General features: G+C 34.3%; 2 protein-coding genes and 1 non-coding gene across 4 annotated transcripts; 2 read left to right on the top strand and 1 right to left on the bottom strand.

Annotated features, from left to right (window-relative positions):
- Positions 1-25,955: 25,955 nt before the first annotated feature.
- CCNH (cyclin H) lies at positions 25,956-45,290 on the top strand. The gene is made up of 9 exons (XM_045566233.1): positions 25,956-26,270; positions 27,585-27,707; positions 29,531-29,604; positions 30,749-30,959; positions 34,845-35,008; positions 38,321-38,391; positions 41,090-41,201; positions 44,430-44,490; positions 45,068-45,290. The coding sequence occupies exons 1-9, from the start codon at positions 26,154-26,156 to the stop codon at positions 45,104-45,106; spliced, it is 972 nt and encodes a 323-aa protein (XP_045422189.1). The 5' UTR covers positions 25,956-26,153; the 3' UTR covers positions 45,107-45,290.
- Positions 45,291-47,645: 2,355 nt separating this feature from the next.
- RASA1 (RAS p21 protein activator 1) lies at positions 47,646-137,619 on the bottom strand. Of its 2 annotated transcripts, XM_045566231.1 has the most exons (25): positions 136,455-137,619; positions 102,853-103,005; positions 101,696-101,831; positions 101,014-101,084; positions 95,980-96,097; positions 92,929-92,960; positions 90,426-90,478; positions 87,905-88,055; positions 83,976-84,054; positions 75,682-75,802; positions 74,831-74,987; positions 67,999-68,086; positions 65,893-65,970; positions 63,718-63,875; positions 63,149-63,225; positions 61,810-61,982; positions 61,320-61,479; positions 60,299-60,441; positions 58,960-59,075; positions 58,117-58,203; positions 55,586-55,653; positions 53,945-54,033; positions 52,549-52,626; positions 50,040-50,174; positions 47,646-48,790 (listed from the first exon to the last, which is right to left on the bottom strand). In XM_045566231.1, exons 1-25 carry the CDS (start codon positions 136,970-136,972, stop codon positions 48,707-48,709), a joined length of 3,123 nt encoding a protein of 1,040 aa, XP_045422187.1. In that variant the 5' UTR covers positions 136,973-137,619; the 3' UTR covers positions 47,646-48,706. The 2 variants fall into 2 exon arrangements, with proteins under 2 accessions (XP_045422187.1, XP_045422188.1); XM_045566232.1 differs by lacking the exons at positions 47,646-48,790; positions 50,040-50,174; positions 55,586-55,653.
- LOC123648691 lies at positions 116,220-116,327 on the top strand. The gene has a single exon (XR_006738717.1). It is a non-coding gene; the product is annotated as a U6 spliceosomal RNA (small nuclear RNA).
- Positions 137,620-144,179: the final 6,560 nt, after the last annotated feature.

Below are 144,179 nucleotides of genomic sequence, written 5' to 3'. Positions count from 1 at the left end.
GCACATCTAACCTAAGGTATTCCTAAATTTAACCTCATAAAATCTTTACAGAAAATCTTTTACCTTTAAGATTTTCTCTTGATTAAATTTCTTCTTGTTTGGTGGTTTTAAAATACGCCAACAAAGTTTTTGATTCTCCATTTAAGAGGTGGCCTCTTTTTCCTGTCCTGGATTTAGTGCCTCTCTTCTAATGAACAGAATAAAGCCTCAGTGATAGTATGTTTTAGCAAATATTCTTAAATATATTTAGTAAATATGAATGTATTCTTCTTAAATTTTATCTGTTTATCTAATGGATATATCCTTCTCAGTATTTTAATAAATATTCAAACTTTTAAAAGCTGAATTATAACATGGTAACTCCTTATTTTTTTGATATATTGATTATATTCTGAGATATATTAGTTAATAGAATTTCTATGAATGTCATTTTATGAAGCAATATGATATAGTGGGCCAAACTCTACAGCTTATTGGCTATGTAAACTTGGACATGATACTCAACATTACCATGCCTCAGTTTCCTTCCCTATAAATGGGAATGATAATGCTAATAATAGCATATACCTCACAGGATTTTTGTGAAGAGTAAATAACTTATGTAAAGCACATAAAATAGTGCCTGACATATTTTAAACTGGAAAGATTCACTTTTATTAAATGTATTCTAAATTTAAATATGTATTTCTTTAATATATTTAAAACATTAAATATACTTCATTGTTTCTTAAAACATTCCTTTAGAATATATTTTTTGGTAAATTTGATCAATTTTGCCATTCAGGAATTGGTTATTAAGTTAATGGATTTTAGTAGATTGATTTTCTGTGAATTTCTATGCTTTTGGTTGATGATTATTTGTGTATTTATCATTCATAATTGTGCTTTAAAATTTTATTTCTCCAAAAATTGTGCCCAAGATGCCATACATGATTAAGTATGCAATTACTATTTTGAAAGGCAGTAATTAGTATAAAAAGTTCTTGAAAATTAAGAAAAATGGTATTTAGCACACACGATTAGAAATCTGATTTATCCACCAACCAGAAAAAAATTCTGTGGTTTTTTACACCTCTAACTGAAAAATTAAACATTAAGACCATTTTGTTATAATATTTTCAAACTTGCTTATAAATTTCAGAAATAGATGTGGAAGATAGTTGTAAAAAGTGCAGGAGTTTATTAAAGGAAAAATACAAAATCTGAGTGTGTTAAGTGACAATCTATAGTCACACACAAAACAAATCTTTGACTTTGCAATACTGTGCAATGTTTTCTAATTGCACTTAATGAAAAACTTTTGTCAAATCATTCTTTATGCTGGGGAAATGGAAATAAAAATTTCTTCCTTGTTTGGTTTTGTTGCTAGCCAAGTGAAGACTGGGCATCAATTAGTAGTTAGTAGCTGAACAATTTAAACAGACTGTTTTGGATCCAAAATCATTCTTAAAGATGGGACAGCCATATTAACGACATTAAGCTGTAATATCCAGCTGGTTCTGCTGATCCGGAATCATCGGATTTTTGCCTTGCAACGGGCTCTGCAAATCATCTAGCCCAAACCTTCAACTGAAGCTATTTAAGGGAAGTTTTTAGAGACTTCAAAGGCTTCATAAAACCATATATATGCTAGGACTACTTATTAGAGCTAAATCCTCCAAGGCTTTTGAATGTACCCATGTACTGAAGAAATTATTCAGCTTGTTCAAGGTCACTTTTTAAGATGTGTCTTTGGGCTACTTGGAGAGAAAGAAAAGGGTAAAGGAAAGGGAAGGCTGGAGGAAGCACTCGTGTTAGTTAACCCTGGCTGTTGCCCAAGCTGTGGTTTGCGTGTGCAAGGCAATCTTATACACACCGAACAGATGCCAGCCTACCGGGACATACGCACACTTGATCGTGGCCTATGGACACGATGATACTGCGGATTCTTCCAACTTCCGGAATTGTTTGGTGATTTTCTTTAACGTGTTTCTTTTTAGATGAAAAATTGGGTTTGAAAAATTTTATTTAAAGAAATTCATGGTCTATCATACACTAATATTTACTATTTACCTAATATTTACTATTATGTGTGATGCTTATAAAGCAGAGACCCAAAGGGTCTAGCTTTGCATTAGTGTAGCATTTCAAGAACACCCCAAATGGGGATTCCAGTCTTTTCTTACATATCCTTCCTCTTCTCTAGCCCCTTATTCTCCCTGAATCCACTCTCTACCATGCTGTACTTTCCTGCATGGAGCTTGGCACACATCTTATCACCTCCCCACCACACTCAGCCTCCTTAGAGTGGGTGTTCATCTTTAGTTTTACTGTTTCCCCTCCAGACTTGCCTGAGTGGGTTTAAACCACCTCTCTCTTTATCTCTCTCTGTCTCTCTCTCTCCAGAGAGCAGGGAGCAGAAGATGCTAAACAGGACATTTCCAAATGCATTTTCATTGGGGGATGGGGATGGGGCAAGAAGAGGGTGAAGGAAAAGATACAAATTCCACACACAAATTTTTGTCCTGTTGGATACATAACATATCAAGCGTTACTGCAGTATATATGTACTCTCCTCCAATAGTACTGTTGCCTGTGCATCAGTGACTGACATTTGAACCCATTACAAATTGGAAGTTTATTCAACCATTTGTAACTCATAAATGCCCTGGTTGGTCGAACACAGTGTTGATACCAATTAGAACTAAGTTGTGGCAATCAGAACTAAGTTACTAAATTATATCTTAGTAAATTATGTCTCTAGTTCAAGTCTAATAATAAAATGTAATGGTCATACTCATATTAGAAATATTATGGGTATAAAGGAGACAATACCACAAAGGCCTGTATCCTTGCATTAGATTATAGAGCAAAATAAAAGCAGTTAACTTTGGGAGAATGCAACTTGCTTGTGGACCCTGTCTTTGGTGCTGAAGTGCTAAAGCTGCATTTTGGAGAGCAGCCATGGGTCACAATTAGACAGACGGTTTTGAATATTACTTGCCTCTTATTCTTTCTCTCTATGGCATGAATAACTAAGTAGCTCCTGCAATGTATGGGGATAATATATTCATTATATTTGTAACTAACTTCTGAAATTTTCTGGAAGGAAATTCTTTAGTTTTGGATCACTGGGAAGATAGTGCCTATCTAGATAGTGTCAAGGAATAAAGGGAATTAAAACTAGTATGATCAGTAGCAATTTACCTTTTTTCCTCCATAATTCTTTGAAAATGAATTTAAATTTCTCTCTCAGTTATCTTAGATATATCTAAGAGTCTCAAAACTGATGATGTAAACATGTGAAAAGTGGGTTTCAGAAGACAATTTGAATATGTTTGCAGGAGGAGAATTTGTAAGCATATTCCTATTTTGTGACACTGCCTAAAAGCAGTCAAGAAACTAGTGGATGAATTTTGGTTCTCAATGATATAGACCTTGAGAAAACTTACTTCTGTTTTCATGTATTCTATAGATAAATTGCTGTTAAATTTTTGGATGGCATTCTGGTGATTGTATTGTGAGATTGCACAGAATGACGCTCTTGAGAGTCTAAGGCAAACCACTTTTAAAATTAGTATGGTTAGAGATGCTGAGCATTTTTTCATATGTTTTTTGGCCATTCTTCTATCTTCTTTTGAAAAATTTCTATTCATAACCTTTGCCCACTTTTTGATAGGGTTGTTTGATTTTTTTCTTGCTGATTTTCCTGAGTTCTAAATAGATTCTAGTTATCAGTCCCTTATTGGATGTGTAGCATGTGAAAATTTTTTCCCATTCTGTAGGTTGTCTGTTTGCTCTCGTGACTGTTTCTTTGCCTGTGCAGAAGCCTTTTAATTTAATCAGGTCCCATTTATTTATTTTTGTTGTTGCTGTGATTGCCTTAGGGGTCTTCTTCATAAATTCTTTGCCTAGGCCAATGTCTATAACAGTCTTTCCCACATTTTCTTCTAGCATTCTAATAGTTTCACACCTAAGGTGCAAATCAAAACCGCAATGAGGTACCACTTAACTCCAGTGAGAATGGCCTTTATCAAAAAGTCCCGTAACAATAAATGTTGGCGTGGATGAGGAGAGACAGGAACACTCATACACTGCTGGTAGAACTGAAAACTAGTGCAACCTCTGTGGAAAGCAATATGGAGATACCTTAATCAGATTCAAGTAGACCTACCATTTGATCCAGCAATCCCATTATTGGGCATCTACCCAAAAGAACAAAAGTCATTCTATAAAAAAGACGTCTGTACCCAAATGTTTATAGCAGCACAATTCACAATTGCAAAGATGTGGAAACAACCCAAGTGCCCATCAATAGATGAGTAGATTAATAAAATGTGGTATATGTATACCATGGAGTATTACTCAGCTATAAGAAATAATGGTGATATAGAATCTCTTATGTTCTCCTGGATAGAGTTGGAACCCATTCTACTAAGTGAAGTATCCCAAGAATGGAAAAATAAGCACCATATGTACTCACCATCAAATTGGTTTCACTGATCATCACCTAAGAGCACATTTGGGAATAACACTAATCAGGTGTCGGGCAGATGTAGGGGTGGAGAGGGGATGGGTGTATACCTACATAATGAGTGCAATGCACACTGTCTGGGGAATGGACACACTTGAAGCTCTGACTTGGGGGGAGGGGGGAAGGGCAATATATGTAACCTAAACTTTTGTACCCCCATAATATGCTGAAATAAAATATATATATATATATATATATATACACACACACACACATACTACAAAGCTATTGTAATCAAAAGAGCATGAAACTGGCATTAAAAACAGACACATAGACCAATGGAACAGAACAGAACTCAGAAATAAATCCATACATTCACGATCAATTGATTTTCAAAAAAGGTGCCAAAAACACATAATATGGAAAGAACAGACTCTTCTATAAATCGTGGTGGGAAAACAGGATATCCACATGGACAAAATGAAATTGAGAGCCCTACTTAACATCATATACAAAAATTATCTCAGTGTGGATTACAGACTTAAACATAAGCCTGAAACTATAAAACTACTAGAAGGAAACACAGGGAAAAAGCTCCCTGACATTATTCTGGGTGATGATTTTTTTGGACATAGCCCCAAAAGCAGAAACAACAAAAGCAAAAAAATACAAATGGCATTACATCAAACTAAAAACCTTCTGCATAGCAAAGGAAACAATTAACAGAGTGAAGAGACAACTTATGGATTTGGAGAAAATACTTGCAAATCATACATCTAATAAGGGGTAAATATCCAAAGTATATGAGAAACTACTACAACTCAATAGCAAAATAAATAACCCAATTAGAAAATGGGCAAAGGACCTGGAATTTCTCAAAAGAAGACACATAAATGACCAACAGGTATATGAAAAATGCTCAACATCACTAATCATCAGAGAAATGAAAATTAAAATCACAGAGCGGTATCACCTCACACTTGTTAGAGTGGCTATTAGCAAAAAGATGAAAGATAACAAGTGTGGTAAAGATGGAGAGAAGAGAAAACTTTTGCACAATGTTCTTGGGAATGTAAATTAGTAAAGCCATTATTTAAAGTAGTATGGAGGCTCCTTCAAAAATTAAAAATAGAACAACCTTATGATCCAGCAATCCTACTACTGGATATATATCCAAATGATATGAAATCAGTATGTTGAAGACATATCTTCACTCCCATGTTTATTGCAGCACTATTCACAATAGCCAAGATATGGAAGCAAACTAAATTCTCATTGACAGATGAAGGGATAAAGAAAATGTGGTGTATTCACATAATGGAATACAGTTTAGCATTAGGAAAGAAGGCTATCTTGTCATTTGGGACAACAGGGAGAACCTGGAGGACATTATGTTAAGTGAAATAAGCTAAGCACAGAAGGACAAATACCACATGATCCCACTTACATGTAGAATCTCAAGCAAGTTGAATACGTAAAAGTAAAGAGTAGAATGGTGTTTACCAGGAGCAGGGGGAAGGGAGTAGTGTTGGGTAAATGTTGGTCAAAGGATACAAAATTTCAATTAGGTAGGAGGTATAAGTTAACAGACCTATTGTAAAACACAGTGGCTATTGTTAACAACAATGTATTATATTCTTGAAAATTGCCAAGAGAATAGCTTTTAAGTATTTCACCACAAAAAAAAAGATAAGATGTGAGATAATGCATATATTAATATGTTCTATAGGACCATTCCACAATGTATACATATTTCATATATCATGTTGTACATGATAAATATACAATTTTTTCCAATTAAAAATTAATAATTAAGTAAAAAATATATATAAAAGTATTATACATAATTTGTATTACCAATTATGAGTATATTTGTATCACATGATAGTAATCAGTAATACATTTAAATTGAGTAAAAGTGATAAATTTTTATTGCAAAAGAATAGAAAAAAGAGACAAGGCAAATAAATATAATGTGAGATCGTTGACTGGATCTTGATTTAAAAAAACAAAACTATGAAGGATATAATAGGGATAAGTGGAGAATTTTGAATGCTGACTGCATATTAGAAAATAGTGACATTATCATTTTTAAATTTTCTGAGTGTGGTATGTTATATTCATACCGTAGAACACCTTTGTTGTTAGCGGTTACATGCAGAAATACTTAGGGATAAGATTTCACAAGTTGAAAGTAAATTTTTCTCAAATGTTTCCCAAAAAAACACACTAATACTTAAATAAACAGCTTAAGCAAAATGTTGCAAGGGATGTGGGTGTTGATTTACTATTCTTATGGATATTCTATAGGCTTGATATGTTTTCAAAATAAAGTGCTGGAAAAAAATTGATGTCTGAGTCCCACCCATAAAATTTTAGATTTAATTGGTTAGAGGTATAGCCTAAACATAGGGATTTTTTTTTGAGGCTCCCTAGATAATGCCTAGGTTGAAAAACCACTGCAATATTTCAAAATTATTATTTTACAATTATTGGGGTGAGGGGAGTTACAACTCCTTGAGCATAGTAGTTCTTGAGCTCTGACTATATGCCAACATCTTTATAGGTGCTTAATATGTATAAATTGGCTACATCAATGAATAGCATAGGGTACAGGCTTGAGCAGATATTTGATTTTAGTCTTTTATTCATTTTCGCAAGATGTATCTGTGAGTGATTTACTTTGTACCAGAAACCCAAACCATTCCAACCCATAAATAAGCCCAGACCATTTAAAATAGCATCTGCCTGAAATATGTAAACTACTAGACCGGAGAGTTAAAATTTGAGAACCTTATGTGAAAAACACTCAAAATTATATGCAGTTATGATATATATCACTGAAAGGGCAAGAGTTTTTCACACAAAAAATATATTAATCCTAGAAAAGAGATGATAAAATATGTACACAGTTATCCCAAACACTGAGAGAGTGACAGAAATATAAATTTCTAAAATAAATAGCTTAGTGGAAAAAAAAACTTCATATCTGACCTTCATCCAGTATAAAAGGATAAAGGTGAAAATCTCATATTTAGTTATATTTCATGTTACATTTTTAAAAAGGTTTAATGGATGATATAATATCAAGGGAACTTTATATCTCTCTGGCCAAGTATAAAATTTAGATTTCATTTGGCCCTGATTTCAGGGATTTGTGTTACTTGTTATGGGAAAATTAGACAACATCTGAAGCTATAATTACATCTTATTTTTGCCCTGACATTTGTCAGATAGTCAATGTCCTTGCTCTTTCCATGCTTTTGCATGTCAAAACTTAAATAAATTAAGCAGTAATATTTCTATAAAAGGAATGGTTACAAGAAGAATGGAAAATAAATACTCTTCAATATAGCCGATTTACAGAGAATCTCTAGGATTTGTAGTCTCAAACAACATATTATTTATTATTATTTCAATAATTAAATTTATCATTAAACAGAAGTTTATCCCTTAATAAAGTACATATAATTGGTCTACTTCTGTGCTACATTTGGGTTAAGATAATTTTAGTTGCATAGCTAAAACTCAGTATCAAGTTAGCCCTTACCTTACACTGTTAAGCACACAAGTCTTTATCTTCTAATATTCCTAAAAAAACAAATTTTATTTGGCCATTACTTCAAACATTATCCCCATATGTACATTAGCCAAAGAAATTCAGTTCTATGATGAAACTTCTTCCCACCCCTTGCCTCTTCACTATCATCTGACCCCCAAGACAAGAAAGGAGAATGGTGCATTAAGAGCAATAAGGTACACACTTTGATTTGGTCATATACAGTTCAAATAGCAGCCACAAAGAAACATCTGAATTAGTTATTTACTTATACCCAGTAGCCTTAGGAGATGCAATTTGAAAATGGGGGAGCAAATGAAAAGTGCTAATATCACTAGGCCAAATTCTGGATAACAATGGCCTTAAAAATTACAGACAAAAAAATTATTTCTCTTCTTTCTTATGGATTTAGTCTTTCCTGTCCTGAACATTAAATTTTTGCCCAGATGAGAAGTGTGTGTGTGTGTGTGTGTGTGTGTGTGTGTGTGTGTGTGTGTGTGTGTGTGAGAGAGAGAGAGAGAGAGAGAGAGAGAGTTAGATTCAATAGCCATTCACTGAACACTAAGATTAAAGATGCCCATCTGCAACTCACCCCATTGCGGAGACTTCTAGAGATGAGGCTTATCAAGGCCACACCCATTCTAGACCTTTTTATGAAACTTGGGGTGTGAATGCCAAATCTGACTTCTTGTGCCCCCATGGGGTTCTTATAACTCACACTTGGGAAGATATAACTCTGAGAGAGAGAGAAATAGATTCTAGAGTAAGACTAAACCTGTGGACAAGGAATAGAGTTTCTAACAGTAGATGAAGAAATTGACAAGGAGAAACTTACGAATCTGTGGAAAAAATGAGGCTGGGAATTGGGACACCTTCCCAAGAAACCCTGCAGAAAAGGTAGAAATTCTTGGGTGCTTTTCCTTTGGACTATGGGAAAGCCATAACTAACATGCTCATTTACAATTCTTTTTCCCTTGCTTTCAGTTTTCTTCAATCCTCTAATAAATTCAGATGTAACTTAATAATTGTGATCATAGTGATATAGAAGTAAGGAAGAAACAGGGCCATTAAGACAGATTGGACTTGCAGTACTCTTATTATATACATCTTCAGCAGAGGACCTGCGCAAGTGGCACCATTTCCCTGAGGGGCCCTAAAGACCATGACCATGATTAAAAAAACAAAAAAGTAAAAGTAGGGTTTGCATCTATTTTTTTCTAATGTATGCCATTGCCTGCCACATCTCTTCTTCCTATGTATTACATTAGATATTGTAAAAAGACTTTTTTATTGAACTTTTATTATTAAAAAGGAATGGGAAAAAAATAGAAGGAATAGTGTAGAATGTTGAATTTCTATTCTCAGGAATCATTGACCTCGCTTCTCCCCTAACCTTCTATAGATGAACATGGGCTAGCATAAAATTATTGTTAGAAGCTTGAGATTTTTATAATATAATGTCAGAGAAACCAAGGTTTCAAGTCATTCCAAAAAGAATGTGAAATGATTTTCATTAGGGAAATTTTGGTTTTTTTTTTTTAAAAGAAAACATTGAAGTAGTTACAAATGGACCTTAAACAAGTGACTTGACCATATCATACAATTAGTAAATAGCAAAGTAAGAGTCTGCTCAATTTTATCTAACTCCAGAACTCTTGCTGTTCCCTGCTGTGCTGTACCACCCACTAACTATATAATGTCTGCCTGCACACCTAAGCGATTGTAATGAACCTATCAGTTCCCTGGGATCTTGTAGAGTGACAGGAAGCCCTGCTGGAACCCTGGGGGCAGGTTGTGACAGCATCTCTTCTTTTGAAAATGCAGAGCAGACTTCTGCTTATCAGTTACCAACCATATAAGGATACTAATCCTTTTTGTTCTTTATTCAGAATTAAGAAAGGGACATAGGGGCATCAAATCTGACATGCAGCAAGATTCTCCTGCCTGCAGCCCTGAGAAGCTGTGAAATATAGGTAGTTAAAAGGTGACTGGCAGGAGGATCCATCCATTGTGTTCTCTGCATTGACACATACATCAGAATGTTGGGTAACAGTACAACTCTGAACGCAGGATATAGATTTCTTGTCATATATCATGTTTAATAGATGTATTTAATATTCACTATTGAATATTAAAACTATATTCCCTTGAAGCAATAGAGGCATCAAGAAAGAAAGAAAAATGACATGTTATCTTCTTTGACATGGTGAACATTGAAAAAGATTCAGAATAAATACTATCTAAATCATGATAGGTATGCCTGGGGAAAGCACGTGGCAGTTGCCAAAAGCTCAAGAGCATCAGATGAGTTCAGCAAGCCCAGTTCCATTTGTAGCTGTGACACCAAATATGTAACCTTGGACAACCTTAAGGCCCTCATCTTAGTTTCCTCATCTGTCAAAAAGAGCTATTTATATGGCCTATACTTACCTTTTAGATAATTGTGAGGAGGAAATAAAATAATGGGAAGATCACAACAAACTATTACAAAAATACAAGTTGGTGTAATAGTTTAACGGAATAATACATCTATTATTATGTAAGGAAAGTTCACTTACTAACCACAGAATTACTTCAATTAGCAACTACAGATTGCCTAAGTCATTCATGCAAAATTAGAAGTATTAAGTACACATATTGAAACAGGAGTGAGAGAAACATTGAAACACTATTTATGAACTGTAGCTTCAGATGCTGATTCAATTCTCATTCCAATGACGTGGAATATCTTTTGTTTTTATCAATAAAATATAATATGTTACAGAATTATTGATACTTTTTAAAAACATTTTCAATTAACATATTCTGAGTGGTGCAATGTTTTGAAAGAAGAAATAGGGCAAAGAACAAATTAAATTGATTTTCAAGTCTAAAGGCTTAAAAATGTAAAAAGTTGGAATTGAAATATTAAAATGATGCCTGTAGGATGTGCATAGTATCTTAGTCTGTTTGGACTGCATATCAAAATACCATAATCTGGGTAGTTTATAAACAACAGAAATGTATTTCTCACAGTTCTGGAGTCTGAGAAGTCCAAGATGAAGGTACCAACAGATTCAGTGTCTGGTGAGGGCCAGTCTGTCATAGGTAGCACCTTCTAGCTGTGTCCCCACATGGTGAAAGAGAGAACCAATTCCCTAGGGTCTCTTTTATAAGCGTAATAATCCCTTATGTGGATTATGAGGAGTCCTCATGACCTAATCACCCCCAAAAGTCCTCACCTCTAATATCCTCACATTGGAGATTAGACCTCAACGTATGAATTTTGAGGGGATGAAAACATTCACACAATAGCATATAGGTTTGCATCCAGTAGAACAGTCTCACACTTTGGACTGTCTTTCTCTACATTTTCTAAGGCCTGCAGTGATGTCTAGTTGTGGCCAGACCATCAGAGCCATCCAAGCAGAGTTTTCCAAGATCAGATCATGAAAAACAAAGCCTTCGTTCCACATTTCTCCACTTAATGAAGTCTCCAACTCTCTTCCCAGGGTGTGGGTTGAGGCCTATGAAGCCCTGGGACTCACACTGATGGGGTTATCCAGTCATCCCCCTGGCTGGCCTCTGATCCAGGAAACTGAAGAGTAGATAATTCCTGATGGTAAGCACAGCATTTATTTTTGCAGTATCACAAAAGATTGAGTTGCCAGATGGCACCAAAAGCAGCAGATGTTTGTTGACTCTATCATCAATATAAAACAAGTTCAGGATTCTGGGGTACAAAGAATCCACCATTTGGGCTTGATCTGTGCATGGGCTAGTGCATGGGCTCTCATTCATCTCTGTTCTGATGATAGACCACCTTTGATCTAGCACTGAAGGGCATGGTTCACCCTATCTACCCTTGCGTAATGACCCCTAAGGTAGTCACCTACCCCTTCTGCAGGCTCCATGTGATGTATCCAGGAGCCCTCTGGGTTTTGGTCATACTTATCTATTCTAAGGGCTTTGGATTTTTTAATATATCCATACTTGCCATTGATCACTGTGGTAATGCCATGCTTTTGTGAAATGGATTTCTTCACACAAATTGGACAATACTTTTGTTCTTCTATCCCACCTACCCCACAAATCCTTCACCTAATCCCTCTGCAGGTAGTAGTATATAGAAGAAAAAGAGGCACTCAACATTTAAAGAGATCCCATTTTAGGAATGCAGTGATTATAGTCTAAAGAGTTCAAGCAAAAACATGGTTGGAAGGCATGTTGTTCTATGTTTACACTATAAAATTACAAATGGTAAATTTAACATGAGTGAAAAATAAATTGCTCACATTTTTTTGCAGAGTCTGGATAAAGGTTACATTTCTGTTCATTATCAAGGCAGCATAGTAGCAACATTTAAGAGAGTCTTTTGGAGCCAGTAATCATGGGAGGCAATATGGATGATGCAAAGTCATGAGCAATCTTGTAACCAGAATTAAATAAATGGTATCAGGGAACTGCAGAGGCAAGATCTATATTTTTCAACATAAGCAGGTTCCAAAGAATCATGACCTTGTGTATAATTAACAACATTAATGCCTTTTTCTCTCTGTGGAAGATAGGAAATTAGCCAGGAATGGTGCATTTGACGAGGAAGAACATAAAGATATGGTTCCTGAGCCTGAACAGGAAGAGATAATACCTGGACACTATTGGGATAGGTCACCTGCCACAGACGATTAGTCCTGAATGTCCTTACTCTGTGCGTCAGGTAACAAGGCTTAGCCATCCTCTCATACTCATTAGTTCTGTAAACTAGTCATATAGGCACTAAGTAGATCCAGGTGACCAGAGTAAGACTACAAGTTTTCAAAGGGATGGAGGGGACTGGATGGTTTGCTGCCTGGTACAACATTTTATAGCTTGCTCAAAAAGTGCTGTACCCTTGGCCCTTAGGTATTCTCCTTTAGTGCAACCCTTTGCATGTGCAGGTGTCATCTTGGCACATTTCATTAAGCCATGAGGCTTGGCAAGGAGAACCAATGCAAATATGCTGATGCTCATGCTGTTTGCTGTGCTGTGAGCAATTAAGTCTTTTGTCTCTGACCCAGGAGTCTCCTGTTTCCTGCCAGCATCCCTGAAATACTCACAAACTTGTTAGATTGCAAGTAGGGTAAATTTTCAGAACATTCACAGTTCTTAGAAGATCCTACAAAGAATTTTCAGGTGCATTGATTGGACAATAAACAAATAAATGAAAATCTCTTGTCATCTAATTATACTAAATATATATATGATATGTATGTATCACTATAGCTCACATGGGCCTGCGAATTTCATAACATATTTTAAAATTGAATTAACCATGTAGGCAGGGGTCTGACAAAAAATATTTGCTCTTGACTCTGCATACCCTAGGGATGGCCCTGGATAGGTTCCCATTATCTGAATGGCTACTTAGGCTGTTAAGTAGAAAATGTATCCAAGTTAGCCTTTTGTATTGTGAAACTGAGTCCAAAAATAATCTAATAATATGCATTCACTATTATAGTTTTCAAAGCATGTATTACATAAGTAATTAAGAAAGAGAAAAATTAAAAATAACTTTTATTGAATTAATATATCCCAGACACTGATCAAATGTTTAAAGAGGGTCCCAACTGCAAGACCCCATTGCAGTGGTCTCTATAACCATCATTGTGACCCCCTTGAATAAAGTCTGTTTTTCCATCTTTAAAAAAACCAAAAAGCCAGGCTCAATGACACACACCTGTAGTCCCAGCTACTTGGGGAGGATCACTTAAGCTCAGGAGTTTGAGTCTAGCCTGGGCAATATAGGAAAACACTACTTCTTAAAAATAAAAATAGCTTCTTGGCCCTTTGGCTAAGATCAAGCACAAATATTTGAGATACATATATTATCTCATTTAATCCTAGGATCCTATTAGCCCCATAACAACATGGCTGAAATTTCATCCTTAGTTAATATTTTAAAAGATTCTATTTAAAAGTATGGATAGATTTAAGCTTAGGGTGAGGAGGGTGTCAAGAAAGAAGGTGGGTGTATTTGTAGATATATTCAAAGGGCACTGCGTCAATTCATAGATTGGACAAGAATGACCATGACCAGGAATGGCAAAAACTACAGTTTTCAAGGACCTCAATAACTGGAACTAGACATGTGAATGACCTCCTCAGGACTCAGTTTCTTGTTTTCTTTTCTTTGGTTCCCTTTTGTCTTTTATTCCTCAAACTGCATAGATATCTCAGTTTAAGGCTAAATTACTGCCACTGAAAAATCCTGGATTAATATCCTCACATCTTCACCACCTGATATAAAAGGGCTCATTCCTTTAACTTGTTTAAATTCTTAGGAAGAAGTCTGATTGGAACAACAAATGTCAGGTGCCCACTCCGTGGGCTAATCACTGTGGGCACAATGTACTATGATTAGACATCTTTACTAAATGAAGGGTGTTAATCCAGGAAGGGAAAGAAGCTGGGCAAACCAAGCAAAGAAATATCCATAACAATAGATTAAACAATTATGAATTCATCTTTACTTTAAAATTATGAACTAACCATATCAATATCATTAATTTATTTTTTACTAAGAAGGAAGATGAACTGCTATTCAAGTATGCAATTTGAATGCCATTTAGGGAGCCAGAACCCACACAGCTGAGAACCTCTTACTATTTATAATGAGCATGACACTGGAATTTAAAAATCTATATTCTATATAGCCAATAAATATATTCTAAACATATTGTGGTTATTAAGGATCATCAACCCTAAAATATTCCTACTGCCAGAAAGGGATTCCCTGATAATGGCCAATAAAGGCAGCAGAGTTTATTATTTATCTTTAATAAAGAATTATATTAAGTCTATTCAATGTCACAGAAATACTAGTTAATTGATTCAGCAGCATGTCTGAATTTACATTAGAAAAGCAAAATCACTTGTTTAATACTGCACATAAATATCATCCATATTCTAATCATGGATTTAACGTTGAAAGTGCTCAGCTAAATGTGAGCTCTTTGCAATGATTAACATGTTCAAAAACATTTATTTTCATAAATTTGAAAACTTTGTCAACCTTTTTCGCTAGAGGGCATTTTATACGACTGATTCTGAAGACAGTATAAATGACAGGACAGTATAATTTTTATGACTGTACCCATTTTTAGTATTGACACATTTTCATTAGAGTAACATCAAGATGTGTCTGTTCAAAAATAGTGGTTTTTACATGCCCAATGACTCATTTGGCTATAAGAAAGGTACATGCCATAGTGAAAAATCAGATTGAGGGTATGATTAGAAGAACCCTTTACAGTTGTTTAACATAAAAGTAACAGCAACTAGGCCGGGCGCGGTGGCTCACACCTGTAATCCTAGCACTCCGGGAGGCAGAGGCAGGTGGATTGCTCGAGGTCAGGAGTTCGAGACCAGCCTCAGCAAGAGCGAGACTCCATCTCTACTAAAAATAGAAAGAAATTATCTGGCCAACTAAAGTATATATATAGAAAAAATTAGCCGGGCGTGGTGGCACATGCCTGTAGTCCCAGCTACTGGGGAGGCTGAGGCAGTAGGATCACTTAAGCCCAGGAGTTTGAGGTTGCTGTGAGCTAGGCTGACACCACGGCACTCACTCTAGCCTGGGCAACACAGCGAGACTCTGTCTCAAAAAAAAAAAAAGTAACAGCAACTAATTCTATTTCTCCTGAGGGATGGGAGGGAACTGTATGGGGATAGATATTGATGGTCTCAAAATGAAGACCAAGGTAGTGTACTAGGTGTTATCAGCATTATGTCATCTGGCAGGCACATCTGAGGAGATACTGGAGGACCGGAGGGCTCCTCCCTGAAATCAGGGCCACATGACTTTCCTGGGCCCTAGTCATTTTTGCCTTCATGGGGCCCTTACTTCACAAAAATACCTTCAAATTGTATGTTATCTGTGTTGGCATAAAGATGAATATATTAATATTGTATATTAAAACATTTTCTTTGACCTAAAAGTGTATTTTTTTCGTCTGATTTAAAGGACCTTAAAACATGTTCATAGACCCCTAAAAGCATTGTGGTCCCTAGACACTGTGCCTACTGTGCCTAATGGAGGAGGTGGCCCTGACTAAAATCACTTACGCTTTAAAAATATCCAGCCATGAGAATCTAGTTCAGTTAGGTTCATAGCATTTCTAGCATGAGTACTATTAAAATCCTAACTATTCTAAATGACCATCCAATAAATATGAGGATCCACTAACTTAAAAAGCATATCTGCACCTCACCTACATGCAAGCAGTCCATTTTCTATTGACTTAAACACAAATGTTAGAGTTGAGAAACTTACCCTGAAAAGAAGTACAATGTAGAAGCAGCTGTTTCTACGGAAGCTTCAAATGTTACCTTTGAATTGAATAAGTTTGCAGAACATAGTGTCTTCTTTAGAATATATTTAACATTTGTGATTGCCACATTCTATACCCAAGCCACCAAAAGGTAAGCAAACACAAGAGCTGTTTGACAGAAATAAAACAGCCCTGTCCTAAGTAAGATGAAGCCATTTTACATTATTCATTTGGTCATTCAATAAATATTGATTAGTGATTACTGTATTAGTTGCTAGGAATATGAGGTAATTCTGGAAGTATGAAAAAGCCTGGTGAGTTTGGAAGCCTGCAAGCAATTCCGTAGGCTGGGACTCTGTGTGGTTGGGGAGTGGGAGATAGTGGTGGCAATGCTAGAAAGGCAATGCTGAGATGTTGAAGAGGATTGTTTGCTTTGTTAAAGATGTTGATTTTATCCTGAAGTTGATGAGCCAATGGATGATTTTAACTGGAGGAGTGGTGTAATTATGTTTATAATTGAAAAAGATATCTACAGTGGTAGTATGGAGCACTGGTTTGCAACCTTACTTTCAGGATAGAATCACCCTTGGAGTGTTTAAACATGCCAATGCCAAGACTCCACACTGCAAAGGTTGCTGCTCAATTACCCTGAGGTAAGGCCCTCAGCAGAAGGGTTTTTAAAAACTGCCCAGGTGATAACAATGTACAGCCAAGGTTAAAGAACCACAGCTAGAAAAGACAGACTGGAATGGAACAAGACTGCATTATGCTAAAGTGAGAGATAACCAGGGACTAAACTAAGAGTACCAGAAAAAAACTGCCTGCAGGAAGAAGAAATTTGGTTGGTTGGATTTACCATGAGTTATTTCACTGAGTATAATAAAATTGGTGTCTCCAGCACCTAGCCACATGGCTCCACCATGTGGATAAACTGGGATGTACCAAGTTGGCTGGTCGCTTTTTTCTTCTGCTCCTGGTTGCTACTAACATGAGGTGATTATTAGAAATAAATTTTAAAAAGCCAAAAATAATGTGGTGATTCAAAGAAAAATATGTATTGACACATGAAAATACTTTCTTCAAACCTGATATAATGCTTTATATATGCAATTTCTTTATAGTTTTTCCTTGGGCTCAACATTTATGAAAAACATTTATTTGCATCCATTAAATCCAAATGTATTAAATATTTTAATATTTAAATAATAAATAATATTTAAATATGTAAATGATTTAATATTTAAATCGTGTGATTTAATATTAATAAAATAATTTAACATTTAAATTAAATATATGTGATGGTTTAAATAATTTAAACTTAAATAATTAAATTATCACATATATTTTTGGGTAAAGGATATAAATATTGTTGCTTCAAGGACTCAAAAGTTCAAAAAATGCCAAATATTTATAACTGCTTTCTATGTCTACCTATAGGATTCCTTGAAAGTAGCTTCATAATCAGACCACACTCATTCTTAAAATACACTGAAATAGTTCGGTAGAAATTTTAAATTGATTAGAAGAAGAGCAAAATAAATTGACTAATTTTTATGACTGCAGAAGTTTCTCATCTTATTTAACTACTCACATAATTCTCTTCAAAAGCTGGAATGTGTGATTCTTAATGGCAAAATAAAACATTTTCATAGTCTGTAAACTTTCATACATGATTGACTATTGCAATTTATCAATATCTCTTCAAGCAAATTCTGAAAATGAGATTATTAAACTAGTGAAATTAACATAGCATTTCTAATTCTCCAGCCTCCAGACAATTTGCACAATAAGCAGTTTTTCAGTTCATAATTAAGGTGTACCTTTTATCTCAAGGCTTGAATCAAGTTTAAATTTCAGTTCTATAGTACGATTTAATATATTAATCCAAAGACTTGCATTTTACTTCAATTAACTGTTTTTTGTTCTGGAAGAAATGAAATGTATCAAAATTATTAAAAAGAAAAAATGAATTAGTTCTAAAAATGTGTCAACGGCTAAGAATATCACCTCACTTACTGTGATGATGTCCTATTGATTAAAAATGTCTTTTCTAAGTGTTGAGCAGTAATTCATTTAATAAATATTCTGAGAATACCTTCCATATATAAGGTACTATGTGAGCATAATAGGTGACAGATGTCTAAAAACAGTATCGCTACGTTAGACTTTAAATCTTTGGGAGGAGTTAAGATAGCCATACATTAAAAAGTCAACAAGGCAACACAGAAGGCCAAAAGGGTGAAACAATGTAACTGCACTGAGGAACAAGAGTTCACAGTAAGCTGAAACAGTTTGGACAGTGAATAGAAGTAACAGGATTTAAGTTTGATGGACCTTAAGAAACCTCGAATAAACAGGATTTCAAGGCATTGTAGTTAGGAGCTGCAGCAGAAGCAAATCTGAGAAATAGAATGCTATTTTCAGTCTAGTAGCATTGGCCTCACCCAGGAACATAATAGAAATAGAGAATCTTGGCCATGACCCACTAAATCTGAATAAACATTTTAATAAGATCCCCAGCTGATTTGTATGTATATTAAAATTTTAAAAGCACTCTATTAGAACATCAGTGAACAAAGGTTTTCCTGTAAAGAGTCAGACAGTATATACCTCAAGCTTTGCAGGCCACACGGTCTCTGTTTTTAACTACTCCACTCTACGGCTATAGCATGAAAACAGCCACAGTTGACAGCATGTAAATGAATGAGTGTGGCTGTGTTCCAATGAAACCTTACTGTTGTGATGGCTAATTTTAAGTGTGAACTTTACTGGAACACGGTGGGTACCCAGATATTTGGTTGAACATTGCTCTGGGTGTGTCAGTAGGAGCAATTATAGATAAGATTAATATTTGAATCTGTAGGCTGACTGAAGCAGGCTGTCCTCCCTACTGTAGGTGGGCTTCATCCAATCTGTTGGAGATCTAAACGGAACAAAGACAGTGTAATGGAGAATTTGTCCTCAGTGTCTAATTGTTTTCTTGAGATGGAGCATTGATCTTCTCCTGCCCTTGACTGAAATTTATACCACCCACACTCCTGGGTCTCCAGCTTACACAGAGTAAATCATGGGACTTCTCAGCCTCCATAATTGTGTGAACCAACTCCAACATATATCATTATATGTTGCATATATATCTTATTGGTTCTATTTCTCTGGAGAACCCTAATATACTTACAGATACCGAAATCTGAATTTTGTATAATTTTCATGTGTCATGAAATATTACTCTACATTTGATGTTTTTCAACCATTTAAAATGTAAAAACTATTCTTAGCTTGGGATTACAAAACTTCCATACCAAAAAAAAAAAAAAGGCATTGGCTGGATTTGGTCTGGGAGCCACAGATTGCTGACCCCTGTCTTAGAATGTGAGCAGTCAACAGAAAAATGGAAAACAAATTAGCTCTTAAATTATTTTTATCACCTAAATTCTAGATTCTAAAACAACAGAAGAATAACTAAGGAGTTTGATAATTTTTATTACTCTATAACTAAAGGATAGTTTAATCCAATGGTGGGAAAATGACTTTTTTTGTTCACCTTTATTTTTAGCCACTGAGAATGTGGTTATTAATCACTTTTTTTTCAGATGGATATTAAATTTCACCATGGTCACGTTGTGTGTGTAAGGCCAACAAATTATTAAGCATCTTCCATTTTCTTTCTTATAAAGGTAATAAGAAATAAAAGGGTGATTTCCTTCAATGAACCTAAAAGAAAAAGTGGAGACTCTCAATGATAAGAGCACCATCATCCTTCCCATCACCCAAGCTATCAAAATCAACTGGAGTAGTATTTCTCAAAGTATAGTGGTCCAGCATTACCTAGAAAACAGAAGTGCAAATGCTTGGGCCTGCCAAGACTGCCTGAAAGAGAAATTCAGCCATCTGTGGGTTTTTGTTTCTTTGTTTTTATTTCAGAATATTATGGGGATACAAACGTTTTGGTTACATGCATTGCTTTTGCACAGCTTGAATCAAAGTTTTAAGTGTGTCCATCAACCAGATAGTGTGCATTGTACCCGTTACAGGTAAACTTACCCATCCCCTTCTCCACTATCCCACCTGCTTCATTTCTGTTGAGTTTTACTAACATATGTGCACATGAGTATTGATCAATTAGTTCCAATTTAATAGTGAGTACATGTGGTGTTGTTTTCCCATTATTGCAATACTTCATTTAGAAGGATGGTCTCCAGTTCCATCCAGGTTGTTACAAAAGGTATTAATTATTTTATGGCTCAGTAGTACTCCATGGTATACCATGATATATACTCCATGGTGTACATATGCCACATTTCATTAATCCACTCATGTACTGATGGGCACCTGGGTTGTTTCCACATCTTTGTAGTTGTGAATTGTGCTGCAATAAACATGTAAGTGCAAGTGTCTTTTTGATAAAATGACTTTTTTTCCTGTGAGTAAATACCTGATAATGGGATTCCTGGATCAAATGGTAGGTCTCCTTTCAGTTTTTGAGGTTTCTCCATACTGCTTTCCATAGAGATTGTACTAGTTTGGAGTCCCACCAACAGTGTATGTGTTCCTTTCTCTCTGCATCCATTCCAGCATCTGTTGTTTTGGGACTTTTTGATAAAAGCCATTCTCACTGGAGTTAGGTGATATCTCATTGTGGTTTTGATTTGCATTTCCCTGATGATTAGAGATGCTGAGCATTTCTTCATATGTTTGTTGGCCAGTAGTCTATCTTCTTTTGAAAAGCTTTCATTCTTGACCTTTGCCCACTTGTTAATGAGGTTGTTTGATTTTTTCCTATTGATTTGCTTGAGTCCTTTGTAGATTCTGGTTATTAGCCCTTTATTGGATGTACAGCATGCAAATATTTTCTTCCATTCTGTAGGTTGTCTAGTTGCACTATTGATTATTTCTTTGGCTGTACAGAAGATTTTTAATTTAATCAGGTCCCATTTATTTATTTTTGTTGTTGCTGTGATTGCTTTTGGGGTCTTCTTCATAAATTCTTTGACTAGGTTGATATCTAAAAGATTTCCAACATTTTCTTCTAGAATTTTTATAGTTTCATGCCTTAGATTAAAGTCTGTTATCCACCATGAGTTGATTTTTGTGAGAGGTGAGAGGTGCGGAACCTGTTTCAGTCTTCTACATGTGGCCATCCAATTTTCCCAGAACCATTTCTTGAACAGGGATTCTTTCCCCCATGTATGTTTTTGTCTGCTTTGTCAAAGATCAGATGGCAATATGAGGATGATTTTATATCTGGGTTCTCTGTTCTAATTTGTTGATTTTGTATCTGTGTTCTTCTGCTAGTACCATGCTGTTTTGGTTACCATAACCTTGTAGTATAGCTTGAAGTCTGGTAAAGTGATGCCTCCCAATTTGTTCTTATTGTTTAAGGTTTCTTTGGATATTTGGGGTCTTTTCTCCTCTCAATAGACACAGAAAAAGCACTTGAGAAATTCAGCACCATTTATGATAAGAACTGTTAACAAAATAGGCATAGATGGAACATAACTCAAAGTTATAAAAGCCATATATGACAAACCCACAACCAGCATCATACTGAACGGGGAAAAATTGAAAGCATTCCCACTTAGAACTGGAACCAGAAAAGGTTGCCCTCTATCACCACATCTATTCAACATAGTGCTAGAAGTCCTGGCCAGAGCATTTGGGCAAGAGAACGAAATTAAGGGTATCCAAATCGGGAAAACAGGGGCCAAACTATTGCTCTTTGCTGATGATATGATCTTATATCTAGAAAACTGCAAAGATTCTGCCAAGAGACTCCTGGAATTGATAAATAAATTCAGCAAGGTCTCAGGTTACAAAATCAATGTACACAAATCAGTAGCATTCCTATACACCAACAACAGACACGCTGAGAATAAAATCAAAGACTTAATACCTTTCAAAATAGTAAGAAAATAAAATACCTAGAAATATATATAACCAAGGAGACGAAAGACCTCTACAGGCAGAACTGTGAAACACTGAGGAAGGAAATCACAGAGGATATAAACAAATGGAAAAATATATCATGCTATAGATTGACAGAATCAACATTTTTAAAATGTCTGTACCACCCAAAATGATTTACAGATTCAATGAAATCCCCATTAAAATATCAACATCATTTTTTACAGATCTAGAAAAAATAATTCTATGCTTTCTTTGGAACCAGTATCTGTGTTTTAACAAGCTCTCCGAATGGGTATGATGAACACAAAAGTCTGAAAACCACAAAACTCAAGAGAACACTTATGAATCCAGATTTTTGGGGCTCCATTCCAGACCTACTGAATTGGAATCTCTGGCTTGTGTTTTAACATGCTTCCAGATGATTGTTATGTTTATTTGTATTTGAAAGTCTCTGCCTGAGAGTTTCTGCTCCTCTTCCATCCCACCACCCCATCTAACCTGTGGACCTTTGCCATGTCCTGTAAATTTTACCTTTGTAAAAACTTTCAAACCCATAATTTTTATAAACAAAGATTCCCAGGCCCTGCTTCAGAATTTCACTCAATAATATATTATATACAGATGTATTATATCTTATACAGCTTATCTTATATGATACACATGATATGCTATCTCTCTCTCTTTGTGTCTGGGGTCATGGTGAGGGATTCACCCATGTGATATAATCCTGAATCTCATGTCCAAGAGCAGATATTTGGGTATCACTTTAGAATTGATCCCCTTGTTCTATTTTAATTTATTTTAATGATAAAGTCCTCAATATCAAAACAGTCACAAATAATTTCCAGATTAAAGTAATGAAACTCTGATCATTTTACTCTCCCACTCAAAAATTTTTGCTCATTACATACACATTACTCAGCTTGACATTCAAAGCCCTCTGCTAACCTGCCTACTAATTTGTATCTCAGATAACTCACCTTATTCTCCAACCAGTCAAGCTACGTTACTTCCTGGTCTTTAGACACACCTTGCATTTTTTGCCTCTTTGTCTTTTCTCAAGTAGATCCTATCCACCTACAATGCCCTCTCCCTCAATATCAATTCAAATTCACATAAATGTTATATCCTCCAATTAGCCTATCCCATGTGTCAGTTAAGTAATAACTAACATTTAAAAAATATGTTGTAGAATCCAGCCACTCTACTATAGCTTCACATGTATTAACTAATTTAATCCTCACAGCCACCTTTATGAGATAGCTACAACTATTCTCTTCACTGTACAAAAGATGAAACTTAGGGTAAAATAGGTTGAAGTGACTTTCTCAATTATGCTCAGTAGTAAGTGCTGAAGCTGGAATTCTGACTCCAGATCCTGAGTTCTGAAACCCTAGATCTGTGTCATAAATTGGATATTTTTATCCTATAATTGCTATAAAATTGTGTTGGAAAAGATCATGTGGTATTTTATATCATAAATGCATTCACTCTTGATTTATTGATATAAAAAAGAAAGTGGTAACAAATCATTCCAAATCATGGTAGTAACAGAGCTAAAGGTCAACTCTGTCTTTTGGATTAACAGTGATTAAAAAAAATTCAAACTCATGGGAATTAGCTTTGTGTGAACATATACCCCTAGCTAACAGAAGAGACACTAACCTTTCAGGCAGAGCCATGGCTAGAGGAGTTGAACTAACTAATCTCTGGGTATTCCACTGGATTCAAACCACATAAAGGTCTTGTTTACATTTGCACCCAGCATCAACAATCAAACATCAGAAATTTTATTACTCAGGTCCCTCTTAGGCCCTGTTAAAGAAAAAAATTGTTCACGATACTTGTTAAAAAGGGTAAGACAGACTTTATTCAAAGAGGACCATGGAGATAGGTATAGGGACCACAGCAATGGGGTTCTACAGTGGGGAGAAAGATTGGACTCAACTTTGACTCCAAGAAGGACAAGGAGGGAATTATAACCAAGGAGCAGCCTGGGGGTGGGGGGGACTGCAGATGGAAAATTACAGGAAACCTCAAGGATAAGTGATTTCTGGCTAAGCTGATTTGATAGGATTATTGCAGAAGGCAGGCCAGGGTGCTAATATATTGAGGGTGGTCAGATACCAAGGGAGGGGCGGATTTCCATTAAATTGACTTGGCAGGATTTTTGCTCAAACTGGATTCTACAGATGGTCCCCAACTTATGATGGTTTAACTTTATGATGGAGCAAAGGGAATACACATTCAGTAGAAACTGTTCTTTGAATTTTGATCTTTTGATATTCTCTCCTGATGCTAGGCAGTGGGAGTGAGCTAACTATATATTGCCTGACTGTAGGTTAAGGTTAGTGTTCTTAGCACATTGAAGGTAGGGTAGGACAAGCTGGGATATTTGGCAGGTTAAATGTATTAAATGTATTTTCAACTTAATGATATTTTCAACTTACAACAGGCTGTAACTCCATCATAAACTGATGAGCATCTGTACAAGAACAGAGAGGAAAGCCCAAGTTTGGGCCTAGTCAAGCAGAGAACTTCAGGGAGCTTGACTAAAGTTTTGGTCAGCCCGATCCAAGATTACTGTCATTGAGAGGAGATTGTTTATGTATATATTATAACCATTTCACTGTACTCTAAGGACCCTGGGACAGGGACTATGAGATAGTCATTTTTGTGTCCCCATCACCATAGCCACTACCACCTAACTATTAATAGCAGGCCTTGTGGCAAACTCTACCCTCAACTGCACTCAACAAAATGAAACAAAAAGAAATAAATCTCCCTTTCTTAAGCCTCCAAAAACATTTTCATAGAAAGGACAATTAAAACTATCCTGCCACTTCTCTTTATCTCTGTGGGCTTTTCAAGACCTAAACTCTCTGGGTCTCATCATCTTTATCTGATGTTTATTTTTTCATTTTTAGAAAAACTATTTGCTATACGTAAATCTATCTTTCTGACTGGATGTGTGATACACAGGAAAATGTTATGCCTAAGTGGGACAAACTAGTAAAGGCTTTCAGAATCAATGTAAGTTGTGTACCTCAAATGAAATTTTAGAAGTCCTAATAATTAAAAAATTGTAAATTTTGTGTTAATGATAGCTTATTGTCAGGCTCCCTATAGCCATTAATGAAGACGGGAATCTCAAGAAAACCCTAAAACTACAATATATTTGGTTTCAGAGATGGAAACAGAGGAAGAGGTCTGACTAATTGTCATTTGAGGGGTAAGTAAAATAACACAGGGAAAGAACGGACAAGGTCACAAGGGACAGAACAGCAAGGGCCAACACATGTTCACTGCTTCTAGTTTTCCAACCGCGTGCCAATCTCCGTGATTTTTGGCGGTGTTCCAACAACACTCCCTTCTTAAAGGAGCCACGAATACTTCTGCTTTAAGACTTAACGCCTCTCTGATCTGCCTCCAGATGACTGACGGGCCTACTACCCCCTCAAACTCTTTCAAGCCTTTGCACAAATGTCAACTTCTCAGTGAGGCCCTTATTTAAAAACTGACACCTTCCCAAGCGCCTTTCCCACTTCTGATAACCCCATGTAAATTTAGGTCAGCCACCTCCATACTCTGAATTCACGCCTCATTTGGACACCCTTGCCTAACTCTTCCCCTTTAAGATATTGCCTGGGAAAGACGGAGCTTTAGGCCGGGCCCACAGAAAGGAAAGAGCACTCCGCTGGCTCCGCCCACTTGCGTGGCCCGAGCCCGGCCTGGGAACGCCAGAGACGGTCTCCTGCCAGTGCGCGCCGGAAATGCGCCTGCGGACGGGCGCCCCACGTGATCGTGACGTCAGCGCGCCCGCGCCCGCTGGATGCTCTAGGCTTCCGCGGGATGTTGGTCCCGGGCATAGCTGCTTCGTGCTACGGTGTTGTTGCTTTTGGGGTCTTTTTCTGTAGGCTCTCGGGGCCTGGTCTCTGACTCCACGATGTACCACAACAGTAGCCAGAAGCGGCACTGGACTTTCTCTAGTGAGGAGCAGCTGGCACGACTGCGGGCCGACGCCAACCGCAAATTCAAATGCAAAGCGGTGGCAAACGGGAAGGTGAGGTAACTGGCGGCTGCACACTTGCCGCCGTCTCTAAATTCTGAGCAGCTGCGGGAGCTCCTCTGGCTTCCAGCACAGTTTCATTCCCTGCCGCCTCTGCTTCCGCGGCGCAGAGTGCGTTCATCTTTTGAAATAGGGGATCACTTTGCCGGGTTCTGTGGGTACAGAGACAAGCTGCGCCATCCCCGTGGTTGAATGGGAGACAGCTGTAACCGGTCTTCAAGGCGAAGAGGAGATTTTGTAGGATGCCAAGGTAGTTCCGGGCAAGAGCCATTCACTTTTCAAGCGTTGATGTCGGGGAAGCCTTTTCCCAGTAGCTCATGCTGAGAAGACGAGAAAAGAGCGTTCCAGGCAGACAGAGCCACAGGTGCAAAGTGGGAGGTTACAAGGCGGGCACGTGGAATGCTCGTGGTCGTGTGTGGCCGGAGTGCCTGTGCAGGAATGGCTTGAGGGGATAGAAAGGGAACTTGTAAGCAGAAGGAAGGAGGTAGAGATTTATACAGAAAGGATAGGGAACCTTCGGAAGATTTAGAATGGTAAATTAGCAGATTTCCGACCTAGAAAGAGCCCTTTGGCAACGTGTTGGTGAATGGGTTGGGTGTGGGAGGTAGACAAGAGGTTGTTGGCACAAACCAATTGACTGATGATGGTTTGTACTGTGGCCCTCTAGCCAAGCCCTTTTTGTTAGAGTTCCCGTCCTAGTTCAAACTTCCTTACAAGGTCCACCACCCGTTCTCCCACTGGTGTCACTTCAGCAGGTGTTCCATGTCTTCAAATTGTTGCTACTGAGCTACTTTACTTTTAATTCACATGTATTTCATATCACAGATTTTAGCACCTGTATTAGTCTCCTAGGGCTGCATTAAAACAAAATCACAAGCTGTATACCTTAAAATAGCAGAAATTTATTGAGACATTTGCTGTTTTTTACGTCAACTTTTGTGACATAATGATTGACCCAGAAAGGGGTGTTGGAAGCTTTCCAACCATCAGAAATGTCTGTCTCTTTTAAATTTGTCAATAATGACGTCAAACTTCTGAGCAGGTGCATTCACTCTGTCATGATTGTTTATACCTTAATTAGGCAAATGTCCAGCTGACCTGCTGAGAAGTTGTGAAATGAGGATATGGTTTTCATTTGTTAAATATTTTCCTAAAGCTGTTTGTTATAATGATTAGCAAATCTCTAAAGAGAAAACGAGGCATAGTATACTTCCCTTTGGAAACTATAAGCTAAATTTAATCTGGACAGAGAAAAATGTATTATGATTGTTTAATTCACTGAACTTGTGTTGTAATTTTGATTTAAAGGTTCTTCCAAATGATCCAGTCTTCCTTGAGCCTCATGAAGAAATGACCCTCTGCAAATACTATGAGAAAAGATTATTGGAATTCTGTTCTGTGTTTAAACCAGCAATGCCAAGGTCTGTCGTGGTAAGTTATGATAGTGCTGAACTATAATGTCCTGTAGCTGGCTTATGAAATCTGTCCTCTTATAAATTTGTAACTTAATTCACTATCCATTCTACTCTCAAAAATTCACCTTAGTTATATTTGTTCAATTTTTGTCACATTATGTATTTTTCAATAAAGGCCTTAAATAACAAGTTATTATATCATGTCTTAAAAATTATTTCAAGTCTCATTTCGCAGTCAAAAGAATTGAGGTCTGCTGGACATGTTGTAACACCCTCCTTTAATAGAGAAAGAAAAAATTAAATTACTTTTCCCTCCAAGTTCTCAACTACTGAGCAGTAGAACTGGGACTAGAATATAGATGAGTGCTTTTTCAACTCTATGACACACATGTTTGAAATAATAATTCCACAGTTGTAATCATATGCCCCAGCTGAAGTTGATTCCACAAGATTTTTTTAAACTTTGATTAGTAGAAGATGGAGATTGTGTTACAGCTTTTTTAGATGTTTGGCTCTGAGAACCTGTTTGTTTTTTGCTGGGATGGGCAATGGTGAGGAGAAACAAGTAGCTGAGATTAAAAAATTGAAAGATAAAGAAAAAAGCTAGGGTGAGAGGGTGTGTAAAATATTTTTACCTTATTATCTCACAGGTTTATTGTGAAGATCAAGTAAAAGTCTATCTTAAGTGAAAGTCTATGTTGTTTTAAAGTTATACGGAGTGACTACCTTATGACCCAATAGAGAATAACCCTGTAGGATTGTTATCTCCATTTTTATAGTTGAAAAAATTGAAATATATTGAAAATATTGTCTATAATATGTTTTCTTTTTCTTAGTTTACTAGACCTCTATCTGAAAGATAAAAGATTCATAAAGAATTTTAGATATACTGGATATTAGTTAACTGTAAAAGGAGGCAGTAGATTTAAGGAGTCTTATCAGATGAAGAAACTGACCCTTGAATGAATTTATGTATGGAATGTAACTTTATAAAACATGTTTATGATCGGTGGAGAATTTTGATTTTGTTGCCCATAAAGTGTTACAAAACTAAACTTATAAAATATTTAAAAGTAAATACGCTTTTTTCCATCTTGAAAATAGATAAGTGGTTATTTTATTGGTTCTAGCCAAATGATGTATGGTTGAAAGTACAGGTAGGTCTCAGTTGAATTCAGTCCTGTTCCTTATTAAATGTTTCCTCAAATAAGTCAGTTAACCTCATTGATGCTCATTTTCCTTCTCTGTAAAGTAGAGATAGTGATACTTCACCAAGCTGTTGTAAGGATTAAAATAAGAACAATAGTTTTGTGCTTGGCACAGTCTGGCACATGGGATGCATTCAGTAAATGGTATATGCTGCTTCTACAGTTCAGTTTGACAACAATGATCATGGTTATATCACAAATCTGGAGTGGATTTAGAGAGAAGGCTTATTGCCCAACCATGTTATTCTATCAATATTTTTACAAGACTGATTTGTTAATCTGTGAATGTTTGTATTTTTCTCCTTGAATTTTTCTAATTCAAGACATTTTTGATGATCTGAATTCTAAAATACACACACACACACACACACACGTATTGTTTTAAATCTAGTGACCATAGGAAGGATTACCCAGGGTGGCCTGGGGATGAACAACTAAAGGGTGGGAAAGGGGCTTTTGGCTATGACATTTCTATAGTAATTCATTATTTTGATTAAAGAATTAACAAGTGTTAGTATGTTTATGGAGAACATTTTCAAAGAAACTTTTGCATAAATAAGTTCTTTTTCACAAAATTTAACATGGTACATATGTGCAAATAGATCCTGATAACGTATTTTTTAAATCTTAGGGTACAGCTTGTATGTATTTCAAGCGTTTTTATCTTAATAACTCAGTAATGGAATATCACCCCCGGATAATAATGTAAGTATAATAAGTCTACCTAATGTATTGTTTTCATTTAAGAAGACTTTTATACTCTTTGAGCATTTTGGGTTTGAGGGATAAACGAGAGAACTGACTTCCTAATAAAGGGTAACTTAGATTTGCATTCTTTTTTGCCATTCAGAACTTAAGACCTCTATTTACCTATACCTCCTGTAATATTGATGGCATCTGAACTTCACCTTGTCCAAATTGAAATTCTGTTTTTCTCAAACCAGCTTCTTCTCTAATATTTCTTTCTGTTAATAACACCTTTGTTCTTCCCAGTTATTTAGACTGAGAATCATTTGTGGTGACTCTTCTCCCTCCATACCCAGTTAGTTTACAGATCCTATAACTTCATATTCATTTCAGTTGAACAAAGGTCTATTTTGTTTCTGCTATCTGGTAAGCACTCTGCTTATCATTAAAGATAAAGATGAAATTAGTGTGAGACTTATCAAAGAGCTACCTGTAAATCATACTGTCCCTGTTCATTTTCTCTTTTCTTCCAATCCCATTTCTACCAGTCAAGGTTAGGCCCTTGGTTTTAGTTCCAATCTTGATTTTTTTAGTAGCTTTTTTACTCTTACAGCTTCTCACTCTGAAGTTCACAAAATAGCCAGGTGAATTTCATAGATTTGTCCCTGAGGTAATAATCCCCTAATCACATGCCCTAAGAGATGTTCACTGGTGACTTTCCACAATGTTCCTTTAACCTACTTTTGTTCCCACACTCATATGGTACGTCTGTGTGTACTGTTTTATTGTTCACTCTTCCATCTACATCTCACAGTACTGTGTACTCTTCCTCCTCAGTTAATTTGCTTTTCCTTATTTAGGTTGAACTATGTGAAACTGCCATTGAGTCAATGATGGTTGAACGTTGTGGTAATATTAGATGATTCAACCTAATTTTATAGTTTATCTGATATCTCCTAATGGATAAAAGTTTGAACAGGAGCTGTCTTTTTTTAATTTCCTGCAATATCTAGCATAGTCACTTGTGACAATTAGGCAATTTTAGAATATACTCACAGAAAATATTTAGGTATGTCTCAAAGTATTAAATATTAATATTACATTATTAAATATTAATATATGCATGTGCCTCCATCTCCTCCCCCCTATTTTTTCCCTCTAGGCTCACTTGTGTGTTTTTGGCCTGCAAAGTGGATGAATTCAATGTATCCAGTCCTCAATTTGTTGGAAACCTTCGGGAGAGTCCTCTTGGACAGGAGAAGGCACTTGAACAGATTTTGGAATATGAACTACTACTTATACAGCAACTTAATTTCCACCTTATTGTCCATAATCCTTACAGACCATTTGAGGGCTTCCTCATTGATTTAAAGGTAACTTTGTTGGTAGAAAGTTAACTAATAGTATGTTTTCCTTTGCCATTGTTCTTTAACCAAAAGAATCCCAAGTTTTATAACTTGTAATCATCCTAATTGTTACAGCCTGGATGCAACCCTTGAGTCTGGCCTGCATCTGTAGGGCAGTAGTTTCCCACCTTCACTATTGGGTGCCTAAGAGTCACCTGGAGAAACTGTTAACAGAGATTGGATGGGACTTCCAGAGTTTCTGGTTAAGTGATCTGCAAATTCTGGTCCCGGGATCATAATGAACACCATTGAGTGTTTAGAATAACGCTTTTAAAGATTTAAGATAACTCTTAAAACTTTGAGGAATATTATCATGGATCTGGGCCTGATACTTTAAAGAGCCATTAAAAAAGTCTTAATTTTAAATTAGAAGTTTGCTAAGTGACTTCTATTTTTAATGCTTAGTGAACTTGTGTCACTGTGGAGGCATCAAAAATATAAGTAAACATTGACAAAAGTATCTTAATTTGTTTTGGCCCTAAAAGAGAAGTTGGATAGTCTGAGTGTACTGGCAGCTCAATTTGGGTACCTTCTGTGTTCCAAACATTGTGCTTGAGGATGTAACCAGAAATAAGAGTAATCTCAACTTTCATGGACCTTACAATCTATTGGTTTTAGACAAATGTTATATGCCCAGTGTGCTAAATGTTACAGAGGGAGAAATACAAGATTACTTTAGAGGAGATAACAGATTAAGGAGTAAGGAAAACATTTCTGAGACAGTGTCATTAAAAGTGAAATTAGGAGCAAGACCTACCTGGTCAGAGGCTCAGATTTAAGAAATCATGGTGTGCTAAAGAACCTAAACAGAGCCCGGAGAGCAGGGAAAGAGTGCAACAGAGTGCTGCTGCCTGAGTGGAAGGCAGAGTATAGACTCTGGAGACAATGCTAAAGATGTTGAATAAAGCAAAGGGAAGCCAGTGAAAGTTTTAAGTTTACATAGTGGTATGATAAGGTTTTCAGCTTTAAAAACTCCTACTGGCAACCTCATACATCAATCTGCGTTGGATATTTATTGCACATCTGTATGTATCAGGCATAAGGTAGAGAATGGATTAAGGAGTAACAGGGTGCTGTTAGAGAAGTCTAGGCAAAAGATGGTTGTTGGCTTGATTTATATAATGGCAGTACATATAGTGAGAGCTCCTGGGCTTCAGAGGTATAGGTTGAGAATATGCCTTATCCAAAAAGCTTGGGATCAGAAGTGTTTCAGATTTCAGATGGTTTTTTTTTTTATATATTTGTGTTTTTTTAATTTATTTTTAATTATGGGTACATAATCGTGGTATGTATTTATAAGGTTTATGTGATGCTTTGATACAGGCATACAGTGTGAATTAGGGTAATTTGGGTATCCAAATTTATCATTTCTTTGTGTTAGAAACATTCCAATTCCATTCTTTGAGTTATTTTAAAGTATACCCTAACATTGTTGATTGTAGTCACTTTGTTGTGCTATCAAATATTGTTCATTCTATGTAATTATCTTACTATATTTTTGTACCCATTAACTGTCCCCACTTTATTCCCTCCACTACTCTTCCCAGCCTCTTGTAACCATCATTCTGTTCTCTGTCTCCATGAGATCAATTGTTTTTAATATTTAGCTCCCACACATGAATAAAAATATAAGAGATTTGTCTTTCTGCGCTTGGCTTGTTTCACTTAACATAATGTTCTCTAGTTCCATCCAGGTTGTTGTAAATGGCAGGATTTCATTCTTTTTGTGGTTACATAATATTCCATTGTGTATATGTTCTGCATTTTCTTTTTCTATTCATCTGCTGATGGACACTTACGTTGATTCCAAATCTTGCCTATTGTGAATAGTGTAGCAATAAAAATGGGAGTGTAGATCTTTTCTGTATACTGAATTCCCCTCCTTTGGGTATATACTCAGCAGTGGTATTGCTGGATCATATGATAGTTCTATTTTTGGTTTTTTGAGGAACCTCCATACTGTTCTCCATGGTGGTTGTGCTAATTTACATTCCTACCAACAGTGTACAAGGATTCCCCTTTCTCCGTATCCTTGCCAGCATTTGTTATTGCCTGTCTCTTTGATAAAAGCCATTTTAACTGGAGTTAAATGAGATTAGATGGTATCTCATTGTAGTTTTGATTTGCATTTCTCTGATGACTAATGATGGATTTTTAAATGTTTGCATTGTACTTAGTGGTTGAATATCTCAGCAAAATCCAATATGCACCGATGAGAATGTCCTTTAAGTGTCATGTTGGTGCTCAGAAAATTTTGGATTTTGGAGCATTTTGGAGTTTTGCATTCGGGATGCTTAACCTGTAGTAGGTAGATTCAATAGAACCAGGGGTTTTCAATGCATATAGAGAGTGAGGACAGAGGAAGAACCCCCAGGTTACTGGCAGAGGGAGAGTTTTTTTGTTGTTGTGCTTTGTTTTATGAAAGACACTGATATATATTTAAATGCTGATACAGGAAGCTCATAGTAGAGAAAGATTAAAGAGAAAAGTGGAAAATATTCTCTTTGGAGTAAGGTAGAAGGGGTTGGCATGGGATTCGAAGCAAAGTAAGAGAACTGGCCTTACAGGGAATAATAGCTTTTTCTTTTAACAGAGGGACATTGAAATAGGTATAAAATGTTTATAAACAGGTATAAAATGTTTAGTCATTAAAAAATGGGAGAATAAATTTTCTGTGGAAACATTATCATTGCTAGACAGTGTTTAAGAGGCTTGCTGAGGTCAGTGAACGTGAATTTTTAGTAACATTGTAGTAACTCTTGGTTGTATGGTTTTCTCTAGCAATACCCAGATATAGTTGAAACCAAAAGGTTGGTTGGATTTAACTGATATTGGAGTTTTGCCAGAAATGTGTTGGAAGCATATTGGGGCAGGGAAATGAAGACCAGAGGACACTGGCGAGTGGGAGCAAGTATAGGAATAAATGACCAAAGGTTCTGAGGAGGGAGAACGGCTGTGAATTAATTGAGCAACTGTGCTGGGAAAAGGGGTATTTGTGGTTAGAGTGGAGTGTCTGAATGTGTCATATCAGGGGTCAGTCATTTTAGAATGATGACAAGGCCTAGGTGTGACTGCACATTTGATTCAAGATATTTTGTTTCAGAGTGTAGAAAAAGATTTCTTCTTCAGATGTTGAATGTGGATATCTGAAATCAATCTGAGTGTTTAGGATTTAGGGTTCATCTTAAAGCATGGGTACCCATCCTTTTTGGCACCAGGGACTGTTTCATGGAAGACAATTTTCCACAGGGGGTTTGGCGGGGGGAGCTCTGCAGCCCAGTCCCTAACAGGCTACGGACTGGTACTGGTCTGTGGCCCCGAGGATTGAGGACCGCAATCTTAAAGGATATGGAGAATTGTCAGGAAGTATGACGTTTTCCGTATTTCTTGGGAATATTCTAAAAATAATTCTGTAGATATATGGGGAAATCTAGTAGGTTCTAACCAAATGAAGATGCATTTTCATTTACTTCTTCCCAAAAGTAAACTTGTAAGTAGAAAGAATTTCATATAAAAATGAAGTGTGTTCCTAAATGTGGCCTTACATTTGAATCACTTGGATTGCCTCAGAAGCATTTACCTGGGGTTATGTAATTCTTGGGTCTACATTAGATCCAGTGGAATCTCTAAAAGCCTCGCCTCCCTTACTTAACTTCCTCTTGTTGGTCCTCACGTGGGAAAGGACCCAGAGCAAGGATTAACATAAATTGAGAAGGGTGTTAAGTACTGTGCTGGGAACTTGAGATACGTTATCTTAAAGCATATATTTTTTTAGTATGGGTTGTGTATTTTTGAACTGTTGTTACTCCATTAAACCCTTAGAAATGGTAACATTTGAAACTTTCTTTTCAGACTCGCTATCGCATGTTGGAGAATCCAGAGGTTTTGAGGAAAACAGCTGATGATTTTCTTAATAGAATTGCCTTGACGGATGCTTACCTTTTATACACACCTTCCCAAATTGCCCTGACTGCCATTTTATCTAGCGCCTCCAGGGCTGGAATTACTATGGAAAGGTATTAATTAGTGTTTTAACTTAGGCCAGATTCAGTCACTCGGTTTATTTATTTGTAGAGTCTGAGTTTTTGAGTAAGGTTTATTTGTGACTATAGTCCTTAAAATCCCTTGTGGCTGGGAGGGTTGGTGAAAGAAGAAATGAAATCACCTTTTAAGGAAATCTTTAAAAATTAAGTAAAATATTTTTGAGCTAAGAGGATACATTTATTATTATAGTAGAAGTAAAACAGGTGATACTTGAGAGACTGGTACAGCTATCAGTATATGGCAAATTTAGAAGTTTTATGAATGGGTAAGCAACTTTCGTGCGGCCAATATATCTGTTTTATCATTTTTCTCCTGCTATAGGGCATGTGTGACACATGGAATTGAGTAAAGATTTATTGAACAAATAATGTTTTAGAGCAGCAGTCCCCAACCTTTTTGCACCAGGGACCAAGTTTCATGGAAGACAATTAATTTTTCCATGGACTGGTGCTGGGGGTGGGAGGAATGACGAACAATGGAGAGCAGCTGTAAATACAGATGATGCTTCACTGGCTCACCAGCTGCTCACCTCTTGCTGTGCCGACTGATTTCCTAGCAGGCCACAGGCCAGGGACTGGTGCTGGTCCGGGCGCAGGGGCTGGGGACCACACCTTCAGGGGATGTTCAAGTGAATTGTAATTGAACTGTAAATACTAATAACTAATATATAAATGCACACTGAGAACAAAGCTCTGTGACACACACTTTATATGAATTAAATTCACTTCATTCTTAATATCTTATGCACTGATTAAATTACTGTGCCCATAATTGTTATCATATGCATTTATAACTAACTGAAGCACAGCCTAGTGGCAGATTAGACTTTTTTTAGTTTCTACATTGAATTTCTGAATTTATGACCTTTGAAGTTCAGCTTGATTTCATTCCTAGAAATAGCTAAGCAAGAAAGATTGTAAAACTTTCTAAAGTTACACTGTTTTACATGTTTATAATCCCTTCTCCATAATTTCAGAATCCATTGATAAGGTGGCAGAAAATAGGAATAGGTGTGATTTAGTTTTTATTTCACTTAATAGGAATATTTATGTTTTTTTTTGCAGAAGTCTTAATATTCCTGATTACAGAATGCTGCTCCAGACATCACTGGGATGTTTCATATTTCATTATATATATACTAGGTTGCTTTTCTAAGACACAAACAATTGTGAATTTCAAAACGCATCTGCATCCAAGATAAGGGATTGTAGGCTTATATTTTATTTATGATATGCTTCTGTATAAACACAGCTTACCAATTGTACATAAATATATACATTTAATCCCATAGTGACTTATACTTCCATTTGTTTACTAAGAAAACATTGAGCGCTTCTATGTACTACTATGCACTGTACTGTAGGAATATAAGAATAAACAAGATGTAAATCCCTGTCTTAGGAAAGATAGCCATGTAAATAATTGATGTTTATGGAGTTCAGGTGTGGACTTCCATTCTATAAGGGGAAAAAAGGCTTATTTTTCACAATTGAAATAACCAAAAGTTTAATTAATCTGTTGAAGCATCTTCTCTTATGCAATATGTATACAAATTCTCCAGTAGTGAGATTTTAGTTATGTGTAGATAGTGGGAAGAAGCATTCCAATGTCTAGATGTGAGTTTATGTCACCTCCGAAGTTTAGTTAGTTATAATTCCAGACAGGCAAAATTGAAATTGTGGTACCTTTGGCTCTCTGCAAATTAAATAGGCTTTTGTTGCATCCCCAGGTACTGTAGACATTTGGATTTTTTTTTTTTTTTTTTTTTTTTTGTCCTTAAGGGAAATGCTTTCCAATCATTTTTAACTTATAGCTGATTTACAGGCAAACTTTTGGGTTTACATTTATTGCTCATTTCAAAAGGGAAAACTCTTGTGCTGTTGTCATACTCTGGATGATGCCTCAGATTATTACTCATAGGATGTTTTGTTACTTCTGGGTTCTCTTTCTCGTGGATTTAGAACTTTATTTTTCATCTGCTAGTTTGACGCTTTAACTGTTCTTACTTGTCTGTGGACTTAAACGTCAAAAATGTTAAAATTCTAATTCACAGTTGAGATTAACAGTTGCTAACTTAAGCTTTCACAGAAGTACAGTCTGATCAGCTAACTCTTAGAATGAAGTGTATCCCCCTTAGGCTTAAGAAATCAGAAGGAAAGGAAGATTAAATAGAAACAAAGGAAGATGGCAAAAGTGAGTGGAGTCCTAGGGAGAAACGGGGAAAAGAAGAAACTAATTTAGTTATTTTGAATTATTTATAACCAGAAATGCATTGGTTATCAAGGGAGTTATTGATTTCCATATCCAAAATTAATTCCCACAATAGATGACAATGATGTAATATCAAACTTATCAAAGGTTTGTAATAAAATTTAAATAATCTGGATAGTTTAAAAGATAGCAACAAAAATTCTTAAAGCATTGCTTTCTGTTTTTATAACTATTACACCCAAGAGAAAAATTAATATTTTTTTGCATTTATGTTTGAAAAACTACTTATACTTTGGGTATCTGTTGGCTTGGGCTTTTATCAATTGTAAATCAAGTTCAGGCACATAAAACCTCAGAGTAACTAAAAATTTAAATATAAAAACTATTTTCATAATTTTCATGCTGTTAGTGGCTCTGAGAAAAACAGGTAATTGGGTTTTATATCACATTGATGGAAAAGTATTAACACTTTTGATTTGGACTTGATGCAAATAATATATAATAGAGTTATAAAGCATAGGATGATATTGCCATTGGTTTGAATGCCTGTTGCTCCATAGAAATGCAACTACAGGTAAAATGACCTTAATATCAAGGGGAGAAAGTATCATTAGTAGTGCTAAATCCCAGCTCTTCTACTTCCTAGCTTTATGAGTTTGGGCAAGGTACAGGGTAATGACTTGTCCATCCCTGTAACTCAGATTCCTCATCTTTAAAATGAGGGTAGACTTATAGGGTTTCTATATAAAATAATATAAATGGCATAAGTATTGGCTATTTCTACTGATATTTTCATATTATTTTCACTCTGAATGCTTATACATGTATATTACTAAATTTAAGCTAACTTTGGTAAACATCTTTTAATCTAAGTAGTAGTAAGTCCTTAAGACTGTAGGAGTAGTAGCTTGTACTCATGGATTTCAAAGGATTATTATGTAATAATACTTTTAAAACAAATTAATTTTAAAATTTCTGTTGAGGAACATGGAGGAGGGAAAATTTATGATGTCATGTTTCTTAATATGCTGTATGTTTTCAATAGATTAAAACTTTTTTTCTTTCTTTACCAGTTATTTATCAGAGAGTCTGATGCTAAGAGAGAACAGAACTTGCTTGTCACATTTACTAGATATAATGAAAAGTAAGTAAAACAGAACACTTTATAAATATTATCTTGGTATTTAACTTGAGATATAACATAGATTTTTGCTATATTTATTTTCATTGAATTCCTATATTATGGAAGCTTAAAAGATAACATCGGTTTTGGTGTAAATGATCCAAAGTAAAAAATAAAACAGGAGGCTGAGGCAGGAGGATCACTTGAGCCTGGGAGTTTGAGACTGCAGTGAGCTGTGATCATGCCACTGCACTCCAGCCTGGGCGGCAGAGCAAGACCTTGTCTCTTAAAAGAAAAATTTTAGAAAAATAAAAGAAAGATACATTGGTGGAGAACACATAGAAGGTACATGGAAGGAAGTAGTCTTCACATACATAGAATTTATGAGAAGAATGAAAATATAATCAGATTCAGAAAGGGTTTAGAGATTGAAAACAGGATCTTTTTAAAGTATAAACAAATATATGACAGGCACTGAAAAAGATCTAAAGGTACTAACTTAAGCATAATGTTTAAATTTGGAATTTCTATTTTGTAGATAAATCAGTTTTAACGAGTTAATCATATGTCATTTTCTAGTCATTTTGTTAATTGATAGTACATATGCCCTGGGTCTCAATCAGGGGCAATATTTGCAATGTCTGAAGACATTTTTGGCTGCCACAACTTGGATGGTGGTGGCTGCTACCAGCATCTAGTAAGCTGAGGGAAGAGTGCTGCTAAACATCCTACGATAGATAGTACACAGGGCAGCCCCTGTGGTAAGCTGAAAAATGGTTCCCTAAAAGATATCCATGTCTTAATCCCTGGAACCTGTGAGTATGACCTTACATGGCAAAAAGCAAAAAAATGGGGGGCGGGGGGAGGGGTGTTTGCAGGTAAGTTAAGGATCTTGAGATGATGATGTTAATTATCGAGCTGGGGACTAAATGCGATCACAGTAGTCCTTATAATAGAAAGGTAGGGGGAGGCTTGACAAATCAGAGAAAGCAATGTTTGGAAGATGCTGGCCTTGGAAATTGGAGTGATGTGGCTGTAAGCCAAAGGATGCTGGCAGCCACCATAAAAGCCGGAACAGGAATGTAATGCATTCTTTCCTGGAGCCTCCAGAGTGTTGCCCAGTGAAACAAACAGATTTTGGACTCCTGGGCTATAAGAGTAAGAATACATTTCTGTTTTTTTAAGCCACCAAGTTTGTGGTAATTTTAATAGCAGCCTCAGGAAACTAATGCAGCCATTCATAACAAAGAATTATCCAGACCAAAAAGTAATTAGCGTTGGCATTGAGTTCTGTGTTAAGGGTTGAGTAGAATCTCCACTGAACCGATTAGCCAGGACTCTCCATTCTTTATTCTCACCCATGGCACACTTAGTGCTCATGGTTACTAGGCTACTCTTGAGGATTAAAAGTCAGTCATGTTTGTTCTCAAACCTTTTAGGCTAATTGGTCTTATTAATTAGATTTGTGATTTAATTAAATATTGAGTAAACAATAAAAGATTGGTGATCTTAAATGTTTTAAAAGTTACGATGCTTCAGGTTATGTATCATTTGTTGATTATTTGCTTGAAGTGATCTTGAGGGCTTCCCTGTTTGCAAACAATGGATTTGTGATTTATGAATCATAAACTGTAGGTTTGCAGTTATACCACTAGAGGGTTCACTTCCAAAGCTAATTGTGATTTTGCTATAGATATTAGGATCATAGAATTTAGTAGGTAAAAGGAGCCTTAAAGATAGTCCAGTGTACTTTTATTTCAAAAGGGCCTTAAAGATAATCCACTGTACTGATTTCATGGCTTAACAGTTTTATTGCTGGTTTCTTCTCAATAGAAAGTTTATTTTGCTCCACTTAAAATGAAATAAGAATAGCTCTTTATAAAATACTCAGAGCTATAGTGATGTTAAGATATCCATAGTTTTTTGGAACATAGATGTTGTTTGTCCTAAGGGTGTTGAGTCATATGTATTAATTCAATTGAAAATACTGTTTTATTTGCATCACGAAATAAGTCAGTAGTATAGTTACTCATATGGAGCACTTGGCTGGCTAATAATAAGGCCTGGATCTCTCATCATTCCCCTAATAAATCTGAGATTGATATTCCTTGGTTATTATAGTTGAATAACAAGATTAGCTACAGGATGTTTTTGTAATTAGAAAGTTACTGATAACAGTACTTTACTTTTAACCTAGAAAGGACATTTTTGTATAGAGGCTACATTTTATTAAAGTAAAAGATCATTGACACATTTTTACTAAGCATTCTCCCTTTATAACATGTTGATAATGTTTCCTTTGTAAACAAGAAGTATATTCTTGGCCCACTATCTGTAGGATAAAATGTTATGAATGTGGTAGTGGTAAGAAACAAAGCATATTCACTTTTAGGGTTTTTTTAAACAAGCCTCAAAACTAAGCAAGAAGTAACCACGGTATTGTTTGCAGTAAATTAACACTGACTAGGTTATACTTGTGCTTATATTTATCCCGTACATGGTATGGGCTGAACAGTAATTACAGTAGAGACTGTAATTACCTGTAATTACTTGAACTAATATTGGATTTTAATGCAGAGACAAATCCTGATACAAACAATCATGTCATTTCAAGAATGTTGTGTTGTTTCCTGTAACAAAATGAGAAATTATTCCGCTCCATTAGTGTGAGAATGAGGCTTTTTGTTATTCAGTTTAAATCCATTTTATCTCCACATAGGCATGAGAAACTTAGTAAAGAAGTATGAACCACCCAGATCGGAAGAAGTTGCCGTTCTGAAACAGAAGTTAGAGCGATGTCATTCTGCTGAGCTTGCACTTAATGTGATTACGTAAGTCAACATGACAGTGTTATTCAAGAATAGGTACAACTGTTATTCAGTCCAGCTGGTCCTTAAAATAAGTCATTTCATTGGTAAATGTTTGCTCATCTGGGGAAAACTGACCCATTAAATCACATTTTTTTTAATGGAGTGGACATTTCTGGTGGGATTGAACAAATAATGAATAGTTTGGCTTTCATCATACTGTTCTGATCCTGCGGTAACTAATGTGTTCTTTGGCTTGTAGGCCCTCTCCTGTTATTCCTCGTGGGATCTAAGGGATTAGGGTCTTTCTAGGGAACCACTGAACTTTTTTCTGCCCTTTTAATTTTTGATCTATTTGCAGGTGTAGTATCTAGTCTGAAGACCAAGTATACTGTTCCAGACTTAGAGTAGGGAAACTTGGCATATTTTCTTTCATTGACAAACTTTATATTGAAGACAAAATCAGTAGGAACATGTGCTCTTAGATCTCTATTTGCAGCCATAGGAACACCCTTAATGTCTCTTAAATGATTTATAAGTTGAACGTGGAAACCATAAAATTTACATTTTATGCTTTGCAATTTGAAGGATCTACTTTTTTAGGAGTGTAAGCACTTGGGGATTTGAGCAGGTGATAGGAATGTTGAAACTGCTGTTTTCTGTGGAATGCATTCTGATTCTAAAGTTGTAGCTTGTTAAAATTTAACAGGAGTTAGCTGTGATATCTTATAGTTAAGATGCATTTGAGATCTTTTGATTTCTATAATTGGTGAATATATGCTGCTGAATATGTGAGAACCCAGAACAGCATTCCAGGGCCTTCAGATCAGGTATACATAACTCAAATTCCTTAACTATAAAGTTGTAGTAGTGGAATATCCAGGAACTTATGATGTAGGCAAAATATGAGACTATTTGATTATAGTTAATAGTTATAACTGCAAAGCATAGCTTAGCACAGAACTTGAAAGTTGTAGATTTCACTCCTAGATTTCAGTGGTAACTACTATGAATGTTTCAGAGTGGTTACAGAGAAATAAATGTTTATTTTAATGAATAAAAGTATTACAGCAATAATTATGTTCTTTTCACATTAACTTTGAAATGGGAATAGAACAGGGATTGGCAAACTATGGCCCGCCAGCCAAATCTGGACCAACACCTGGTTTTAGAAATACAGTTCTGTTGGAGCATAGCAGACCCATTAATTTACATATTTTCTATGGCTATTTTCATGCTGTAGCAGAAAAGCTGGGTAGTTGTGACAGAAATGGGACTATATGGCCTGCAAGACCTAAAGTATTTACTGTCTGGCTCTTTAAGGAAAAACTATCAATCCCTAGACATTGAACTATTAATCCTGCCATTTTAGCTAGGTAACTGAATGGCCCATAATCCAAAATTCCTAACTGCCAGAATTTATGTTTTACTCCAAGTTGACATCTGTTTCATACTGTGCCAAGTAAATTTTATAAATTTGAGTATTTCTCAAACTGTGAAGGATTTTTTTAAAAAATTCATTAAAGATATACACTTTTGTAAAATACAATAAAAAATGAGTTACTGGAAAATGAAATAAAAAAGACATACAAAAATGTAAGCTCAAATTTTATTCGATCCCACAGTCATAAAATTATTCTCAAATTGCAAAAAAGTTTCTAAACACACAATTCCTATACTTACCTCACTGCAGACTAGAAATAGTTCATGGACCACCACTGGTCCATGGTCCATACTATGAGTAGCACTACTTTAGAACAAAATAGTTTTTTCCTTGATTTTTAAAATTATTTTACCTTTATTTTTCATTACACAAAACTGCATTGTCACTAAGTTAATCAGTACCAGTAAAACCAAAGTTCCCTTTGACCAAAACCCAAATCTCAGTCACGACCTTAGAAGTAACTCACCAGTTGGTATGTACCTTTGTCAGCCTTTTCGCTGCCCATGCACGTGTAAAATAAGTTGTTTTTTCTTTGCATTAATGTTTTTGTACATGTTGTAAACAATATTTATCAATGTTTAAACTTGTGCTAGTCTGGGTGAAAAATAGTTTTACATTGGTATTTTAATTTGCATTTTCTTGGTAACTGAAACATTGGTGTTTCCATGTTTAACAGTCACTTGTATTTTTTTCTGTATAGCTTATTTGTAATCCTTACCTAATTTTCTGGTGTTAATTTTGTGATTTGTAATGCTTTATAGATTCTGTATATAGTCATCCTTGTTATCTGTGTCGGATTTGTTCCAGGGCCTCCTGCTGATACCAAAATCTATGGATGCTCAAGTCCCTGATATAAAATGGCATAGTATTTGCACATAACTTATGCACGTCCTCCCATATATTTATATCATCTCTAGACCTAATATAATGTAAATGTATGTAAATAGTTGTTATACTGTATTGTTTAGGGAATAATGACAAGAAAAAAAGTCTGTATATGCTCATTGCAGACAAAACTTTTTTTTTCTCAAAGATGGTCAATCCACAGTTGATTGAATCCATGGATGCAGAACCCATGGTTATATATCAGGAGAGCAGATTGTACTCATCTTCTTATATATGATGCAGCTAATTTCACTTTTTAATATATAATTTACTTTTGCTTTATGCTTTTACATCTGAATGCCTTTTCTTACCTTAATATTTATTTTGCCTTTTGTTTAGCTGTTAAAACCACTTAGAATTATTTGTGAATGGTATGAGGAAGACATCTTCTAATAATTTTTTTTAGTTATTTTGGTTGTAGCCTATTTTTGAGTATTTCATGTTTTTCCTAGTTATTTGAAATACTTTTTATCACAAATTAAATTCCTAAGTAAACACAGTAATTTTTTCCTAGTATTTTGATCACTGATTTCTTGAAATGTTAATGTCACACTTTTAATTATCATAGCTTTTAATGGTGTGTTTTGATGAAAACTTAGACAAGGTCCCCTAACATCATTTTTCAGATTTTCTTTGCTATTTTTCCCACAGTCTTTCCCAGGTTAGTGTCAGACTTGACAGGTTCCATGAAAAAAATTTTTATTGGGATTTTAATAGAATTGAATCAAATTTAAAGATTGCTTTGAAAAATATTGATTTGAAAAATATTGTCTTCCTATCCATAACTCTGCATCTTTATTTAGCTAGGCCTTGTTTTTCAGTACATATATAATATTTCATATGGCTCTGCAAGTTTATTCTTAGATATTTTTTAGTTTCTGTTGCCAGTACTGAATTGCTTACTGCTGGTTGCTTAATTATAGGAAGAAGAGGAAAGGCTATGAAGATGATGATTATATCTCAAAGAAATCCAAACATGAGGAGGTATGTTTACTCCAAAAGTGAATTTTAAATCAATTATTTTTGTTACACATTTTGGTGTGGCCATATTGTTAAAAGTTATTGTTCCAGAGTATAAGCATTAGAGATAGAGGTGTGGGTTTTTAAAGTCTGCATTTTTTGCATACTTCTTATGTACAGTACATTGTCCATTATTAAAGAAATTTTTCTCACTTCTGCCATAGCCTGTTCTGAAATAATTCTTTAATGAAGAATCTTTCCTATGTTCATAGAAGGCAGCAGGGATACACATACATACTAAATTAGTTTTATTTCGTGGTTCTCCAAGGATTTTTACCTTGACCCTCTTTTTAAAATTATACCTGGCAAATTAGAGACAAAAGCAGAAGGTCACACCTGTTACCTTTATGCCTCATTGGAGTAGTCTGGTAAGATACTGCCAATATTACTAAGTGTGAACTACTACACTTTCCTGGTTTATTTATCTTATGTAATACACGTAGGTAAAAGGAGATAATTTTGCTGAAGGGAGGCAAGGAGGTAAATAATACTGCTTATGCTTCAAGATGTTACCCTTACCACTTTTTTTTTTCCTTCTTAGGAAGAATGGACTGACGATGACCTGGTAGATTCTCTCTAACCATTTGAATTTGACTTGTCAATGCTAACTAATCAAGAGAAGTAGGAAGCATATTGGGCATTTACTTTATTTAAAAAGTATAATGGGAAGACATCAAAATATGTTAAACTTTTCTATGCATTATTTAAATATTTTTCCTTTCATAGTAGCTGTATGTAAAATAAAACATCTTTAAAAGAGCCAGTTTGGATATTCTTGCCCCACCGTGACTCATATCAATCAAATTAGTCTTTCTATAGTATGGTAGCCAAGTTAAAGCTGTAATTTATTTTCCTATATTGTTTAACACATGATAGGCAAAACCTACGCTTTTTGAAAATAGGCACCACAAAAACCAAAACTTAGTTTTAAGGAATGTGTTTTACCCTCTAGAAACCTTTATAAATGGCTTTTTCACATGCCTTCCTGATATACCTAGCTATTTGTGCATTACTACTGAACCGTAGAAGGTACTTCAACTTTTGTGGCACTGAGAGCTAGTCAGTTGGAGGCAGTGAATTATTTGTTTTTCTCAAGTATTTACTTGAAACATTTCCAAGTGGATTTAAAAAACAATGTGGTTTTTGAGTGGATAGATACAAATTTTAAGTTGCTATAGGTAAGTATCAGCAAATTGGAATATTCTGTTTTTGAGGTGGAGTTTTGCTATGTCATACAGGATGATCTCAAACTCCTAGACTCAGGCAATCCTCCTGCCTCGGTATCCTGAGTAGCTGGGCCTATAGGTGCATGCCACTACACCTGGCCATATACTCAGTTTTATAATTTTCCTATTAGGTCACTTTTAATTGAGCCCATATAAATAGATGTTAAGTATGTTCAAGAAGTTTAATTCAAATTGAAATGAGCTGATATAAACATACAAAAGCAGAGGGTGTGACACCCAGTTACTTGAGTGTGAATCACGGCTGCCTCTGTGTGACCTTGGCAAGTTCCTAAACTTTTGCATGCCAGTTTCTCAAATTGAAATTGGAGTAACAATGCTCACTCCTCACAGGATTAATTAGAATAGTGCCTACATATGCTAAGTGTTCAGCAAATGTTAGCTATTAATAGTTGGAACCAAATTGTGGATGTCTGTATATCAAGCCAAGATTTTTCAGGAAAATGGGCTTGAAGGAATACTGAGAAACTCAACTGCCCGGAGTCTAACGACAAATACAGACACCCCCTCAGTCTCAGTGCATCCCAGGCTGTGCTTTCCGTGCAGGTAGGTACCATTTTAATTACATCTTGGTATTTGAGGGCAATACTTAGCATATGCATACTCATCTCTATAGTAATTCTTTACATTTTAAGCTGCGTGTCTAGGGTTTTTTGTTTCCTTCTCATTCTGGAATGAGAGGAATAATATTCATGAAGTGAGATTTTTACAAAAGCGGAGAGTGAAGAAGCCAAAGTTTATAATCCTCCAGTGTAGTCCTGGTTAAGTGGTACTGCTGCTAGGCTTTAGACAGAATTGCACAGTGTTCACAATTTATCTCCTATTTCCCTTTCAGATTACCAAACTTCGGCATCAGAACAAGACTTATGTCTGAAAGTGTTCCCGTCCAGCCCCATTAAAAAGATTAATGTTTGAGAGATTTTACTTCAACATTGACAAGCTCTAGTTACTGCAGGGCTTACACAAAGGTAAGTAAGTGACAAGTTTCCCATTCCAACTTAAGAGACAAACATGTTATTAAAGTATCAGAAGCACGATAAGTTTTTTAGGTTTGTGTTTTTAAATAAAAGGCAGAAAAGGAAGCATTTCAGACTAAGGAATGGCAGATAGGTTAGTATAGCTGGCGGATTGAGTTGTGATTAGCGGGAGATACTCAGAATGCCAAGCACGGGAGTTGGGACATCTTAGGAAATACCACTAGTCCCCATCCCTCTAAGACTATCTCCTATTCTGTAAACCAGGGAAAGAGATCACCTCTGATACTACTGTGGTATAGTTTAGTTGAAGAGCAGGAGGGATGAAAATAGGTGATATGATGTAGAGACAAGAAGAGAGAGAATGGAATGAACTGAGTTGGTATCAAGGAAAAGGAGCCCAGGACGTGTTGAAGTTTTGGTATCAGTGTGGAACTGATTGAAGCTACATAAAAAGTTACCTTCCCCCATAGAAATAATGGCCTTTTATACGTAAAAACTACGCTAAGCAGACATCTTGACTATCAGTTTTATACAGTCAGAGGAGTAGCATAAAGTGTTGCTGTTGGAATCTGGGCCTTTAGAAAATTTTTCTTTACTGTGAGAACTAGTTTTCCTAATGCCTATTTTACCCACTTTGATTACTAATGATATTTTGCCACATTCTTTTTGTATGTCTTATCTACCCTGCACAATTACAGTGGGAAGGAATTGTTGATTAACAAATATACATTGAATGAATGATAAGTGAAGTCCTTTTCAAAAGAGGACATTAGCAAAAATACTAATCTGAAGTTTCATCTTTTCTCCAGGTCTTGCTCTGATACTAAAGTTTGAACAGACCCTACAGGAGGAAGAAAATAATGAAATTAAATGCTTATCCATATTTACACAGAAGTAATCAATTATGCAAGATATCCCTTGGTTTTATTTTAACTTAACCTTTGTGAGTACTTCACAAAAATACACATACAGAAGCAAATAAAACTATACAGTCAAACTAATATCCAGCAGATACAACAAGTAGTCAGTTCAAAGATGGATAAGTGGCTGATGTCCACATAAATCAAAGGGGTAGCACAAAAAAAATCAACTTGGAATTAATGAACAAATACTTTCAACAAAAGCATTCTAGTTTTTTTTTTTTAAACATAACAGAAATTGACAATCTATAAAAATGGCTGAATGGGTAACATGCACTGATCAGTACAATGACCAATAATATTTATTGAATTCAAACTAGTTACCGTTGTAAACATTTAACAAAAGCATTATGAGCTCTAAATACAGTCTGACAATTCCAACAAAATAAGTGGTATGTTTAAAAAATAAAGCTGATGAGCAATAGATCCATTCTAGGTATTTTCTTTCAACAGTTCCAGCAAGAGAAATAGCACAGTATTTTTAAAAAAAGTATTATACAGCAAAGATTGTTCCTATTATAATGGCAAACTCTGGAAACTGTAAATACAAATAAAGTCATTGAACAGTCAAATGGTCATATTCCTAATCAATCAGGAAGAAGTTACAGTAAAAACAGTCTGCAATCCAGTTGTACTCAATTGTCAATAGAGAATGCTTTTCTTGTCAGTTGATTTCATAGTTCTTTTTCCAAGAGACAGCAAAACTTTGGCAATTGGGTGTACTGAAAATATATTTTCAAAGTTTAAGATACAGTCATAGCATTTTGTTTTGTGAAAGGTGATCTGTACACCAAGGCTCAGAGGCTGATAAAGATTGAATCCATGTGGAAAAAGTGCAAATATCCTGCACAGATAGCTTACAAAGTTGCTGGCACAGTTACTCACTAGCAGAATCTTGGGTTTTGTTTGCATAGCTCACACATCACTGGAATGTGGAAAAGTGTGCTATTTTTTGGCAAGAGCAAAGAAGACATTATACTGACGTGAATTTACCATGTGGGGCATGCCGAATTCATGCAGAACGCTGAGGTGAAGGCTGCTACCTGACATCGTTGGTTTTTGTATACTGGTTTTGTTTTTGTTGAAGCAGTTCTGTTATAGCCAACAGCTTTTTCAGTACATGCTAGGCAGAAGGAAAAACAGTGTGAAAATAATTAGTAAATAAATGAAAGCTCGGTCTGTCAGAGATTTCAGGTTGGGAACCTGGATTTAATTCAGTCCTTCAGTGAGTATTTTTGGTCATAACCAAGATAGTTTTTGTATATCAAAGTGAACAGAAATTAACTTGTGCTTGGCATGCATCATCTTATCAGAAGATAGATCTGTCATTATAAATGACGTGACAATCACAAAAAGGGTGAATGTTTTGAAAGATTCCATCTTTAATTTTAAAGACTCACAGAAGAAATTACTACACTGATCCTAAAATTAAATCAAACAAAGTCTTATTTTTAATTTAGTGTAACTAGTGCAGATCATATAATAAATTTTAAAGTAATCGGAGCCCTAATGAATGAGACTCGTTTAAACTTGAAAACAAAATAAAACTTTGATTCTAGAATCTGGGGTTGAAGAGAACTCATAATTACCAAACTCAGTGCTTTAGTCTCTCCTCAAAATCCCTGCCAAATGGTTAGCCAGTGTAAAGATAGTATTCACTGTATTCTGAAACTATGGAAGAAACTATTCAGTCCTGAGAAGCATACACGTTGATTTACAAAACTTTCTCCATATCTCCAATATCTTAACTGACCTGGTTTTAAGTCCCTTCAAATTCTAGTCCCTCTTTGAATATATCCCAATCTCTTATCTGTCGGTCTATATAGCAGATAGAAGTTTACTAATGTAGACGAGTGTTTGTTTAAGAGTGGGCCATGATCCACTTGCATCTGAATCCCTGTAAGGGCTTGTTAGAAATGCAGTTTCTATAGCCACACTCCAGAATTTCTAGATACAGAGCTTGGAATATATATTTTTATCAAACACCCCAAATCTCATCAACTTGAGAATCATGTTGGCCATGCCTGCTGTTTGTGTATGAAGACAGAAACTGAAAGAAAAAAGACACATGTTGATGTGTCTAGTATTGACTTAGCTCACTTGCCATTTTCACATATACCACTAAAGTGTATGAGTACCACTGTTTTCCAGTAGAGTTAACATTTTAGACTCACGAGCAAGACTTAATGTTTTACGGAAGTATACCATCAGAAGTACATCATCTTAGTATGGGCCCATTATTCCTGTCTGCTGAAATCTTTTTGGATTCGATCAGACAAGATAGAAATGTTAACTAGAATTTAGCTACTGATTACCTTCAGAGGGTCTTACGCTTGAAACATCATTGTTAACAAAGGCTGGTAAAAACCTACCTGTTGCACACCACGCTCATTACTGAGTGTTCGAAGTTCATCTGAATGGGCCACACAAATCTCATGCAGTGCTGCTAAATCACGGGACAAGTCAGTTCTAGAATGCTCTGTAGTGTCCGGAAGTTCAGGCACATTCTTTAAGGAAATCATAAAAACTGCATTTAGAAATACAAATCTTCCATAGTCTCTTTTGAAAAAAATCCTAATTGGGTAGAGTAAATTAATTTTTTTTAATTCATTTAAAATTCTAAGGATTCTTCTTATTGAAATGTAAGATTCAGCATTAATTCTGATAAAAGATCGGTTTTATAACTTCTGTATTCACATGAAAGCCACGTTCCGTTTTCTTCCACAGCATGGCAGAATATTGTACAGTATTATTGCTATTCTTAAAAAAAAAATGAATTTCCTAACAATTAGCTTTATAGTTATAAAGACTGGGTTTTTTTTTTTTTTAAATCTAGAACACAAACCAAATAAATAGTGTGAATATTAACTGCTAAATTCCTACACTGAATTTCCTTATTAAGCTGCTACAGTTCATCTAAATTAATAAGTAGGAACTGCATTATGAGAACGTGTCAGATTTGTGATTAGTGTTTTGAGTATAGTCCAGATAATATGTGGAAATAATCAAGTGTTGATTATAGTATCTTTAGATACGATTCATAAAATAACTTTGTCACTAAGTTTGTAGTACAGGATTAAGTAAGTGTTTTGGATTCTAGAATATTTGCATTATACTTACTGGCTGAGCATCCCTAATCCAAAAATTCAAAATCTGAAGTACTCTAATTAGCTTTTCCTTTGAGCATTGAGTCTGCGCTCAAGAAGTTTCAGATTTTGGAGTTTTAAATTAGGTGTCCTCAACCTGTACTTTATTATTAGCACTAAATCTAGTGTTATTTAAAGTCTTGGAATAAAATTTAACATGGGCTTGTATTACCAGTAATTTTGTACAAATCCATTGCTCTTCCTAATGGTGACAATATTTGCAATACATTCCTAAAAACTGAAAAACACTCACTTTTCAATGGTATAGAGAAACACAATTAGGGAGAATACATTCATTCTTATTGATTCATTAATTGACTGAAGGATTATGGAGATGAAAGACACTACAGTATTTGCCTTCAGAGAACATATACTCCAGTATAGAAGATTTTAGAAAAGTAAAGTAATCATAGCAACACAGAATTATTTATCACAGACATGCAGGGGAAGCAGAACAAAGGGTATTTTATTAAACTCTGGGCTTCAGCAAAGGTTTCCTGAAGGAGATAATAGAAGAGTATAAGGACACTAGAAGAGTATTAGAATAGAATATTTGGATTCTAAGCAGTATAAAATGCTAGATTGTGTGGCGTAACCAGGAGAGTGACATAAAAGCTGGACTACAGACACACTTGTGATGATGGAAAATGGAGCTCCAACCATGAATCTAAAAACCTCGATATAATGTATTAAAACAAAATGAGCTAGCCTTAAATATTGGGCAAACATTTCTCACACAGCTCTTTAACCATTATTATAGTAAAAAAATTTTCCAATCACCAGCTATATTTTTTTATAATTAAATATTCAGATCTTCAAAATTTCTCAGGAAAGTTTTTGGTCACATACAGAAACATGATGAAGATTTAGCAGTTACTCCTCTATTTCTCAATTTCATTATAAAGATGAAGCTATACCATAAATAATTTCAATATCTGAATTACAAGCTAGTGGCCCATAGACAGTCCTGATTTGTTTGCCACAGTGGTGCAGTGATTGTTCACTTGTATTTTTAACTGAATCTGAATGCATTAAGGCAGAACATGGGCATCTCTGTCTCCTATGCTAGCATTCCCTATCATATACCTGGCTCCATTCACCCATACATGCTACCTTTCTAGTTTCTCTATATATGAACTGAATTACTAATAATAATTAGGTTTAGTTTAAAATTGATTCAGTATCTGTAAATCTACATAATCATGAAAATCTTATTAAGAAATGAATAAAAATATCCCCTGTTCTGAATTTTGTAATTACAATTTATAAAGGCCCAAATGAAGCATAGGTAGTCACACTGAATGAAGAGTAATACCAAATCCATGTCTTTTATTCCTAGAAAAGCCATGAGAACACTCATTCTTCAGTTTATTTACTTAATTAACCTGGTCAGAACAGTGGGTCATCTACCTTGTTTCAAATCCCACACAGGAGCAGCAAAGTAAAAGTAACTAAAGGACAAGAGAATGTCACAGCAGTGAGAGAAACTAAAAAATGACAGTAGTCCAAAAGCCACAGTAATGTATAATATGTGTGGTGTAAACCATTTAGTGGAAGAATAAATGGTTACGACTACAAACAAAAATACAATTTTTGTTTAGGAAGGCAGACAAAAATAGACAGATTTAGGGGTTTTTTTTTCCCCTGGCTAGAAAAATCTTTCTAAACTCTGTTGCCTAAATGGGCTCAGCTATGCTAACTACAGGTGTAAAGTACCTGAAAATTATATACATACCCCAAGTTCATCTAAAAACATGATCATACGATGTTTGTTGCTTTTGATGAATGGATTGACACCTTCCATATAGGGCTCCTAAGAAAATAAAAATATGTATCAGAAACAAATATAGTCTGATCTATCACAAAAAACCATACATATATAGGAAGAATTCTTATAACTCTATGTCCATCAGTAGCTTCACATGCTCATAATTAATCATACAATGACAATATTTTTCTTCTAATATAAGCAAGTAGCTATACTGAGGAGCTGGGATATTTTTAATGAAAGAGTGAGAAATTCTGGACCCAAACGCAAATCATAATACGTAGCCTGGCAGGCACACATGGCTTGTATGTACATTCTTTCAAAAACAATCACTACAAGACTACTTACCAAGCACCAAGCATCCAGCAATGATAATAGGGAATTAAAATACAGTATAATAAGGATTGTAATAGGAAAATATATTATTCATAACCTGCCTCAGGAATCAGATAAACTCAAAACCATACATGTTAACTGTTCATCATACTAAAATCCTAAGCCTACTTAAAAATATGATATGAAACAGCAAAGCATTAATATTAACATTCTCTTAAAAATCAGAGACAAGGACCTCAATAGGTAATTCCAAAGATACAGACATGAAAGTCTAACAGTAATGAAACATAGGTTAACATTATACCTATCAAATTGGCAAAAGTAAAGATAATACCCACTGAGTTTTGGCAAAGCGGGGGAACAAAAGATGCTTAAATTGCTGATAGGCAATCTTACAATATATAGCAAAAGCCTAAAACATGTATTTACTTCCTTAATTAGAAATTTTAATCCAACACTTAGGAAATAATTAGACAACTATAAAATGAAATGTATATAAGGATACATGTCAGAGCAGCAACAGTCACAAATTAGAAGCTATCTAAATAGCCATTAGAAGACTACTTAATATCCACAGGATGGCATGCTTAGTATTCACTAAGAATTATGAAAGCATGTGACATGGTATGATCCCAACCATAATATTAAACAGCTGTTATCCTTGTGCAGTGGAATGATGTTTGGGTGTTTTAAAACACTCACCTGAGTGAATGTTTATTGTGAAATAAATAAAAAAATGAATTTGGGTACATTTAAAACTATGCTCATTGATTAATTTTACAGTTGAAAGTGGGAGAATTTGAGTATACTGGAGCTTGAAAAATTAGTTTTCTGTAACTAAAATGGTGTTTTTTAGAGTTCCATTATTAAAATGTAAAATCTAAACAAGACACTTAAATATACCAACAAAATTGAATTATCTTTATGAAATATTCACTGTTGAAAATTTACTTAGCTGTATTTTATGGTTTTATCATGTCACAGTTTCATTCTTAAATTACATTTTAAACTATCAAAATGTCATTACCTTAGCTCCAAATTCCACAAGATTTGCTAAATTCTGCACAGACTTAGCCACTAGTATCAGTGTTCTTGCAGCAATAGGAGATGGGGAATCTATAAGAGAATCAAGCACAGCTAATAACACCAACTCCAAAGGTAAACCATTATAAATTTAACACCTTATCATTTCTTTACTGTTTAAATACTAATATTCTTCCATTCAGATCTCAAAATGTATTTTCTGAAAAATGTATGATCCGTATATGTATAATTCAAAAGAACTTGAGTTAAAAGGGAAAAACTGAATATGCTTATCAGTGCTTCTACTTTTGTGAAAAGGGTACTACAAAACTCAGCAATTCCCAACTGGATGATAATATTTCAAAATACCTCAAAGCTTAATGTTTCTTGCTAAAAAGACCATCAGTCCACATGCCTTTCAGGACAATTCAAAAAGCTAATTTCAACCCATTGAGATCTGCAGTTTGCGACCTGAGCAATTCCCTGCTCCCAACATTATTTGTGGTCTAACTGCAAATAATTCACTTTAAAGTCTGCACCTCAAGTTTATTGAGGAAAAAAACATGAAATTAAAAATTTTAAAGATCAGTCAAGATACATTTTTCTCTAGAACACAGACAATGGAATGTAACTGAAAAGTATTTGTGGCTATTAAATGTAAACCTTGAAACTTAATTAAGATAATTATTTAACAGTAAAATCCTATAGGTAGTCTACCTGACTGCTCAATTTTAGATTGTACTCTGTATCTTCAGCAGCTAAATTATAGTGTTACCTAGCAGGTCAGAAGCCAACAATCAAATAAATCTCTCCAAAAGAATGCCAAACCTTTAATAAACTTGTAGATTTAACCATTTTAGTTGCAATAAAAGATACTACCGAGATGTGATGGCTATAAAAGTAAAAATTAAGATATTCCAATATATTTTAATACAACTTTGAGCTTCAAATTATTAAGCTAGAAATGGTTCACGTTCCTTCTGTTAATAATGATTCATTATTATATTTGAAGTCATAAATATCACTGTTATCCTTTCTTTGAAAGAAGCCTACAACACACGACAGTCATTCCATAATGGGCATGTGAGTAATACGCAAAACTGAATCCAGTTTATTGGAATTTAAAATGCCTCATTAACATTATATAACTGCTGCTAAAAAGTCTTCAATGGGAAGAACCAGGGCCACTCACTTCATAAGTACTTACAGAGCACTACTGCAATTGCAGATATAATTTTACTTGATGTTAAAGATCCAGTTTGCAGCAGTCTAGCATGGGCTAAGCACACAGAAAGCTCTTCCCAACTTTAAAAAGCCAATTTGCAAACTTTAAAAAGGCATTATGCTAAGAGTTTGAGACACAGTAGGGATAGGGATAAAAGTAGAATGTGTCTAACCATGCCATCTCAGGCTTCAGATATTATATGGAAGAAAAAGAAAGAAGCAAAACAGAAAAGCTAAAGAAGCAGACGAGAGAAAGGAAGAAGAAAAGGGAAGGGTGCTTTGGAATGTGTTACTTCAAGTCTTAGAACTGGATAATACAAAAAAAAAAAATCCAGATTTTTAAAAAAGAGTATTCTTACTAGATAGTATGAAACTGTTTAATCTATTTTTTTTATTTTAAAGTTTATCAAAAGCTGATTACCTGAGATGATATTAAACATCCGTGGATTCAGGATTGCAGGACATATAAGTCGAAGAAAAACAAAACCACTGAATGGGAGGGAAATTTTTTTTTTTTTAGAAAACTACTACATATATGTCACATTAAAATAATATATAAAAACATTTTTTTTAAACTTTACTCTGAACTAGTGTAGATAAGCCCAAACACAGAAAGTTTTAAGAAAACTATAAGCCAAAGTATTGTATTTTAAGAACACATATACCTGCTTCTTGAATATATTACTTTTCCCAAATTTAGAATTTAGATTAAGTTTGGGAAGATGTTAAGTTTAACTGGAGTATTTACTGCTTTGGTTTTTATTTTATTCCAGGCTAGCAGTGCAGTTCACGCCTAGAGAAAGCAGTGTCCTTAGGAGCCCTAAGCATGTCTGAAATACTTTAGGAATACAAATAAATAAATCCTTTAAAGATGTACAGTTCTGTAAGGTTCCAAAACTTCCATTCTCTCATTTCTCTCATTTATTTAAAGTCTGTGATAAATCAAGTTGGTTGTATTGATTTTGTTGACAGTCATATAAAAATAAGAATCCACTGCACTAGAGAAAAACTGACTTTTTGATAAATGTATACAATAGAATGCTGAAAGCTTTTAAGGTAAGACATTAGGAATTCTAAAGTAAAAAAATTCAAATACAAAAATAACCATAGCAAAGGCAAAAATCAACATACAAGCACATGGAATATATGCACAATAGCTGTCATATATGATTTTACCTGCTAATTTTTATTTTGGGAACAAGGTAGTAATGTAAAAATGCAAGCTTACATAGATATTCCTACTTCGCTTCCTTCAGAAAGTATATACTGTCATGTAGATAATTTCCTTCTAGTTTCATTATAAGAAAAATCCACACTATACTTGCATGTAAAGAAAAGCATTATTCCCAAAGTAGTTGATAAAATTCCTTCTTGAGATTAAATAGGCACAGTCTCTGTTCTCTGTCAGAATGGACAACCCAGCTTCTCAGCATTTACCTTTGAACATGTGCCAGTCTGCTAATTTTTGGAGTCTTAGAAAATGAATGTTACTTCTCAAACAGTATTTATAGCAATTATATAACAGTTTTTTTGTCTGTAAATTTGGACTTCTCAAATTAATTTATGAAGAATCTTGCATAAATTTTATTTGAAAACATTTTGATACTTAAGTAGGTCTGTGAACCTGAAACCTAACCTGGCAACATTGAACCACATAAGAATTTCAGTATATAAATTTACTTTGTGAATTTTTAGGTTATTTTAAATTTGAGAGGGATAAATAGTTACCTACACATTTAAAAGCTTACTAGAGACAAATCTACCCTGTTGCAGCAAACAAACTACATAGCAGAATTTCCTGTTGTGTTTGCTTAAAAATTATACTTGTTTTAAACTTATAGAACCTCACACACATACCTGTGCTGAAATATTATGCTGGCAATTCTTTTCTATTCCTCCCAATCACCACTAAACCCAAGAAATACAGAAGCTATAATTCTAAAATATTATTTATGTCCATCATAACTAACCAAGAGATTTTATCTGCCAAAAAAAAAAAAAATACAAGGCCCTAGACAAAATTTAGGTTGGAGGCAGGATCGAGATATTTTCTAAACTATTTTGTGATACGGGTGTCATTAGTTGCCTAATTTTTGGGGGGGAAATATAACATGACTGGCACTATATATTCTGTATAGTATTATTAGAAAACTGCTGTAATCTCTGAAGCTTTTGCACAAAACTTCCAGTGGCCTTGAATTGGTTGGGGTATGTTTAACCTGCAGTAGTGTTAAGAATATTATTCATGATTTCAAAAGGGCAAAAAAAAAAAAAAGTAAGTTCGCTTGAGTGCTGCTGTAGCCACTACCTTTCTGTAACTGTAGGCAAACAACTTAACCTCTCCAGATCTGATTCATCTTTGGAAAAATAAGTTAAAATAATGATAATGAAGTTCTCCTATATAAGTAACCAAATTCCATGATTTGCCAAAGCAGTTCTTCCTTATTATCGTACAATGAGCAGATTGAAACACAGCTTCAGAACTGGAAGTTCTGGTTGGAGACTAGCCTGGAAGCACAGACTGTATTACAAACCAATTAATTGAAATCTAAACAGTTCCATTAATTGCTTTTCCCTTTTAACACCAAATCAATACGTCTCCCCTCTCTCTATGGTATGTGTATGTATGTATATATGTCTGTGAGTGTGTGTGTGAACTTAGTTACATATTTTGTTGGTTATGTAAGTTTTAACCTTATCCTGTAAGATTTTTTTTAAATTCCTAATAATTGACTATACATGAATGGTCATGTTTTTTAAAAATGCAGAAGGTACCTAAATATCTCATAATAACTCCTAAAAAAATGGTTTAGGAGCTACCTGAACTCAGAAAATATTCTAAGAAAAAAGCTTTGAATTGTATATTGTTATTCTTCAGATATTCAGTTATCCACTTGCCTATCTCATTTGTGATACATACAGTGATGTAACAAATGAATTGATGAGCCTTACCTAACAACTCTTGTTCTCATGGTGGTGTTTGTAGGCCACTTGTGCTGAACAGATTTCTGTAAACACCCATAAATATACCTCAGTGTCCTGCCAAAATAACATAATTATCTCAGTACAGAAAGCAAGTGAAAATACTGATCTCATAGCAGCCCAAAGCTTAATTTATCCAAATATGCCATGTTTAATGCAATTGACCTTTTCTCCCCCAAAAGTATTTTGCCAGAAGTAATGAGAGAGACATTTAGCAGGGGGTAAGAAAAACCTAATCCAGTAAGTTTATCATCAATTTATTAAGTCAGCTTCTTGACATCTACTTTGGAACAAACTTTACCATTTTTAGACTACTTCTATGTTAATAAGAAGTATGAAATAAGTATTGAAATGAGAACACAGAAGAACTAGATAAAAGTTCTGGGGACAAAGATTTTGACTTAAATTAACTTCTACCTGAACAAGTGAGTTCATTAACACTGGAGGATGCTGAGTGATTATCTGCTATACATTTGGAATAAGAAATTCAAGTATAGACTAAATGGACAGACAAGATGTCTTTAGTGATCTCCTCAAATCTGGGACTAAAAGCCTCTATTCATTCTCTAAGCTACTATGTAAACTAGACATATTGGCTTATATAAAAATATGGATTGTTTTATTAATGCAAATATTTCACTGCGGTTTAAGTCACTCCTTTTCTTTAAACACACTTTATCTTATAAGGACAAACAATAACTTTCTCACAGTATAATACCAGGATAATAGAAAGGTTTTCACATGTTCTTGAAATAGAAATTGTTCAAAACACAAATGCATAATATCTTGTCAAATGAAAATTTCACCACTTACGGTGGAAGTATTTCTGAAGCCATGAATATTTTCTCCACAAGCTCTGAAAGTATGTTCAATAGGTGTGCTAAATTAGTGTTCACGTCTTCATTTTTTTCTAACTTTGATGGACTTAACTAAGAGAAGGAATAAGTCAATGTAAATGCATCTTGGCGATGATAAATGCAAATGAATCAAGGTAAACAAGCAGTTATAGTTTTCAAGGTTCTATTTTCCCATTTTTCAATGTATATCAGTCTTTTTTTTTTTTTTCTTTGTATAAAAGAGAATTTTTAAGTAGTTTGCTCTATGGAACTCTTTCTGATGGGTTTGTTACCATTCATTTCCTATTACCCAACTGAAGAGCAAGCAGTGATTATTCAATTCTATTTATTTGAGAGGGAAAAAGCTGATTAAAACAAAAGGCTTTTCTGAATGAGATAAGACATCTTTAATAGCTAATAAGAATATCAAACGGCTTAGACAGAATTACAAACCTTTCTCAAAACTTTCCCAATAACCCCTGAAATCTCAGAGTTCTGATCTAGTATCAGTGGAGTAGATTTATCTATAAAAGTGAATTCCCTAGCCTATCTCTAAAGTCTAGAGACTCCCTACAAACTTGCTGTGTTTGTGTCCATCCTTCATGGTTAGTTACCTTAGATTTCCAACACTAAATCATTAATCTTTTCCCTTTAAGTTATTAGTAAGAATTGACAACTCAGTGCACAATTAACATTTGACAGCTCCCAGTGTACATTATCAAAAACAAGTCCTTATTTCAGTGACTTTATATCAGATCTAAATAATGTAATATCTTTCTTTGTAGTTGCTCTAGATCAAAATAAAAAGAGACAGTAGTCATATAAGTGAGGTTCCACTATCTTAATTGATTTATTTTGAATTTACACTGAAACCTTAATCCTAAAAAGATGTTTTTATTTGATTTTGTCAAAGTTATCTCATAATTCCCCTCTCTACCCCAAAAACCCTTCAAGGACAAACCTAGACGTTATGAAGTACTACACAGGGTACGTAACAAAAATCACTAGCAAAGACTTCAATTTATGTTATGCACACTTTCTGAAAATAATGTATACTTTATCGTTAGTACAGCAGGAGAAATGACAAAGTACTTTCTTGAATTTCTGGTGCAGCTTGATGGCTTCTAATCCCAAAATAAAGTACATCTTTTTTAAAGTCTATTTGGTAAAACATTTTTATAAATATATTACAGAAGGTATACTGCTCTGAATAATTTTAGAAAGTTATATATTTCCCTTAAAAATGTAATTAGCTATAAAGTATTACCTATTAAAATATGCTCTTTGCTGAAATACTTAAAACATTAAGTTCTTACCTCACAAGACTGCTTGCTTTCCATTATCTTTAAAATAGAATCTTTCAGAGCATGATGTACAAATTGTGTAGCAGTGGCTTTCATATACTGCTCCATCAAGGTGCTTGCAAGTGTTGTGGCTCGAAATAGGGTAGTGGCTTCATCTATAGAAATATGTTAGAAAAGACTATTTGTAAAGGACTGTACTAATATGACCAAATTAGGAGTGAATTCATTTTTCCTCAATGGTTACAGCCACTTAAATGTACTTTTCCATGCAGCATTGAAGTATTGATGATAACATCCTATTTTTCTATAGACTTAACTCAGTAAAAGACTTTCATATGTATAACGTCATTAGATCATAAATAGGAGAAGGGATTAACACTACCATGTTCATATGAAAAACATGAAGGTTTGGAATGGTTATATGACTTGTTTAAGATCAATAATCTGGTTATTAACAAAACAAGGACCAGAAACCAGCTCTGCTGCCCACTGATCCCATGCTTTTGAAAAATTTGAGTTTATTTCCAAATAAGAATATAACATAAGTCACAGTATAATTTATTAGCCTAAAACAAGGCTATTGAGTTTCAGTAAAATCATGAAACTCAAATATTGTCAGAAAAGATAATCTATGTGTCCAGTAGCCAGAGAACTAACTATCTATAGAATCTAGAATTAAAATGCAGCTGCCACCCATCTTCTGTCCAATGAATTGGTAAAAATTAAAAGAATATGGTAAGTATACCCCACTATTCTTGATAATGAAACACTATGGGCTTTCTTACGGTGTCTAGTACTAATCTGTTATGAAACAAACCTGTATTAAAAATACGAGCTCCCCACAGTAACCAACATAAGAATCAAAACTGGCATCCTAACTGCAGTTTTTAATGAAGGAAAAACAGAATAACTTACTTTGCAGTATGATTTAACAACTTCATATATTCAGAGATAGTCTATATATACTTGATGTATAAAATCTCAGTATTAACCCTGTTTTTTAAAGTATTACAGTAACACATCCATACCATACCTTCCATACTTATTTCTCTGTCATTTAGTGTACATAACAACAATGATTCAAGCTTTTCGTGAAGAAAAATCCTCAGTAGGATGCTAGCCAGTAGTGTTCGGTCTTGTCCACATACATGTGATAAAGCATAGACTACATGAAGCTCCTTTTGCAGTATAAGCTAAAAATGACATTAAAAAAAAAGACTGTTTAGAGTACATAATATTAAGCATTCTCAGTGACACTAACAGGAAATATGTTCTTTCACAAGTTCTTAAGTTCAGAAATATGTCTCATTGAATAAATTTATTAAAAATAGAATGATTTTGTAGCCTACATATTTCTAGTCTCTTAAAACCGAAATCATACTAATATAAGGTTTTTAACCTTCTCTAGCTATCCGTGTACCACTAAGCTATGAAATTACTATATTTAACTTACTGGGTTAAATGTTAAATGTTTCTGTTAATAATGCCAACAAAAATAATTAGACTGATAAATAACTTAATACCTCTTTAAATTCACTGTACTCTTCTTCTGGCATGATTTTTTCCATAGAATACCGTGCTCGAACACGCAGGGATCCTGGTTCAATACCTTTTAATGGTATATGGGAGCTGAGCAGAAACCATTCATCAGTTGCATGTCCTTTCTGTAACCGGCTCAACTGGCAGCGCATAAATACTTGGAAAGAAAAACAAATGATTATTGTCTAAAAAGATAACACTATTAGTCATGCAAATAAATTTTCTTGATGTTCAGTCTTCTCTATAGTGTTAAATGCTTTTTATTACAGGAGTTTTCAGGAACATCACACATTTAATACTTAAGTGCTTATTCACTCATTTACTGAATGCCTACTATGTGTTAGACTCTTGAGGAAGGGTGGAGGGTGATAGATGATTAGGACGTGGTCTCTGACTTGCATGGAAGTCAGTCTAGTCAAGAGGGCAAGAAATCAATTATGGTACAGTGTGGTAAGTGCTGTAACAGTGGTTAATGCTATTGAGTACGGAGAAATATCTAATTCAGCCTGGGGAGGTTAATAATCCATTCCAAACAGGTAACCCCTGAGCTGACTTTAATAGGATCTGGAGGTATATCTAAGAATAAAGGTAGTGAAAAAAGAAAAAGGAGCAGTTCAAATAAGAATGTATGGCCTTCCTTCTGTGTCATTACTACAGAGTTTGGATTTTATCAGAAAAGTAATGGAGAACCATTTAAAAATGTTAAGCACTTAAATAGTACAGAAATGACAGAATAAACGTTTTATAGAGAAAAATTCAAGCTTTGATCTATCTGTTAATACATACCACTTCCTTTGCTAAGCTTGAGTTTTAAGACGGTATTAACCTAATTCACCCTGATGTGAATTGTTAAATCCCACTGCCAACTGTTTTAACAACAGGCTGGAAAGAGGTGTGCTGCTGAGAACAAGAACTGGGAGCCTTTGACTACCAGAAGTGAATAAATAACATATTCACATTTAAGGAAAATTTTTAAATAGAAAGTATAAAGAAATAGGAAAACACTAGAAGTATTGACAGAAAGAAGGGATGGGAGAAGCCCCACACTGTCACTATTTTCTTGTTCTTCCTATTCATGGAGAAAAGAAGGTTGGATAGGTATGTATTTTAATCTTAGGGTCTTAAGTTTACAGTTAATTAGACATTTTGGCCTTTGTCTTTCCTAGATACATTCTTTCTCAAATACTTTTAGAAGGAGATTATACTACTTGGCCTTCTGTTTTATTTTTCAATTTCCATTTTAGGAGTGCATTTCATTATGAATTTTAAAAGTATATAAAACATGCTTTTTCTGCTTTAGAAAGAGTTTCTGTATCAACTTACAGATATCAGGATCTTTGCTTTTCTTTGTTTTATTACTAAGAGTTATTTCAAATCTATTGATGTCAGGAGGAAGATCACTAAAGGAGCAAGGAGAAAAAGAATTAACAAATGTTCTGGCATCAAGCTACTTGATTCCTTTAGTTCTAGTATCAAATAAGCCCCCTATTTCTGCTAAAGAATTTGAGTGTGCTAGATTTAAAACTAGATTCACAACAAATTTTATTATTTGGTATACAAGAATACAGACAAGCAAATTATACATTTTCCCTACCATCTTTAACCTAAACTACCAATAATTCAAATAATTCCTGGAAACTCAAGTAAACAATCTTATATGTGTAGGTTAGTGAATGTTTTTGGACTTCTCAGTAATGCTAATAACTAGGTAAAAAACCAAGAGCATTGTATTTTACTAATAAAGTTGATCAAATATAACAAAAAAATTAAAACATCTGGACTTGGTACTTTGTTCTGACAATTTAGATAACAGACTAAAAAAAAAAAAAAAGGAAAGAAAATGCAATATGGTAAAAGAAAATTATTTAATGTAATGATAAAATAAGACTTACTCAAAGACAAACTCTTCTGACCATACTGGGTTTTGCCCTTCCCTTGCATGAGTTTTTGCTACTTGGACACTATTCAGGTAGATGTTACAATATGGATTAGTAAAATGTTTTACTGGGAGTTTATGGGCTTCTTCAATATGTAAAACAAGGCTGCTAACCTAAAAAAAAAGTAAAACAAAAATTATTACTCCAGATTTCATGAATTATTAGATTTCAAAAGCAATTAAAAACCCTAAAATAGTGACTTTATTTTTCCCTTTTTAGAAAATATGGGCTTTGGTATATTTTTCCCTTTTATGTGACATACTTAAAACATCCAAGAATTTAAAATAATTCTTCCCACTTAAAAAAAATGCAATTTTATTTTACAAGTTATTTCTCCTCTTATATTCTTGCAGAAATAATGAAATACACCTTTTCTACCATAAAACAATAATGCAGAGAAAATGAAATTGAGAAGAGAATTCTTTATTAATACAAGCAAACAGCTGTTGCTACCCAAGTCAAAATCCCATGTGTTATTAATGCTTAGATTTTATTTCTATAAAAAAGAATTCCAAAGCTGAAACTATTTTTGAACCACTGACTTTACCTTCTCATTTGACAGAAAAGGACACAAATCTAAAGAAGCTAAGTTATTTGTCAGTTTTGATGCCAGAACTTAAGACTAGGTAGATTACCTTCTAGTATCAGGTCCTCTTTTTCACTTGACACCTACTACTTGTGTGGCCTTGGACAAGTCAGTCCCTCTAAGCCTCATCTTTCTCATATATAAGTATAAAGTCTACACTGCAGGTTGTTGTAAGGATTAGAAACAATACAGTCATCCCTCAGTATCAATGGGGGATTGGTTCCAGCAGATGATAAAAATCTGCAGATGCTTAAGTCCCTTCAAATGGCACAGTATTTGCATATAATCTATGCACATCCTGTACTATACTTTAAATCACCTCTAGATTATATACTTATAATACCTAGTACAATGTAAATGCTACATAAATAGTTGTTATGCTGTGTTTTTTAATATATTTTTATTGCTGTATTGTTTATTTTTTTCTGAATATTTTCAATCCACAGTTGGTTGAATCCACCAATGTGAAACCTGCAAATAGGGACGGCCAACTGTATATGTGAAGCATTAAATCTCACTGCCAAGTGACACATAAAAGGGGCTCAAGAGATGTTAGTTATGATTATATTATACCTACAAAGGATTATTTCATGGCTATAAATTTCTCATAAGAAACAAGTTGGTCTGAAACTTGCAAAAATTCAATCTAACTTTCTATAGCTTATAAAATGTTATGCTGTTTTGAAGACATGTAGTGATTATGTGTATAATTAATGCCTTTGGGGAAGGGCCACACATTTGGCTACACGAACTATTATATTAACCATTTATCCGCTGTCAGGAGAACAATATGTTAATTCACTGAGCTTACTGGATATTCCCATGAATCAAACAGTAGTCACTTCAGTCAATAAATACTAAGTTTTCCTCAAAACCCCAAGGTCAAAATTTGCCTAACTTCCTCCAGTTATCTAGGGATTACTATAAAGGAAAAAAAAAGCCAAGAAATGGAGGGTACAAAGTTACTGTTGTATGGACAAAAAAAGAGAAAGCCTAGATTAACTTTCCACAAAGGAAAGTATAGGGCATGTTAAGGTTTCAAATAAGACTGCATATTACCTAAGAGCTATAATAGTAGGTTTCAAAAACAATTCTACAGAAAACCAAAAATGTTTACTGGGATTAATTCTACAAGTCAAATAATCTTTTAAACGTTTTGTTTTTTTTTAAATATGCCACAATAATTTTCTGAAGGGAAAAAAAGTACACAACAGAATTGTTTCTACTGTTGTTGTTTTGGTATTGTTATTTTAAGTGGAAGGAATAAATAATCCTTCCTATATATTCAAAAGTTGGCATTTGGACTAAGAACCAGAAAGTATATAAAGAACATTCACTTTATAAAAAAAACAAAAAAACAAAAACAAAACTCTTTCCTGCTACTGAAGCACAAGTTGGCAGCATGGCTTTAAAATGCCTGAATAGATTAACCTCTCTTAAGAAATTTTGCCCAAAATAGTTCAGATAAGAAATAAAAAAAAGATAGAGAGCAAAGTGATAGACCAAAATATGACAATTATAAATCAAAGTAAATTAAGTTTCACCTGACGAAGGCGTTTATTTGATGTCCCTGGACTACTCTTCCGTAAATTGCAAAATGCCTGCAGACCTTTCATCCAATCCTACAAAAAAATAACACTCCATTTCAAAAATACACCCTAGTTTATTTGGTTTCCAATCATCAATTTGTTTTCTTCAAATTCAATAGTTCTTTCCTTCTCTGGACTGCCATTTCCATTCTTGGAGTATATTTGTGCCCCAATAAAGTAAAACAATAACCAAAATAATTATATAGTTCTGCAAATATCTGAATTTAGGTAGAATCTCTAAGTTAATATTACATATATCATTAATATTACATATATAATGAGTGGCCATTAGTTTAGCCAAAAAATGAAATTTACATTAAAGAAATTGTCTCCCAAACAAATACTACCTTGGGGGAAAATGTCCATGTATATTTAAGTTGCTATACTTGGCAAGCTATGTCAGAATTTAACTTGATATATTTTAGGGGAAGAGGAAGGGCTGATTACAAAACCAACTGATGAGGACTGATTTGGTGAAAAGCATTCTAATCTTTATCTTAGACCATGACATAGGTAGAAATGTATAGGGAGATTTTAGTTATTTTAAGCCTTTCAAATGACATTAGATTTAAAAAATCATTACAGCCTAATATTCAAGTTTAAATGCACCTATATACATTTTTGACATTTAAATACCTAGTGCTCTGGAGAGAACCATTTAGGTTTATTAAAAATGAATCTAAATATTCACTTTGATTTACATGTTTCAGGAAAGCTGATTTATGTCTTCAGTTTGCTGGCTATTTCAGTGAATCTGAATTGTCAGTGTTTAGAGCATGTCTTTAAAGTAGGGCAAATTAAAACCAAATCAATTACCATAGCTTTTAGAAATAGAAGAGAATAACCAAGGACCCCCAGACCCACCAAAATTGATGAAAACTGGAAATACCACTTATGGAAATGTAGAATATGAAAAGAGTATGCATAAATATAAGAAAAGGTTCTAAGTGAGGCTTGCAAAACATAACTGAAGTGCCATCAAAGTATGTGACACATGTTTATTCTAAAAGAGGAAACATGGTAAAATAACTAGAAGATCGGACACTGAAATTTAAATTTCTATTTCTAACTCAATTTCTAATATTTAAAAAAAATATGCTTTTCTCATTTAAAACTCAAGGGTACAAAGTTTTATGTGCATTACATGTAAAATGAGTTATTGAAAAATTGTATAAAGATGTGAAATATAACATTCAGTTATAAGCCATAAAACAATAGCTCATCCATCAAGTTTATTCTATAAATCTAATAGTTTGATAATTTATGAGTTAGGAGCCCATACTAGGACCAACAATTTTAAAAGCATCTGTCTCATATCCAGGGTTGGCAAATTATGTTCTATTTCCAACAAAGCCACTTTCACCTCTTAACCACTTTTAAGTTCCTTCAAGAATATAAGCAGAAATATGGCAGCGTTTGTTCAAAATACAACTAAACATCCCAGAAATACTGTGGTTTAAAGAAAACAAAATATTTTTTAAAAGGAAATTTTTAAAAAACATTATTTCTTCACAGAATTACTTAAAATTTAATAAAACTTACAAGAAGGGCATATCACATGTATGAATGGCAAGTACTAAGGTAGACATTATATCTAGATTTAAGAGAATATATAGAAGAGTCCTAAAATATTTTTTTGTTTTGTTAACTAAACTTTTATTTTCAGACATGGAGTTTAACCAGTGAAGAAGAATAATACTTGTTAGCACAACTAATCTAGCTTAACCTTTGGATTATACTCAGAATATCGACAACCTTTATGAAAGATTTCAAATGAGCATTCTCAGTTGGATTCAACATCTCATATAGTTTTTAAAGGTCAACTTAAAATGGAGTTTTATTCCTAATAACCCTTCACTGCATTTGTTTCTGCATTTCTTTCAAAAAAAAAAAAGAAAAAATTCTACACATGAAACTTGTCAATCCTTAAAATAAAAAGATGATTAGATTTCAAGCATCCTTTTTATCACTTTATCTTAAATGCAATAGTTTCTATTCTAGTTAGTAAGAAACATGTGCTAACATAAAGGTTTATAATAGTTTAAGAAACAGTGTTCTTACCTCTGCTTGTTCTGGAGTTTCTCCTGCAAAGTAAAAGATGTAATGTTCTTCACTAAAGTGCTGAACTACTATCTGAAAACAGTTTGGCCTTTAAAATATAAACAAAAAAGTTATTAAGCTTAACAAAAGATATTAAAACATTTACTCCAACTTTTAAAACATCACTATATATAATTACATAATTTATATAAAATTATAATTTTTAATCTAGAGAAATAATATTCTGTTGTTCCAGATCATTACTATGAAAAAGTCAACTACATGTAAATTAAAAACAAAAAAATACTGTGTAGATTAATTTTATAAGATATTAGAAATAAAAAAGTTACAAAGAAATTGAAGCTGAATTGTTAGAATTGCACATAGCTAAACTAAAAATTTTTATACGTACTGGGAAAAGACTAGAAATGTCCTTACACCAAAAATGTTCTTAGTAATTATCTCTAAGGAGATTGTGATTTTATATTTTCAAATTTTTTACAAACTGATTGTCTTTTGTCATCCATTAAAATGGAAACATCATCTCGTGTATGTTCTGAAGTTTAAATGAAGTAACAGTTGTGTACAAATGTTAGTTCTTGTCCCCCTTTTGTAACGTTTAACACTTGTTAAAGATAAAAACCATCTTTTCATGCTTTGAGAACATCATAGAAGTAATAGTGGAAAATGTAAATTGAAAACTTACAATCTTGAAAGTTGCTTATATCAGACTAACCCCCCTGGCTGGATATAATACAAAAAATAAAACAAAAAACAGCTGTTTGAAGGCACTGGAGAACAAGCAAAACAGCTAAGACTTGTGGAGCCAAGATCATACTGCAGTAAGCCTGACATTCTCCACAACTTTTCTTTTCAAGGAATTTGCCAATTCCTAAGCTGTGTAGGGAGGACAAGAAGCTGAGATGCTAAACAGAAAGCAGCAGCTGAAAGGCTAAAAAGCTAACCAGCAAATCCAGCAGTGCTGGGAGAGTAAAATGGAGTTCAGGGCTTTCAGAGAAAAGGCTTTCAGTTGAGAACCCTGAAGGACTATGTCTTCACAATAAAGGCAAACCAGAAATAGAACAGCCTCCACAATGCTGAAACCCAAACTCCACTTGATCCCTGAGTAGATTAAGATGAACTATCCCTACTCCATCTGTTGTGAGAACAATCCTTTCTGGAAGAAATAACATTATCCATACCTTCTGTAGTTTTTCATACACAGTGTTTACCATTCAGTCAAAAATAAACAGACATTACAGGAATCAGGATCCAATGACTGAAAGCCAAGAGGAAAAAACAGACAACAGAGAAAGACATACATATAATCCAGGCATTGAGGATAAGTAAGATTTTAAAAAAACTAGAATTGAAATGTGTTGCCAGAAAATAGGTAACAAGAGTTTTGCCAGAAAGCTTGGTCTAAAAAAAAATAGAAATTCTAAATTGAAAAATGTAATAAATAAAATTAAGACCTCCACAAGTATATGTAACTGCAGAAGAGTAGATTAGTGAACTGAAAGATCAGAAGAAAATGTCTAGCTTGAAGCACAGAGAAAAAATGATGAAAAACAGAAAATTTTATAATAGACACATAAGAAATGGTGAAAAGGTACGACATGTTTAAAAGGAATCCAAGAGACTGGCAGAATAACTTTACAGGGATACTAACCAAGAGCTTTCTAAAACTGACCAAAGAGATGAGGCCTCAGGTTGAAGAAGCTCTATAAACATTAGAATAAATTTTTTTAAAACTTTATGTTAGGCACATTTTAGTTTTACTGATGGAAATTTAAGATAAGGAAAAATCTCAAAGCATCTGGAGAAAGATGAGTGGGACATTATCTCGAAGAGGAAAAAAAAAGATACATTTCCTTTAAAAGAAACAACTTGGAAGGCAGAAAACTATCTTTAAAATTGTGAAAGAAAATAACTGCAAATCTGAAATTTAACATCCAAAACATTCTTCATAAATAAAAATAAAGCAACAAATATTGCCACTGTGAAATACACAGCCTATAAAAAGATAAAGCTGTAAAAATTACCAGATATTTACTAAAACAACTTTGTGCCACTGACATATCTTTCCACTTATGCTTCGGAAATTGTTAATATTTAAAGTAAAGCAGTATTAAAAAGTCAGAAGTTTCACACAAACAAATAGAGTGCTTAGCAACCTCTTAATAATCCTGAAAATAATCTGGAAATCTTGCACAGCTGCACAACTAGAGCCATGCAGGAAAACAGGCATGCTGGCAGTGCTAACATTCTTCAGCCACTCACCTATTGCAGAAAGCTGCCATTAACTTTACCATCAGATTTCATCTAAATGCTAAAGGTCAGTGTATATTAAGTTCTATGCTTTACATAAGCATGAAAATGTTCAATGCTTGCCATATATTTGATAACAATTTTTAAAAAAGATAATAGCATTCATGTATAATTTCCCATTTTGTGCTCTGGTATTTGCATTATCTAATGACACATAATTTGATTATCAACCTATTTTCACTTGTCTTATTATGTGGTAGAGGAGATGTCTTATTTCCTTGAAATATATTTTCCTGATGCTATTCTCCCTAGTATTCAGTCTTTCTCACTTAGTGCTTCCCAACTATTGCACAGTAAGGCACACATTAAAAAATAGTTGATGGTAAACTGATATACTTAAAAAAAAAAATCTGTGTTTTTAAATGAGAGACTTGAGGTTAGTCTCATAGACATAACTTTTTCATATCAGGTTTCAGACTTGGTATTATTAGATATAATTCATGACTAAGACATTTTAAAAAGTCTTCAAATTCTTGAAAGTCACCTTCAACAAGAAACTTGGCACAGCAAGCAAGCTACAACCGTACAGTAAATGGTATACTTATTGCTTTCCTCACCACCTGACAGAACTCCTTTCTTGATATTAACAAGAATTGGAATAATTCAGAATCTTTAAATTACACTTAAAAGGATCTAACCCTTCTTTAATTCTAGCAGTTCTTTAACTGTCAAGTGAAATGTGGACTTTCTTTTTGATTGTGCAGATTTTTCTACAATCTGTACATGTTCATGTAAAAATGTTCACATCAAAATAATGCTAAAGCTTTTCCTCAAACCTACAGATATTGCTTAATATTCACATTATTCAAATTATAAGTATCACCAGTAAATCATTTTTAACCTCACTTTTCCAAGGTTGAATTTCTTCCTTAAATCCATGAACTGTCAGAACATATATATATTTTTGTATTGTACATATAATTTTTTAGGAAGTTTACCCTTTCTTCAAAATATCTGCTGGGTGAGAATCATTCACCAAAAAAAAAAAAAATTTTTTTTTTGTAGATTATAAACTTTTAACAAAACTCTTGTTTTAGACAGCTAACATACTTCAGCATCAACCAGTAGGTGTTTTGATCTCATTTCTTCACATAAGACTGGCAACATATGCAGCTTCTGAAGTAGCTTGGGTTTTAATACAGTCTCCATTTCATAATAGTATTTAATACAGAATTCGGGTCTGTAGACAAACTTATATGTATAAAGACGATCTGTATATTGCTTATTTTCCACAGTGACTTCTTGATGTAAAATCTTTAAATGTTCATGAAGCCTCATCATTAATCATAAACTTAAATAGTGTTTCCACAGGACCTTCTTTGTTTCAAAGGGTTCATTTACTGTTTGGAGTACTTTATTCTTAATAGTTTTGGTACTTCATTGAATGAACAATAATTTTCTTTCAAGTATTTCTCTAATGTCTGTAGATTCATCATTCTGCGGTGAAAATGTAGTTTCTGGATATATGTACATCATTTGATTCACAAATGCATTTACTGATGATACTATCTGAATACTATCTAATACTATTTGCAAGTCGTATCTCTTCTATTTAACTTTTTGCCCTTAAAGTTAGCAGTTTCCATGCAGACTGATAAAAACAGCGCAATTCCAACTCCCCAACTGTGTGAAGCATTTTTGCCTCAGCTTTAGCTATTCATTGCATGATCTCATCCAAGTTTAACCTGGTACTGTGGAACGTATCTATGAGAAGAGGGGAAGAGGAGGGAAGAGAAGAAATTGTTTTCCATTTGGAGTTTACAGTTCAATTTTTTTTCACAAGAACTATATATTTAGTGGTACGATAGCAGCATAAGGTGCTTGGCACCACTGACTGACTTATTCAATAACTTTTATGCAGTTAGGCTGGGTAAGAGAACAATTACTGGGTTTTAGCAATCTGAATTTAATAGATATCTTTTTTTTTTTTTTTTTGAGACAGAGTCTCGCTCTGTTGCCCGGGCTAGAGTGAGTGCCGTGGCATCAGCCTAGCTCACAGCAACCTCAACTCCTGGGCTTAAGCGATCCTTCTGCCTCAGCCTCCCCAGTAGCTGGGACTACAGGCATGCACCACCATGCCCGGCTAATTTTTTCTATATATATTTTAGTTGGCCAGATAATTTCTATTTTTTAGTAGAGACACGGTCTCGCTCTTGCTCAGGCTGGTCTCGAACTCCTGAGCTCGAGCGATCCACCTGCCTCGGCCTCCCAGAGTGCTAGGATTACAGGCGTGAGCCACCGCGCCCGGCCTTAATAGATATCTTAAGTGGCCTAATAAGTGGGTTGACTGTTTTTTTTAATTAAAGCTACTATTTTTATCTTGTGACTCTTATGACTCTCCAGCATTAATCACCAAATTGCCCTTTATGGTGGGAAAATAAATATCTTTACATTAAATTATAAAGATGTAACAATGGAAAAAATCTAAATTAGTTATATTCTTTTCAAGAACTCCCTTATATATTTTACAACATTAAGAAACAATTTTAACTTGTTTTAATAGGAAAAATATAAGAAACAAAATGAAACTAAATTTATGCATGAACACAAAAAGTAACTTCATTGATGATTAACAAAAAACTAAATTTAAGTAATATTCAGAATAACTGGGTGATTTAACAAAAGGAAGTAAAATAAAGCCACTATGAAGAGCTCTCTGTCTGCAAGTGTTATGTACCAATTCTTTTGCCTCCATAAAATAATCAATTAGAACAGTTTATACAGGAAGCCATTTAATTTTTGAAATGTAAAACACTTGTTTAAATATTTTTATTACAATAACATTTTACAACCACCAGTATCTCAAGGGACGCCTTTACTGATTAATGGCACACTGGGTGGGAAGGTCTAATCAACTATCCAAATGAATTCATACCCATCCTCCAAGACTCAGTTCAAGCATCATCAATTTCAGTATTACCAATCTCAATAAAGTTGTCCCCAAAATATCCATTTACTGTTTTAACTGTTTTAGCACTGATAAACTATATTTGATAGTAAATAGTGTTGTCTCCCCAACATCCTCATTCACACAATAAGTGAAGCAGCCTCACTACTTGGGCAAGATCATTTCCAGCAACAGGGCTGGGCACCGAAGGGCCTCATTCTATTTATCAGAGTAATCCCATTCCTTTTGCTACCTCAGGTAACCCAAGACTAGAAATTAGTACAGAGGTGGCTCAGTAGCGTATTCCCAGGATTTTTAATAGCTAGGGGAGTGAATGCTCACAGTCCTTTCTCTGGTACCGTTTGCTACCAGGTGAGAAACTGATTTGAAGAATTCAACACACATGAAGGCAGAGCAGAACTAAAGAGGAAAGAAGCTGGCAGCTTGATCCAGCCCCATTTGAAGGCCTGTGAATTCCCATACTGTTAAAAAGAGGGGGGAAAAATGTCAAGAAATCTTATTTTACCCAAACTTTGTGTTTTTTGGAACTCTTTCTATGAGATGTTAGGGAGTATTCAGAAAAAAAGGGAAGGGTATCAAGGTCAAATGAATTTATGACATACTTCATATTATCTTTGAGACTGACAACATAGACGCTAAGACTCCAAAAATCTTTGCTGTAAGGAAAACTATTTGTTCAATTCAGCATTTCCCAAACCTTTTTGATCATTTAAAAAAATTGACTACCTATCGAAATCACAAATAACATAACATTATCTCCTAAACACACTGAAAAAAAGAAATGACATATTTTTACAGGTATTTCTCTTGAAGTTTCACAACTTCAACAGAAAAAATCTAGATTTGCCTAACAAGAAATGCCATCCTGCAGCAGAAAAACAAGTTGTTAAAAACATTTGTTTTAAGTGCTTTGTGTTTTATTAGTCATAACAATGGGTAATAAAAGTGGTATGTATATCTAAAAAGACTCTGGGATGCATTATTTATAATACAGTGAAAAGTAAAGAAAGGCCATTGTTCACGATCAAAAATCTAGATATAATCAAGAAATGGATTTGTCTAGTGATGTTCAGGATTTAGCTGATACATTTATATTTATTTTAAAAAAGAACTTGACATCAACGTAAGAAAAATGTTTTGTTTTTTAATTTCAAATACTTTTTCCTATTGAAATAATTGTTTTTATGGTATGATTGCTTTTTAATGTTAAGTTTCTTAGAAATGTGGCTATAGAGTTAATAGCAGAATTGCATGCAGCTACTACTGTTGGATGCACTGAGTTAACAGAGAATGTACAAAAATCAGGGGAAATGTGACAAGACTCAAAGTCACTCAAAAGATTGTTGGTGGGGGCAGGGAGGAAAAATGTGCTATATATAGCTGAAATCTTACTACAGGATCTGTTATTCCAAAGATTTCTACATAATACAATAAAGTAGATTTTATACATAGGTAGACAAAACTTACCCTAGAAAGTAAATCTGACATTTTCAGAAGATGATTTTAGAGCTCCCAAAATTGGTTTGCCTTGCTATACTTTGAAATGATCTGAACATACCCACTATTTTATTATTAAAACAATTCCAAAAGAAAGGTAGGAAACCAAATTCTTACCTGCCAAAGAGACTATCATGAACAACATAGACAGAACATACACTGAGATCTATTAATCCTTTTGGTTTTGTAGCTCGTTTTTCACTTTCAAAATAAATAAGTTGGGCATCACTGCCCTCTAAAATAAAATATAAATTTTTCCAACGTTTTCCTTTACCTATTAAAATAAAAAAAAATTATTTTCCCTTAGCCAAACTGTGAAATCATATATTAGAATAATAAAAATTATTGGTGGTGAAAATAATTAAATATATTTCCTTTTTTATGCCAAAGCTTAAATTCACCAATCTTTACATAAAATGCCTGTAACTAATCTGTATATTTTGTTATATTGCTTATCTTAATGAATCACAGAGTAAAATGACAAGGATACTTTACTATATCTTTAGCGATTTCATTATGATGAAATCTTCAAAATTCTTGTTTTGGAGTAATTCTTTTTCAGTCTTAAGGAAAAAATCCTTACACTAAACAACACCCCCACCTCTAACTCCCAAACATGTCTTTATGTTGAACTGAGGTCAATCTATAAAATAAAAACATCAATACCATGAATATGCCAAGTGCCATAAGAAGTGTCTCTTTTATTTAATAAAAAAAAAAAAAAAAAAAACATGGGGGCAAGGAGCAAAGAATCTGGTTGGAAATGTGCACTTAATATACCTGGACTCTAAATTTTGAAGGATGCTTAGATGCACTCTGAACAAGAGTTAATTACTAATAATGTCAGAACAACTTACTAGATACATATGACAATGGTAAGTTCTATGCCTGACATTTACAATGCCTCTATCAAATGGGTTAACAGTAATATATTGAAATTGAATCCTTAGTCTTGAAAGTTTACTTACCCTTTTTCAGGAGATAACCTTTCTTAACAATATTTTTATAAAAGGCATCCTTTGTTTTACGACGAATTGTATTATAGATTTCCTTGCCATCGACTGTATCATTGAGTACTTGTTCTTGATCCTGAGTTTAAAAAAAAAGAAATTATTTCATGAATTCTTGATGGAAATGAAATAAAAAATCTACTAAATTACCGATTAAAAACCAAAGTGTGTTTAATACTAAAATCTAGACATACATGACACATCCTTCTCCTTTCCAACGAAATTCTCAGAAAGGTTTCCTTACCATTTCCCAAGAACAACTAATAAGCTGTCTGTGTGTTCAGGGACAATTAATCTATTTTCAGTATTTTCAGAAATACAGTTTTATTATATTTTACAGCAAATGATGTTTTGAAAACATGAGTATGTCCCAACATAACTGGTAAATTAGGATCAATCTGAGCACAAAGTGAATTCATGTTTGCTTATACACAATATCTGTGGGAAACACTAAGTGAACACAGAAAAGTGCACCCAGCTGAACTGAAATGTGGGAATTTAAAAAACACACCCCATCCAAATATATAACCGTTCCCTCAGTTCAACAAGTGTGTTATGCTACTCTCATCCACCCATCTACATCTGGTGTTATAACTGTCTCATATCAGATAATCCTCCTCCTACTACTTCACAACATTTTCATGTTTCAATGCTTCTGAAGGCCACTTCACATGTAAACTTGAGGTCTTTTTTTCAAAACAAAGTAACACATTTATTGCAGCATTTATATATTTCTTAACATTTAGCATATATAAAACTATGCTACATTTCTGTTAGGTTCCTATCCCTTTTAATGTGTCACCAATGGAGTTCTTGAAGTGTACACTCCTAACCTGACTTTTCCTACAAGCACTGTAGTTTTTATTGCTTGATTTTGCACAATGCTATGATTTTTAGGAATGCATATGTTACATCATAGCAGAGCTGGAACTGCTAAATGCCCCAAATAACAAAAAAAAAAAAAAAAAAAAGAAAGAATTTTGTCAGGAGAATACAAGGCAAGTTTATCATGATCCTTCCAGAATAAGTCAATCTTCTATTTTATTAGCAGACTCAACTGGAATCAATGTAAGTTAGTTTTTTAGTTTCTTTTTTGAGAAGTTCTTAATTGCAAGGATGAGTATTATATGACTTTTAGTCCTTTCTAGAAGCTTCATGGGTCCATTCAATCCTCTTAAAAATCTAAGATATGTCATGGGATTTTCATGATTTTATTTCTCCTATATCTTGAAACTTTCTGCTGTTTCATCATCCTAAGAACTATTTCATCATTATTCAATAATTATTCCTAAGTATGCTAAAAATACTAAAATAATAAAAAAAAAGAAGAAGAATGAAATTCCTACAGCAGGGCTGACATACTGTGGTATGCACGCTAAATCCCATCCGCCACCTGTTTCGGTACATGAAGTTTTATTGGAACACAGCCTGCTCATTCCTTTATGTGTTGTCTTTTGGTTCCTTTCAACTACAAAGACAAGAGTTTAGTAGTTGAGACAGAGAATGAATGGCCCACAAAACCTAAAATATTTACTGTCTGGCCGTGTACAGAAAAACTTTGCTAACCCCTGGCCCAGAGGATGATGTAGTAGTGAAACAAATCATCTGTATTGCATCACTCTTTGATTTTTTTTTTTTTTACTGTGTTGTCAAGTATTACAACATCCTTCCAAAAAGTATAAAGGACCATCTTTCTTATTTTAGCTTTCATTAAACACAGGTAAAAATTCGGAACTCCTCATAATGGTAAAGAGAAAAAATTGTCAGAGGAAGATATTCAACAATTATTCAAAGACTCAGAAAATGACTGCAAAGAAACAGCTCTCTGGGCTCCACTGATGGCAAAATTGATTTTGATAAGCAAAATCTCAAGCCATTATTTTTGAGATGATGATATACTCAATAAATTTTCTCAAACTCAAAAATCGCTAAGTGGGCCATGTTACTTCTAAGAAAAGGGAAATATGATGCTGTCATCTCATTAGTAATTTAGTAGAAAAGACATCATCATGCAATATTTTGTCACAAGAACCTGGATTATCCTATTTTGCTAAAAGGAAATGAGACCATTCTTTAAATTTTTGTGCATCAAAAATTTACCTAAGATGAAGGCACTCTGTATAATTAAAATTATTGAAAGAAAACATATACTGAAGAAATAAAACAATTCACTGGATCATTTTAAATGGTGTTTCTAAATCTAAACAAAATTATTTTACACTCAAAGACTGTACTCTCCAACAAAATTATGAGCCATCAAAGTTTTCAAAAGTATTGCATTTTGATGACAAGAATGAGAACGAATCATAAGCTAGAACCCAGTAGTGATGTATTTAAAATATGGAATGCAAAATGCAATCAGTATTGAATTTTGACAAGTGCAAGAAAAACCAGAGTAATTATAAGCAGAACTTATTAGAGATGTATTGGAAATCTGGAATTGGAATTTACAAGATGGGTACATTCCAGGTCCATGAATGAAAGATGTAAAGCAGTTAGTTGCATTCAAAAGACATTGCCCATTTCAAGTATGTAAGCCTTTATAACCATGGAAATATGGAACAAAAATTTGAGTATGCTATATTTAAATTCTTATTACACTTTCTAATAAAGTTGTTTTTTAGATTATCCCTTTATTCTTATGCAAATTATTTGTAAAATGACTTAATATAAAAAATTTAAAAGCGTACATTGGACTCAGATGATAAAATAGTGATGACTACACTTTCCTGGTAAAAAAGATTTGTATTATTTATCAATCCTTATTTCAGTGGTGATGATGATACTTAGTATTAGATGCAGAATGGGACATTTTTATGGTTGTCATTTGAGACATATTACTACATTTAATATTTGGATTTAAATACCTGATTTCAACATAACCTATATAAGAATTTAAAAAATTATGTTATAGTAGGAACTGGTACACTGACCTACAAATCCTAAAGGATTCCAATATATCAGAAGACTCTATAAGCAAAAACACAATTTCACTTTTAATTTGTACTAAATCACTAGATGAGAGGACAGTTTCTCTGTGTGTTCCTTATCTCAGCCCACTCTCTACAGAGTTCTGGACAGAGAGGTCCCCATTTTACACACTCCTCCCCAAGGAAAATGGATAATCTGATTGGTAGGAGCGTGACAGCTGCTGGACCAAGCTTTCTCCTACAGGTTAGGTATGCAGGCTCCTAAAGCCAGACTTCAGTTGTAAATCCTGCCTTTGTCCTTTAATAGCTAGGAAAACTCCATTTAATAAGATTATTTTACAGAGTGCCAGGGACTGTTCTCATTTTTCAGATACATCAGTGAACAAATCAAAGATCCCTATCTTCACTGAACTAAAGTTCTCACCAAGGAAAGAGATGATAAACATAATAAATAAATTGTATTATATGTTAAAAGATGGTAAGTGCTTTGCAAGGTAGAGCAAGTTACAGTATCCAATAAGGTGTCTAAGTAAGTGTCATTGTAAAGCTATCAATAATTTCTGAGCAAAAACTTGAAAGATGTAAGAGAGTTAGGCAAGTGTACATCTGAGGGAAAATCATTTTGGGCAGAGAGAACAGTTAGAAGCAAAGATCCTAAGGAAGGAAAGAGCCTGCCATATTTAAAAAAAAAAAAAAAAGCACGGATGCAAGTATCAGGGAAAGAGTGACAAGAGGGGAACAGTAGAAAGAGATGAGTTCAGAAAACTAATGAGATGCCACTGCAGGGTCTTATATGACATTTACTCTGAATGAAATGGAGAAGGTCATCAAGTATTAAACAGAAAAGTGACAAGATCTGACGTTTTGAATGGATCCCACCGCTGTGCAGTATAAGGGGACAAAGGGAGAAACGGAGATGAAGTCAGATTCTGGTAGAGGTCACATTCTAGACATATTTTGAAAGCAGAGTTAGCATAATGTTCCTGACATGTTGGATACAGATAGATTGAATTCTTAAAGCAACCTTATAGACTTATATATTAAAAGTTTACTAGTGCCACATGTTACTTATTTTTCTAACTATAAAAAATTAAATTAGAAAAATCTAAGCACAAATTCAGGATGAGAAAAATTTATGACTTAGTTTGTAGGCAAATAAAATTTATGGACCTATGAAACAAATCAAAATCATAACTTACTCAAAGAGCCAATGTGAATTTCAATTAAGAATATAGCAGTGGAATTATATGGCAGGATCTGTCATTGAGGAGGCAAAGGCACCCTGACCCCTAATAAAAAAAACCCTGAGCAATGATTTCGAGAAAGTACACACCACACTGTGTTGTCCTTTTTTTTTTTTTTTTTTTTAAGTTTGTTTTACTTTTGCAGTAATTAGAAGAGCAAGCATCCAAGGTCTGCCAGAACTGCCAAAAGTAGTACATCCATGCTGACTGTAGTTATTAGAAAGATGTCAAGAAGGAAGTAAAACTTAAGATGGATTTTAAACTAGCAGTATTTAGATAGGCAGAGAGGAAGAGACTGATATGGTGATAGAAAGGAATACACTGAGATTTAAAACATACTAGTATTAATTCACACAGTTTAAAGTGGGTACTTCCTGCTGGAAAGCAGAGAGTCATTTATTCAATCAATATTTATTGAACACCTAATGTCAAGTACTGCACTATGCACTGGGGAAAAAATTTCAAAAAAAAAAAAAAAAATCTCTGCTCTCATGGACCTTATATTTTACTAGCAATGCATAAGTAAATGAAGAAAGATACAAGTATACCTCAGAGATAACTGCAGACTTGGTTCCAGGCCACAGCGATAAAGTGAGTTACATGAATTTTTTGTGATTTCCCAGTACATATGAAAGTTATGTTTACACTATACTTGATACATATTAAGTGTGCAATAGCATTATATCTAAAGAAACAATGTACACATGTTAATTTTTTAAAACTTTACTGGTAAAAAATGCTAATGATTATCTGAGCTTTCAGGAGCCAGTTCTAATCTTTGTGCCAATGAAGGGTCCTGCCTTAATGCTGACGGCTGCTGCCTGATCAAGGTGGTGGGTGCTGAAGGTTGGGGTGCCTTTGGCAATTTAGTTTGCCACATCAACTGACTCTTCCTTTCATGAGAAATTTCTCTGTAGCATGAAATGCAGTTTGATAGTATTTTATCCACAGTAGAGCTTCTTTCAAAACTGGAGTCAATCCTCTCAAACCCTGCCACTGCTTTATCAGCTAAGTTTATAGACTATTCCAAATCCTTTGTTGTCATTTCAACAATGTTCATAGCACCTTCATTATAAGTAGAGTCCATCTCAAGAAACTACTTTCTTTGCTCATCCATAAGAAGCAATTCCTTATCCATTCAAGATTGATCATGAGATTGCAGTAATTCAGTCACATCTTCAAGCTTCACTTCTAATTCTATTAACATTCTCTTGCTACATCCACCACATCTGCAGTTACTTCCTCCACTGTAGTTCTAAACCCCTCAAAGTCATCCATGATGGGTGGAATCAGCTTCTTCCAAACTCTTGTTAATGTTGATATTTTGATCTCCTCCCACAAATCACAAATGTTCTTAATGGCATCTAGAATGGTGAATCCTTTCCAGAAGATTTTCAATTTACTTTGCCCAGATCCACCAGAGGAATCACTGTCCCTGGCAGCTACAGCCTTGCAAAATGTATTTCTCAACTAATAAAACTTGAAAGTCAAAATTACTCCTTGATCCATGAGCTACAGAATGGATGTTATATTACTGGGCATGAAAACAACATTAAGCTCTTTATACATCTCCATCAGAGCTTTTGGGTGACTAGGTGCACTGTGAATGAGCAGTAATATTTTGAAAGGAATCTTTTTTCTGAGCAGTAGGCTCGATATGGGCTTCAAATATTGAGTAAACCATGCTGTAAATAGGTGCTGTCATCCAGGCTTTGTTGTTCCATTCATAGAGCACAGGCAGGGTAGATGCAGCATAATTCCGAAGGGCCCTAAAATTTTTGGAATGGTAAATGAGCACTGGCTTCAACTTAAAATCACCAGCTATATTAGCCCATAACAAGAATCAACTTATCCTCTGAAGGTTTGCAGCCAGGCATTGACTTCTCTTCTCTAGCCTTGGAAGTCCCAGATGGAATCTTCTTCCAATAGAAGGCTGTTTTGCCTACAATGAAAATCAGTTGTTGTATAGCCACATTTGTTAATGATCTTAGCTAGATCTTCTGGACAACTTGCTGCAGCTTCCACATCAGTAATTGCTGCTTCCCCTCGCACTTCTATGTTATGCAGATGGGTTCTTTCCTTAAATTTTATGAACTAACCTCTGATAGCTTCAATTTTTCTTCTACAGCTTCCCCACCTATATCAGCCTTCATATAATTGTTGAGAGTTAGGGTCTTGCTCTGGATTAGGCTTTGGCTTAAGGGAATGTTCTGCCCAGTTTGATCTATCCAGACCACTAAAACCTTCCCCGTATCAGCAATAAGGCTGTTTTCACTTTCTTGTCATTCATGTGTTCACTAGAATACCCTTTTAATTTCTTTCCTTTGCATTCACAACTCGGCTGTTTGGCACAAGCAACCTTGCTTTCAGCCTATCTCAGCTTTTGTCATGCCTTACTCACTAAGCTTAATCATTTCTAGCTTTTTATTTAGCATGAGAGAAATGCGACTCTTGCTTTCATTTGAACACTTAGAGACCATTGTAGGGTTTTAATTGGTCTAATTTCAATATTGTTGTGATTCAAGGAAAAGGGAGGCCATAGGAGAGGCAGAGAGATGGAGGACCAGCCAGTCAGTGGAGCAGTCAGAACATATACAACACTTATCGATTAAGACCACCATCTTCTATGAGTGCAGTTCATGGAAGCCCAAAACAATTGCAATAGTAACATCAAAGATCCGCTCATTACAGATTACCATAACAAATATGGTAATAATAAAAAGGCTTGATATATTGCAGGAATTACCAAAATGTGACATAGAGACACAAAATGACCATGTTGTTGGAAAAATGGTACCCATACACTTCCTTGATGCAGTAAAGCCATAAACCTTCAATTTATAAAAAACGCACTACCTGCAAAGTACAATAAGGCAAGCACAATGAGGTATGCCTGTATATTAAAATGTGACAAGATCATGATGATTCTTGAATTTATATTTGCCTTCAGAATGATTTTACCCCCTCCCCTGCCCTGGTAACGCAATGAGTAGTAGGGATAACCATCTGAAATAAACTTACGAAGAGGAAACATTGAGAAACTAGAGATGCTACAGATTACTGTACAACTTCATCTGGGTACACAAAACCTCTTTCACAATCCTTTATGTCCCTGGAATATCAGTACCTCCATTTCCACATAGGAAAATTCTTAATCATTCTTTTTAAGCACCTTTTTCTACACTTTTTTCTAATCCATGTGACACCCTTTCCCTACCTCACTTCAGAAAGTATAATGAGGAAGAGAGACTAATAACCCCATGCATTAAGCAACTAATATTTAACAGGCTTTCTTGTTCAAAGCCAATCTTTCCTCTTATGTTCTGGATTTCATTCAATCATGCATTCTGTAGGACCTTGTATATAAGGTACTGCCATTACTCATCCCCCACTGACCACTGTATCACTCTACTCTTTACAATAGTCTTTTTATCTATTTATCTATCTATCTATCTATTTATTTATTTATTTAAGAGATGGGGTCTTGCTGTATCACCCAGGCTGGTCTCAATCTCCTAGGCTCAAGTGATCGATCCTCCCATCCCAGCCTCCCAAATAGCTGGGACTACAGGCACGAGCCACTGTGCCTAGCTTTTACTGTAGTCTTTATGTGGAGTATATGAACATGCTCAAATTCTGCTATCATAAAACTATAGGCAAATTAACAACAAAATAGAAAGTTTAAACCCTTTTTGGCCCTGATCCTTTTGTATTTTTTTTTAATTTGCTTATCATGCTTACCAAAATAAGCCTGCCTATAGTTTATAACCCTGCTACTTTTGCCTCCAAAACACTCCCTCACTGTCCTAGTGTGACTTGGCTTCTGCCACCATGACTGCGTGTATTCTCAAAAAGCCACCGAGGCTTTCCTAATTATCTAGAATCAACATACATGTAAACTAAGATATTCTCTTACAATTTAATTTCTGAATCTAAATAATCTGCAGTTCTCAATTTTATCCATTTTTAATTGTACAAAAGTGTGCATAAACATACCACCAAAATGCATTTTAAAATGCTAACTGTTGCAAAAAAAACAAAAATAAACAAAAAAAACACAACAACAAAAAACACTGACCTGCATTGGTACAGGTTCCTTAAGATAATACCCTTCAACAATCTGTTCTTTTCGATAGTGATCTATGATGTCCCCAATGCTGTTAAAATAAAAATTACTAACATTGACATAATTGACTTATAAAAAATGGAAATCTTATAAAATACATGTAAACTCTGTTATCAAGGATTATCTATTATCAAATATTTATAAAGCATACAATCCAAATACATTAATAGAATAAATAATCATAATAATCACATTATTCTAGTAAAACAAGAAGGTTCCTAATATAGGTTTACAGGTCAAAATACATGAGTCAGAAGTTTCAATTTCCTATGCACATAAAGTAGGCAGCCAAGTCAATAATGCCCATACTCAAAGACTCACCATAAGTGAGGAAATAAAAGCTTATGGTTTTGTTTTTGGTTTTTAACAAGAGTACTACTTCTGAGATATTGAGAATGAAGGGCTGACAGAGAAACGGCATTTATTTAGGAAGCAGAGTTCAGACAAACTAAGAATTCTTATCATCAAAACATTTACATGTTCTGCTTTTATATCAGATGCAGTTAGGTCATAAAACATACGAATAAGTGAAAGAAGAAAGCCTCCCCACCCCACCCCTGAAAAAAAAAAACAAAAAAACAGGAGGTAATCCTACATGTGGGAATATAGCAAGAAAGGCTGATTGATGACTTTAATAAAAAATGCTATAAATTGTTCTAAATATTTGAGAAATGTTACAAATAAAACTGAAAATAAAATGACAATGTATTTTAACATAAATTTTAGCATGCCATAATGTGGGGTACTTTTAATATTTAAAAGGGGTCTTTCTCTATAATCAGTAGGCCACTAATAAAGTCCTAAATATTTAAATCCTGAAATTTTAAACCTAGGAAACATTGCCCCAAACAGATTTTGTTTAACCTATTACTTGATTTTTTTCATAATTCTTTTTACTGATAAAATAATTAGTATATGTGTATGGGTATATATCCAAATATGTTATCTTCCCAATACTATGAAGTTAATTTAAACCAAATATAAATAATGTTAAAAGCAAAACAAAACTGAGAAGATAACTAATAAAAAAATGAGTATGAATAAATATGAACTAAATACCAGAGGCAGCATTTAATACAAAGGCAGAGGGGTAGGGTAAAAATGAGACAAATAAAAAGAAATTACCATAAAAAAGACAAGGATAGTTAAGTTTTTAAAGAAAAAATATAACACCACATAAATCCAAAATTGTTAAAAGAAAAATGAAAATCAGGAAAATATTTGAATATAACTAGATACCACCAAATAGATGTGTTTTAGTGCAAAAAGCATCAAATCTATGAAAATCAGTAAACATCAAAGTTTTTGGCTCAGTAACTGTAAAATGAAATCAACCCTGTTGTAGCACCTCAATGTTACAGTATAATTGTTTTCCATGAACTCAAAGAATAGGAAACTTGTGAAATATAGTTCAGATTGTTAATGAGCAAATTCCAAAGTGAGTAGCAACCAATCAGACAGGTTTTTACCAATGAGGTGGACTTAGGAATATTTTTTAAAATTAGTCTTCTGTTCATAATCTACCCAGAAACACCTAAAGAAACAGTCAAGGAAGATACAGCAAACCAAAATTTCCTAGACATTCCATAAAATTTCTAGCCATGAAATCAGACAGATTTACATCTCAGAAAACTAAAACATGTCCAGTATAAAATTACTTCTGAAATAAATTTGAGTTTTTAGAGAAACTATATCCTATACTCTAATTTTAGTAATACACTTAATATATAAAATCACATCCTCCTCTTCTTGAGGCCTAGATAAATGTTAATAATAATCTTCAAAGTCTGACCAAAATCCTCCTTCGGTCTCACCACCATCTCAACTCTCTTCCACTGATTCTCATGCATATTTGTTTATCCCCTGAATTTAACATAGTCTGTAAAACATCTTTTCTAACAGACCTGAGCACGAATAATGCAGAATCTGTACCTTTTTCTTTAATGTATATGCACAGGATCTGCACAGTACATTTCACAAGGTAGACTGGTCAATTACTATTTGCTAAATTCAATTTACTGTTAAATGCCTCTATTTTTTTTAAACTTTTATCATAGGAACATTAAAGTTGTATCTTAACAGGTTCTAAATCAAACAGATATAACTGCTACCTCCATTTACCAAAAGTCTAATGTACAGTTAATGGGGAGACAGGACAGCAGAGTACTGTTGTGTTAAACAGATTTATTGAAAAATCTTACTTTATACATTTGTATCTAAACAATAAGTGATAATCATAAAGGTGAAGCTTCCTAGGAATTATTTATGACATTAATGCTGAAATGGAGTATATAATTCCTAAATAACTGTAAAATCTGTCATTTTCCAGGTATCATTCACATAATTTGGGCCTTTCTTAAAATAAATTAAATATTAAAACTAGAAACAGCAATACAACTAACTGAACTTCGTAAGATGAACATATTCACAGGGAGCAAAAATTCTAAAACTCAAAGGTCTGTGGGAATGATCAAGGCTACTAAAATCAGCATACAGTTAATTTTTTCAGATGTCTTTATTTTGCAAAGAGACTAATAATTTTGCAGTCATTTGGAAAGAAATGTACTTAAAATATTTCTTTTTGCTTGTTAGATCATGGTCTTTATTGACACAAAAAGACTGTATGTTTTACCACTGTCTCAGTATGCAGGAAGAATTTCCATCCTTGCAGGATATAGGCATTTTAAGGAAGTTTAAGTTAGTAAACAAAACAAACTCCCCCAAAATATTCTACACAAATTATTTTATCTTAAAGAAATTCCATATGTACATTTATTTAGTTAAGACAATGTTTTTAATTTATAATTGTATATGTTCCAAATCTCTAGAAAACCAGACAACAGAAAAAATTAATTTTCCTACAGAAAGAGTTGAAATTGCAACTGGCTAGATTTTGAACAAGGATATCTAGAACCTGGAATGTAATGCAGAAGGTACTAAAGCAGCTTAAATGTGCAAAGAAGGTATGAAAAAGGGTACAACTGCCTAGACTCATATGTTCCATCTGATATCTTACAACTGTCCACTGAACTCTAGCAAGCAACTAGAAGAACTTATTTTTTTTGTTTTGTTTTCCAAATAAACTAGCTGCTGGATCTCAATTCACTCAAAAGTCTAGCTGGAATTGAGAGAAATTCTAACTGGGATGGATAATGCTACTGTGATGTTTAGGGGCTAACCTAGGCAAATGTCAGTATTTTAGAACAAGATTATGCCGGTCTCCAAAAAAGGAAAACAATGCTACTAGAGTAATCAGGTATGGGGAAACCTTTACCCAGAAATGAAGATTACTTTCTATTTTACAGAAAAAATGCTGACATTCTACCATGTGATTTCCTCTATTAACTTATCTTCCTAATCAAGTAACTTAAATTCATTGTGAATTTTGAGATAAGCAAAGAGTTTACTTTGAAGGTGAGAAGTAGAAACCAATAATTACAAATAAGAAATATCAACTTGAGAACAACCCAGTTACATAGTAACATTATATAAATCTCAGGTAACTCTTTAGGAACCTTTGTTTCCTATTAAAACATCTCACTGTTAAAAGAATATATTTTCTTTTTCTTAGATTAGATGCTTTGCTTCTCCTACAGATAATATATGGAGTTAGCAAATTTGTTGCAAATAGCTAATGTACAAATAATTTTTGAAATTGCAAATTATTTTGGAAAGAAACAAATTATAAGTTAGTAACTTTTATGCATCTATGACATTGCCTAAAAAATTTTTGGACATGACTACTACTAAATTATATTAAGGTCTTGTAATTTTAAAAAGTAAGGAGTTTTTATGTAATTTTGAATCTGATATACTATATTATCAAGATTTCAACTAGTTTGCCAAAACTAAAAGATAACTAAAAATTTCTCATGATTTACCTGTTATAATATCGGCCTCCCATCATAAACTGATTGTTTGGTGTTGGACATATTTTAAATCGCTGAATATTTTCATTGGTCCGAAAATAAAGTGAATAATCACCAGGAGTATTATCTGAGGGCCTCACAAGAAAACTGCAGACTTGGCCAACTGCAAAAATTAAGCTGTTAGTTTTATTCCCTAATTATCAAATAAAAAAGAAAAAAATATTAAGTATTATAATTACAAAGTATATTCAAGGTCATAAACATGTAAATTTTCACCAGGAACTTATTTTTTTAAGACAATTTTTTCATATTTTCTGGTTTATGATTCACAACCACCCATGTTACATGTCTGCTAAATCTCTAGTATAACTTACCAGCTTTATTACATAAAAACACAGAGCAGAAATTTTGCAGCAGTTACTTCTGATCAATAATGGAAAGACTAACCTAAGCACAATTAGGGGATACTGGCTAAATTCATACCTTCTCCCTATAAATCCTCTGAAGACGACTCTAAAAAATGACCAATTTTGCTTAGGAATACTCTGTACTTTATCAGTGTTTCCAATTAACTATTAAACAGTAAAGACTACAATAAGAGAATCGTACCAATATCTTACAAAGGTATGTTCAAAACAACTAAAAAATTTTTGTACATTATCAAAATCAACACACATGTACTATATTTTATTCAAAAGACATGATCCTGAAAAAACATATAGAAGCAAATAATTATATATTAAATATTTTCATATTAACTTTAGAGAAGTCTTTTTGATATCTTCAATTAGCAGTGACTCCTAATATAGAGATGGTCTGCCACTTCTCCATTTAAATCCTGATGACATAGAAAAGATCAGGACTTGTTTGTTTTTAGGAAAATAGAATGAACACTTAAGACATCAGATGTAATTTTTGTGTAAATTACTAATAGTGCCAGTCATCTAGCAAAGGCATTTAATACCAAGTAATTTCACATTCAATACAAAGAAGTAAAAAATAAACCTCCTTAAACATCAAGGCTTAATACATAAGTAAACAAAAAAGTTGCAGAAACTGTCTAATTTAATACAGGTTGAAATAAAAGTGTTTCTAAGTTGATAAAACAAATTTTGGTAACAAGAATCCAGTATACTCTCTATACTTCTTCTAGAAGGTTGAGACAGGAATTTCATGCAAAATCGTTCATGCAAGTTCTTATGAGAGCTTTTCAAGGGAGAAAATCCCACCAGATTCTCAAAAAAGCACGTGACCCAAGGAAAATACAAACTAATGTAAGGAAATGAAGTCTAGCACTCCTTTTCAACTTTACATGCCTAAAACAAGAGTGTCTAAATTATCTGGTGAGCACAAGTTCCAAAAAAGAAATGGAATTCAATAAATTCACTACAATGAGTATTTTTAGTTGCACTTTGAAAGCTGATAGAATGTCATTCTGGTTTAGCATTTGTTCTCTATTACTACCATATAGCATTATCATATTCTTTATTTTTTGAACCCACTTAAACCTACATCCTCACCACAAAATTATGCACTTCAAAAACTGCTTCAAGTCTTTCAAAGTGCAAAAATATTAATTTAAAGGGCAATGCCTTATGGCTTAAAACAACAATTCAGATCATATCTTTAATAATCAACAGTTTATTTACTACAAGAATCTATTTCACCAAATACAGAAATTATCAAACAAGGGTCATTTTTAAAGAAATACAACTTCTAAATTACATATTACAGTTTCAATTTGTCTCAGAAAATCAGATCTTTTATAAGATGTGGTTTACTGAAGAACTATTTGGCAGTTAAATTAAATTCAGCCTTAAATATTTAGTAAGAATAAAGAATGACAGGATGATTTTTATTTTAAATAATAAACTCACTATACAAATCAATTTTTACTTTGCATTTCTGTACAGCTACAAGAGTTTTGGGAAATGTTAAAATGTATACATTTTAAATAAGCCTCAAATATATAATTCCACAAGTACACCAAGATAAACACAAGAATGTTTGTTGCAGTGGAATGGCAAAAGAATTAAAAAACAACACAATATCCCTCTATAGGGGACAGATTAGTTACAGTATTTATATAATGAAAAGCTTATGGCTATTAAAAAGAATAATAAAAATTTATATCTGAACAAAAGAAATGATCTCCCAATATATATCCTAACATGAAAAAAGTGTGTTACATACTCCTGTACATGTGTGTATGTGCAGGGGTGAGGAAAGGAGATTCACATAGACACAGAAAACTTCCAGAAACATAGAGAAAGAACTGTCATCTGGTATTACTTCTGGGGAAGGGGCCACAGGGGCCTGATGTAAAAGGAAAACATTTCATTAAATTTTATACTACATGTATGTTTCAACTAAAAACAGAAGAAAAAACACCAGCTTCTTAGTGCTAGGAAAGAAATTACAACATGCATAAACATTAACTGAATGCAAAAGGCAAAATACATGATAAATGGTTGGTTCACCTTTCTATTCTTTTTAAATAGACATTAGAAAAGATAAGTGAATATACAAGTACCTGTCATTAGTAAATTATAAGCTTCTTGTTTGGAAATCTTCCCATGGAACCATCTTAAAAAGAGAACCAATTAGATATATAAATCAAGAGTCCTTTTTGCTGTTATATGATCAAAACTAAACAACCAACATAATGAGCTTAATTCAAACTGACATAATGAAATAAATGCAATGCAATTGATCAAATTATCTCATTCTTATCACATTCATTACATTGTGTAGACACACCATGTTTAATTTCAACAAAATAGAAAAAAACTAGAAACTACCAAATATAAACTACAATTTCCATATTAATTACAACACAAAAACAGAAAAGATTTTAATCCTGATAATGACAAACTGATACATGCTTACTTCATAGTTAGCTGTTTTATTCTTTTGGGGGGATGGAGGGGAGGAGTAGTAGTACAGGTAGAGCTCACTCTAGAATTGCTTAGAAAAAAAAATTAATGATTCAATTTTTCTCATATTTCTCTCAAAGTAAATTTTCCTATAACGTAATAAATTCCCTCTTCAAATAAAATCAAAATGTTGATGTATTCTTTACTGAAAGCCAGAAAATAAGATGGGGTGATGAGAACAAGTAGATACTAACATCAAGAACTGAAAGAAAAGAAGGACGTAGTATTCCTAATTCTACTTGAGGTACCTATCAAACTCAGTTGCTTAAGTATTTTATATTCTGTATTCTTAAATTAAGCCTTTAGAAATTATTATAAATGTCATTATTGTCAAGATACATAACTCATGATAATTAAAGTCTTTAAATTTTACCTTCAAATAAAATAACAAATCTGCTTTAAAAATTATTTAGTAGTCATCAAAGTATTTAAAATCTCCTTTTACTTACATGAAGGCCTATTATCTATCTTGCTGACTAACACATTTCTACACTGTAGAAAGAGGGAGCTGGAAAGAAACTCAGCTAAAGTTATATCATCTATTTAATCGCAAAGGGCACTTGTGGATGTTACTGAGACACCCTGAAGAATTTAAAGTGCCACTTCACTGCCATAGTCCCTGCTCCTTAGGAAGCACACACACACATAAAATAATCTAACAATGCAAATTTAACTTGTCCTAAATACCAGATGAGTAAGAAATTATATAAAGTTGGAAAAATGGAAGAATAACAATGGTATTAAAAATAGGAAAACACTTCCCACTGAAAGTGGGATTTATACTTTACACTATGAGAAAAATGGAAATAGTTTTAAATATTTACTGGCATTTGAGCTACTTTTTTTATTTGAAAAAGCTATTTAAAATAGGAATAAAAATCCAAATTTATAGGTTCTCTTGAAAATCAGGAGGATCTCACAACACTAAACTCACATTGTTACACACATCAACTAGACAGAGTGATCACCTTGCAACAGGCAAACACCTTCTAGTTTTCTACTTCCCACAGTCCTCCCTAACATCAAGAGTGAATGTCAGTTGCCATTTATCACCACACTTACAGTGTGGTTTTTTGACAGTAGGGAAATGGTTCCATGTACCTTAATCTCTATCAAAGAGGGGGGAAAAAATCAAAATTATTGTGTTTAGAGAAAAATGGGAAAATATACACCTGACCCATTTCACTTGCTTATGTTACCTATCTGACTTTTCCAAGCATTAATTAGAACTTGTAACTCTTAATATGGGTAGGAGGGAGACTTTAATACAATCAACAAGATACAGTCTCACTAACAGAGTCTATTTTATAGCTCCATGAAATAGCAGGAAAAATAAACTCAGGTATAATATCTTATATATTCCATTTAAGGAAGGGTGAGGAACTAAGTAGGGTGATTGCAAATGGAGTATTCAGCTTAATGTTTGTAAATTCTAGTAGTTAGAAAACAGAAAAAGCAAACACTTGAGGCAAGCTTTACATTACACTCATGTACCTAATCTTGACAGGATAGTAAGAAAAAATTCTACTAAAAAGATATTAGAATATTATCAGTCTGTTAAAATAATATAAATAAGACAGAATTTGGATTAATGGTTAAGATTTTGAAAAAGTCAGTCTGAAAGATTATGAAAAGAAAAACCTTACAGAATGTTATTAAAATGGTAAAGAACCATTATCTTGGCAAATAGTTCTCTGACCACCCCCCCCAAAAAAATCTGAACCGCAAAATGCATAAAAGATGTGGCTATAAAAACAAGAAATACTTACAAAGCACAATCAGCAAAGAAAAAAAAAAAAGAAATACTATGAATAATCAATAATATAGAAAAATGTGAGGAACTGCAACATTCACAATGTTATAAATGTAATCTTTCTTGAAAGTCTTTAGTTTGATGATACAAGAGTATAGGCTACCTTTTATTTAAAAATAAAACTTTATCACTGGATCCTTAAGAAAATATTTAGACATCAGTCTCCTGAGTCAAATAAAAAAAATTTTTAAGTCACTCCAAAAACACTTTAAAATATTTTTTGGCCAAAGTTTTCCAATTACTAAGTTTACAATTTTTTTTTCTTTTAATAATTAACACAAACTCACATTTTGCCTTCATGTGGATCTTCTTCCCGGCCCTAAAGGGAAGACATTAAGACAGTATTTTATATAATGAACTATTAATCTACTTTTATTAAAATTCATAAAAATCATATCTTCAAACATATCTCCCTATATGTACATAAAAGAAGTTTCTGTTCAAGAAATATCTTTCCCTAACTCTTTCCCTTATTATTCTACCCTTGCTGCCATACGCTAATATAGACCCCCTTCCCCCTTTTTTTCAACTATTACAGTAGCCCAGCTAGTATAATTACCTCTGTGTCCCACCCCACCACTCCAATCTGGATTCATCAGTTTCAACTGCAGCTCTGCCCTGCATTAAGAAAAACCAAACCAAACAAAAACAAGTTTTTAAAACCAAACCTTTAATACCTCTCTACTGCCTACACACCCCTCATTCTGTAACCAAACTCCTTTATCATAGGATTCAAGTCCACATTTCCTGTTTCACACTAACAAGTCTCTTTAGGTACTTAAACCATGGTTACAAGTAACTAACTATTTGCCAATCCCCCACCACTGTAGCTTGTTCTTTTTGTTCTTAGAATATCCTTTCCACATATTGCTTGCTACCTGGTAGATAAACATCTAGGAATGATCTACCTCAAATGCTACCTCCTCAGTGAGACATTTTGGGCTCTTAAAAAGTGAATATCAACTTTTACTTTGAATACAAAAGACATCCTTCCTTTTATCATCTTTTGAACTTCACTCTATACTATATTCCTATTTTTTAAGATACAGCAGTATTATTCACTCCACTATAGTGGCTATATGCATCTTAAGGTCTTTGCCATTCTTTGACACCCACCACCGGCACAAGCACCAGCACAATGCTGGGTACATAGTTTTCATTGAATTTCTGTTGAACTGTAGTTGTAATAGCTAGCACAGTACCTGGCACTGAGTTCTCAGTGAATAAATAATGAAGGAAGGAGTAGAAAAATGGGCTAACTATAGATGGATTTACTTCCCGCGATCTGATCCTCATTCATTAAATACCTAATTAAACTAAAAGCAAACATTCACTGAATTCATACTAAATCCTAGGCAGTATACTAAAAAAAAAAAAACTATAAAAATGAACAGTATTATCATTGTCCAAAAGGAGTTATTTTCTTTTAGAAGTTTAAACAATAAATTCATTTATACAATGTAACGGAATGTAGAATTAACAAGGTGCTACGGAAACACAGGAGGAAATAATTTAGCCTAAGATAACCTAGAAAGGCAATTAAAACCCCTGTGAAAGAAGGGGTGACACATGAACTGAACTGATAGCAATGAATCAAATTTTACAAGGCAGTCTATCAGGGCAGGAGTGTCAAGGAAGAGTGAATAGTACAGGTATAGAAACATTCATAAATTTGACAAACATTTACTGAATGCCAACTAATGCCAGACACTATTCTAGGTAATGGGAATATATCATGGAATCAGACAAAAATCCCTCCCCTCACAGAGCATACATTCTAGAGTTAAAACATAAAAGTATAAATGTGCTTGGAGAACAGTAATTAGAATTTTAGAGAGGAAATTTCTTAAATCCAACCACTAACTGAATGCCTAAAACATGTTTACAATCTAGACAATGTCCAAATGGTTTTTCAATCTATAAGGAATTCACTATCTTACAATAAAAGCCCACTGTGAAAAATTATTCTAAATATTGGAGTGAAAATTGTTTATAATTCTAACTTGTAATTATTGCACTATTAATTCAAAGTATGACTATATTCATTTTTAGCAGCCACATCACACTGTTCACTCGTATCAAGTGAACTTGTTCTTTTTAAATTGATCCAGAATTCCAAGAGCTCAAGAAAATCCAACTATACTGCAATTTCTTTAAATAATAAGGAGGAGGAAGAGGGTAGGTAGTACAGCAGGGATAGAGAAATCCAACATAAAAGTTTAACTAACAAATTTTGTAAGAAAGCCAACACAGACAATAGATGCTCCAGTTTTAATACTTCTTGCCTATATGGAATAACACTCTCTCCTCCTGTAGAATACATAAGACTAATCTGGGAATTAAGAGCTGTAATTCCAACTCTTGTACTAAGTAACTATGTGAATATGAGTGCGGAATGTATCATACCATTTCCTCAACTCCTTCCACTTTTCCTCAGTATGTTTTACTTCTATACATCAAGATCTGGGTGCCAGAATAGGCAGACAAGAGAATTAAGAGCAAAGAAGAATATTCTCCACTGCCATCTTCCTGGAGCAATAATCAGAGCACAGGTTTCAACATATTATCAGGTCTGTGACATAATTTGAAAACAGTAACTGTGACAGTTGTAAAAGACAACAGAAATCCATTATATCCCACTGGACAAATCCAAAAGGAAAAAGAGAATTTCAAAATTTTAATATAATGTTTGATATATTTCAGTGACACTATTATCTCTAAAGTACAAATGCTGCTTGAAACTGCTGACCTGTTTTCAAAAAATCCACACATATGGTAATTTATACTGTGATAAGACAACTAATAACATATTATGTGATAGCAACAGAAACAAGGGGAATATTCAAAATGCAGAATCATGTAATAATGTATGTGTAATAATTGGATTTTTACAAAGTTACTGGAAAATTATGCATATACTTGGAAGATAAAGGATCTGAAACCAAACATATACAACCATGATCAGTTTGCCATAACTTCATTTATGAGGAAGAACAAGAGGGCAAAAAAGGGATAAAAATAAGCCCAAATGTTAATACATTTTTTTCTTACTTAAAAGATGTCTTAGTATGTTAATAGATTTTTAATTCACGGAAACTCATGAAAGCTTTCTGAAAATTGGCAGCTATGTATTATAACATGCTAGCTTGATTAATTTTGCTATAAATAAATAGCATTTACTAACAGTAAACAGATTTTAATGAAAAATTCCTTATACTTTTCAATTAAGGTGTTTCACAGAAGAATGTATTCACACCTACTTTCCTTGATCACGGACAAGTTCCAAATCTTATAAAATATTTAGAATCTGGAACTGAGAAGAATAAAACAAAACTTACCACCTCTTCCACTAGGTCTTCAACAATAAGGCCTTGTTCATCTGTTCTTAGATTTGTAACCCACATCCATCCATCTTCTAATTCATTATGAACAATGAACATATCTCCTTTTAAGAAACTGAAAACAGCAATCATAAAGTTATTAAAATTAAAAATTTAAACATGGAAATTTGAATAGCCATATACCACAACACAGAGATAATATGATATTGGAAAATACAAAAATTAGACTCAAATACCCTAAATTTTTGTCCTGTTTCTGGCATTATCTACATGCAAAATTCTGAAGACACTTAATAATCTATATCTTAATTTCCTCATAAGTAAAATGGGTTTGATAATAGTACCTGAACTATCTATATCATGAATTATTGTTAGATTTGAACTAAAATGTTTATAAACAGTAACTAATTATATGTGTACTGCAGGCTTTTGAGTGTAACTCCAAGAAAATTAAGTTGAAAAATTTAAGTTTTAATGTTATTACTTTCAGATGTAGGTTAGCTATAAAATCAAAAACACAAAATAAATATAATTAACATATTATACATATACAAGATACAGAGTTACTTCAGAAAAAGTTTATGTATTTTATTTTTTATAAAATACTACCAGTGGAGTCAAACATGTAGAAAAATTTCGTACAAGAATAAGGAAAGTCTTATTTCTTCATTTGTTTTTGTTTTTCTTCCCTTTGAGGCAAGTGAAATGAGGAATAGACTTCCTCCTTTAAATCATGGGATTTTATTATACATTGTAAGCATGTATAAAAATATCACATGGGCCCCATAAATATGTATAATTATATCAATTAAAAAGAAATTCACTATGAACTGTTAAATATATTTTCTTGCAAGATGTTTTATTAAATGCATAAATACCCTGATTATCAAAGAGGATGCATCCAATAAAACACTCCAAAAAGTTTATTTTAGATAAACACAGTTAACTTTATCATGGAGATGCTTATGCCAATTAACATTTTTCTTATTAAAAAAAAATAGGGCTTATTTAACCCACTCAGACACCATCATCCAATAAGTATAAGTATAGCATGTTTTCTCTGAAAGTGGTACCAAGGGATATAGTATTAGACAAGCATGCATTTTTTTGTGTTATCAATTTCAGAGGAGGGGGTCACATATACAACTCAGTTTCCTTTCATTTGAACCTAGATGTTTTCAACCTCCACACAATAAAGGGAGCAAGAAGCTGCTGATATATATCATCAATATAAAACCATCAAAAAATTCCCTGAATTTTTCCTTTCAGGCTCAAAAGAATGCTTCTGAACACTTAAGGTTTCAAGATTAGTTGGACACTACCACTGACTCTGTATCTCCAACCTTATCTGTCATATATTTTTCAGCTATTTTCCTTTCAGTTTTAAAATTCACAAACCAAAGTTCTATTAAGTAAGAATGAAGAATAAAAAGTTCTCATATCCTTGAAAGTTTTAATTGTTTAAACTATCTCAAATTGCATTGCTTCTTGGACAGGTTTCAGCAAACAGAACTTGTACACATTTTTTTTACACTGTATTTGAATAATCACAGAACACTGCATTCTATCTTGCTTCTACAACCCTTCTTAATGATAGCCAGTACTTCACTAGAGGAATGGTAGACATTATCACTTAATCAAATCAATTATTCCTTTCTAGAACCAGCTACATTAGCACATTAAAGAAAATCACTAAGTGTTCAAGAAGTTGGTGCACAGGGACAAGAACTAAAACAGAAATGAAAAATGGCAAATTTCATTTCTTGGTCAAAAGTAGTCATAAGAGATTTTTAAACTTTCAAGTTCTGTTACTGTTGCTATGCCAACTTTTCATAGTGCAAAAACAAAAACTTAAAAAAACAAAAAGCTTACTAGTATAAATAAGATGACCATAAAATTCTGTCTGTATTATTTTGCATTTCCCCCCAAAAGGGTTAAAGTACTTTAAATCTCATTCATTTTCAGATGTTTTTACCTTAAAAAATTCATAAGTATATTCAAATTTTTTAAAAAAGACTCATAACTTCATATAAGTTTATATCATCAAATTAAAACTTACACATTCTAATTCTTGTTTAAACTTCCCTCTTCCTAGATCAGCAGTTATGAAAATTTTTGAGGGGGTCTCTCTGGACCCCTTTATACTCTTAAAAATTGATATCCTAAATGGATTTTATTTATATGTATTCTGTCTACTGATACTTATATTAGAATTTTTAAGTCTTTAAATAGTAATTCCTCTAAAAATAATATATCTCATTAAAGAATATGTCTAAATAATTATAACTTTTGTAAGTTTAGTGAGAATATCATTTTATATTTTTACAGATCTCTTTAATGTCTGGCTTAACTGCAAACTGCTGGATTCTCATATCTGTTTCTACATTCCATTTGTTGCTATATGATTTTTTGCTTGAAGTATATGAAGAAAATCTGGCTTCAAATAAACATGCAATTGTGAAAGAGATAAGTATTTTAATAGCCTTTTCAAATAATTATAGATATTCCATGATATTACACCAAAAACTCAACAAATGGTGCTTTCTTGAAGGTTAGTTGTAATGTGGAATCTAAAACTACATATCAATGAACTTTCTCTAAGCATTACAGTGACATCCATTGGTCTACCTTGCACATTAAATGTATCTTTTACCCATGCATGATTTTGTAATATCACTCATTGATCATTTAGAAAATATTGGTTCGTTGGGCTATATATATCTTCCAGTTGTTAATATATGATACATTATCAAAACATCTCATTCTTTAATATCACAACGAATCTCATCAAAAAAGTCATTATTTGGGAAGCTGTCAAGCTCTTAAATGCCATTATAGGGTTTCTAAAATTCTAATTTTTGCTCAAGAACTCAAATTTTGTCATTGGCAACAAATACAATTAGTTATTTTCCTTGAAGTAACATTCTCACTTTGTTCCTTTTCAAAAATATGTCAAACACTTGAGTCTGAATAACCATAGTTTGCCGGTCAAGTAAAAATGGTGTGTATTAGCAAGCTAGTTCAGCTCTCAACGCACTGCTTTTCCTCATGACACTGAACTTTGGTACATAGCAGAAGTGTTTTATATATACTTCTCATTTCATCATACAGAATATTAAAAAGATGTGTAGTCAAGGGTTGAAATTTAATAAATATTTTTTACTGCCTCATCAAGTGAAAGTGGTTTTGATTAACATGTGTGGCAGTGACAAATACCGTACACTTTAGTGCCACCACTGCCTTGATTTTTACTGAGACATCAGCAGCTTTACCATCCATTGCTTTTGCACCATCACTATAAAAGTCACAGTGAAAAGGCCAAATTAAGTCTTAGTATATGAAAATAATTTTGGTCTCATGGATTGTGAAGGTTAATTTTATGTGTTACCTTGACTGGGTGGTCCACAGAGTGCCCAGATTAAACATTATTTCTGGGTTTGTCTGTGGGGTGTTTCTGGATGAGACTGGCATTAAAATCAGTGGATTTAGTGAGATTAGCATTTGAATGAAAGGACAGTATCCTACCAGATGGGCATGGTGGGCCATGCCTGTAACCCCAGCTACTCTGGAGGCAGAGGCAGAGGAGGGAGGGTGGTTTTAGCCCAGGAGATTGAGGCCAGCCCAGGCAACAAAGCAAGATAGTAAGATAGCCTCACTCTCAAAAAAAAAAAATAAGATGACAATCTCTGTCACCCCCAGTGTAGGTGGACATCATCCAGTTAATTCATTCAAGGTCTAAATAGAACAAAAGGTAGAGGAAGGAGGAATTCACCTCTTTTTTCTGCCTCACTAGTTGAGCTGGGACATTATTTCATCTTCTCTTGCCCCCAGGCTGGGATTTACACCATTGGCTTTCCTGGTTTTCAGGCATTTAGACTTGGACTGAATTACACCAATGGCTTTCCTGGGTCCTCCAGCTTACAGACAGTAGACATGAGATTTGTCAGCCTCCATAATTATGTGAACCAATTCCTCATAATAAATCTATTCTGAAGAACCCTGACTAATAAATATATGGACCTTTTAAATGGATCTGGAAGATCCCCAGCATTATAGGGAACACACTTTGAAAACTGCTGTTCTAGATGATCGCAATGAAAATTTACAAATTATCTAAAATGCCTGAATTTGCAATTCATCACTGTTGTTCTTTAATATATATATATTTTCTCCTTTCTCTTTCTTTTATTGGCCTTTCCAGCTTAGATCACAAATAAAAAAGTATGTCAATAAGAATTAAATGAGAATTAATTATTTTGAGAACCATCATATAAAAATAAAATTCCTATTTTGAGACTCAGATACCTGTATCTTTGTGCGGTTTTTTTTTTCTGGAACCTACTAGAGAATAGAGAACAATGAATCTTTGCTTTTTAGTACCATATTTCCAGAAATTTTTAGTACCCCAAAAAAGTTTTCACTACATTTTAAATGCTGCTACTCATTTCAGTAAAAAACTATATATTTATAATCAGTAATTATTCAGAAGTAGCCTTAATGATTTACTGGTAAGAAAAAAAGTTTCTATTAGAAAGTTAAATAGCTTATAAAAAGAAACTGATAAGTTGATTATCAAATTATAAAATAAATCAAATTTTATATAAATAATAAAAACAAAAAAACTATCATGTTCTATAGTTCAGTAACATTCTTAAGGTTGAAAATTATTCACCCACTGTATTTACAGAAGTTTAATTATCATTTGACTATTATTTATAACTGGGGCATAAATGCCACATGGTAATAAAAATTTAATAGGATACAGATTATAAGAAAATGCTCCTTACTTTGTCAGAGACAGTGTAATAAAAGTTATTTCTCCTGTCATCTTCACTATTGCCACCTTAATCCAAATCCTGGATCACATAAACCAATCCAGGAGTACAGGAACAACAGACCAAATATTAAAAGCACTTTTACATTGCTGTATGCTATTTCCTCAAATTTCAAAACCTTCCTAGTCTGAGAGCAATAAATCTTCAAAGTCTAGCTCTTTCAAATGCCTATATAGGAAAACATATTATAAAATACCTTATTTCATCAGTATCTGGTACTTTTGTGTAAGGTAGAATGGCTCGTACACGCCTTCTATCTTCTACTGGCTAGAAACCATAAAAAAAGATTTAAAAAGATAAATAGTCTTTTTCTCTCAAATTCAAAAGACATGTATCCACACAAAGTTAAAGCCAATAAAAATCCACATTATAAACTCCACAGGATTATTCAAATTAATTTTTACTGAAACTGTGAACATCTAGTGGCTAGAAATGTTTTTGTTTTTGGTGTTTTTATGGAAATTCTCTAAAAAATACAACCAATGTTATCAGGTAATATGAATTGATCATTTAATTTTAAATAAACTACATGAAACATAAGTTAACCTTTCTTTGAGGACATAGAAGCATTTCAAAATCTTGCAGTAACTTCAGTATTAGTACTGTGAAATCAATTACTTCTCATACATTGAAAAGTATTTGTTAAGCTATAAAGCAGTATTTTAAAAATCTAGTTATGTAAATATAAAATTATAAAAAATTTATTTTCTTTATTAAAGAAATTGTCAGTTTTGCTCTGACATTATAACCAGAATTAAAATTTTACATTATATTTCTCAAATTATAATAAACATCATAAGTAACTGAACAAGAGCTAAAACCATTATTAAAGTGAAATAATAAAGTTTTGAAAGATGCTTTATTAAAGTTTTACTTGCCTCTGGTGGTGCAACTGGATAAAGTAATTTTTCTCCTTTAAGCAAACAAGAGACATGACTATAATAACCTATTAGGTCTGATAATGAAGAGAAACGTCTTCCACCAATGTAGTAATCTCCACACATAGCAATAATCCTATTTGGACAGGGGGGAAAAAAAAAAAAAACAGTATAATAAAAATCTCTATAGCCGATTCTTAAAACCAAGTTTCATGAAGATAATTCTACACGCTTTTTTTAATTATATCTCTGTACTAAAATATCAGTTATTAGTATCTTCATCGTAAGCAAATTTCTTGGGGTTATTTCTTTTAAATATATATATGCCTTTGATATGAAATACAAATCAGGCCCATAAACCTGAATTATATAATTCAATCAAACATTTGAAAATTCACATCCTGATACCTCCCCCATCACTTTCCATATTTAAGACTGAATTAGCAATTTTTAATAAGTTTTCTCAGGCTAAAAGTAGTTCACAGATTCCCTGAAATATTTACATTAAGAACAGTAATAATTTCACATACTACATGTGGTATGACAGTACTCCTAAAGCTTATTGTTAAATGTCAAAATCAAGAGTACACAAACATTTTACCAATTAACATTATAAATACTAGATTTGTTTTCTAATTTCTCCCACAAAAATGAAATAGAATACAATAACATCTCTAAATATACTTACATATACAGCTTTTAATATCTGTACTTGAAAATCTACATGACTATTTAACTGAAGTAAATGTCTGCAAAGAGTTTCAGAATAGTGAGGCTAACTAAAATGAATTAAAGGGCACAAACCTTGACTTTTAAACAGTGTTTCCTACATTTTCTGTTACTTCATAGTCTAAAAGTATACATTTTCTTTGTTTCAGTACTACCAAAGTTTATTTGTAATTCTTTATACTTTAAAAGTGATAAATACATGAAGATTAGCACAGTAATAGTCAATAATAATGTTTTTAAACAAGAAATGTAAACATTCAACAGCATCTACTCTAAGTCACAGATTAAACCCTTTAAATGACAGCAAGTTTCTTTCTCCACTATTTAAACGTCAACGAGTCATTAATCTTTATGACAGCAGGTATATTTATGAATACTACATCAAAACAGCTAAACAATGTGGCCTCATAACAGGAATAAAGACTTACCTAAAATGGTTGACAACATTTGTCTGGCTAAGAAATGAAAGTACAAAGGACCCTGGCCTCCGATCACTCTCTCTTATAAGGTAACTGCCAGACTTCCCTGCCTGCCTGAGGCGTTCTTCCGCTATCGTTCTGTCAAGTTTTCCATGATACCACCTAGGAAGAAAAAAGGTAAGAGATTAGAACAAAAATAGCAGCCATACAGTTACTATTGGCAGTTGAAAAACATACTACAAGAGGTTTTAAATACCTAAATGTAACTTAAACATTTACATTTTTCTCTGAACCAGTTACTGCAATTTTAACTCAATTCTTTCTAATCTCAGTCTCTTAAAAAAAAATCATTTACTCAGTTTTTAATTTGTGCTATAAGCTCGGGCCCACTCATCTCCCACACAAATCTCTTCCATTTCTACCCATCTTCCTACTTCCAGGATTGTCTATCTGTTCAAAATGTAAGCACTTATCACAATCAACTCCTTACTCAGAAAAATAAAAGATGGACACATGGAATTGGATTATTAATTTACTACTTCTCTACATACTCAGGAACCAAGACTTGACAGTAACAAGGGCACAAGGGAACTATGAGAAAATAAAACATTTATTCCATTTTAGAGTTTGTGTCCTGGGATAGGAAAACAGAATGACACTGCTTAAAGGCTGCTATTCTAATTTCCTATTTCAACATGAAGCTGATTATTCCCTTTGGTGCTAACATGATCTACTCCATGACCACAGATTTGAACTTAACTTCCCAACTTTATTTAACAAACATGGAGAATAAATAGCACCTTTGTGCCTCTAACCTTCTTGCTCTCAATTTAACTATTATTATAGTCTACCTATGCACTATCAGAAAATCTGCTTAAATAACTGGCTATAACTCTATCATCATCCATGCTACCAGTCTATGCCTATAAAAGCCTCATAGATGGATATAAACATAAGCATACTTAGAAATAGACTGGAATTATCACATGGGCATAGTAACAAATCTACAAAGTAACTGGCATGAAATACTTTTATATTTTTGATACTTGATCCAAACATCCTTAGATACTTATAGTATAATCTGAAACATGCAGAAGAAAACAAAAAACATTCATATTACATTGATATATTTAATTATATAATATTATATCACAAACAAGCCAATGATAAACAAAACTATATTATTATAATATGACTACTTTTGTAAGCTTGCTGTAACAAAAGCTTTTTATTCCTGACTCCATATTTTATTTGAAAACTCAAAACAAAAACACAAAAAATTAAAACTCCTCAATAAAAATTTTTAGTTTTCTTCTAAAACCAACCTATTTATTTAAAGGTCTGTGCGTAAGGCTGAAAATAAAATAATGAAAAACTTATTCATAGAGCTTTATTATACCATAATAGGGAAAACATAAACTGTTAGTATTAGAGAAAAGAAAAGAATAATCAATATTGCATCCTTCTAAATTCCTAGCCTTACTACAAGCATTATCTTTGAGAAAACTGACAAGTAAATTTAACTTTCAAGAGCTCAGGGCTTTTTGTTTGTTTGTTTGTTTTCCTGAAAGGAAAAGTTTAGACCAGAGGCCATTGAAGATCCCTTGAAGAGCTAAAATTTAATGACATATGAAAATAAAATTTTGAAATTCAGGCTGGAAGTTTGTTTCATTGTGACCCTTAGGATATGAAACTGGTAGATTATTTATTACCTAAAGCAATGAACTATCCCACAAAGCAGACTTACACATCCAACAAAGACAAAATTAAGAGAATTTTAAGCAAATATCTCTTTTTGTATCCTTGATATTTGTTCAATTTCTGTTGTGTTTTAAGCAAAATGTTAAAAGATTTAATCTCCTTTATCTTGTGAACTCACCATAAGATGATACACAGAGGTGCATAAGGCATTACATAATCACTATTTTATAATAAATACCTGACTGAAGACCTTTACTGTTTTTAGTTTTTATATCTATGTACTTTCTATAAGATTTGAGCATTAAAATGGGTAATAAGTTCAAGATGGAGACATTAATCTAAATAAACAACTTTATCTTCTGAATATTAGTAATTCCCTTTCATGCCAAAAGCTCATAAACTTCAAACACATAAAGCAAAACATGCCAATTTTTTATTATGACTATAAACTGTAATTAAATTATTCAATAATCAGCTTATAAGCATATATGTAGTTGATCTGATTCTCTAAAACATTTCAACTGTTACAAGCCTCTGGTTGTACTAGAAAAAAAATTGAATGGTCTTAATCAAAAGTCAGAAGAATTTCTTGAATTATCTATATGGTTTACTCCAAAATATCACGGTGATTCACAGTAACGAGAATATTTTAAATGTATCTGCCCAGATACTTTAAAGCTACTGTTAAAGTAGAAAAAAAAGCACTTCAATTAAACTGATACAACTTCCTATCTTTACCCCATGTAAAAACTTGGAAATAGGAAAATCATTAGCATTACACTAGCTAAAAATAATCATTTTATTTATATTGTACATAGCATTAACATATGTAACTGAAACAAATACTTTACAAATAAATCACAATAAATCCAATGTGATAAGATTTGATTCAGATACTTCACAGATTTATAGACCCTAAGTAAATTTCTATATCCACTAAATACTAGTCCTTGGTTCTACTCAAAAACAATTGTTTCTCAACTTTTTTTAACAATCTTTTTTATAAACACAAAAATTTTATCTACCAGAAGATTTAGAGTCCCTAATGTGGCAGTCCCTCACAGAAAAGTATATATTCTATTTAACCCCAGCAGCCAAAAAAATGCTATCTACCTTCTCTCTCTAAGTTTGCAACGTAATTCTTTTCAAGATATAAAATAACATGTCATGTGGCTTCTCAAAATATTAATATAACCCCAATAAGATATCTTACTCCCCAAGAGTGGACACTACCCTAGTGGATATCTGTCTAAAATATTCGATTTTTTAAAATGCAACACTTTCTGCCTCTACAAATAGTAGTATCATCACAAAGAAATGAAAGAAAACATTTACTCAACCCCACAAAAATATGAAAAATATGCCTCAAAGAACACTTTAAAAGTTCAAATTATCTTCAAATCTATCCTCTTATCTGGTCTCTGCAATAATCCTACCAGTGGGTGTCAAGGGAATGGACATCACCGACTATAGCACACAAAGTTCTCCATAATATGCCCATTATTTTCGTATAACTAGTCTATATCCCAACCAAACTACACTTATTTATCCAACAAAGACTTTTTTAAGCACCTACTACGTGTTAGGTACTGTTTTATAAATAAGTTCTCTCCTATGCTTTCTTAAGGTGTTTTTCCTGTATTAAATTTTTAAAAACGAAGGTGAAAAGATTATTCAGTTTCTTCAAAGGCTATCCTAAAACTAACACATTTCCTATGGGGTTTTTCCTCAGAATTTTCAATTTCTCTATTATTCTTACTCATGGAAATATCAATACCAATTCAGCTGAAACTATATAACCTTTATGACAATGATTCCCAAATTTCCCTAAATCTAAATTCCCTCCCTAAACTCCAGGCTTAAATTAACAAATACTTGCTAAGAATCTTCACTTTAAGGTGAATATATTCAAATCTAAAAATTAGCAACTACCTCTACAAACACACACGGCACACACACACTCCTCTGCCTCTTTACTGTTAAATGGCATCAGCATCTTTCTTCGTATCCAGATTCAAAACTTCTAAAGCAACTCTGATTCCTTCCTATCTTCCTACCCATAAAATTACTGCCAAGTTGTATACTGTACCTTCAAATTATTCCCGTTTCCCATTCCTTTGATTACTCTAATTCAGGCCCTCTTTCTCTCTCATACTGTTCCAATCCTTCCTACAACTATGGGAAGATTCATCTTCCCAAGAGGCTCTTTCTTCCTAAACCACAGGCTTAATCATTTCACTCTAATAGCTCAAAAGTCTACAAATGGCTATCCAATATCAAATGAAGTACAAACTATTCAACTTGGCATTCAAAGACCACCATTAAAGACTCCAACCTACCTTTTCAGCCAAACTAGACTGCTTGTTAGTCCACAAACACTATCTGTGCTTGACCACTTCTCTCAATAAATTTATCATTCCATTTCTGCTTGTCAAAACACTATTCTACTCTGAGGTCCAGTCTAAAGTATATTTGCCTAAAGTCATTTTTATCCCCCTTAACTGGATATATTACCTCCCTCCTTTAACTCCTCTACATTTAGATGTTAATCTTTTTCTATCTCATAGTACTTATTTTACATGTTCCCTGTAGTAAGCCACAAACTCCTCCTCTAAAGGACCAAATCTCGCTGGGTTTTATATCCCCTATAGCATTCTTAGCAGAGGACCTTGCATACAGTAGGGAGTCTGTAAATGTTTGTGAAGGTTAAACTAAACGCTAGGGTAGAACTAATTCTCTGGATTTCACATAGATACATATATACAAAAGCACCCTTCAAAATGTCAGGAACATATTAGCCCAGCAATGAATCTTAACCTTATATCCTCATTCCTAATCTAAGGGCAGTACCATTAGTCTAAATTTAACCTCCTTATGAAAACTGTTTCATTACAACTATCTATTATACAAGTTAAGGGGGATGGATGTTTGATATCGGAAAGCTCTAAAGGCAATCTGAAAAAATGAGTTTAAGAATTCGAGGAAAATGCTTACTCATAGTAAGGAAGAAGGTCATCTTTTCCTTAAAAGCAAAAAAGACAAAAAAGAATGGGTAGAGAAACAGCATCTATAATCCTAGAATGGTAAAGGACAAATATACGGTAGCCTCAAGGTAAAAAGTAAAGAAAATTATTTTGAGATGAATTTTCTGGGATGAAAAAAATCCTCAGACATCTAAGCCTAATTCCTTAAGGTCACAAATAAAGTAATGAGTGAACTCGAAAATATACATATTCAATTCTTCCAATAAAGTAGTAATTAAGGCCATCTACTGAGGAAGGGGGTAGGCCTCAAGCAGTATGTTAAAATGCCAAGAAAGAGAAGCTAAGGGAAAATATATTGGAAGTCTAGAAGACATGAACAATTCCAGAGCAGCAATAAAAGCACAGATGAAATTAGCGCAAATTTGTAGTATTCAAATAGTACACTCAAGTAACTTTTCCCGTAAACTTGGACTCTTCTGGCACTGCACAGAAGCTTTAATTTACAAAGCTCCCTTCCTACATGGAAGAAGATATCAGTGAGTCCACAAGTTACCAGAAACAGCTTTTTATCTATACTAGTGAGAGGCTTTGACACAGTGTATGTGCAGAAAGTTCCTAAAAACAGAGAACTGTTTTCGTACAATTGTTTAGTATCTAACTTAATAGAAGACAGCTGGATTTTCATATTTGCCTCTGTATTCAATCTGTTGCTGTATATTGTTTTGGTTCATAGTCTATGAAGATTATTACTTAATATAGTTACTTATAAGTTAGATAAAATATAAAATCTGACCATATCTATAAATATCCAACCAATGTCTATCATTTACTCATGCATATCATGATTCCTATCATGCAATGGTCAAGTGAAAAAATATTAGCTCACTGCATATTAAAGATATTAATGCATTTCATTTACAACATCAAAACATCACATTCCTTAAGACATCATTATGCAGTAGCAGGGCTATATTGTCCAAATTCTGGATATTCCAAAAGAAAGGTTTGGCCCTGGCCCAGCACCCAGAAGTTAAACTCTCAGCCCTTGAAATATCCTGTTTAATAACAACAGTGCCTTTGTTTACCAGAAGCCTTGAGCCACAACAGACACTTTAGGCTAACAATGTAATTTTTGATGGGGGCCTTGGTCCACACAGTATCAGTTAGACCTCTAGCATCAAACTGATGAAGTTACTAAGGCCAGCCACATGGGTGCTTCAGGCCTATATGATCGACTCCCAATAAAAACCCTGGACATCAAGGCTCAGGTGAGTTTTCCTGGTTGGCAATACTTCATATGTGTTGTCATACATTGTTGTTGGGAAACTTAAGCACTGCCCATGTGACTCCACTTGGAGAGGACAACTGAAAGCTTGCATCTAGTCTCTCCTGGACTCCGCTCTATGCATCTTTTTCCATTGCTGATTTTAATTTGCATCCTTTTGCTATGATAAACTATTACTCTGAGTATAACAGCTTTGCTGTGTTGTGTTTTATTAATCCTTCTAGCAAATCACTGAACCTAAGTGTGGTCTTAGGAACTTCTGACAACAACTATCAAGCTCATCAGAAAAGTCATTAAATATTCAGGAAGCTCTCAAACTCACAATTGCAGATATAAGGCTTCCAAAATTCTAACTTTTGGCTGAAAGCTCAGATTTTGCCTGAAAGCACTAAATACTGCTAGTTATGTTCCTTAAAGTGACAAGCTCACTTAGTTCTTTTTCAGAAAAACATCCACCAGATATTCAAGTCAGAATAACCCCAGTTTGTCAGTCATTCTTTAAAGTAAAACCAGTGGGCCACAAAAGAAGTGGCTAGTTCAGCTCTAAACTCAAATAACCGCATAACTGCTTTTTCTCAAAACACTGCACTTCTCAGGACTAATATTATGTGTACTTTCCATTTCAATACACAAAATACTAAAAAGACATACACTCAAGAATTGCAACTTAATAAAATTAGTAACTTTTACTGCTCCACAGAAGACATTCTTAATTGAAATTGGCTTTCTTCTTTTTTCCTCCAAGTATGTGGCAGCAAAGAATACAATGACTACTAGTACAGTTTGGTGCATTAATTATTTGGTTATTAATTATTTGGTACATTAATGCAATTACTCCATTAATTTATACTAAGGCATGGAAGTTTTACCTGTTACTGCTTTGTACTATCAATGCAACTGTAAAGAAAGTGAAAATGGCAAATGATGCCCTAGTATCAAGAAAATCATTTGACTTTACAGACCTCTTGAAATGGTCTCAGGGAATCCCATGGTTTAGAACCAATACTCTTGTGAAAGCAGACTAGAAGAGACTATCAATCCCAGGGGAGCCATTCCAACCTCTTTCTTAAACAGACTCAGCTAAGTCTGTCAACTCCTATGTGAAACACAAGACCATCACCAAGACTGTAACCAAAATTTTAAGTCCATCCTCTCTATTTCTTCATGACAAGCCTACTCAGCCACCATTAGTTACAAATTTTTGGTTACCACTGCTTTCAAATAAGACCAACTGGGTTATAAGAAATAACTGTGGAATTCTAAATAAGAAATAACTGGATTTCTAAATAATGTATTAATTTGACCACCATTATATTCCAATATATTTCAGATTTTAACTTCCTAACTTTCACATTTTTCTTCTGCTTACAAACATTTTGATGATAAATTCCAGTCTCTTTAGATTACTTTTCTTTGGCTGAATCATACACTTACAAAATTCTTTAAAATTCTTTAAAAATTCCTTACATTCTACATGATGGTTTGCTAATGTTCCTTATCTTTAACAAATTTTCAGAAATTATTTACAAATTATTTAGGAATACCTTATTTTCAAATACTTTTAACTTTCAAAGAAATGAACCTCAAACCAGACCTTTTAACTTTCAAAGAAATGAACCTCAAACCAGACAATTATCGACTAACTGATCTTCAAAATTAACAAGCTCCTTAACACTACTTGCCACAGCCAACAATATAAGTCTTCCTTCTAGTCAAATCATTAACAGCACACCTTCCACTTTTTCCTCTAAAAGCCCTCCCTCCAGGTCACCCAACAAGTAGCAGATATTTCAACTAGCACATACACATCAATCCTAGGAAAGGACTCTATAGTATATAAAAATTTAATGTATTACGGCAGGCACATCACAAAGAGTATTCATATAAATATTCAAATAAATATTGCTGGAACAACCATTTAGATGTTTAGAAAGTAACCAACTTAGATTCCTAAACTATACCAAAATAAGTGCCAAACTAAAGTATTTTTTAATCAAATTATAAAAATTATAGGTTTATATATAAAATCTTGATGAATATGATAATCCTTACTTAAAAGCCAAAACAAAAACCAAAAATCAAAGAAATATACACACAAAGAAGATTGAGATTTGACAGTACAAAAAATAAATACGGCTGGATGCACTGGCTCATGCCTATGATCCCAGCAACTCGGGAGGCCGAGGTAGGAAGATCCCTTGAGGCCAGGAGTTCAAGACCAGCCTGGGTAACATCTCTAAAAAAAAATAATAAAAATCATCTGGGCATGGTAGCACATGCCCATAGTCCCAGCTACTGGGGATGCTGAGGCAGGAAGATCACTTGAGCCCAGGAGTTCAAGGCAGAAGAGTGCTATGATTGTGCTGCGGCAGTCCAGCAATAAAGACAGACCCCATCTCTTAAAAGAAATAAAAGAATATATCAAAATAAAAGCAAGCAAAACACTAAATGCTCATATGTGCTCACATAACACATGCAAGGATCATCACTGTAGCTGTTTACAATATCATAAGATAAAACTTAATCACTAGAGATAAGGGTAAATAAATTATGTACATCCAACAGAAAATTATGTATCTACTTAAAACAATAAGGTAGTTCAAACATTCAGAAGTATACAAACACATTGTCTGTGTATATTACCATAAACTTACCTTCAAGTCTTTGCACACTAATTTCACTCAACGGGTCCTATCTTGACTGTCCTATTTAAAATAGTATCCACTCTTCTGACACTGTCAATACTACTTTATCTTTTCCAACTCTTTTTTCTTTTTTCTATAGCACTTATTACCTTCTAGCATTTCACACTATTTATTTATCAAATTTATTGCCTTTCTCCTACTAGCAAAATGTAACCTGCAAAGGAGCAGGTATCTTCATTTGTTTTTTCATTTATCCTAAGCATATAGAATAGGTCCTGGCATAACACAGGTTCTGAAAAATTCATTTTTAAATAAATCAATATACAAAGAAATGGTAAATAGTTGACCCTAGAAAGTATAATTGGGGAACTGAGAGTCAGTGATTGAAGGGGATCTTTATAACTAAAGAGTACTTTTTTTATATATTACATTTTTTCCCTCTGTGAAAATATATATTGTCTATTAGAAAATTTGTAACACAGTGGTGTTTCTGTATCTAAACATATCTAAAAATAGAAAAGGTAGAGTAAAAATATGGTATCAAAATCTTATGGGTTGACTGAAAAGTCATTATGCAACACATGACTATATGTTATACATATAATAAACGTATACATGTGTTATACATATGCATATTTATACATATATAAACACAAATACACATATACATATGCAATAGCAATAGTTACGACTAGGAACAATTAGACTAGGGAGGTATAAGAGAGTGAAGACTTACTCGTTTTTTGTTTTCTTTTTTAACAATAGGTATCATATAACACCTGTTACATTGCTTGAGGCAAAATAATCCTCCAACCAAGAACAGCTAGAAAGGCAAATAAAATATTAAAAATAAAAGTAATAAAAAGAAAGATTGTTTTAAATCATTCAAGAGGTACTGAGGCAATCGAAACTTAAGGAGTAAACATTTCAGAGAAAATGGAAACCTGAAGAAGTAAGGTGCCACGCAGCAGCCACTCTGCCACTTTTTCCCTCAGACTATTTATTTATCTTTTGTGGTCACAAAATAAGAGGTTGAGAATCCATTCAGAAGACCCAGGTCCTCCTCCTGGACCCTAATAAGAGGAAAATAATCCAGCAGCACTTTTATCAGTCTCACAAAGCTAGTGAGATAAATATTAAGAGACTTGAGAGGCCAGGAACCTTGACATATTTCTCTCAATAGTTGATAAAAGACGATAATGGGAAAAAAAATCAAATATAACCAAGATTCATAAATATAACTGACCTATAACTAAAACTGCATCCAGCAACAAAGGAATATATAGGTTCTTTTCAAGTTAACAAGGAACATTTATCCAAAACTGACCATATGCTGAATCAAAATGCAAGCCTCATTTCAAAACAATCATTCAGAGTATGTTCTCTGGCCTCAATAGAATTAATCAAGAAATCAGGAATCCCCTAAAACTGTAAAAGTTCCCATCTATTTGAAAATTAAACAATATACTCCTTTATAACTATTGAATCAAAGAAGAAATCACAATGAAAATCAGTCATATAACAATTTGTGACTAAAGGTGACATCATACTTAGTGGGAAATCTTTAAGTGCTTATATTAGAATACTGAGAACAATTACTTAAGTATCCACCTTAAGAAATTAGAAAATAAGCAAAAAGTTAAACCTGAAAAGGCAGAAAGAAAATAGAAAAGAACAGAATTAATGAAATCAAAAGCAAAGGTATAACATAAAACTTGAGAAAAAAATTAAAGATTGGTTCTTGGAAAGACTAATAAAATTGATAGATCCTAGCACAACATTGAACAAATGATGAAAAAGATCACAAATTATCAATTTCAGTAATGAAAAACGGACATCCTGCAGATCCTACAGAAGAACAATTAATTATGCTATTATATATCAAGAATAATTACAAGAATATAGAAATAAATCAATGGGACAGAACTGAGATGTGAGTAACAAACTCACACAAACATTGCCATTTTTCATGACAATGTTGAACCTGAAAAAGATGGGCTTTTTAGTTGATGGAAATGAGTCAAATAGATATCCATATTTTTAAAAAATGAATCTTGACCTTCCTTGCTCCAGAAGCAAAAATCAATTTCATATTGTGGAATTGTGTTACATGAAAAAGAAAAAGATAAAACAATAAAGCTTCTAAAAAAAAAACGACACACACACAAGCAAATGTATTCACATCCTTAGGGTAGGCAGATTTCTTAAACATGACCAAAAAAGCACCAACCATACAAGGAAAAATTGATGAAACTAAGAAATTTTGTTCATCAAAAAACAATAGTACAAAATTGAATATCTCTGTAAAATATACATTCAACAATGGACTCATAGTCAGGACAGAGAATAACTAACAATAAACATGATAAAAGAAGACAAGCCAAAAGAAAACTGGGCAAAAGACTTAAACAGCCACTTTACAGAAGAGATTATTCCAAAGGCCAATAAACATACAAAAAGATACTTTCATTAGGTATCATATCAGGAAAATACAAATTAAAACCTCAAGGGCTATTTCACCACCCACCCACCTAAATCACTACAATAAAAGAATAAACAGTATCAAGTGCTGCCAAGAATGTGAAGCAACTGAAATTCTCACACATTGCTGTTGGGAATGTAAACTGGTACAAACATTTTGCAAAACTATTCAGCAATATCCACTAAGCTTATCATATCAATATCGTATGACCCAACAATTCTAATCCTAGTATACAACATAAATGTATACATATGTTCAGCAAAAGTCATTACAAGAAATTTCACAGCAATGCTATTTTTAATATCCAAAACTAGACACAACCTAAATGCCATGTCTATCACTAGTAAAAAGGAAAATACACTGTAGTATAATCACATGAGTAAAACAGTGCTACATGCAACAACATGGATAAATCTCATAAGCAAAGTTAAATAACACGCAAAAAAACATGTATTATAGGTTGAGTATCCCTAACCCAAAAATCCAAAATCCAAAACGCTCCAAAATCTGAAACTTTTGAACCCCAATATGAAGCTCAAAGGACATACTCATTAAAAATGCTCATTGGAGCATTTTGGATTCCAGATTCTCACATCAGAGATACTTAACCAGTATAAAGCAAATATTTTAAAATCCAAAAAAATCCAAAATCCAAAACACTTCTAATCTCAGGCATTAAGGGATACCTAACCAGTATATGATTCAATTTTATTATATAAAATTCAAAAGACAAAAATAATCTATAGCATAAGAGTCAGGATTCTGTTTACCCCTGGGAGAGGTGGTGTGGGTATTACACTGGGAACAGGCACAAAAGGGCATCTAGGATGTTGGTAATATTCTGGTTCCTTGATTTAAGCATCAATTACAAAGGTACATCCACTTGTTAAAATTCACTTAGCTGAACACTACGCTTTATGTGTGTTATACTTCCAAAAAAAGGCATACTTAAGGAAAAAAGTAATTCTAAATATGGAAAACCTCTTTATACAAAAACTTTCAATGTTAAAGGGGAATATGCTTAAAAATATTTCTGTGTATGTATATACAGAATGTGCGTGGGGGGGTTGTATAAACAATATTAGGCGAAGTTATATCCACGCCAAACACTTCACAACAATGCACTGTCCAGCTGTTACTCTCTCCCTTACCTATTACATCATCTTGGACTGAATCTCCTTTAACCCCCAATTTTTTTTTTTTCGATTGATTGGCCGACTATATTGACAAGATACTGATTGGTTACATGTTGAAGAAAACATACAATACAAAATACAGAAAAAGTTGGTTCCATCCCCTCCCACTCCCCCCCTTCCCCACCTCACCCCCCAATACTCATCATCGTGATTTGGTCAGAACAGGGCTCAGAGCCAGAGGTCAGGGTGACCAAGGGTGGAGGGACTGTGGGCAATGGGTTTGTGGCTGTCACTATAATGCTGTGGTAATGCTGTGGCTTCTCTCCCAGCTGGGAGTCAGGGGTGGGGAGGGGACAGCAGCCTGGTGAGGGCCAGCTGAGAGAAGAGCTGCCTATCCCTTCCCCAGCCCCAAGGCCTACCCACTGCCCAAAACCAAGACCACTCCAAACTAAACGTTTGCACAGGCCAAACTGTTGTTAACTTTTGAAAATTCACGTATGTTCTGCTCAATAGCCTAAGACTCAATGGTCAGTACCAAGAGCTGAGTCAATGGGTGACACAGAACCAGGTCCTAGCCCTGTCTCATCAGTTCTGCCTTTCTATGACTAACATACCTCATGCCCACTGAGGTCAGAGATACGACTACAAAATCCATCCTTCTGTCTCTTTGGCATGTATGTTTCTATAACTCTCAGGATTCTCTCACCATTTTTCACTTTCTCTGTTCATTAAGTAATTATGCAAACTTTAATCAACCACATATGATTTCATCCAAAAATTCTCTATCATGTTTCTATCATATTTAATGCCATATCATTAATAATAGGATAAGCTTTCCAGTTAGGGAGGCTTCCTCTTAATCCCTCTAACTCTTAATAAGCAACAATTAATATCTATCTATTCTTGCATTATGGGTCATCTCTTCTTCGCCACATATTATAATGTGTCCAAAGAAAAAAATTACAAGCAAACAGCATACCTTCTAAGCCTCTATATAATGTTAATATGTCATTCACTCACAATTTGATTTTCTCTTTCAACATCTATGTAGGTTTCTGATTTCTATGACAATTCACATCAACATCACCTGTCACCAGAAAATGGGTGCCAAACGTTCCCTTTCTTCTGTAAGAATCAAATACAGTGCTCACTTTGGTAGCACATGTACTAAAAATTGGAATGATACAGAGAAGATTAACATGACCCCTGCACAAAGATGACATGCAAATCTGTGAAGTGCTCCATATTTTTTATGTATTCTTACCCCCTACACACAAAACAGTTAACTGTGAGATGATGATGTGTTCATTTACTTGACTGTAGTATACTTCACTATGCGTATGTGTATCAAACACATATATTGTGTTGTGTACCTTATATAAAAGCAAAAAAAAAAAGAAACAAGAACCATGTACAAACCTTGTAGTAAGTACTTTATTACAGCCTTTTGATAATTATAAAACATCAACATCACTGTGAACTAGAAAAGGAGAAATGTTACCATATTTCACAAAAGGAAACACTGAATCATGAGGAACTTAAATTAACTTTTCCAAAATAGTGATTCACTAAAAGCATTAAAACTCAGGTTTTCCAAAGTCTGAACTATGGGTTTTTCCTCCATACTACTTCCACTATAAGCATCAGGTAGACAGAAACCTAGCTACCTGCTATTAGTTAAGTTTCTCAATACATGCCCAGAAAAGAACCATCACTAAGCATGTTAAGTTTAGAAAAAGCAGAGTTAAGCAAAAAAGTTTTGTTTAGTATATCAAAGACTCTTTTAGGACTCCTGCATCAATGTGCATTTCAGATTTCCAAGAGCACAGACCCAAAATGCAGAAGTTCCCAAATTATTTAACCGTCAAAAAGGCCACAGAACACTAATTCCTTTAACTGAACAATGCCGTGCACAATTAGTAAATGGTATGACATGCTTATGAAATAGTTGACACTTGTTACCTGGCTAGTAATTCCCTCTCTTTATTCGAAATTGCTTTCTTCTGGTAAAATATCTATTTCAATTCTCTAGGTTTTGATTAAATATATCAGCAAATATTGAAAATAAAGTATTACTTACTTTCAAATATACTAAAGTAGGCCGGGTGCAGTGGCTCACACCTGTAATCCTAGCACTTTGGAAGGTAGAGGCAAGGGGATTGCTTGAGCCCAGGAGTTCAAGACTAGCCTGAGCAACACAGCAAGACCTCATCTCTACAAAAAAATTTGAACATTACCTGGACGTGGTGACACTCACCTATAGTCCCAGCTACTTAGGAGGTCCAAGCGGGAGGACTGCTTGACCCCAGGAGTTGGAGGTTGCAGTGAGCTATGAAGACACCACTGCACTGTAGCCTGGGCAATAGAGCCAGGCCCTATCTCAAAAATAAATAAATAAATAAACACAAATATACTAAAGTAAAACCAAGAAAGCCAAGCTAAATGACTGTTTAAAAAGACAGCAAAATATTTAGTATTAGGAATAAAAAAAATTATCTATTAAATTTCATCTTTTGCTATTTTGAAAAAACTGCTCTCCTTAATTTGCTATCCCTTCTACCCATTCCTTAAAGGATTTAGCCTCCAAAGTCCAAGAAACCAATCTCTTTTTAAGCCCTTTAAAACCTGTAACTTAAAATTCCTTTAAGCTACTTCCAGTTTCCTGTCTGGCAAGTAAGAAGGTCTGAAGTCACTACCTCGTCCTAACAAAAAGTAAAAAACTGAACAAACTAAAGAATCAACAACTCTGCTTAGTTCCTTCAGACACGAGAGGTCACAGGGCAAACCACTGCCCAAAATTGAGAGACAGACAGGCAGAAACAGAAGAATCACAACTCACCATAGCAGAAACCCACAAGCAGAAACTTCCCTGGGAAGCAGTGCCAGATTAGGGAAGCTTGAACTATAACTGAGGAATTGCTGAAGGCTCAGTGTAGACAAGTCTGAGAGTTAAAAACTCGGGGGGGGGGGGGGGGGGGTGGCCAGTCAGAGGGGGGTCCAGACACTTTTGTGAATTTTATCTCTGTGAGCTCTACTAGGTCCTCACAGTAAATAACAGAGAAAAATCTCTTTTTGTGTTTCTGGTTAGGGGAAAGGGAAAAAGAACTATTGTGAAATATGTCAGAGCATCTTCTTAACAGGACCTGTCTTTAGGAGAAATTAATTTACCAGAGCCTAACCTACCTGGGGGAAAGGAAATACTGTACGAAAATCCAGCTTCCTTTATCCTTTCACAAGGGAAAAGAAAATACTGAACACTAGTCCATTACAGCCATTCTGTCCCACCTAAGGGCAGCAGAGATGAAGGTGGGGAATTGAGAGACATCAGTGAAGTTTGAAGTCCAGGAGCACAGGCTCACCACAAGACTGAGAACTAATCACAGGACTATAGAATGTTTCCCCTACCATTATATTACCAAAGGCCTATTTATGATGCAGTTCCTTTTACCCACTGCATCATGCACACCTTGCAACAAAAAAACTACAAAGCGTACTAAAAGACAAAAACACAGTTTGAAGAGACAGAGCAAGCATCAAAACCAGACATGACAGGAATTCTGAAATTATCAGACTGGGACTTTTTAAAAACTGTGATTAATATGCAAGTGCTTTAATGAAAAAGGTAGACAACATGCAAATTATAAGAAGAACGATGAAAATTCTAAGAAAGAACAAAAAAGTCAAAAATCAAAAACAATGTAACAGAAATGAAGAATGCCTTGGATGGGCTCACTAGTAGACTGGACACAGCTGAGAAAAGCATCCCAAGGCATGAGAATATGACAACAGAATTACTTCCAAAACCAAAAAGCAAAGAGAAAAAAGACTGAGAAAAAAAAAATACATAAATAAAACCAGAACACAACAGAACATTCAAGAACTGTGGAACAACTATAAAAGGTGTAACTTACATGTAATGGAAATGTAAGGAAAAGAAAAAGAAAAAGGAACAGAATATTTGAAACAATAATGACTGGGAAATTCCCCAAGTTATATGTCAGACACCAAACCACAGATCCATAAAACTCAGAGAACACCAAGCAAGAGAGGACAAAAAAAAAAAAAAAATACATCTAGGCATATCACATCTAAACTTCAAAAACTCAAAGATTAAAAAAAAAATCTTAAAAGAAGCCAGCAGCAAAAAAATACCTTGCCTATAGAAGATCAACTTCTCCTTAGAAACAATGCAAACAGAGGGGAGTGGAACGAAATATTTAAAATGTTGAGAGAAAAAAACACCAACCTAAACATCCATACCCTGTGAAATTATCCTTTAAAGGTGAAGGAGAAATAAAAACATTCTCAAACAAAACTTGGAGGGATTTGTTCCCAGGAGACCTGTCTTGTAAGATACATTAAAAGAAGGTCATCAGAGAAAAGGAAAATGACATGGGTCAGAAACTCAGATCTACATAAAGAAAGGAAGAGCATCAGAGAATATGTGAAAGTAAAATAAAAACATTTATTTTTCTTATTCTTAATTGATCTAACAGGTAACAGTTTGTTCAAAATAATAACAACAATGTACTTGATTAGGTACGCTTATATATAAGTGAAATGAATGACAGCAATGAAACAAAGGACAGAAGTGAGAAAACAGGAATATTTTTTATTATAAAGTATAGGCACTACCCATGAAGCCATATAGCATTACTTGAAAATGGACTTGAGGAAGTTGTAAATATATGTTTCAAACTCCAGGGCAAGCTAAAATATAACTTTTAAAAAGAAGTATAATTGATATGCTAAAAACTGAGAGAAAACAGAATCATATAAAATGCTCAATTAAAGTCACAAAAGACAGAAAAGTACAGAAAAAAATAGTTACACAGAGAAATGGCAACCAATAGAAAACAGTAACAAATGTGGTAAATATTAACCTAACTATCAATAATCACTTTAAACACCGAGTCTAAATACACCAATTCAAAGACACTGTCAGAGTGGACCAAAACCCAAGACAACTATAAAAACAAGAAATCCTTTTCAAACCTAAAAACACATATACATTAAAAGCAAAGGGATGGAGGAAAATATTAACACTGCATGAAAAATACTAACACTACATGCTAACATTAATCAAAACAAAGTGGGAGTAAGGAAAGTTATCAGCGATAAAGAGCAGCATTGCATAATAATAAAGGGGTCACTATTCCAAGAAAACATAATAATTCTTAATGGATATGCACTTAACAACAGAGTATAAATACACAAGGGGGAAAAAAACAGAACTGCAAAAAGTAATATATGAATGCACTATCAGAGTTGAGACTTCAACATGCCTCCATCAGAAATGGACAGATCCAGCAGGCAGCAAATCAGTAAAGGATATAGTTGAACTCAGCAGCCCTATCAATGAAGTGGATATAACTGATATTCACAGACTACTTCATATAACACCTGCAGATTACACATTCTTTTCAAGCTTACATAAAATAGTCACCAACATAGAACATATTCTGGGCCATAAAACACATCTTAACAAATTTACAATTATAGAAATCATACAATGTCTACTCTCCAATCACAATGGAATTAAACTAGAAATCAATCACAAAAAAAAACTGGAAAATCCCAAAATACATGGAGATTATACGACACACTTGTAAGCAACACATGGATCAAAGAAGAAATCTCAAGAGCAATTTTAAAATATTCTGAATAAAATTGAAATGAAAACTTATCAATATTTGTGGGCTGCAGTGAAAGCAGTGCTTAGAAGGAAACTTATAGCTGAATGTATATACGGAAAAAAAATAAAGATCAAATCAATAATCTAAGCTTCACATTAGGGAACCAGAAAAAGAAGAGCAAATTAAATTCAAAGCAGATGAAAAGAAATATAAAAATTACAGCAGAAATCAATGAAACTGAAAACAGGAAATCAATAGAGAAAATTAACAAAGTTGGTTCTTTGAAAGGATCAATAAAATTGATAAGCTTCTAGCCAGGCTTAGAAAAATAAAAAGAGAAAACACAAATTACTAACATCATAAAAGAAAGAGACATCTCTACAGGTCCCAAACACACTAAAAGGATAATGAACTAATATTATGAATAGCTCTATGCCCACAAATTTTCAAACTGAGATAAAATGGAATAATTCCTTAAGAGACAGAATCTGCCAAAACTCACAAAGAAATAGATCATCTGAATTGGTTCATATCTATTAAAAAAAATTGGATCAATAATTAATAACTTTCCAAAACAGAAAGAACCAGACTCAAATGGTTTCACTGGTGAATTCTGGTAAACACTCAAAGAAGAAATTATAGCAAATCTCTACAATCTCATAAGCAGTTACTACCTAACTCATTCTATGAGGTCAAAATTACCCTAATAGCAAAACCTGACAAAGACATTACAAAAAAGAAAACCACAGACCAATAACTCTCATGAATATAGAAGTGAAGATCCCAACAAAATATGAGCAAATAGAATCCAGCAATGTATAAATAAAATTATGCACCATGATCAAGTGGGATTTATCAAGGCTGGCTCAACATCAAAAAATTAATTAATGCAATCAATCACTGCAACAGGCTAAAGAAAAATCACATAATCATATAAAGAGATGCATAAAATTCACTTGACAAAATCCAACACCCATTCATGATTAAAACACTCAGCAAACTATGAATGGAGGGGAACCTTCCTCAACTTGATAAAAAACATCTAGGAAAAAAACCTACAGTTAACACCACATTTAATGGTGAGAACCTTAAAGCTTTCTCTCTAACTAAGATAGGGAACAACGCAAGGATACCGCCCTCACCACTGCTTCTCAACATTGTACTCAAAGTCCTAGCTAATCCAGTAAGACAAGAAAAGGAAATAAAAAGTATACTGATTGGGAAGGAAAAAATAAAACTGTCTTTGTTCTCAGATGGCATGATTGTCTATGCAGAAAATCCAAAAGAACTGCAAAGAAAAAAAAAAAAAAAAAAAAAAAAACCTCATGAAATTAACAAGCAAGGCTGCAGAATATAAGGTTAATATAAAAGTCAATGGCTTTCCTATAAATCCCAGAAATGAACAAGTGGAATGTGGAATTAAAAATACATTACCATTTATATTAGCACCCCAAAAAATTAAATACTTAGGTATAAATCCAACAAAATACATATAAGATCTATATGAAAAAAACTATGACAAAAGAAATCAAAGAACTAAATAAATGGAAAAATATTCCAAGTTCATGAATAGGAAGACTCAATGATGCCAAGATGTCAGTTCTTCCCAACTTGATATACAGATTCAACATGACCCAATCAAAATCCCAGCAAGTTATTTTCAGATATTGACAAAATGATTTTAAAGTTGACATGGAGGCAGGGCGCAGTGGCTCATGCCTGTAATCCTAGCACTCTGGGAGGCTGAGGCAGGAGGATTGCTTAAGGTCAGGAGTTCAAGACCCACATGAGCAAAAGCAAGACCCTGTCTCTACTAAAAATGGAAAGAAATTAGCCAGACAACTAAAAATATATAGAGAAAAAATTAGCCGGGCATGGTGGTACATGCCTGTAGTCCCAGCTACTCGGGAGGCTGAGGCAGGGGGATCGCTTGAGCCCAGGAGTTTGAGGTTGCTGTGAGCTAGGCTGACGCCAGGGCACTCTAGCCTGGGCAACAGAATGAGACTCTGTCTCAAAAAAGAAAAGTTGAAGTGGAGAGGTACCCAGAATAGCCAACACAATATTGAAGGAGAAGAACAAAGTTGGAGGACAGATATTACCAGACTTCCAGACTTATTATAATGCAAAAATAATAAAGATGGTGTGGTATGGGCAAAAGAATACACAAATAGATCAATGGCACAGAACAGAGAGCCCAGAAATAAACCCAAATAAATATAATCAACTGATCTTTGACAAGGGAGCAAAGGCAATACAATGGAACAAAGACAATCTTTTCAGTAAACAGTGTTGGAACAATTGGACATCCACATGCAAAAAACAAAACAAAACAAAAAAATGAATCTAGACACTGACCTCATACCATTCACAAATTTAACTCAAAATGGATCACAGACCTAACTGTGAAATGCAAAACTATAATATAAAACTCCTAGAACACAACATAGGAGAAAACCTAGATGACCTTGGTAATGTAAATGACTTTTTAGATACAACACAAAAACCATGATCCATGAAAGAAATAACTGATAAGCTGGATTTCATTAAAATTAGAAACTTCGTTATGCAAAAGGCACTGTCAAGAGAATGAAAAGACAAGCCACATACTAAATGAAAAATATTTGCAAGACACATCTGATATTACTCAAGAATATACAAAGAACTCTTCTCAGCAATAAGAGAACAAATGGCATGATTTAAAAACAGGAAAAAGACCTGAACAGACATCTCATCAAAGAAGATATATAAATGGCAAATAAGCACATGAAAAGATGTTCAGCATCATATGTGATTAAAAAATTGCATACTAAAACAAGATATTACTATATACCTATTAGAATGGCCAAAAAACAAAACACTGACAACATCAAATGCTGATGATAACAAGGAACAACAGGAACTCTCATTCACTGATGGTGGGAATGCAAAATGGCACAGCCACTTTGGAAGACAGCTTGGCCGTTTCTTTCAAAAACTAAACATATTCTTACTATACTATCCAGCAATTGGGCTTCCTAGAATTTACTGAAATAAACTGAAAATTTACGTTAACACAAAACCTGAACGTGGGTGTTTATAGCAGCTTTATTCATAATTACCAAAACCTGGAAGCAACCAAGATGTCCTTCAGTAGCTGACTGGATAAACAAATTATGTTTCAGACTATGGAATATTATTCAGCACTAAAATGAAATGAGCTATCAAGCCATGAAAATACATGGGAGAATCTTAAATGCATATTATTAAGTTAAAGAAGCCAATCTGGAAAGGCTACGTACTGTATGATTCCATCTATATGACATTCTGGAAAAGGCAAAACTACGGAGACAGTAAAAGGATTAGTGGTTGCCAGGGGTTAAGGGGGAGGGAGGGTGGGAGGGAAAAACAGGAAATGTACAAAGAATTTTTAGGCAGTGAAACTATTTTGTATGATACTATAATGGGTGATACATTCATTAAAATCCATAGAATGTACAACACCAAGAATAAACCCTAATGGAAATCATGAACATAGGGTGATGATGTATAAATGTAGGTTCACGAACTGTAACAAATGTACCACAGTGCTGGATATCAATAGCTAGAGAGGAGAAATACGGGAACTCTATACTTTCCCCTCAATTTTGCTGTGAACCTAAACTACTCTAAAAAACAAAGTTCATTAATTTTAAAAAAGTGAACTGGGGAAAACAAATTCTTTTTGCGCCTATCACGTATTCACTATTTTACTCAAACTGCATTCCTGTCATTTATACACCATCTTTAACTATTAAATCCAATGCCTTTTCTTATTTTGCATCCCTTGTCCTCATTGCCTTGAAAAAAAATCACTGTAAAAATGAGAAGCAAACATATAAAAACAAACCACATATTTAACTTCTCTTTAATTGTGAGCATTGACAAATGTAGAGAATTCTTAGATAATTCCAAAGAACTACTAAAATCTAATGGAAATGTTAAGTGCAGTACTAATTCCTCTGGATACCTGAATTAGCTTTCTTGGTCAAGGAAGAACTAAAAAACAGTAAAATATTCCTAAGCTTCATATGGTCACTATTTAATCCAGTGATTAACAGTTTCCTCTATATCCATGCTTTTGCAGCCACACTAAAATTCAACTGATGTGGATAAGCAATCAAGCACACTATCTACCTATTTGTATATAGGAAGAGCAAACTGTAGTTACTTAAGTGAGATAATGTATGAAAGAATTCCTATACAGTTGTAAGAAAGCTAACAATAATTTAGTTTAAAAAAATACTACAGTTAAGTCCTCACTTAACATCATTGATAGGTTCTTGGAAACTGCAACTTTAAGCAAAACAACACACAATAGGGCCCTCAAATGTTATTTTATTATAATATTAATGATAAAAAGAATAGTTTCACTACACCTTCTTTCACTTTAAGTCAGTTTCCAAGAACCTATCAATATTAAATGAGGACTTATTGTATTTCTCTCGAAAAGAGATAAAAACTTGCCAAAAAAAGGGCCTATTATCACCTTCTCATTCAACTTTAAGGAGTTATTTATTTATTCAAACATCCCTAAGTAAATGCTTACACAGAGGTATTAAAGCTCATTTCTCTATTGCCCGAGATATTCTCCAGAATGTATGTACATGTATCTAAATATCTATCAACATATTCGGAAGTACTTAAACACTATACTAAATGCTTTAAGATGGCTATTACTCTCCTGGCTGTTCCTCTTAAAAGAATTTCATTCTCCTACCAAAACAATTTTTCTGAAGTGGTAAGAAAGAAAAACAGAAGAGTGAATATACCAAAGTATAGACTTAGGGGTCAAAACTTTGGTTTGAATCATTTGGTAGCTCTGCGATCTGAGAAAGTTACCTAAAACTCTCCACATCTCAGTGTCCTCGTATGTTAGCTCATATGTGTTAGCTATAATTATATTCAGGGGGATAGGGATATATACAGATATGTTTCATATATATCTAAGATACAAAAAATTTATAGTAGTTACCTTTGGTATTAAAAGTGAATGATTTTTTTTCTTTGTATTTTCTAATAGTCTCCAAATTTTATACAGTAAACACATATTAATCATACATAGCAGAAAAAAAAGTGATTTAAAAAAATTATATAGAAGCCAAACTGTCCAACAGAAAATGAGAGCTCACTCATCATACCAAGAACCAAGAAAATCACAGCTTGGATTAGAAAAAGACAACCAACAGATGCTACCATTGATATGTATTAGATGTTGGAATGATTTTTATAAGATTTTAGAGCAAAAAAAAAAAACACTTCATAAAAAACATTTCAACAATCAATTAAAAATTCTGTTAAAACAGACAAGAAAAGGAAAATCTCAGCAAAGAGAGTTATAAAAACAAATGGAAATTATAGAACTAAAAGACACAACAACAAAAACAATAATCAAAAAAAACTTACTGGATGAAATGTTGAGAAGATGTTGATCAAAAGAAACAAAATTTAAGTTTAGAAGAATAAGTTCAAGAGATCTATGGTACAACATGGTAAACATAGTTAATAATAAAATATCGTATACTTGAAATTGTAAAGATTTTAAGTGTTCTCAGCACAAAAAATGCTCAGTATGTAAGGTAATGCACATATTAGTTACCTCTATTTAGCCATTCCATAATGTATACATATTTCAAAACATCACATTGTACATCATAAATATACACATTTTATTTGTCAATTTAAAAATTAATTTTTGTTGTTTTAGAGACAGAGTCTTGCTCTGTCACCCAGGCTGGAGTGCAGTGGCACAATCATAGCTCACCATAACTTCAAACTCCTGGGCTCAGGTTATCCTCCTGCCGTAGCCTTTAAAGTAGCTGGGCCTACAGGTGTACACCACCATGCCTGGCTTTTTTTTTTCTTTTTCCCCAAATTTTTTGTAGAGACGAGGTCTTGCTATGTTGCCCAGGCTGGTCTTAAGATCATCCCACCTCAGCCTCCTGAAGCACTGGGATTACTGACACAAGCTGCCACGCCCAGGCTTAAAAAGTAACTTTTTAAAAAACGTACTATATGGGCTCAATAGCAGAGATAACAGAGGACAGAATCAGCAAATCTAAAGACAGACAGGTCAACAGAATTTACCCAATCTGAACAATAGAGAGAAAAAGGAAAAGAAATTAACAAAGTCTCAAGGACTTGTGTCAACAATAACAAATGATCTAACTCTGTATCACTGGAGTTCCATAAAGAAAAGAAAAAGAAGGTGGAGTTCAAAGAGTATTCAAAAAAATGGCTACTAACAACCAAATTTGGAGAAGGACCTAAACCTACAGATTCAAGAAGTGAGCAAACCTCAAATAGGTAAATCCAAAGAAATTACATCTTGACATATCATCAATAAACTTCTGAAAACAAAGACAAAGAAAGAAATCTTAAAAGCAACCACAGAAAAAAGATGCATTACCTACAGGGGAATACCAATTCAAGTGACAACAGATTTCTCAGCTGAAACCACAAAGATCAAAAGAAAGTCACTCAAAATTTTTCAAGCACTGAAACAAAAAAAACTAAGAACTGTCAATCATAAATTCTATATGTGGTAAAACTATCTTTCAGAAATGATAGTGAAATGACATTCACAGGTAAAGGAAAACTAAGAAATTGTCACTAGCAGACATACCCTTTAAGAATGGCTAAGAAAATTCTTCAACGAATCTTGAAACATCAAGAAGAAAAAACAATGGGAAAAGCAAAAATATGGGTGAAAAACAAACTGGCCAGGTGCAGTGGCTCATGCCTGTAATCTCAGCATTTTGGGAGGCCAGGGTGGGAGGATTACTTGAGGCCAGGAGGTCAAGACCAGCCTGGATAACATAGTGAGACTCCATGTATATCAAAAAAAAACAAACAAACAAAAAAAAAAAACAGACCACCCTTCTACTCCAGAGATTTTAAAATCATAGCTGATGGTTGATGGTTGAAATAAAAATTACACACAACAAAAGAAAAAAATAGGTTAGTTGGAGTTCATCAAAATTAAATACCTCTGTACAGAGGACGCTATCAACAGAATTAAAAGATAACCCATGAAATGGGAGAAAATATTTGCAAATCATACATCTGATAAGGGGATTGATACCCAGAATATATAAACAACTCCTACAAATCAACAACAGAAAAATCAAAACCCAATTCAAAAATGAGCAAAGGACTTCAACAGATATTTCTCCAAAAAAAGACATACAAGTGTCCAATAAACACACGGAAAGATGTTCAACACCACTAATCTTAGGGAAATGCATTTCCATAGATACCATTTCCCACTCACTAGGATAGCTACTATCAAGAAAATAGAAAATAGGAAATAACAAGTGTTGGTGAGGATGCAGAGAAACCGTAACCTTTGTGCACTGCTAGTGGGACTACAAAATGGTGTAGCCACTATAGAAAACAGTATGACAATTCCTCAAAAAATTAATAACAGAATTGCCTTATGATCCAGCAATTCCATTTCTGGGTATACACACCAGTGAAAGCAGGCACTCACATGGATATCTGTATACCATATGTACATTATTCACAATAAACAAAAGTTAGAAGCAACTCAAATGTCTATGGATGGATATAAATGGGCAAAAAGGTGATATATACAATGGAATATTATTCAGCCTTAAAAAGAAAATTCTGACACAAGCTACAAAATGGATAGACCTCTTGAAACTCAGCAATTAAAAACAAAATAGTATTTGAAAATACACAAATGACACGAACAGACATTTCACCAAAGAGGATATACAGATGGCAAATGAGCACCTGAAAAGATCTGTCAATATTATTAGCCATTGAGAAAATGCTAATTAAAACCAAAATGAGATATCACAGAACATCTATCAAAATGGCTAAAATAGAAATAGAAAATGGTGACAACATCAAATGCTGGTTAAGGATATAGAGAAACTGGATCACTCAAACACTGCTGGTGGGAATGTAAAATAGTCATTCTAGAAAATAGATTGGCAGTTTCTTATGAAAGTAAACATGCAACTAATATATAATATAGTAATTATGCTCGCAGGAACTTATCTGACAGAAATGAAAACTTATGTTCACACAAAAATATATACACAAATGTTTATGGCAGCTTTTTTTCATAACAGAAAAACTGGAAATGACCCAAATGTTCCCCAATGTCTGAATGGTTAAACAAATCCTGGTACGTCCGTATCATGATCTACTACTCAACAATGAAAAGGAACAAAATACGGATATATATGCTACAACTTAGTTGAATTTTGAGGAAACCATGCTGAATGACAAGTATTCATCCCAAAAGGTTACATACTATATGATTCCATTTATATAACCTTCTTTAAATAACAAAATAAAGAACAGATTAGTGGTTGCCAGAGGTTAGGGAAACAGGGAGGGAAGTGAGAGAGGCTGGTTAGAAAGTGCAGCACAAGGGATCCTGGTGGTGATAAAACTATTCTGTATCTCTAGTATGGTGGTAATTACATGCATTTACACCACAATAAATGGTGTGATAAAACTCACAGAACTAAATACATCACACCCCACACAAACACAAAAATGAGTGCAAGTAAAATGGTGAAATCTAAATAAAATAGATAGATTATATCAATGTCAACTGTGATACTGTACTATAGTTAGTTATGCAAATTTACCACTGAGGTAAAAGGGATGAAGGGGTACATCTCTGTATTATTAATTTCTTAAAACTGCACGTGAATCTATAACAATCTCAAAAGAAAAAGCGTAACCCAAAAGTTAGAGAGCTAGATCAATATTTAGATAGATAGACAAGGAAAGAGGAGGAATAAGGTTCTATTATTATACAAGTGTCTTAAATGTGAACCCAGTTTAGTGAGTTACACCTCAAAACGACTTACAAGAATTGAGGGAGATCTCTAGGTCTTTCCCTTAGCTTCAGACAGATATATTAGAGAAACAAAATTTTAAAAGTAACACTGAATGTTACAACAATGAACATACAATGAACACAGAAAATTTGCTGGAGTAGCATCATCCGTAGGATTTTCCATGGCTACCGTGGTCATGTGTAGGACCTTTCCTACACATAGTAATTAGACATGATTTAAATATGACTTCCACCTTTCAACACAAGTATTGCCAAAAGAAATAAAAATCACTGACTAATAAGGTAAAATAAGGCTAGTTTTTCTTTCCTACAGTAAAAGACAGGAATTAAAAGAACGAGGACCTTATTTCTCAAGCAGCAGACGTGCACTTAATCTGCTCCAAAATCATCCAAATTCATTTTTAAAGATGAAGAGCTACCCATGCATTGGTCAGTTCGGGCTGCCATAGTAAAATGCTACACAGGCTAGGTGGCTTAAACAACAGAAATTACTTTCTTACAGTTCTGTAGGCTAGAAATAGAAATATAAAGGTGCTGGCAAAGTTGGTTTCTGGTGAGGCATCTCTCCTTGGCTTGCAAATGAAGGCCTTCTCACTCTGTCCTCATGTGACCTTTTCTCTGTGCACATATACTCATGGTGTCTCTTCTTATTAGGACACCCATTCTACAGGGTTCATGAGCCACCCTATGACCTCATTAAAGGAACTATCTCCAAACAGGTTACATTGGGGGTTAGGGCTTCAGCCTATGAATTTGGGTAGGGGTGGTGTCAGGGAGGAGGGAAACAATTTAGTCCATTAACACCCAGTGACTGGCAGCCCTGAAGTATTATATATTCAGTTTTGTATGGGTGCACATATATACTTGAGTATTCTATGTACTGGAAGGAAAGAGGGCAAGCCAAAGCAAAAAGCACAGTGTTTGCATTAGAATTCCAGGTCTATCATTCAAGTTTCTCAACAATGAAAATAAAGATGATACTTATTCTTACTGTGTAAGAATTAAACTACATAATCTATGTAAAGTACCTGCTGATATACAGTGAATGATTAGTAAATACTGAGACTTTACCTTCTAGTCCTCTCCAAAATATATAGGTAAATATTACCCAAGTCTGAACATATCTGAAAAATTATGAGAACTGGGTTCTGTCCCAATCCTACTACTACCTGACTATGTGAAACTTAAGCAAACCACTCTACCTGAGTCTGCTTCTGTACCTGGGTAGTGAGAGGGTTCCCTCTATCACTAAAATTCGATGCATCTATACCTATCACCTTATGACTATAATATCAAATGCTAATGCTACAAAAACCAATCAAACTTTTTCTCTATAAAGCTCCAACGAGAGGATTACGGTATGAGATTTCAGTATCATTCTTTCATTTACTTTCATTCTTTCAACTCTCCCATAACTATCCTTTGAATTTGAAAAACTTAACCTGTACATGTCTGCAGACTAATTTTATCATCCATTTCTCTACCAGTAATGCCTTATTTTTCAACTAGACTGTATATTCGTTTATAATTTTTTCATCCTCCGTAATGTTCACTGTTTTACTAAATTACATAGTCATTAAATGCCTAAAATCATACTTCAAATCATGTTAAGATGCAGTAAAACATATGGAGACGTTTTCAATGAGTTTTCTTTAATAACAGCTATATTTAATTTAGCCCAAAATTGAAATGTATTGCAGGTGATTTTAAGATAACACACCCATCATACAAATACCTGCATATTGAAACAATAACCACAATCCATAGTCAATATTTTTGGTTTAAAATTAAGATAATGGTAGCCAAAAAGTAACATCTATTGTGGGGATACTTGAATCATTTAATGAAAGACAATTTATCATGCTGGGTCTAAGGGAAGAACTCTTATGTATTTGCCCTTTCTCCCACCCCATACCTCACCAATAGTATTCCAGTACTACCTGGTATTACAAGTAAATGAGTTATACACATGGTATACTTTTACTTTGGTACCCTCAAGAAAGTTCACCTCCCAGTATTCAGGTCCCCTCCCATACAATTCATACTGGGTCATGTGACTAGCACTGGCCAATGGAACATTAGCAAGCATAAGGAACATACAAGTTTAATAAGTACTGGCACACTGGGGCTTGGAAAGCTCCCTCATAGAACGCAGCTGTCGTGCTATGAAGAAACCCATGTGGCAGGAAGGAAAGAGCAAGAGAGGAAGATGCCCAGCTATCTACCAGCTGTTCTAGTCATTCCAGCTGAGGCACTAGATTTACAAGTTAAGAAACCACCTTGGACATTATAGCCAACAGATGACACATGGAATAGTCTCCATCAAGCACAGCTCGAATTTTAAATCAAAAGCAAATACACAATTGTTGTTTTAGCAACTAAGTGTTGGAGTGCTTTATTAAACAGCAATAGATAAGCAAAACAATTAGAACTGTTGCTGTTAGGTAGTAAGCAACCAAAAAAAATGTCAGTGGTAATAATTATTATTAGTAATTATTTGAAAACATTTTCCCCAAAGGTACTGTTTTGGGTAGTTGAGTGTTCTTAAAGGCATTCTGCTCATTTCCCTAATAACCAGAAAAGATATAGGAGTAAAGCAATCAGAAAGGCCTAGTCTTCATTTTCCTCTTCTTATTCCTAATTTACAGCTGTCTCTTTTATCTTTGTCAATAATGTCTGCCTGGTTTCCTCAGAGTGGCTAATCAATGACCCATACCAATTATAGCCTTTGGTTGTGCTCTATACTTCACTAACTACAAGCAGCCCCTTCAACCTCCCTCCTGACCACAAGTACTTAATTAAGAGTTCAGTAAAACACACTCTTCACAAAGGGTTGAAAGTTTATATTCATTTAATTCATAATTCTTTTTGACTTCATAGAACCATTAAGTGAAGGGCATCAGAACCAATCACCTCTTGCTCAGAAAATAAGTTAAGCACCAGGAAAAACACATCTGCTACTTTTCCTCAAAAAACTTACTGATCCTGATCATATAAATTTCTTGTTCTTTTAACCCCCACAACCCTTTGCTCATACCTCACTCGTGATATTTCTCTTAATCTAGCCTGAATCATAGTTATTAGTTTATTTAACTTCCTACTAGATCTAAAACTCCCCTGGACAGACTCATTGAGAAAAGGGGCATTTTACTCATCGTAACCCTTGAAGCACCTACATTTCTCTACTACTCAAACAAATAGAGTAAAAATATCTGAGTCCTGGTCAGCAACCACTCTGTCCATAACTAATCTTTGTAATTCTCATCCCCATTTTTATTAAGAAACAATGACTCACTCATAGTTATACTGCAATCAGTGGCAAAGTTAATGAATGCTACATGTTCTAACATTAACCTTCAGCAATTTGACTTAATTGAAAATGGTTTTATTTTTATAGACAGCAAAATGATTTTTAAGGAAAAAAAAGATACTATTTATATTCCTTATTTCCCTCTTCTTAAAGTTTTAGGCTTGAAAAAACTGAATATTAGGTCAGGGGTAAGATCTGAGTCAGATGCCAGACAAATACTGTAATATACAAGAGAAAGCAGCCCTGGTAGAGACCACAGCAAAATGGAGCACTCAGTACGCACCTGAAAGGGGCAACGGCTGTTCAGCTCTAGTAATCTACTCTCAAGCAGGAGTGGCCACCAAGGATAACCAAGCCTGTGATTTTTCAAGAAATGCTAGAAATCAAGACCTCTTAAATGTGAAATCTTCTTATTTTTAAATGGTGGCACCTAATTACTAAACATTCCAAATACACCAAGAGCAAGCAATGTATATCTGTGGGTTGGATTCTCACTAAGGGCCTCCTGCCACCACAGGCTCACAGTTAAAAATCTCTCTACAGAATTGAAGGCATACTAGGGAGAAGGTGCACTAGGGGGAAACAATACTCCTTTCCCACCACCCCTCACCTCTACAGAAGAAAGAAAAAAATAATAATGACCATGAAAAGCAGCTCCATAAAATTACAGAGTACCTACCAGTGACAAACTCCTTTAACCTTTTCTCTATTTTGAAAAAGAAATTTGTTAGCAGTTTTAGATAGAACTAAATGAAAAATCCTTTGTAGCAGAAAACAATGAGAATTTTTTTCTTTATAAAATTTTTTCTCAAAACCTGCAAAAAGGAAAATATTCAGATAAATGTAATAGTGAAAATTACACAAACCTTTCCAGCCTTAACCAAACTAATGAAAATACTCAGTGATAAACGTAAGAACTAATGATTCACCATGCACAGAAAAACAAGGTACAAAATACTAACAGTGTTGGTATATTTGCGTGGGTCTATCTACATATTGTCACTTAACTCTCTTGTGATCAACAGTACAAAACTAGTTAGAAATAAGATTGAACTCCCTGACCAGGGAACCCTAGTCTAACAAAACACAGACTCAAACCTATGACCTAAACTTCCTTAATACCACACAATAAATAAATAAGGTGTGACCAATTACTAGACAACATTTCTTCAATATATTTACAAAAGATATGACAGTATTTACTGAAGTTTTAAAGGCTTTTTCCTTCCATTTTAAAATAGGAATTTATAGAGAACACTTGATTTCACCTCAAAATGCTTAACCTACTACTGGCAGCCCTTATGAAGTTAAAATCAAATTTTTAATAGAATTAATCAAGGTAGGCTTTCCTTTGGAGTTCAAAACATTCTCCTAAAATAGTAATTAATGAGGGAGACCCTATACCAAAGGAATTAGTAGGCAATTTAATGAAAATAAAATTATATTATAGTTTGGGGAAGAGGACTATTTACTTATTGAACACTTACTATGTGCCAGGCACTGCTGAATACATCAGGGTTCTCATTAAATCTTAAAAACAACCATATGAGGAAGGTACCATTATTATCCCCATTTTACAGATGGGGAAACTGACCTTTCCAAGATCACACAGCTAGTAAGTGGCAGAGTCAGGATTCCAACCCAAATCTTGTCTAACTTCAGAATTTGCACGCTTAACCACTACACTGTATTGCCTCCAGTGACTCTGGGTTGATATCTATGATAAAAAAAAAAAAAAAGGGAAATTTGTACTTCTCAGCAGTAAATTTTATAAACACACTAGAAATGGAGGGTACTTTTTAGAACACGAACCAAATCTCATCTATACAGTCATACAAACATTATTTTTATTCCCAAATATATATAATAATGATGAAAATCTCAGACAATAGACCTCTCACAAACACTACTTTCCCTAAGTACTCAATCATGTTTATTATTAAGAATTTAATGGGAACACTCTGTACTTTCCCCTCAATTTTGTTGCAAACCTAAAACTACTCTAAAAAATAGTCTATTAAAAAAAATTATGAACTACAACATCCTAAATAATGCCTAAGTCAATCCAGTTCTAAATCTGACATTAAGACTAGATTCTTTCAGTATGAACAGTTGCATTCTATTTATTATAACCACAGTACTAAGCATGCAGTGGGCACTCAACAAATATTTAACTGATTTTGTCAAAAGCAATGCTGTAAAACTGGAATTTTTAGCACTTCCAGAACACTCCCCAAAATTTTGCAATACATAGACATGAAATTAGTTGAAATATAATTAGACCAAAAAATTGAATTCTACTGAATAATATAAAAGGAGTACAACATGGCTGAAATAAATCAGACTAACTTTACTTTTCCACCTTAAGTATCAAAAGATGTAGCCTTAAGTAAAAAATGGATTAGTATTACAGAATCTTTTCCTAATTAGTTTAAATCTTTTCTAAATCCTCTAAAGTCGCTAACCCAAAAAAAACTTGGAATTGTCCAGAGTTACTGTCAACATATGAACCAAATCTTTTTTTCCTGATACTCACCAAGGTTGCTGAAATTCTAAGTGTCAATTAAGACTGATTCGAGAGATCTATAAAACAAGTGTTGCCTATTATTGCCACTTCTCATCCTAACCTTGTGCTCTTATCAAGGACCACTGTTATAAAATACACAGCTAAGTTCACATAAGAGAACAAGTAAGGAGATACTAACTTATATAAAGAAAGTGATTTGTCCTGTATATCTCGCAGCAAATTATCAAAATTAATTTTCAAACAAAATACTGTACTGGTCACCAACAAAAAGTACTGAAGAGAAGCACTACTATAGTAACACTATTATAGTGTTATACCATTATACTATACTATAGTATAATATTATAGTATTATACTATTATAGTTTTACTCCACTATTGTACTCCTGAAGTCGCAACTGGAAAAGTATTACATGAATATTAATAAAAAGGAAGTCTGGAAGAAGATACAGACATCGCTGGAGTACAGGCCCTTAATCACACCTGTAATTCACAGAACTCCTTTCTCTCTGATCCACGTACTCACAAGTGATCCAAAGACTTTTCTGCATCACTGTGCTTTCAGTAGACAGAAGCTGAGATGTGCAGTGCAACAAAAACATTCTGACCGATGTATTTTTCAAATTATATTAATATAGTACTCTTTTAAATACTTGTATTCAAAGCTTCTAACCATCTAGCTTTATCACACACAGGTTAATATAAACTACGACTGCCTTGATAGCTGCAGCTTGGCTCAATCCTGGGACACCAGCTCAATTTGGAAGCGGCAGAACCATATCCGGTTCTCACTGGGTACGCACTTTCCCATGCTTTCCATCTTAAAAACTTTACATCTTCCCACAGGAGCACTAAATATACGAAGACGCCGGGGAGTAGTATGCCTGCAGGGAAGATGAGTGATCGCATTAAATCCCTACGGATGCAACCGGAAACTTCCAAACTTTTCAGAACATATCACAGCTGAAAGGACAAGGTATGTTTTACTCCATCATTCCCACTTCTTTCCTGGAGCCAACCTCCCCAGTCCCTGAACAGCCACTTACTGGTTAGTTGGAGGAGCAGTCAGCGGTATGGCCACCTCTTCCTCCTCGTATTCTGGTCCATCCAGAGAGTCACCTTCATCCACGGTCCCCAGGCCCGCGCCCAGAGGGGGCAGCGGAGGAGGCGGCGGCAAAGGGGGGAATGCGCCGCTTGGCCCGAGAGTCTCAGCAGGCAACGAGGTGGTCACCTTGGTGAGCGCCATCTCTCCACTAGGTCCGGCGGCGGCAGCACCAGCCACGCCAGCAGCGGCACCTCCCCCTGTCAACCCGGCTCCCCCCAGAGCCCCCGCCGCGGACCCGGCTCCCAGGAACCCTGACCCCAAAGCGGCTCCGCTACCCACAGTCCCGGCCACTCCGGCCTCCACCAGCCCGGGACAGGGGGTGGCTGCCACAGGCAAGGCCGCGGGCATCTTCACCCGACACGCCGCCGGATAGGCACTGGAGCCCGCCGCCGCGCCGCCGCCTCCCGCTCCGGCCGTCACCGGGCCGCCCTCCTCACTGCCGGCCTCGGCCGCCATCATGTTGAAGCCCGCTCTGCTCTGCCCTGCCCTGCGCGCCCGGGAGCCCCGGGGGCCACCAGGCCCGGGCTCCGAGCCGCCCCGCCCGGGCGCGTCCCCCCTGTAGCTCCCCAGGCGGAGGAAACAACAACAAAAGCAGAGAGCCCGCCGCCGCGCCCCCTCCTAGGGCCACGGCCCAGGCTCCACAGCCGCCTGGGTTACGGGAAGCGCAGTGGGCAAAAAACCCAACGCCCCCACAACGCCGCCCAAACCTCACCTCACACACCCACACTCACGCACACACACATGTACAGCAGCGAAAAACTTCCCGGCTGCACTAAAGAGGAAAGGAAGCACAGGGGAAGCGGCTGAGGCGGCTGCCGCTCCTTCAGCCACCGCCACCGCTTCTTCACCGCCCCAGTTCCGGCCGCCCCCACCGCAGCCACCGCCGCTGCCGCTGCAGGGGCCGGGGCCACTGCGGCCGCCGCATCCTCCACGGGGCTGGAGATGGGAGGGGTGGGGGGAGAGGAGGCACGGGGGCGGGGTGGCGGGGAAGTCGACCGCACCGCTCGCTACCTGGAGCTTTCAGTGAGTGAAACCGGAGAGAGAAAGGAGGGCGGGGCAGGGGAGGAGGAGCGGGGGGAAGGAAGGGTGGAAGAGGACTGCGAGGGCAGCTTCTGCGCAGGCGCGGGGGCGGGGCCGGCCGGGCCGGGAGGGAGGAAAAGGAAGAGTCGGGAGGGAAGGAAGCTGCGGGGACGCGCGGTGCGCGCTCGCGCGGGCGGTCCGGTGCGGTGACCGGCGCGTGGTGGTGCGGCGGCCTCTCTTCCTGTGCGTGTGGCAGTGGCGCGCGCGTGCCTCGCGGGGCTGTGTGTGATCGGCAGGAGGACAGGGAAGAGTGCCTGAGCATGCGGCTGCTGGGAGCCAGGAAAATTGGAGAGACGAGAAGGACATGGAGGCGGTGGCAAGGAAGAAAGGGGGAAAGGGAAAGAAAAATGCCTCGAAAACTAGTTCCCTACTTCCTGACCCGGAGAAAAAACTGCCTTAGCTGGCGGCGCAGAAACCAGACCCAGGCGAGGGGCTGGGGGGCAACTTTGAAGGTGTGGACAGCGCTATTAATGCTTTCCTTTTCGTTTCATGATAAAAATCGCTATAGGACAATTACACACTAAAAAATAGATTCTGGAACTCAAGAAAAGAAAACGAAATGGTTAAGGTGGGGGCCATATGAATAGGGTGGAGAATTTGGTAGAAATAGTGGTTGTGAAGCCAGGTTTCTACCTCTATGTGCGTGTTTTGTTTTCTTTACCAACTGTCTCATACACACGTATACCTACTCCATTTCAAGTCAGTTGGGTACTAATGAAGAGGTGTGAAGAGGAAGGATGCCACAGAGGACACTAAAATGCTCTTTTGTCCTCATTTCTGTGCAAAACACTCCAGGGCATGATTCACATGCAAGCACCTTCAACAAGTCAAGTGGCAAGAATGTCCCAGGATGCTAGTTAAAATTATTATACGTGATGTCAAAAATTATCAATAAATAGAAATCTCGCCCTTAATACAGTCAAGAGAGGGGTTTTATTTTATCTTTTATACTAAAATGTATGCAAACTATGTATTCATATAGATGGAGGAATCATTTCAGTTGTTTAAAATTACAGTATTGTTTTTGTCTTTTAAATTCCTCCCAGGAGGAATCCCACATTGAATACTATTGAATATTGATCTTTGAGATCAATATTTTCTCTGCTAAGGATGATCAAATCAACATAGGAGCACATTGGGGATGGCAAAGGGTTGTAATAGAAACCCAGGAAAAAGGGAAAAGACCACCAAGAGAAGTCACAAGAGGCAGGCAATACATTTCCTTTGTAAGTTTGGGTAGGCCTATTTACCTAGTCAGTCACGACAATCAAAAAGTCCTGAGGACGCCTTCATTATGCTTACCACTTAATGCAGGATACCACCTGGAAAAGGGAAGACTGACACAGAAGCTAGAGTTCTCAGAGTAAACTCAAAGGTGCAACATCCTAGGAATTCATTAGAAATGCCACCCCAGAACCTCTGAATCAGAAACTACATAGCAATCTATTTTAATGGGTGCAACATCCTAGGAATTCATAAGAAATGCCACCCTAGAACTTCTGAATCAGAAACTACATAGCAATCTATTTTAATGAGCCCTCCAAGTGACTGCTTGCACACTCAGGTTTGAGAACCATTATATTAGAGTATGCTCTAAAGAAGGAGATATGCAATACCTAAAAAAGGTTCTGAAAGAAAGAATGGATGTCATTCATTAGGTGGGTAGGTAAGAGATGTGGGTATTTAGTTGCTAAGCACTGTGCTATTCTACAAAGGAAGTTAGGAAATGAGAATGAAGTAGTTCCATAATACTTAAGATAACAGTGAAGTACTACTTATGGCCTCCCTAAGAACAGTTTTTCTTTTTCTTTTAAACTTAGACCTCAGAGTTAGAAAAGACCACCAAAGTACCAACTCTGCCTGCTGCAGAGGTTCAATATACGAACCCTAAGTACAACAGCCCCAATAAATTTTCACATAGCCTGTGTTTGAAAACCTAGAGCATGTTAGCACCCCAATCCTCCAACACTCCCGCCCCAGTCACCACCAATCACCCTTAAATGCAGGACATTGGCCTGGGAGTTTGTCACCAGCTCTTTGTTATCACTTCTCTAAATGCTCACACAACATCTGTATGTTATCCGAGAGTCCAGATCAGGCTCACTGCTCTAATTGCAGAATTACTTCCTTCTTTTTTGAAAATTCTTTAGCACTTATGGGTCAAGGTCAACATTTAATTGACCTAACACCTATTATACACTGAAATATATTGTTTTCTAGTTACTTTTAGGTTTATGAATCTATAAAACTCTACTGCAAATACAACCTGTGATCGGTCTGTCCTACTGCCTAGTTCTAGGCATCCTTGACACGCTACTTTGAGCATGTCTCCATCCTTTTAACAAGTACTGGATTAGATCAACTCACATCTTTGGAAATCAATTCCTCAACTAGAAGGGAAGGACCTCCTGTGTCTATTTGTAAATCAACCTAATACCAATATCTTACCTAGTTTATATTTATTTAACCTTAGAGTTAGTACTGTCCTTTTCATCCAAAGAGATACCACATATTTTTATAAGGTATTTTCAAATATGTAATATATTCCTATTATTAGACAGATGTAGGCTTTCATCTTTAGTATTGCTTGTGTACTTTCTGAATCTCAAACATGTAGTCTATTTTTAATGACTTTATTTTTTCCAAAAGAGCTTAATGTGTTTATTGCAATTTTTTCTGCTCACCTTGACTTTCTGCTTATCTCTAATTTATAGTATCATGTTCTCTTTTTTTCCTGCTAATTTCTCCTTCAGTTTCTATTTCTGTGTCTCCCTTTTCTTTTCTTCAAAGCCCTTGAATTTTCTGACATAAATACACCTCTTGAAGTTTTATGAGTCAAAAACTGAAGAACAAGAAAAAGAAAACTATGAAATATCTATGTTACAGGAATTCTGCAGGAATTGATATTAGGTATGGTGTTATGTACCATCAGTTAACAAAGGGAATTAAACAGTCTTAATTAAATTCACAGATATTTAATTGAATAGGTAGGTTCTAAAGGACAGAACAATATACAAAAAAAGAGGAAAATTCAAAATACATTTTACCTGTAATAAAATAATCTATTATATTTTTAGAAATTTAGTGAAATTTAGAAAAGTTGCTCTAGATATTGAAATATAGTATTTAATGAATACTAAATAATAAAAATGCTGGGCAAAGACTTGCATATGAAAAGAAACTGAAAACTTAAGAAAATGAAGTTGGCTCATTCTGGCTTTATTATTGGCAATTCAAATATGAATGTAATACATTACAAAATATGTTAAGTTTTGATACCCTGAGGATGTGGAAAGGTAATTCTGGACTCAGTAATAAAACTATAACCTCAAGGGGTTTACAGCAAATATATGAATGGCTTCTGATGGGAGGACTAAGCAAGAAGTGATAAAGAGCTTACAGCTATGTTTGAAGACTTCCAAATTGTGTTCCATACCTTAATACATACTCAGCTATACAAACAGGCTTCCAAGTTTATCTAAATAGTGTCAAAAGTTTTCATTGAACCAATAATTTTGAAAGGAAGCTTTTACTTATAACCCTAATATCCCCACTGCATTTATTGACCTCATCTTCAAATTCTCCAGAACACAAATTTCCTTATTAGGAAGATCTTTTGAGAAAATAACACTGATGAGTTGCAAGTTAAGGGAAATATTTTAATGAAAAAATAAATAACTTTGCAGGGATTAGAGTATGTGGCATAATAACTAAATAAGATTTATGAAAATTATTAACACCATGGAGAAACTAAAGAATAGTGCCATCTCTGAGGCTGCAAAATAAATTACAAAGGAAGTCACTGGTCACACTCTTGAAACATTTAAACCTATATATGGTTAAGGAAGCTTAGAACAGTTAGATCTAAATATCCTATCTCTTGAAAAATGAAGGAATAGAAAAATGTCTTTATTTTTTATTTAGTTTATTACTATTTTTCTATGTTTTACAGATATTTTTCATTCTTTTTAAGAAACTTTCCTCCTTTATTATTTTTAATGTTTTTCTTTACCTATTATTTTCCTCTCACCAGGAATATTTATATGTTTTCCTTTCTATACCTTGGCTGTTACACGTGATAGTACCCCATGGTAGAATTAAAAGAAAAAAGGAAATGGAATAATTTCAGGGCAAGGGAAGTAGGGGAGACAGGGTAGGTAAACTCTCTTCTGTGCTTCCCTCATTATTACACTCCTATTCTTGGCATATGTCAGCAACAACTTAAATACCACCTGAAGCATAGTCATGAAATCCAGCTAACCTTAGGCTTTTTCACCTCAAGAATCCTGCAAAGTCTCTAATTCAAGTTATAGTCTTTGGTCTACCTACAAGTCTCCTGGTAACCACTTCACCTCCAAATTTAGTTAGCATGTAGAAATACACTGTGCTTTTTAATAATCTCAAAAATAACTATACAATGAAAGGGTTAAGTGTAGCCTTGAATCAAGATAATTATAGATAAATAAGATGAGAGCTTTAAGTACTTCTAAAGCACTTTAAGTAGTGTAACTTAACTAAAAATAGCTTTCTAAGGTATTTCTAACTCTAATTATTTCTCGATTCACATGCTGTTTTGAAGATTTTTCAACTTAACAAAACTTTTTTATTAATATTTTTCAACTTTCTACTTATTCTTTATTTAATTGTTAAAAAGCAATGAAATATAGCATGTATTTAATAGTATAGTAGCACATTGCAGTGATTTTCAGACTTCTGAATTCTGAATACTATGGACTACTAAAGCTTCACTAAAAGCTGAGGGACTGTTGAATTGTCATGAATTTGGCAATTTTGTAAAGTGAGAAGTTTTTTGTTGTTGTTACAACAAAACTACCATTTCCTGCCACTCTAGCTCATAAATGGAAAAAACATTTCAAAGCAGGAAGGAAGGAAGGGAGAGGGAAGGAGGGAGGGAGAAAACAGAAAGGATGGAAATAATTTCAGAAAAAAAAGAAAGTTGTTTGAATTACGTAAATTTAGCTTCATGAAATGTTCACAATATATTACGTCCTTATTTTTCATTTTTTCCATGGACTTACTAAAAATTGGCACTGGCCTGAAAGCTAGGTATCTTAGTTCAGGTTTCCTCAGAAGCATACTTTGAGACTAAGACTTGAGTGTTAAGTTGTTTATTTGGAAAGTAGTCCTAGGAAACTTCAGTAGGACAGTAGGGAAGGGGAGGGGATCAATAAGGAGTATGTTAATGAGCAGGTTACCACTACGAGTAAGTGCCACATTCCATTGCTGGGGAACTCTAGGAGACAGCACAGAATCCACCTGGGAGTTCTCACACCTAAGGGACAAAAAACTGTATGTTTTATCCATCAGCTCTTATTTGCCATTGGTTGAGGGCTACGCCTGGAAGCATCTCCTCTGCAACACCTCCAGACTGCCCTGTGTGCAATTAGAGCATCTTAGCTGCTAGAGAAAGCAGTCAGATAGAGAGACACTGGTGCTTGCAATAGGAGGCCATTGGCATGCACAGAAGAGGTGAGTGCCAAGGGGTTATGGACTTGACACTGACAGGACCTACTATACCAGGGTTTGAGAATTCCTGGGATGGAGAACTTATTTCTGTTAAATACAGATGCTTCTCAAGTTAGATGGATTACGTCTGGATAAACCCATCGTGAATTGAAAAATTTACGATGGGCTTATCTGGACTTAACCCAGTTGTAAATTGAGGAGCACACTGAATGCCTGTCACTTTCACATAAAATTGAAAAATTGTTAAGTTGAGCCATTGTAAGTTGGGGACCATCTACATAGGTACTTTGGAATGTTGTTATACTTGAACCATTTTATATTTAATTTATTCTACTCTATGACCTACTAAGGCTATTTAGCACAAATGGTTAAGAAGCTTATTCAACATTAATCATGATGTGGCTGGGATGAGAGCTCATCATTTCTCAGTAATGAATTTGTCTCTAGAACAGTGCTGGCTAGAAGGAGTGGTTTTCTAAGACTATTTAATTATTGCCTGATTCCAAACACATTCTTTCTCTGTTCTTTTTTTAACATGTATTTGTAGCTAGAAAATATAATAAAAACAAAATAATTATGCACTGGACATGAAATAGCTCACTGACAACCAAATGGGAAAAATTTAAGAAAACTTATCATGAATATTACAACAGCATTTTTAAAGAAATAATTTGATAAAACGTTTTCATTAAAAGTGGTCCAAAAATCACACCTTATATCTGTAGAAAATTTTAAAGTTTTTAAAGTAATTTCTTATGCACTGTCTCTTTCACAGCTCTGAAAAAGTATGACAATATTATTATCCTCAATTGACATATCTGGAAGGCTTTTCAGTTCCAAAGGTGTGGTCGATTCATCTTAAGTAATGAAAGTTTATTGTAAGGATTTCTGGGGAAGTAAGGCAGGACAAGAAAATTATCCCACAATAAAATGTCTAGTGTCATAGGGAGCTGTAATATCTGTCATTTATTCTTCAGGATACAGCTCTAGGGAACTAACAGACATGATTATGGTCAAGTCTGAAAACAGAGGACCATGTTATTATCTCCTGCATTCACTGCACCAGTCCCATGACTCGGGTGCTCTGACACTATTTCAC

Source organism: Lemur catta, chromosome 12 (genome assembly GCF_020740605.2).
Source record: "Lemur catta isolate mLemCat1 chromosome 12, mLemCat1.pri, whole genome shotgun sequence".
Taxonomy (NCBI): Eukaryota; Metazoa; Chordata; class Mammalia; order Primates; family Lemuridae; genus Lemur; species Lemur catta.
This window is presented reverse-complemented; position numbering and strand designations above follow the sequence as displayed.

Bases quoted from the DNA above. Each gene is read 5' to 3' on its own strand.
- RASA1 (XM_045566231.1), bottom strand. From the start codon at position 136,972: ATGATGGCGGCCGAGGCCGGCAGTGAGGAGGGCGGCCCGGTGACGGCC. The intron at 54,034-55,585 runs GTAATCAGCTTT...ATTCTCTTATAG, and splicing joins GATGTTTAATATCATCTCAG to ATTCCCCATCTCCTATTGCT. The intron at 48,791-50,039 runs GTAGGTTTTTAC...CCTTCTGCCTAG, and splicing joins ATGAGCGTGGTGTGCAACAG to CATGTACTGAAAAAGCTGTT.
- CCNH (XM_045566233.1), top strand. From the start codon at position 26,154: ATGTACCACAACAGTAGCCAGAAGCGGCACTGGACTTTCTCTAGTGAG. The intron at 29,605-30,748 runs GTAAGTATAATA...TTTTCCCTCTAG, and splicing joins TATCACCCCCGGATAATAAT to GCTCACTTGTGTGTTTTTGG. The intron at 44,491-45,067 runs GTATGTTTACTC...TTTCCTTCTTAG, and splicing joins AGAAATCCAAACATGAGGAG to GAAGAATGGACTGACGATGA.